This window comes from Pangasianodon hypophthalmus, chromosome 8 (genome assembly GCF_027358585.1).
Source record: "Pangasianodon hypophthalmus isolate fPanHyp1 chromosome 8, fPanHyp1.pri, whole genome shotgun sequence".
NCBI lineage: Eukaryota > Metazoa > Chordata > Actinopteri > Siluriformes > Pangasiidae > Pangasianodon > Pangasianodon hypophthalmus.
The window spans coordinates 6,188,102-6,332,280 of record NC_069717.1 but is presented as its reverse complement, the minus strand read 5'-3'; the positions used below and the strand labels follow the sequence as shown (position 1 = coordinate 6,332,280).

General features: G+C 37.7%; 1 protein-coding gene across 1 annotated transcript; it reads right to left on the bottom strand.

Annotated features, from left to right (window-relative positions):
- Positions 1-28,091: 28,091 nt before the first annotated feature.
- LOC113534918 (fibrinogen C domain-containing protein 1) lies at positions 28,092-111,838 on the bottom strand. The gene is made up of 7 exons (XM_053235831.1): positions 111,154-111,838; positions 90,166-90,645; positions 76,309-76,480; positions 75,947-76,083; positions 51,328-51,424; positions 38,046-38,225; positions 28,092-31,114 (listed from the first exon to the last, which is right to left on the bottom strand). Exons 1-7 carry the CDS (start codon positions 111,199-111,201, stop codon positions 30,855-30,857), a joined length of 1,374 nt encoding a protein of 457 aa, XP_053091806.1. The 5' UTR covers positions 111,202-111,838; the 3' UTR covers positions 28,092-30,854.
- Between the last annotated feature and the right edge of the window lie 32,341 nt (positions 111,839-144,179).

Below are 144,179 nucleotides of genomic sequence, written 5' to 3'. Positions count from 1 at the left end.
CACAAAATGGGTGTAACAGTGTTAGCCAATATACAATTATCTAAAATTTGCAAACATCATATTGTCTTAGATTTGTTAAGAGACATATGAACATCTCTGATCTATATGGATCCATTTTCAATAAACTTATGTGGCAGTTTGTTGACAGAAACCTTAGCTTGATGTCTCTAGTTTTGCAGAAAAAAAGTAAGCATACTTCTGTAAAAATATGCATTTGCACCTCCTAGCTAATCATGCCAACTACATTATGCTTGTTAACTAAATACTCACCTTTCTCTATTCCAATATTTTATAGATTATATGACTCAATTATTTAAATGGACTCAATTATTAGAAATAAGCAAATCAGAAAAAAGGCTTATTATTAAGTTTGTTATTCTGTGTTTTATTCTTGTACAGAATCGAATGCTAAAGAGAAACACATTTGTATAACAGTATTCCTATCCTAAAAGGGATTATATAAATTTGACTCAAACTGTAGAACAGTTGAGATTGTTAATGAAAAAGACATGCATGAAGCAGCAGGATTTGTCTTCAGTGAATGAGGTGTAATTTGGCTATAGCAGGGAAGAAAACAGTTCTGTCTTCTCTATATCTGTGTCACACCAGCAAGACTTATCTCTCATGTTTTACATATATCAGACATTTGTTATGATTATTACAACAGCCAGAACAGGAAAAACATCACTTTCCTAGAGAAATGTTGCCTAATGGATGAGAAAAAGCCTATAGATTTTCGTAAATCTCTCACCAGAGTGACAGATTGCCAATGGCTGCCTTGGCCTGTTACTCCATATGATGTTTATTGCCATAAAATAGCAAGCCATTGCTAAATGTAGCACATTTACATCTTCTTAATGTGCTTTATTTGCACATTTTTTGCTGAGTGCACTCTAAGTAGTCTAGATTTACTTTTCAGCACTTTAGGTAATCAGTTTTTTGGGTTTGAGGTAAATCTGTAGATAATATGTTTCAAATTTGGTTATATTGTGCCTAAATTTATTATTCCTTTTTCAGTCTATTATGCAAAATCCAAAGACTACAACAGATCCAGTCGTTTTATTTGCTTTGCATTGCCTAGGCATAGGAATAAATATAAAACCAGTGTGACTATGAGTATGAGAAGAATTATTAATCCATAACTCTAAGATTGGGATGCATTTATTATATTCCTGTAATTAGAAAACAGTGGTTTTTTTTTGCCTTTTCTGTATGCTATCATAAGCACATAATTAGGTTTTATAGGGCAATGCACTTACAGCAGATTATAGCAGACACACTACATTGTAAAAAATAGATTGTTTATTGGATCGTAAATTAATGAATTATAGATAATTTGAGGCTTTAGAACTGCTCATTATTGTATTTCTGGTTTATCATTATTGTGGATTCTTTTTAATGTATCTACAGGGTGTCCCGAAAGTCTCCATACATAGGGGAAATTAAAATTTTTTAGCAAAATGTCTTCCAAAATTTTTCATACTTAGTTTATATATAATTTTTTTTTTCAGATAGCCTTTAAGAACACCTTTGACAAAAGTAGAATGTAGTGAAATTATTCTCATGGCTGGATCAGGAAGCTGTCACAAGGTTTTGATGGACTTTAACATGAAACATAGGAAGCACATCAAACACTGCTGCCAAACTTAACAAATTCAAAAAGGCTGATTGTATAAATTGATAAATATTATTACCTCTGCAAGAATAATATTCACTACAGGATGTCCGAAAAGTCAGGAACCAATGGGAATATGTTGAGCAAATACGTCAATCTCAATATGTTGATCAAAATCCGCAAAAAAACATGATACACTGGCTGAGAAAATGCATAGAGCGTAAGAGTGAACATGTAGTGCATATGCTGCAAATAATAAATACAAAATTACATGTATGTAGTTTTACTCTCATTACTTCCTGATTTCTTGGTCACCCTGTAGAATCCTACATCTTTTTTCCTTTTCAACCAGGGAATGATTGAAATTGCATTACACAAATCAGGAGACCTTGAACCACTTCTCAACATGAGGAATGAAGCAGAAAAATGGTGAACATGGCTGCATGCATTGTGCTGCCTTTTACTCACATTTGAATCATCAGCAAGTCCAGGTGGCTATAGAAAACATCAGTCACTTCCTCACCATCTGTTCATACTCACTATAGTAAAATAGAGATGCAGATCAAAGGAAATTCACTGAGCCATCAGGGATCCAGAACTGATGTCTAATCAACTACATAAGCATTTGCTCACAAGTCTTAAGCACAGATCATAATTAATAGAAGGGATGTTTATTAACATTTATACTGAAGTTGAATTCTTAAATGTGACTGGTCAGAAGCTGGTCATGATTTTTTTTAGTTTTATTTTTTAATAAAAGAAAGCGATAACAGTAGCTCCAGTTGCAAGTAAATCTCAAGGCAATTGTATTGCAGATGCCACACAAAAATCTAAACCCAATTATAAATATATTTTTTTAAAATGCAATGTTTGCAATGTTATTTAACAAAGAAAAACTTCTAAAATGTTGATATGGTGAAGCCTTCTGTAAGAAGACATTTCTTTCACATTTATGGAAGGAGTCTCCAAACTTTAGCAAGTTTTCCACCACAGTAAAATTTTCAGGAAAGAGGACTTTGCACTTTCTGGTCTCTTGGTAACATGACAATCTTTTTTTTTTTTTTTTTTTTTTGCCTAACTAACCTTAAGAGACAGAAAAAAGAGAATGACTATTTATAGCTGCTATAATGCAAGAATAAATAACTTAAAGACATTCCAAAACATTAAATCTAATTATAAAAGAGACAAAATCACATTTATTAATAAATTAATAATTGTAATTGTTGGACAATGGCTGTGGTATAAGAGATAAGAATAAGAGAAAACCCTTTGGAATGTGCTAATATAGGAAAACTTACTAAGGGTAGTAATGTTAGGTGGAAGAGACAGAGACAGTTGCAGGTTCAGAGTTTTAGTAAAACAACAACCAAACAAATCCAAAATGTAAGGCAAGATCAAGGTCAGGACACAGGCAGCAGTCAGGCGATATACAATCAGAGTAACCAGGGAAAAAGACAACAACATCAACAAAATTACCAGAACAGGAATCAGAACCAGACACCACTATGACAAGAAAAAGGCTTGGTATCACCTGGTAAGAAACACTGTTTCTTACAAATGATTGTGTAAGTGAGACCAGGTGTATGTAATCAGTAGGATTGTGAACGTGAGCGTGAACATGACAGAATTTGTGATGGCTGTTGGGTGTTGTAGTCTTTGGCGGCCATGTTTTTAGGCTGCTTTCGCTTCTGGGAGTTGTAGTTCATGACCATGTTCTGTGTGAAGCAACGCCACTTCCGGCATTGACATGACAAGTAACAGTAACTCTGTTTCATCATCGTGCTACATCACACCATCCTGCCAGTGATTATTTTCCTATACCAGTACTTCCTCTTGTATTTTTTTCCTTACTTGCTGAAAAAGATGCATGAAGTGTTGATATAGGTAGAGACTTCCCTTATACACCATTCTGGGATTCTGCATTCTGGATTCTGTGGTTTCTGTTAGAGTGAATCAGATTGTGGCTTGGCTAAAGGAGTTTTTTTATTCAGGCTCAGCAAAGGAAATAGCTTTAAGTGTTTGGCAAAAGGAGACCACTGAGTGGACTAATGGCAACAGGAACTCATGGGGAGCGAGAGAGGGAAGAGCAGCTCCTTCATGTGGTGGATACGAGAGCGGTGAGAGAGCCATGATTCCCCCTAACAAAACTCGTTAATGAGCTCAAAATGCCAGTCAGGAATCTCTGCAACCAGCAGGGCAGCAGGCGAGGTCATTAAAACAGCCCACAAATTCTACCATATGTACATTTTTGCACATAATTCAAGTCTAGAGATATTTTGTGGAAGCTATACTGACTGGCTTTATTTAAATTCCTCTGTGGTTCATAGCAGAACACATGCATACTTATAGACTCTATTATCAACATGGGCCATGAATTTGAAACTGGCCTCTCTCCCCCTGTGTTTTCACAGGTCAGTGTGAGGTCACTTAGCAAGGAGGACAAAAGCAGCAGGATAAAACACTGCTTTCTTTTTGAATTTGGACTGAAGGATAAAAGGGCGACATATAAACAGTGTGAGGTGCTTTGTCAAAAAATGATGCAGAGGTGTGAAATAATGTGATCATTATTTCTGTGTGATTCATATACCTATAATTCTTACTGTGACTATAAACAGCTAAAAACATGTAAGGACACTTGTAAAATAGACAAGGCAACAAAAATCATCAAGGAAAAAAAATCAACAGCAGTGACAAGATCTAAGATTAACAGAATCAAGCTCTTATGAAAAAAAAAAAGCAAATGACATATTAAAAACTATAAATATAGTGAATATGTTATACTAGGCTATAAACTGCAATGAATATGTCATTTTAATTCTATAAATATACCTACATTATTTTCTTTATTTATACATTGAGGACAATTAACAAAGCCAGGGAAAATTAAAAACAAGTAAAAACTTAAGATTATATTTACATGGGATAGCATTTATTTATGTATACAATTCCTGGAACATCTGAAATTAACAGTAGCATCATTTTCACTCACACTTCAGAATACACAAATCATACTGTAGTTTTAACAGTCTGTAATATTTGCTAAGAGCTCAACCTTGCTTCACATACCAAGTATACAATATACTGAAAAAATAAAAATAAAGATGATGATTTAACCCATATATGTATATTATAACATATTAAAAAAACAAATGTTAACATATGAGTAAACATTTTGCTCAGCATTATTTCAATATACAGTATCACAATATAGTTCAGTTTCATAAGGGAGACAAGATAAGAAAGCTACAAAAAGTCACAAACACAAGTCACAGGAAATTGCCAGGTTTGAGTTAGACCAGTATGATAAGTATGAATTTTATAATTATTAATGAATTTAATGGAATTATCAATAGCTATAAAATGAGTTGACAAATGCTTATAGGTTTCATTGAGATTCAAGGGTAAATGTTTGAACTGAGTTAAAGTTTACATTCCCTTTTCCTGTAAATCTCAGGCTTGCCTCTTTTTCCTGTCCACAGTGTCACCTTGATGTGTTGTACCAGTAAATGTGTTTTTACACTTGCCATTTAATGTGAGTAAATAAAATATATTTTGCATCTTGGTGCAATTATTAAAAGATCTAGGAAGTGATGCTTTCTTTCTTTTATTATTTCACTAGTTTATAGCCTACTCATCAGCTGCAGTGATTAGTTTAAATAGAATGGTTTAAAACCACTGTCACTTCCACTGAGGTGACACATTGGAACCACATTAAAGGGATACAGCTGTGATTGCTGAAGTTGTACTCTTCATAAATAATACAATCAACTTAAAGAATCACTTTTTTTTAATATAAAAAGGATGAATATATGCACAAACCTTTTCAGAAAAAAGATGTCACATCATGTTCCACAGAAAATTTCCATTCTCTAGGTCAAAGGTCCATACCTGAGCGTCTCCTAGCTTTCCAACTAGATTTGTGTAATAAAACTAAAAAACTGCTGTAGCCTTGGCCACACAATGTACTCAGTTAATAAATCACACTTATAAATTAATAATTGGCTGCCAGGTCAGGAGGGCAAGGATGAGCTATGCTTGTTGAGAAAGTGCTTGTGGAATGTTTCTTTCTGTGGATTGAGACCTTGTCATGGTAGTCATGGCGAGGGGCTTGGTGAACCACAGGGCATGTCGCCAGGAGCTTAGTGCTCCTACTAGGGCCACCCTTGGTGAACAGATCTGAGGGCATTGGTCAGAAAAAGAGCAATCTTAAAGCTCCCCATGATAGGTACAAATAAGACTTAGTATACCCTGTCCGGACTGGGGATACCAGGACCCAGCCCTGGAGGCAGGCCTGGGGGTAGTGTCCACAGGTGACCGGGTCACCTACGTAACTTGGACAGACTCAGCCTAAAATAGGGGAATTGTGGGCTCATCACCTTCAAGATAAAGGGTGGGGGTCAGGTGCAATGCCAGTAATGCAACAGGCAAACACTAATCTTAAATGGTCTAGACCCTTGCAATGGAAACTGGCTTTGTAAATGTGGAATGTCACTTTTGCTGGTGGGGTAGAGTTAATGAGTGAGATAGAAAGATTTGGATTAGATATAGACCAAACTCCTCCCCATACCCAAGCTTTTGCTTCTGCAACCACTTTTGCTGGTGCTTCTGGCTCTTCTATACATATGATTATTTGAGCATTACTAGGAAGCCCTCCTTCTTCAGCTTGACAGCTTCATTCAGGTACCACCGCTCATATTGTGTGTGGCCATAAGGCCGACTATATCTAGTCCAAAATTTTCCATTTCACACTTTAACTCTATGTCCATACACAATATGGGCTGTGGTACCAGAATTCTCTGAGAGAAGCTATCAAGTTGAAGAAGGAGAGATTCCTAGTAAGGTTCAAGGTAGGGTCTTCTGATTCAGCTGAAATGTATAGAAGTGCCAGAAGCATCAGCAAAAGTGGTTGCAGAAGCAAAAGCTTGGTCATGGGGGAGTTTGGAGAGGCCATGGAAGAAGATACTGCTAAGATGGCTGGCATGTAAATCAGCACCTCCAGTCCAAGGCCATGGTTGTCTCCCAGAAAAGATTTGGATGCTCCCTTCAGGTGACAAGCAGCAGAAAAGAGGTTCCCTTGGAGTTAAGCCACTACTCCTTGATATCAAGATGAGCCAGTTGAGGTGGTTTTGGCACCTTACAAGGATGACCCCTGGTTGGCTCCCACTAGAGCTGTATCAGGCACATCCCACTGGACACTGGCTGCACATGCTTTATTTTTAATTTAATCTATACTTCTGTATATAACAATTTATTTATATTTTTATGTGTTAATTAAATATTTGTTCATTATGCTTTCTAGCAAGCATAAATTGCTCAAATCACTTACTCACGTTCAGTAACCTCCTTATCTGTGGTCAAGGTCACAGTGGATCTGGAGCCTATCCTGAGAACAGTGGGCATGGGGTAGGAATACAGCCTGAATGGGATGCTAGTCCATCGCATGGCACCATGCATTCACACACTCATTCACTCCTAGAAATTTATCTTATCCAATCCACCGACAATCCACCGACTTTCCCCCCACTCTACTCCTTACCACCACCCTCCAAAAATGTGGTAAAAAATTTAATCTATTAAATCTGATTGCGTGTGTCAGCACAGCAAAAGAAGGGGGGAAAACAGCAACTGAGGAAAAAAGGCCACTTCGTCTATCATCCAAAGAAAGCAGGCAAAATTGGGACAGTTTATCCCTAGAGGCAAAAACAGGGATGACATACACAAATTATACAGACTCACAGGAAATGAACTGGGCCTGCAATGAGCATTACAGGAGATCAAGGATAGCAGAGGACTATAATATAAGGCTTAGGAATGTATGGGATTCAGTGGCTTATTTAAATCAGCTTTTGTGTGTGACTGAAATCAAGAATATATTCAGACATGTAGCCTACAAATGCGTGATTGATCAGCTTGGTTAAGTATATTTTTCATTCAGGGTGTATGTTTGAATAAAGACTCATTTGTATGTGCTTGAATGCTCTGTATCCTCTGAGTGTGAATCGACTTGTCATGTGGTGCATATCTACAGAGATAAGGATTAAAGCTAGACTTTCTCTTGCTGTAACCAAACAGCCTGAAACAGTGAAACAGCAGTCACTTTGTTCAATTATACATAAAGACAGTAGAAAAGAGTTAATTTAACTGAATAAAAATATTAAAAATATAGTTATCTATTCAATTCTAAGGCTGTTGTTTCTGTTCAAAGCACAGAGCCTCATTTTCCTGAAATAGTTTGAATGCATGGCTGTAACCCAATCACATTTAGATTTACGCAGGCCTTATTCATTTAGCTGGAGTCAACTGGCACATGGTTTGTATCTCATTTCACTTCTGTTTTCCTGCTTCCTGTGGCGTGTGCATCCTCAGAGCCGGGTGCTGTAAACGGAGTCAGATAAGAAGCTGACAGATGAAATATGAAGAGGTTCACTACTGAGACCATCAGGAGAAGATGGGAGGATTGGGGACTGAGCTATAATGATAAATTACAGTCTGCAAAAGGATCTATAGTAATAAAGAATGCCCTTATCGGACAGACCGTTTGACTCGTTTAGAACCAGTATAAAATCTGTGCAATATGTTCTCACTTAGATACAGGTTTAGCCTGCTTTTGTAACTTAGACCTGCTGCCACATGTTGATTTTTTTAATACCTCCATTCATTATCAGGAACTGTTCTATCTTACTCAGATTTGCAGCGGATATGGAGCCTATCCTGGGAACCCTGGGTGTGAGGTGGTCCATTGCATGCACACACTGATTCACACCTATAGGCAATTTAGAGTAGCCGGTCTATACATACTAGCATGTTTTGGGAGATAGGAAGAAACTGGAGAACCTAGAGAAAACCCACAGGGACATAGGGAGAACATGAGGAACATGAGGAGCTCAGGATGGAACCGGAAATGATATAACATTGAAACATCACAAATAAATTATGTTTTTTCAAGAAAAAAAATGTGTACATATATATATATATATATATATATATATATATGTACACATTTTTTTTCTTGAGAAAACATAATTTATTTGTGATGTTTCAAATATATAACAAGCAGACATTCTGCAGAGTTCACAGTTTATAATGTATTAATGCCTTAAGCCTACTACATGCATGCATTACATGTTCAATGAACTATAACTGTAATAGCTGTGAGGCTGTGAAATGATTTAAAGTGGTATTAAAAGGAAAGTTCTGCTTTGGGTTGTAATGCCATTTGGGGTTTTAAACTCATTATGGATTCATCCTCATGCCTATCAGTGTCTGGAATAGCTGTTGAATATCTGATGAGTTTCATGAATAATTCTTCTTTATGAAACACCACTCAAAAATCAATCTATATAGACGAGAAGAAGATTTTGGGGGAAAAAGAGATATGTATTGCATATCATCAATCATCTATGACTTTCTGAGTTTCAGCCAGTGCAGGCCAAAGTTAATATTTGACAGAGTTGACATTATGCATTTATGTCTACTTGTACTTACCCTTTTAAGACTATATAGATTCCCTTGTGGGTGTTCCAGCCATGAAAAAAAAAAAAACATATTCCTTACTCGAGCAACTCATCTAAATAAATCTTCTGGTAAAAAGTTGAAATACTGCTTCAAATTATTCACTCAAGTTAAAGTAGGTAAAATTTATAAACTCTTACATTTACTTAAATTTAAGTATGAATATTAAAGTACAAGATTGAATCACAATAGACGTCTGCCTCAAATCAAAACTCTGGTTTTAGTTATTGATGGTAAATAAGTGCCTCTTTCACCAAGAAATGAGCTTACATGATAATAACTCAATACACAATACAATACAATACTAGCTGAATGCTAATAGCTGGCTGTCACAATACAAACTGTCTTGATAAATACAAAATATGTGAAGCAACAGGCCTCAGGCCAAAAAGTCATCTTATGACTTTACAAATGATAACATAAATGTGATGTAGTGTTAGAAAATGTAGTGAGTAGAAAGTAGAGAGAAATGTAGGAAGCAAAAATCAAAAACTGAAACCTAAAACCCTGGCCTAGATAATCTCCTGGAGAAGAATTCATTTCAGCTTTACACTTTGTTACATTATTTGGATGCATACATTATTTGTGTCACTTGCCTTATCCTGAGCTTAACTGCTTGCTCTTCAGTGTTATGCTGTATCTCTTCAGTTTTAATGAAAACCGATCAATCTCTCAAATCTGCTCACATTGCCTGAGCTCACAGTGTGTGAGAAGGCGCCCCAAGCTAACAACATGGCAAAGGGAAATCTATTCTCTGTTTAATTAATTAGCACATCATTAAAAGCATTAATTGAAATTCTGCTGAAGTTCATACTTAATGTTTTGCAATGCACAGGGTCAAACACAAGCCACACATCTGTGTGCTGCCAAAGCAAACGCCACATATGGTCAACACCACAAGCTACATGTACACTGGATATAGCTCTTTGAGTAGAATCATACACTCACAAGCCACTTTATTAGGAACACCTGTACACCTGCTAACCAATAAGCCAATCATGTGGCAGCAGAGCAATACATAAAATCATGCAGCTACAGCTCAAGAACTTCAGTTAATGTTCACATCAAACATCGGAATGGTGGCAGATGGGCTGGTTTGAATATTTCAGAAACTGCTTATCTCTTGGGATTTTCCACTCACATTTCACACACACTCTAGGTTTTATTCAAATTGGTATGAAAAACAAAAAACGTCTAGTGAGTGACAGTTCTGGTGGCATAAACTCTGTTGGCATAAAGACCTTGTTGATGAGAGAGGTCACAGGATAATGGCTATACTGTTTGCAAAAAAGTGTCTAAGAAAGCACAACACATCAAACCTTGGATGGGCTACAAGAGCAAAAAACCACATTGGGTTCCACTCCTGTCAGCCAAGAACAGGAATCAGAGGCCACAGTAGGCACAGGCTCACCTATACTGGATCTGGATTTCTGACATATGGATGGTGGGGTCAGAATTTGGCATCAACAACATGAATCCATGGACCCAATCTGCCTTCTGTCAACAGATCATGCTGGTGGTGGTGGTACAATGGTGTGGGAAATGTATTCTTGGCGCACATTACTCCTCTTAATAATCAAATATGCATTGATTGAATTTGAATATTGTTGCTGACCACACACATTGCTTTATGGCCACAATTTACCCATCCTATAATGCACTATGTCACAAAGCACAATTTGTCTCAAACTGGTTCCATGAACATGACAGTGAGTTCAGTGTACTTCAATGGCCTCCACAGTCACCAGATTAATTCTAATAGAGTACTTTTGGGATGTGGTAGAACGGGTGATTCAGTCCATGCCATGCAGAATTGAGGCTATTCTAAGAGCAAATCGTGGTCCTACCCAGCATTAGTATCGCATTCCTAATAAAGTGGCTGGTGAGTGTATAACAGTTATTCAACACAAGAGTACAGTCTTTGGAAAAACAAAGAATAAGGACAGGGAGAAATAATGGAGGCCAAGCAGCGCTTGCTAGGGGTAATCACAAGTCAAAAGCACTTGACTGGTGATCAAATGCATGCTGGAGAAATATACTCTGACTGCTAAAGGAGACATTGAACTCATGTATACTTAATACTAAAATATACAACTTTTAAGACAAATCTATCCAAATATATACAGTAATTGCCAAAAATGCATCTGTGTCGAATGCTGATGAACTTATGTTCCTCCATGCTTATATTTTTATCTCTCTCTCTACTTCACTTGTAAAAAAGCTACAGCAGAGCCCCTAACACTCTCTGTATAATTATTTTAGCCTTCAAGGGAACAGTTTGCATTGTGAAAGACACCAAAGACTATCGAAGAGTTGAAGGACAAACTGCCTTGGGTTTATATTGAAATATTTGTGATGTGTTTAGTGTTCCTGGTGCTCAAGGTTAGTGATTGTGTGATGTTACAGGGGGACACTGCTAATGCAATTACAATGGCATTTAACAGTCAGGTTTCACTCATAGCTCCTAAAAACAAAAGGGTTTCTTTTCTCACTCACCATTTTCCAGCGATGTTCAATGTCAAATTAAAGAGAAATCCAGTGTGGAAGTAGTGAAGGCGGCCAATATTGGACTCAAAGTTCCAGAATGCAATGCAGCTATGACTCAGTTACAGCAGAGACTCAGCTCAACTAGTTAGTGATATGTATGAGATGATGGTGGTATTGCCATGAAAGTTGAAGATTTAGAAGCTCATCTGCACAGAGTGTACAGAAGAGGAGGTGAGAGAGCTGAAAAATCTAAAGGAGTAAAGCACCACTATTTCAGGCTCTTTAGGTAGAGATGAAGCATGGGCTAAATCCCACTGGTGCCACTATCTGTGGGCAGTCGGACGGCATTGTGGGTAATGTAGAAAACCATGGAAATGGACCAATTTTTCAGTGAAAGAATTTTAAACCAAAAATGTCAACTCAGAATTTAATCATAAAATAAATCTCCATTGAAGGTTTCAGGCAATCAACAAATGGACCAAACTAATTTATTTTCCCATATTATTGATTATTTTCCTGTAACAGCACACTCCATTGTGTTTTAGTCATAACTCATTTGCCTTATCACTTGTTGTATTATCATAGCATGCCATATTTGACTTCCATTGTAAGAGAATTTAGTCAACACGTGCTTTGGTTTTTTCTCAGTACAGGACAATGTGTTGAAATTCTTGCCTGTAGTGATGACTATAAAATACAGATTGAGATTAGATTGAAAAACGCTGGAGTATGGAGTGCTCTATAGTATTCATTCAGTGAAGTCACCCTTTAACATATGATAATTCACATCATATGTTAAAGTTCCTTTATGCTTTCTTTGATTCCTTCCGTTCGCCCTCTTAAAGGACGCTCTGACTGACTGCATTTCAGCTCCAGCAAAACAACGAAAGCATGCCTTTTTAAATTTAATTTAATCTCATGCTGGGAAATTAAAAGTGCCACCGCTGATTAATGCTGGATCTTTTGAAATGGCTGCACTTATGACCCCGTTGTGTCACCTCCAAAGTAAATGGGGTTTCTGGAACAAACTCGATAGAGCAACAACAGTGAGAATGTGTAACTTCAGCTTGTGGATCGTGGAGGAAAAGGAAACAGCTTTATATACAATGCTTCCTTACTATTCCATATATAACATTTAATGTTGAGGCACATCCTTAAGTAAAGTTAGATCCTGTTATCACTTATAGCAGCCAAAAACCAGCCTTTTTCCTTCAAAAATAAAAATAAAAGGGAAGCTTGTCATGTTACTGAGAAACCAGAAACCAGATTGTCCTCTGTCCTGAAGACTCTCCTATGGTGGAAAACATACTGACTGCTACAATCTGCTGACAGTGGAGACTCCTTCCATAAATGTTAAATAAACATTTTCTCACACAAAACTTCACCATAACAACTATTATATGTTTTTCATTGTTAAATAACATGTTTTTAAAAAGTGATTTATTATTACTTTTAGATCATGTGGTGTGGCCATCCTACATGTCCCTCTGAACAAGTTAGAAATGACAACCTATCAGAATGAGCACATTAATATATGATTTGTAGATGCACTACAGTCAGAGCTGCAGTTACAGAACATTATTCAACACCTTCTAACCCATCAGATTTGAGAATTCCACAGCGCTGTGGTGTAAAACATATTAATAAATATACTGAATACTCCAGTTCACAATATGTTCTTGGATGGTGGAGACAATGCAGTGAAAGCATTTGGCACTTGGGGAACCTGCTCTTTGAGAGGAAATATGAACATTCAGTTTCATTAAGCTTCACTGAAGGGCTGAATTTTACATCACTCTTTTCATTAAAATGTGAAGTGCTGCTGGAGTGTTTTGCTATGCAGTCATCTAGCAGTCCTTTTTTCCCCCTTTGTCTCCAAAGAAGACTTCTACTGCTGCAATTAATGAATCATTTTAAACGAGCCCTTGTTTCTTGCCGTTAAGACCTCGATTCACCTTCCACAGAAAGTAAATATGAAATCATAGCTTGGGTTTTTCCAACATACACACCTTGAGGAATACTGATTAAAAAGCCAGAGTTTCTGAAAGAACTGATTGTCATTCTCAGCATGACACTGTGGGGTAGGCCTCTTTTCAACACCATATCTTAGCACTAAGATTTACACGCATTAGCTAATTGCTTGCTATTTTCCTAATATCAGTAACTTTTCAGTCAGTTACCAAGTGATTCGTGAAGGCTCATTATCATCCAAATGGTTTTGCTTTTTTATCACTGGTTCGCTTTAGATAAAGTAGCTCTTGACTTCGCAGTACTTGAAAAACTGAGTCCAAGTATCAATAGAAGCCTCATCACAGTCAAGTCAAGTCAAGTGGCTTTATTGTCATTTCAACCATATACAGCTAGTTAGTACACAGTGAAACGAAACAACATTCCTCCAGGACCAAGGTGCTACATAAAACAAAACACAGAACTACAGTAGACATTACATATATTTACATACAGTGCACAGTGCAAACGTGCAGAGACAGTGCACAAGACAGTACAAAAACTATCAAAACAAGACATCACAGTCACTCCAATAAAGAATTTTATTCATTGATAAACTACTAGCAGCCTGAGAAGATGGTCAAACACACACAGACACACAAACGGCTTTGTCTATGACTATGGCTAGCCTAAGCATCTGTTACAAAATGTATACTTTTGTTAAAAAGTCTCTTAATGGTGAAGATGCACATGCAACTATTCTTAGCACAGAACAAAAACATGAGTTAAACTATTTAAACATCCTATCATGTGCATGTTAAAGGCAAACACTAATATAAACACTAATATTAACTGATTTGATGAACATGACCATAATTTCAAGTTGAAATCTTTTGGAATCCAAACCAGCAACTAACACAGTGGATCAGAATTTTTCCCCCATATTTGAATGTAACAATTTATTTAAGGGCAGTGTTCATAAGACCATTCCATGGCTTGGTGTACTTCTGGTTTGTTAGGGTCACATAAAGATAATGATCAGTTTTTAATTGGTAAAACGTGGTACATAGACCTATGGTTAAGAGAGTAGGCATGATTACAATCATAACATTTCAGTGATGCCATGTGAGGACAGGATGAGGTCAAGTGCATATTTCCGATGTGTTAAGCTTCAAAATATGCACTCGACTGCACAGCAAACGTTTTGCTCAGAACACTGGGGCTTGCAAAACAACATAATGTGAATATAACAGCATGAAAACTGATATTAATGATAAAACACTTTCATAGCTTGGCTAGTTATCCAAATTACTATGTCTTATATTGCACAGCAGGTTTATATGTCCATGTCACCACCAAGTACTGGGTTCTGGACACACACAGTGCATCCTTTGGAAATCTTTGTTTTTCCACTTAACCCCTACATGACATTGTAACATATCACAACCAAACTCAGAGGTGTTATTTTCGACTTCACATCACCATCGAAAAAGGCAGTCTTTATGAAAGCGCACTTGTTGGAATAGGTCTTTATAGATGGTTATGTAAGTTGTAATAAGAAGCTTATGTAGGTGTAATGTAGACCTTAGGTTAACAGCCATTTACTCTTTTTTTTTTTTGTTGCTCTGCCTCTATCTTTATATGTTAAATTTAAAACTTAGTGTTGACATGCAGCAAAAAAAAATGGGCCTGAGCAGAGGAAATTAGCAACGATCTGAATGTACAAGAGGTCACTTAAAGCTACAGGAGTCAGAATCCCCCAACTCTAAAGAGTTTGGAGAATCAGCTCTGAAGTGGAAGCTCCAGCTCTCTGATGGGAGGATATTTGCCTGTGTTCAGACGCTGAACTATGCTCAGTTTTCGGCTTCTTGCTAAACATTCTAAGCCTGTCAGAAGAAATTTACATAATTAGCCTTTAGACTATAGGGGTAGTGTCCAAGCATAAATTATTTACAGGCCAGTGAATGTGCTTTATTTACTTCTTGCTCTTGGTGAACACTGACTCTTTGTCTACATCTGAACTGGTTAACACTGCCACGATACTGACTAGATTAATCCCTCTACTTGAAATTTTCATGGAAGGAGAGATAATACTGGAGAATATGTGTCTGAATGTCCATGCAAGTGTCCTGGAGAACTGGAGGACATTAATGGAGCTGTGACAAGTGCACAAGGGCCCCGAGGCAATCATGCGTCACATCACATCACGGAGGGTGACTGAAACATCACCCTCTGACAAAATCCAGACAGCACAGTGTCAGAGGACAAGTCTCTCAGACCTGACATGCCCCCTCTCCCTTTCTCTGTTTCTCAGGATACACACATTTCCTTTTGCTTTTTCTCAGGATACACACACACATGCATATCTCCTTCAGTAACTCCTTCTCATCCCTGACAGAAAAATAACTTGAACTTAACATGTGAATGCATTGCATGTGTATTTATTTTTGACATGATTTTTACACAATTAGTTTATTTTCACATCATTTTTACATGATTCATTTTTCACATGTGGTTTTGGCACATGATTTATTTTCATATGTAATTTCTACACAATTTATTCATTTTCCTAATCATTTTTGACACATGATTCATTGATTTTCAGCTGTTATTTTGGCAAATGATTCATTATTTTCTCATCTGATTTTGTTGTGTTATTTATTTTCTCATGTGATTTCGGCAAATGATTCGTTTATTTTCACATGTAATTTTGGCCTAATGCAATGGGCTAGTTCAGGATATAATACGCTGAAATGCATTTTCATATGTTTTTCACATGATCACATATTATTCTAATAATCACAAGTGAAAACTTATGATCACATGTGAAATATAGGTGATTCTTCTGATATGGATTCGCTGTATTTCTCCCCTGAATTTTATCTTTATCTCTGTTAGTTAAACCCCCCCAATTTAATTTGCCCTATAATTTTTCATCATGATATGGCCACTCTGAAGGAACAAACGTTGCCTAAAATGCATTATACCTGTCACATACAATAGCAGCCAAGAGCGTTGTAGATAAAGACAATGCTATTATGTTTTAGCACCCTTAGGCACACTCCAAAATGGAAAAGTTTCAACATTAACATTGCCTGTTTTTGTAATGCCATTTAGAGTGATGTGAGAAAATATGATGCCATCTTCATTAACACATCTGGCAATGCTGTGCTTCCAACAGTCTCAGTTTGATGAGTGTACCCTCCTTGGCTGTGGCTGTAGCAAAAACTTCATTTTCCATTTTTCCTCTAGTTATTAACAGTGCTCGGATGTCTCAGGATGACAGATGTCAGCTGTGCTGTCTAGGTGATACCTGCCAAGCGCTGTCACAAGCTCTTAAAGTTCAAACGCAAGTTTTAGAAGCTCTGTGAGTTGTAAACCACATAATGATCATCCAGGTGTACACTCTGATAGAGGAATTTCTGTATAGAATTCATAACAGATACGCATATTTCCTAAGATTTGTAACAGGAATTTCAACCATTAATACTCCATTGCCTAATACCAAGCTTCTGAGGATGACTATGTGTGGTTCATCCTATCAGACAGAAGGAGCTCTTATTTTATTGGAGCCTAAGGAACAGAGCGGGAATCCATGTGCAGGCCGAAGCTACAAATGAAATTGTAAAACAAAAAAATGCAATTGTAAAAAAAAGTCAAGGGGGGAAGTGGCAGGTGTCCCAATATCCTGGCAGAGACTAAAAACCTAGCTATGCAGTAAGTAAGTAAGTAAGTAAATAAATAAATAAATAAATAAAGCAGTTAGCTAACCAGACATCTTACTAACATAGCTCTTTGTACCAAGGCCAAAAAGTTTAATTTTGGTTTCATCAGAGCAGAGAATCTTTTTTCTACATGTTTGTGGAGTGTCCACCATAAATTTTGGTAAACTCCAAACAGGATTTCATACTTCTTTCTTCCATAAACCCAGCTTTGTGGAGTGTCCAGGCAATGGTTGGCCTGTGAACAACGTTTTCCATCTGAACTGTGGCTTTTTCAGGCTCCTTCTGAGTTACCCTTGCCTCTTGATTGCATCTTTGACTAATACTTTCCTTACCCAGTCACTCCTCTAGACGCAGTTGTACCATATTATTTCCAATTTTCATCAATGGATTTAATGGTGATTCACAGGATGTTCAAAGTTTGGGATATTTTTTTTTATAATCAAACCTTGATTAATAATTTTCCTGAACTTTGTCCTGAATTGTTTTGATAGCTCCTTGGTTTTCATGATGCTGTGTGTTTAGGTATGTTCCCTAACAAACTCTGGGGCCTTCCAGGAACATGTGTATTTATACTGAGATCATGTTACACTTTAATTGCAAATTATGTGACTCCAATGGGAAATGAGTGCACCAGAACTAATTTAAGAATTTAACTCCAACAGGGGTGAATACTTATGCATAAGTTTTACATTATTTATTTGTAAATATTTTTGCACACATTACTGAGTAAATTGAGTAGTATTGAGATTTTCTGTAGATTCATTACATATAATCCAACACGTGCCAACATGTGGAAAAGTTCAAAGGGAGGTGAATACTTATGCAAAGCTCTGTATTAAGACCACTGCGTAAGAGCTGACTTACAGATTAGGTCGAGAACTGTTGCAGGGGCCAGGAGAATCTCAGGAGAATACACTTTCTCTGAGACAGAAGTGGAGTTGATTGATATCCACTAAACCCGTGAAGAGCTGCTTTAAATCGTCCTAATCTGTGGGAATGAACTTGCTTTAAGCTAAAATATACACAATACCTGTTTTGCATTTTACCAGAAACTTAATACATTAATCTTTTGTAAGCAAAGTCTGAGAGAAGAACACCTTGCAATATTTTTTGTCAGCTATACAAAAGGAATGGCGGGAGACCTGACAGATACACACGTTAGCGTTTACCAGTGATTTATTCCCCGCCTTGCCTGATGACAGCAGCAGTCCTGTTTTTTCGCAGACTTTTCTAGATAAATGAGCTAAAAGACCAATCAGAAGTTTCTTGCTGCAGGCCTCTTAATACTGCCTGTCCCCAAGGATGACCCTCCTCTCAGATCTAAAGGGAAATGACAGCCACTCGTCTCCTGTCTCCATAAATACTCTCTCCATCACTCTTGACTCCCTTTCCTTCAGTCAGACTCAGCCATGGATTTTTTTTTTCATCTGTGCTCTTTGACTTAGAGGAAGGGAAATATCTCTGAAGAGTGTCTGACAGAAGATGAGCTCCTTGGTGAGAATGGCAAGTCAATAAAACCTCAAGAGCAGCCAATTAATGTTGCTGAGGTAAGTGAAAACCTGAGTTTCTGGCCATGATATACACACTGATTTAGTGCAGTCATATAAAACTCCAGTGAAGTTTTGTGCAGATTTTATTCAGCATACCTGCCAAGGGTAACGCTCAACGTGACGCTACCACCACCATGCTTCACCGTGGGGATGGTCTTCTCAGATGAGGAGCAGTGTTGGGGTTGTCTTGAATTATACACAGGCTGAAATTTCATATGTAAAAAATGTCTGCTTTAATCCCACATATGCCCTTCTACAGCAGATTTCCACTGCAAGTTGCAATAATATAATCAGCCTATAGGTAGAATAAAACAGCCTACAGCTTGAGTGACTCATCCAGCTGATGTGTCATACTGGCTATGTCCACTCACTCACAGGATGAGAAACTTTCACATTTAACACCCTTGTTTTACTCACCACAGCTGGATGTTACTGATGAAGTCCACATTAGTGACAACTGACCATTGATGGAAAAGTGACAGGAAGCATGGCACATGTGGTAGGAAGCACAATGTAATACAAAAAACGTCTGAAAAGCATCCCACACTTTGTGCAGTTGTGAAGATAAAGTGATTCACCTGCAGAGTGAGTGGGCATGAATAAATAGCAGAGTAGTGACAAAACAAATCACCAGAGATCAGTTAGAGACAGCTGCACTAAAACTTCATGACCTTGGTTGATGTGAGAGGAGGAGGTAATACTGAAGTTCTGTAAGTCATGGGCCAGTCAGGGTGATATTGTGGCACACCAAAGGTCCTACTGGAGTGAGACTGAGAAGGTGGAAGATTGGTTGTTCAAAGTGGCATAGAAGGGTAAGAAGTTGGAATTTGGTGAATTACTCCAATTACAGTTATAGGCTTTGAATGTGAGGACAATGTGATCAAGTCTGGCTTGAGGAAAGGAGTCTTGGAAGAAGGCAGTGACCAGATGGATACTGAGGAATTCTGGGGAATACAACAGGCATAGAAGCATGTTGTAGCTCTAGAGGATTTGGAACCATAGTTGCCCATCTGGGTTCTCCAAATTCACGGATGCAAAACTGGTGGAAAAATGAAGGAATGCAGAAAAGGCTTATGGGCACATGCTGTATGAGTATGAGGAGCCATACTGTCTAAAGTAGCTGAGAAAACACAACAGTGAGGAAAAAGTCCAGTGTTTTACTGTTTACCAAATAAGCACTGGGAATTATCTAGCAAAAAACAGGAAATCCCTATACATACTAACTCCACTTCTAACATATTAGAACAGACATGTTTGCCTGTATAAATGTTTTACCACTTTATCACTAGCTCAGAAAATCTCAGGATGTGTAATTGCTTTTTCATTTCCTTCTTTCCTTTCCTAAAGCCTAATCTTAACAACATCTAAAAGATCTGGTTTAACCCGCTACTAGCTGAAGATGAGTGAAGATCACCTCACACTCAAATTTTTATACTAAGGATAGAGCTTGAGATATACTGAAGGCTTTACAGTAAATCCTAATGCCATTCTCAGCGTACAGTTGTGTACATTGTGTACACTGTTAAATGAAAAGTAAATCACTTTAAAACTATCAAATTACTGTATTTATATAATTTATTTATTTCATATTGGCACCCAAAGCCTCCAGAGATGTGCAATATTAAATTAAAAACCTGAACGTGCGGGTTGACTAAATTTACCCACTAATAACACTGTGAATCATTACAATAACTGACTTGTTTACCTTTCCATGGCTCAGTTGCCTCCCTTGCTGAGAGCAAAGCAGCAGTTTAGGTCTGAGTCAGGCAGGTTGTAGTAGCTGATGACATGAGAGATATGAGACATGCTGATGAAATGTGTAAATCGACGGCATGGGCAAGCATACTACAGTAAGGGTCATCAAGCCCAGTGGTGATGTGGTTGATATCCTGCACATCTGCCTGCTCAAAGACACCTGAGTCTACTCAGCAGTCAATTATAAAACTTAGCAGGAATGTTATAGCAGGGAGGTTACCAAACTGTGCTGTTCTAGAAACATTTAGAAAGAAAGTGAAACATTTCAGGATGGAAATTTTTCAGGTTGGAAACTTTTATACTATATGGTCAAGAATTTGTGGACACCTGACCATCAAACTCCCCACTGCTCCGGGTGTGTGTTCACTACTGTGTGTGTGCACTTGGATGGGTTAAATGCAGAGCACAAATTCCGAGTGTGGGTCACCATACTTGGCCACAAGCCACAAGTCACTAAACCATATGTGGGCCTTCCCCAAACTAGTGCCACAAAGTCGGAAGCATACAATTGTATAGGATGTCCTTATATGCTGTAGCATAACAATTTCCTTCACTGGAACTAAGGGGCCCAAACATGTTCCAGCATGGCAATGCCCCTGTGCACAAAGCAAGCTCTATGAAGACATGGTTTGCCAAGGCTGGAGTGGAAAAACTCAAGTGTCCTGCACAGAGCCCTGACCTCTTGTTCCTGACAGACATCAGTGCCTGACCTCACCATTGCTCTTGAGGATAAATGAGCACAAATCCCCACAGACATGCTCTAAAATCTATTGGAAAGCCTTCCCAAAAGAATGGAGGTTATTATAACAGCAAAGGAGGACTAAAGCTGGAGTGGGATGTTCAAAAAGCACATATGAGTGTGATGGCCAGGTGTCCACAAAATTCGGCCATATAGTGTGCAACTGTATTAAACTGAATAGGGAACAAAAGCCAAAGTCCTTTTCTCTAAGCCAAAAGGCCAAAAAGCTAGAAAATGTGGGTGAAACTTTGCTTTGAAAGGTGCTGGGGACCAAAAGTAACAGTAAGGGAATGCAGCAGCTCAGAGAATGTAGTGGGTGGAAAATCAATTGCTTTTGTATCTATGACTTGGAATGACCTTGAAAACTTGCATGATCAGGGACAAACCAGGTCTAAAAGAACACTAAATTCTTTCTGAGGTGTAATTTCAACTCACTGAATCATGGATGCTTTGAAAGTCCTTTACATGTTATTTATGGAGACATGTTTAACATTACCTACAGTTTTCTCTTTGAGCTGTCTCTTTGAGTAGAGAAAAGGAAACTAGTGTGCAGTCATTCAGGCTGATTAATTTGGCGATTGTAATGGCAGCTACATCCAGTATAAAGCCACACTTTATATATTTACTACAATATACCATAATATATAGTACATACCACAATATCAAGAGTTTTTATAAATAAATTAATTATGTATATCATGGATTAAGTGATATTTTTACAAAGTATTTGGATTAATTTCTGCAGAAGTCCTAAACCGCACAATTTGTTTTTTTATTGCTATTTTGACTTAATAACTGATCATTTAAAGATACTGTCGTTATGTCTGATTTATTATGTCGTCATGTCTAGATATTATTTCATTGACTTGTTTTCTTATTGTAAAATATTGTCATTGTTTTGACTTATCCAAAAGTTGTTTTAACTTTTGACTTAATAACTCATTTGATTATTTCAATTTTATGTTGTTACTTCTTCATACTTCATCAAGATCTTGTTATTTTAAGATATTAAGTCAAAATAATGAAAAGTTAAGTGGAAATAATTGCATATCTTAAAGATATCTGGAAATACCTTTATAAAATATCTTGAAATATCTTCATAAAATCTTTATAATTTTTTTTATAAAATAAAATAATAAGTTATGAATTCAGAATAACAAGATATTAAGTCAAACTAATGCCAGCACTTCAGCTTTTGTGTGTGTGCGTCAGTGCATCAGTGCTGCTGTAAGTTTCTGTTGTAAGCTTGTATAAAAGATTTTTAACTGGCTATACTTTGAAAATTCACTAAATGTGCTGTTGATTTGTGAGTATTCTTTCCAATCTCAGATTCTTCAATTTCAGATGTGCGAGTTTATGGGGATTTAAAGCAATCATTGTATACACATGACTGAGCCAATAATACATAAATAATTGTATACATAAATAAATTTGGTTAAAATAAAGCCAATCTTTAACCATTTCACATACAAGGTTCAGGATGCATTAACATTTTGAAAAGCATATTGGCTTTGCAATATAGAACAACATAATTGGAATCAAAATTTAATAATTTTCAATAGTGCCCAGAGATCTCTGAGTCAGTGCTGTGGATCAGATGACTCATCTCTCATGGCTGAATTTTAATAAGAGCTGCTTATTTTCAGCAAAGAGGCCAAAGACCCTCTCAGATGCACTTCGCAATATCAAACCCGTTTACACTTCTTTAATGTGTACACTCCTGGGGAAAAAAATGGGCCAAGCCCAAAATGGCTAAAATATTAAGCGTTTAATGGTCTTAACAACAAATTATTGGTCAGAAAATTACCAGGACTTAAACAAATGCACTCCTAAGAGCTCTTGTGCCACAATTTGCTCATTTACTTTTGTTGCAGTGAACTGTTTGGGGAAAAGCTAGAAACAGGGAAATTCACTCATATAGTCTTCTTGTCCACAAAGGTAGAATCATGATAATGATAAAATTGTTTGATGTAAAATTCAAATAACACGTCTGGGTGTACAAAATTTTCCAAAAACATCTTCTGGGGTGTTTTTTTTTTTTCTTAAAAGATCATTCTTTTAAGAAAAATCATTATTTGGTTATTTGCCACACCTGATGCAGCCTATCAAGGGCCTGATAACAAGCTCATCAATTGAACCAAGATTGATAGACAATGGGACATACCTGATACCACCCCCCCACCAGTCATTGATCTGCATGACCTCCGACGCTACACCTGGATCACCCACACAGCCTCACACCTCAGTGTCGCCCTCTCCCTCACCACTCACACCTCTCTCCATCAAAGAGGGAGATGTGAATAGACTGTTTAAACGACTGAACCCCCGCAAAGCCGCGGGCCCATACTCTGTCTCCCCCTCCACCCTGAAGCACTGAACCAGCTGTCTCCGGTGTTCACTAACATTTTTAACACCTCACTGGAGACATGCCATGTGCCAGCCTGCTTTAAAACTTCACAGATTATTCCTGTCCCTAAAAAGGCGAGGATCACAGGACTTAATGATTACAGACCCGTTGCCCTGACTTCTGTGGTCATGAAGTCTTTTGAGCGCCTGGTCTTGTCCCACCTCAAGGACATTACAGACCCTCTTCTGGATCCCATGCAGTTTGCCTACAGAGCCCTCCACTTCATCCTCCAGCATCTGGACTCCCCAGGATCCTATGCCAGGTTACTGTTTGTGGACTTCAGCTCTGCCTTCAACACTATCGTCCCATCTCTGCTCCGAGACAAGCTCTCACAGCTGAACGTGCCGGACACAATGTGCAGGTGGATCACAGACTTTCTGACAGACAGACGGCAGTTTGTGAGGCTGGGGAAGTATGTCTCGGACTCCCGGATCATCAGCACTGGATCCCCCCAAGGCTGTGTCCTCTCTCCTCTGTTATTCTCCCTGTATACCAACAGCTGCACTTCTAGTCACCAGTCTGTCAAACTTCTGAAGTTCGCAGATGACACCACCCTCATCGGCCTCATCTCTGATGGAGATGAGTCGGCCTACAGAAGGTAGATGGACCGTCTGGTGTCATGGTGCAGCATGAATAACCTGGAGCTCAACGCTCTCAAGACAGCGGAGATGATAGTGGATTTCAGGAAGGATCCAAGCCCCCCACCCACCAGTCATCCTCCGTGACACTCCGGTGACCTCTGTTGAGTCCTTCCGCTTCCTGGGTGCCACCATCACCCAGGAGATTAAGTGGGAGCAGAACATCAGCTCCCTCACCAAGAAGGCTCAGCAGAGGCTGTACTTCTTGCGGCAGCTGAAGAAGTTCCACCTCCCCATGAAGATGATGGTCAACTTCTACACTGCCTTCATCGAATCTATTCTCACTTCCTCCATCACAGTCTGGTTTCCTGCTGCCACGGCCAGGGACAAGGCCAAGCTGCAGCGTGTCATTCACTCCGCTGAGAAGGTGATCGGCTGCAGCCTCCCATCACTCCAGGACTTGTACGTCTCCAGGACCCGGTGACGTGCAGCCAGGATTGCAGCCGACCCCTCTCACCCCGGACATGCACTCTTTCAGCCTCTCCCCTCTAGCAAGAGGCTCTGGTCCATCAGGACCAGGACCTCACGCCACAAGAATAGCTTCTTCCCCGCTGCAGTCAGCCTGCTGAACAGTGCCCCAATTCCCCTCAGTATTTGTTTAATTCTTGCTAAATTCCTATTCAAAGATTTGTTGTTAAGACCGTTAAAAGCTTAATATTTTGCCATTTTGGGCTTGGCCCATTTTTTTGCCCAGGAGTCTACACATTAAAGAAGAGTAAACGGGTTTGATATAGCGACGTGCATCTGAGAGGGTCTTTGGCCTCTTTGCTGAAAATAAGAACCTCTTATTAAAATTCAGCCATGAGAGATGAGTCAAGTGTAAAAACCAACAAGCTGAAAAAACAAGGAAGCAAATATTTACATGATGTGCAAAATGGCCATATTGTGAAACCTGTTAGAATAAGTCTTTTTGTGTCAGTTGTTATGAAGGTCCTATGTAGCTATCATGTAGCATTTAAAGGAAAAATCCACCCTGAACAACTTCAAGTTCGTCTTTATAATTAACAATATGATCTTCATTGGGATCCAGGATTTATTTTGTAATGCATTTCTGAGTCAAATTGTTTAGTTTAAACTTTTCACATGGTTATATATTTTCACTTTGTTTAACAGTTTCCTGCATGTCCTACAGTGCCATTTGTCTACCTGCTGATAGTGTAGTAAGGAGAATAAGACGTGCTGTTATAGGAAAATATGCCACTTTGCAGTGATAATGGCCTGATGTGAAACATCGCACCATCTAGATGTTGATTATTTTCAATGTTGATTATAGCACACCCATTGTGTTTTATTCCTTACTGGAACGATAATTAGCAGTATATCTCAATTAGCACTTGGCAAATGAGCTCCAAACAGTAATAGTGCTATCAGAGCTGCATTAACATCTGTGAAATATACTACTTCAGTTTCACAGTGAAATAAATGGTAAATCTTCTCATTCTTTTCACACCAGTGAAATGGTCCAGCTGACGGCTTTAGCTTTGTCATCACATGCCAAAATATGAGAACACTCATAGCACTCACAGACCTCCACCAGTGTCTGAGGGGAAAATGTAACTGTCAGACCATTCCATTAATGCACCATTATCATCTTTAATAAATGATTTCATCTCTCTGGCAGTGACTGCTAGCTAAAGCACTACACTCTACTTATTGAGAGTTAATCTGTCATAATCGTAATAAAAAAAATGTCAGCTTGTACTAAGTACATTGCCTTTGATAAGCAAATGACAATTAGTCACATTCATTTAGTTTTTTTATGTTAGTATAATAGAGAGTTAGCTTTTCATACATATAAATATCACCTTTTAAGTAAAATTTCTGCCATTTTTATATAATGGGACTAAAATTGTTGTTGTTCTCCATTCATTTTATTAGGATTTAATTTATTTTATATGCATTTTTTGGAACATTTTGACCTTTTAGCTATCTTTTCCAAAACAATTTAAAACAAAATGGTCTCACAATTTGTAGAGATTTGCACAGCTAAAACCATATGTATATATATATATATATATATATATATATATATATATATATATATATATATATATATATATACATATATACTTCAAACACATTACCCTTGTTTTTTAAATGTGTATGAATTTCTGACCAGTACCTCAGGTTGTACAGACATTTATGTATATGTACAATTAAATATTAAAATCAATATTTCTAAGACTGTAACACTATACCAAATATACAAGTTCATCCAGTACTAAATCAGTGACAAGTATATCAGCATGAGATTAGACATGAAAACAGAATTATATACTGTATGAACATAAATTATGAAATGGTTTAGAACATGAATAAATTATGTAACATTTACTGTATATAGCATGTATTGTAGGGTGATATCTTAAAAATGCCCAACCTGCTGAAGCATTAGCAAAATAATCTCTTAGGGGTTTAATCTATGTATAATTATGGGCCCCTTAATAAAGATGGGTTTTAAAAAAAGTTGGAGAACTCAGAGCAAGCAATCTGAGATGACTCCTCAATACAGAATCTCTCCAGATCCTCCAAGGCTTCTAGGTCCTCTCTTGTGGCCTCTTCTCTGCAGCTCACCCCTACAGATTTTTCAATGAGGTTTAGGTCCAGGGACTGGGGTGGCTTGATTCACAGCTTGATTCTGTCATCATTAGGCCAGTATTGTGTGGATTTTGAGGCTTGTCCTGCTGGAAGATTCAGCTATGCAAAAGATCCAGATACACCAAACTCACCTTGAATGAATTTTGCCACTATGCTACATTTTTATCTGACCATAGAACCAATCTCTAGTCAAAGTTCCAGCAGAATCTTCAATGGGATCAATATGATGACAATATCATCTTCAATGGCATCCAGGATTTATTTTGTAATGCATTTCTGAGTCGAATTGTACTTCATAATTTATACTTTTCATATGATTATATATTTTCACTTTGTTTAACAGTTTCCTGCATGCCCTACAGTGCCAGCAGGATCTTCAGTGGGATCAGCAGGATCTGGCAAACTCTAGGCTTTATATTTGTGGTTAGATAAAAAAAGGCTTATCAAACAGTTTGTTGGCAGGTGGTGTGTAATTGTGTGTAAATCTGGAGACTTGGTTACTCATAAATCCCATGTTATAATAAAGCAATAAGGCATGGGAAGGTATGTTTACAATGATTTTCTCAAGGATAAGGGTGTTTTTAGGCAAAACACGTTCAATCACATTCAATCAATAATTTAATGTCTTATCATTATTTGCAACAAACACAGTCTGTTAAGAGTAAGCTTTGGTTGCTAAGCAACAAAATGGGCAAAAATGAGGGTTTTCCACAGACAGAACAATGGCTAATGCACCAATATTTTCAAGCCTGTGTGATATTCTTTGTAGTGTTGGCCCCTCAGCGACAGGTAACAATTGCAGCGATGAAGAAATCAAATCTTCAGCAGATCCCTGAATCCAGTTCATCTATCAATCATCTTTTTGTGTGGAAGGGTGAGGGTGAAATGTTAAGCACATTAAAATAACTTCTATATTTGGCATGTCATACAAGAATGTTCATTACGAACAGCTAAATATAAAGACAAACAGTCTGGCTTACAGTATAAAAATAGCTACATTTCTATTCACTATACTGCTAGTTCTCTTTGCAGAACAGACAATTGTTGCTGCCCAGTTCTCCACAAACAATCTTTCCTTCACATTTTATCTTATTCTCTTTTTTTCGTTTTCCATAAAAAAATAGAGCAGATGGATATGATCAACAACTCTCATGTTTATTTTCCTGGGAAAGTGACATTTGGGGATTGAGGCTTTGTCAGGGACCACTCCAAGTGAACGATGTAGTGTATGTAATGCCTCTCTTGCAAGCACTGTGCTGTAGTCCCAGGTGTGCATATATCAAGGATTTTACAATGGCTTTGAACAATGTTCAGCCCATCAGATTCTGGAACCAAAACAATCCGTTTTATAATAAGGTGTTATAATAATTGTTATAAGGTGACGGTGCGGTGAGCTGTTGGTTCGACTACTGTATAGTGGAATAAGTGTTTTCATCACACAATTAGTATAAGTATTTTAAGTAAAAAAACAAAACAAAACAAACAACAACAACAGCAAAAAAAACAAAAAACACTAGAACTACATCAAAAAAGTGGCTGATCTTTAGTGAGGTCAAAGATCAACAAACTACACTTTTGCTCTCTGGCTAGAGGGAGTAACTTATAAAAACTTACATAACAAGCACTTTGTCAGAGATTTTAGTAGAGCATAGAATGTCACAATGCTTAAACAAAGTGGACAAAAAGTTCATAAAATCATTTTTATTTAACAATATTATTTATTATTCAAATGCCATGTTATGACCAACATAAATATGATTAAAATGCCCACAACACAGTGCCTTATTATTTTTTTCAGTGTCATTACAAAGCATGGAAAAAAAACAGCAGACCTCAGTTTTACTGGTATAACTGATATTTTCTTCGAAGTCATACTGATTTTCAAGCTCAGACCAATCCAAATGTATCAGTTAGCTTGAGATGTGTTTGTTCTTTGCATCTGATCTTACCAGGTGAGGAACAGAAGTACTGAAGCTATAGCAAATGTTATGAATGGGATGGTTCACCTTAACATTTACTAGATAGACAAAGAACAAAAATGTTAGCAAGTGATACTCCTTTTCCACCGACACACTGCTAGTGCTGGTGCTGAAGCGGGTGCTGTGTCAGGGATCTGGCTAACTTTCAGGAACAGGCCTATGTGCACATCGGTTTTATAGCAAATTAAATAATAAGTATACCCATTACAGAATCAGATTTTTGATAATAGTCTATGTAAAATAATGAGTACAGTACATATTTCAGGGACCACTTACTGATTTATCTGCTAGTGATCATTGTCAAAAGTATATTTTAAAAAATGATGTACCACTCTGTATGTTTTGTTAAGTTTACATGACATGTAGTGGACAGCACAGTGGTACAGCAGGTAGTATTCGCACCTCACAGCTCCAGGGTCCGTGACTTATTACCGACCCTGATACTGTCTGTGTGGCGTGTCCAATGTTCTAGCCACATGTTTTCTCTAGGCTCTCTGCTTTCCTTGCACCTGTAGGTGTCTGCAGGTCTGCTGGCTACTCTAAATAGCCCCTTGGTATGAACGAGTGTATGAATGTGTGTCCTGCAATGGACTGGATGACTCTTTGAGTGAATATATATGTTAAAAAAAATGTGCGCTCCTATTCATATCTCTCTTTGTATCTGTTTAGGAAACATTATCTGTTCAATCTAAATATCGTATTCATATTTGGTTATATCTTAGCGCACGCATGCACACACACACACACACACACAAAATTCCACTGTTGTTGGTGTGCTCATGGTCAAGTTCAGCTCAGCCTGCATGGACTCTCAGTCTTGGGGTCAACAGCCACTCATTGAAACACAGTCTATAAACACACTTCATTCTTAACCACATACAGCTGTAACCATTCACTCATTACCTGCTAGTTCTCTGCGACTCCTCCTCCCATTTACAGGCTGTGCGTGACCACGCCCCCGATACCACAATCATAACTAAAGCTTTGTGGCTAACTCTGTCCCAGATGGAAACTGTCCTATCCTGGGTACTGAATAGGAAAATACCTGTGGTTTTAAGTAATAAAAAATTATAGTTACTGGTACTTTATTCCTAATTTTTTTTAATTTTCAAAAATTAAAATTGCTTATTGTCCCAGCACAATGTATTCCCATCCATATCCATAGTCAAATCCATCCGCATCTATACGTAGTACAAAGATACTGTTAATTACAGCAGTTATGTTCAAGATGAGGTAGATGTGAATGTGTTACTGCTTTAGCTATTGATTCTGTAGGTGTGATTTAAAAAAAAAACAGCTCCTGAACCAGCACCAGCACACTGTTGGTGGAAAAAGGCTACCATTGCCCTGATGCATGGCAAAGTGAATGAGGAGATGTTCATTTACAAAGTGAACAAAGCCAAGCTCTGGGGATCACTAAACTATTTAGAGGCCAATTATTCTGCTAAAAGACTTTGCAGAATGCAAAGAGTCCACTGTGCTCTGTCAACCATTAATAAGGACATTCATAGTAATCCACTCGAGCATACCTCCAATCGAGCATACCTCCAATCAAAATGGACTTTGTTTTTTTCTGGACCATTTCCATAGATTCGATTATTCTTTCACCTTGTTGTTCTTGTTCTGGTTGAGTGTGAGTAATTCCTCTCGATGAACAAGGGCACAGTATCACCACTACACTGATAAAAGTCTCAGTAATTGTGCTCTTTCCTTTATAGTGCCATTGAGATGTCAGAGTGAGGAATAGTTCAGACTGGGCTAATCGCTCTGAGAATCATGGTCAAGACAGTTTTCAGAGAGATCACAACATCATTGTACACTTCTCTTCTGTAGTTAGTGGCTCTAACACCTAGAGCACACCTCTTTTTTTCCATTAGTAGCATTCTTTCTGTGTCCTGCTCACTAATTTTCCTCGCATATAGGCCTGATTTTCATCTCCGTGAATTTTAGGGAGTACTGCCAGCCCGTCCAGGAGGACCACTCGATGCCGTCGGCGTAGGACGAGTGCTGGCCACGCAGGTACTGTCCATTCAGGTTGGACATGTGGCAGTTCCGGTACCACCAGGCTCCGTGGTAGAAGGAGGCACAGTTGTTCTCCGAGTGATCGTTGTCCTTGTCCTTTGTGGTAAACTTCATGCCGTTGTGCTTGAGCAATGAGTCACCTGAAACAAAAGAGAAAACCAAAATAAAGGAAGCAAAGAGAAAAAAGGATTATTGTGTGAAACTCAATAAAAGGTAGAAGGACTTTTTGGAGACATATTTAAAAAACTGTCATTGACTGAGTTTTTTTTTTTTTTTTTTTTTGAGGGCAAATCTACCCTGGAGGCAGGAGGAAATCTACTGGAATTTCAAACAGCCAATGGGTGGAGCTTATTTTTCAAACACTGTTCTCCCACTAGCTAGTGACAATCCTTGGAGTGCTCTTTGCTGTCTTGGCTTGCTAGCTGATTTATAATTGCTGTAATAGGTTCTTATTTTTACGCTGTAAGCAAACACTTTCTTGATAACTAGCATGTTTATACTTTTCAGAAGTGGAGTTTTAACTGAAACATTGCCCAGGAAACTAGCTAGTACAATTTAATACTTTATTACCATTAGGATTTTAGTCTATTTGAACTAATATCTTTTTGGATACATAGCTTGCCAGTAGTTTAAATATTGTGTTGGAGTAATGTTAAGCATAACTGGGTCAACTATTATGCAGTTTTTGTCAGGTTCCACCCACTGGTTATTAACAGTGAATTATGTTCTGCCTCTGCCTTTAGAACTATATTGATTGGTAATTTTGTACATTAGCCTCTTTGGTTTCAGCGTAGATTAAATGACATAGCATTTAGCCACTGTAATTTACACTTTTAATATCCATTAATTAAGTGAGATTATCCCTGGTAATGGATTTGCATTTACATTTGATTCATTAAACCCTTTTCCTCCTATGTGAGACAGAATACAAACCAGGCTTATAGATGCTAAATAATCCAGTATGTGATTGGACCAGTATGCAATTTTTAATTATGCTATTTTCTAATGAGATCCATCTCTGTCTCTCTCTTTCTCCCTTCATGAGCTTGGCTATTTAGTACAATTTGAGTCCTGTTATTGTGAAGTGTTCCAGTCATAAGGTGGTTGGCCATTAAAAAAAATAAAATTATAGGGCATGCAGACTTAGACAGAGCTGAAGTTGATGAAGACATAGTCTCACAAGCCACGTGTCTAGCTTTAGGCAGAGAGTCTGGTAATCAATACCAACTGTCTGTAGAGAGTTTGTCACTAATCATGACCAACAACCACCTAATTTCAACAGGAAGTGGCTGTTTGATTGACATTGGAAACCATCATGAATGTTGTCCTTAAACTTTTGGCAAGAGAGAGGGAGCTATGGCTAGAAAAGCTAGAATATGGGATCTGGAATGGAGAGAATAAATATCACATTACTACGTCTCATTACATTCCATTATGAAATTTAATTACTCACAATAACTGAGACTGATTCAAAAGTACAGAATGTAATTCATCATGTCAAAGCTTATAATTTTAATAAGGGTTTTACCTTGTACTTAATCTGCTAAAATATTATTCATTAGCTTAGAAGTGTTTAAACAATGCAGATATAGAGAAGAGAAGAGAAGAGAAGAGAAATACAAAGGAGATGAAGAGAATAGAATTGAAGAAGAGAAGAGAACTGAAACAGAAGAGAACTGAAAAGGAAGAGAAGAGAAGAGAAGAGAAGAGAAGAGAAGAGAAGAGAAATTCAAAGGAGATGAAGAGAATAGAATTGAAGAAGAGAAGAGAACTGAAACAGAAGAGAACTGAAAAGGAAGAGAAGAAAAGAGAAGAGTAGAGAAGAGAAGAGAAGAGTTTAATTTGCCGTAACAGCTTAATTTGCCGTGTTGTAGCAGTGTGATGGACTGCATGTCTCATAAATGCAATGCTGCTGTGCTCAGTGTAATGGAATTTGATGGCAGTTGATGACATCAGCCTTTACTGCAGACATATGAATCACACCATACCTTTTACAGAAATAAAGGACATATCATATCATAAAGCAGAGATACTTTCATAAATCTCTGGTGTCTTGTGGAGACATCAGTTTCTTCTTTGATTTATTCAGTGTGGCTTGTTTAAATGTCTTAATATCTGTGATATGACCATTCCAATTGCCGTCTATAACATCTTGGTGTACTGAAACGAAATTGTGGGAAATTGAAATAACCCATACTCCAACCTTAGGGATGCTCACTTCCTGGTTATGACATCAAATTCACATCAAAACACCATGGAGCTATGAAATGAAAATTAAGTCTATTGATCATTCTGGTTTATGACCAGGCGTGACAGCATAGTACTGCTTTCCATCTTGGAAAGTGTAAAGTAGTTTGATTTCTTTCCATCTCATATTTTTGGAGTAATTTCAGCTACAGGACATTACAAAGCATAACTAATCACTGATCATGTACAAGCTAATGCTGGAATTTTCCTACTCATACATACAGAGTCAACTGTTTTTCCAAAACATTTCAGGCTTCAGAGCTGCAGCGCCTAAATGACAAAAACACGCAACTAGACCATGCATTTAAATCAAACGTCTTGGGACAGACCCACCTAGCCATGAAATCATTATGAGCTATTATGCACACAAATTTATAAATAGACCTGCACAGAATACATTAGAAGAAGTGTGCACTCATACGAACATTGTTATGTAAGGAATAAAACACTTGGGGGTGTGCTGTGACAGGAAAATAATCAGTGACAAGGTGGTGCGGTGCGGCCCAACGTGAAGCGTTACCACCCTGAAGTTGGTCATTTTCTTATAACAGCACAATTCAAAGTGTTTTATTCTTCTTACACCACAGTAATCTGCCAATGAAAATTCACATATAGTTTTTATCCATTTCAAAGTTGCATTTAATGCTGTGAAATGTCTGCGAAACAAGTTCATATTATCACTTACTATATAACAGCATATTATATAAGAGTTCCCTCACCACCCTCTTTTTTAGTTACAAAGACAAAAAAAAACAGTTTGTCATGTTACCAAGGAACTGAAAAGTGTTCTGTCCTGAAGACTTTCCTACGGTGGAAAACTTACTGACTGCATGTAAAGTGCTGAAACTGGAGACTCCTTCCACAAATGTTAAATAAATGTCTCTTTACAGAAAGCTTCAACATGAACAACTATATGTTTATCTTTGTTAAGTAACCTGTTTTTAAATTCGTACTACTGTGTTAGTTGTTATAGAAATGAAAACGTTTTAGAATGAATGAGATAATATGAACCTGTGATTTGCCTTGCAGCAAGAACTACTGTCAGAGCTGCTGTTATAGAAAATTAATCAATATCTTCTGACCAATCAGATTTGAAATTCTGCTCTTTCTTATTGACAAACATTGGTATGTGAAACAAAAGTGCCATAAAAATTTGTTTTAAGATGGTGGAAAGGGTTGTCAAAGCACTCAAAGATATTTGCTTTTAAAATGGCCGTTCTAAATGTTGTCCCATGAGTGTCTACACTGGAGCTTCGGTAAGTAAACTGTAAAATACTGACATGTCCTATTGCTTCTGGCAGCTGCAGAAACCTGATTGGCCACCCCAGAATTACTCCTGTTCAAGAAGCAATGCAAGGAGCCATGTGGTTCCTGAGGGAACGCCTAAGGGGATTATAGCAAAACAACTGCATTAAACTTCGGGTTGCCATCCACTGGCCTCATATTTTTTCATTTCTCATTTCAGTGGTAGCTGCAGACCACAGAATTACTTGACACAAACTGCTTTAAGAAAAGACCTGAATAATATGTGTAGTGGTCTGGGAAAACCCATTGGCTGTTGCTGTGGCTGAATTCTGTCAAATGGCCAATAATTACAACAAATCAAGTTTTGGATAGAATTGGCTTTTGGGGGTGAACAGAGTTTAAATGCTAGGATTTTAATTATGATTAAGATATAAACAGCGGGGGTCATAGCTTACTAGTTTACATACCCCTCGCAGAATCTCTAAAATGTTAATAATAATAAAAAAAGAGAGGAATAATAAAAACTGCATTTTGTTTTTCATTTAGTACCGCCGATTTACTTTTTCATTTAGTACGACTATTTTTATGTTTTGTGAAAGCTGTTCATGAGTCCCTTGTTTGTCCTGAGCAGTTAAACAGTTATTAAGCAGTTATTATTTATTGTTATTATTTTGTCTTCTGAGAAACATACAACTATCTTATGTAGCTTCTATATACAAACATACAAATATCTTATGGAGCAGTACTAAATGAAAAAAATGAGATCTTTAAACAAAATAATAACAATTTACACCAATCATGATGCTCAAAAGTTTACATCCCCCTGGCTTAATGTAGTTTCTTTTGAACCTTTTGAACTGGTTCATTTGTGTAAATTCAGTATTATTTTGTCTTGTACACTATACGTAAACATCTGTTATGTGAAATAGCTTATTCAGGGCAGTACTAAATAAAAAACAAAATGTAATTTTTATGATCCCTCTTATTTTTTTTTAAATTATTAACATTCTGCAAGGTGTATATAAACTTATGACCAGAACTTTGCAAAAGAGACACAGATTTCAGTGCAAGAAAGTCTGTAGTTTTTCAAAGTATATAGTAGAAAGTGTCTAAATTTTACTTTGTGAAGGGTTTTCTTAGGCTTTTACACTTTTAAATACAGATGCTGTGAAATTTTGTGAAACCCAGGGACTATATTTTTGCTTCCTGTCACATTGTTTAATAAATTTGTCCATGTCAGTGCATGGAAGTATGAGAGCCAATGAGATAGTAGCTGATAAGTTTCTGATTCAGGTGGCCATTAAGTGTGCAATCAGACAGTATCAGACGGCATCAGACAACATCTGAGTGGAGCATCTGTGGCTGAGACTAATTAAGATAACACAAAGCACATAAGGGTGATTTGTTTACAAAGAATATAAAATGTAACACAAACATGAAGATCATTAACTGCATGGCTTGTTGCAATTTCATCAATTTTTGAATTTTATCTCCGAAACTTGTCTGAGCTTTGGAGGTAAAAATGTGCGAGATCAGGAGTGCATGTGAAGCTAGACTGCATTTAGACCACAGTTTGCATCCAGAGTTACAGTTGAACCGGTTCATAACCATAGGGTACTTAGATCTTATATCTAGATACATTGCAATGTCTCTGAAAAAACATAGCACACATACTGTACACTGACTCACGAGCAAGACCGGCAGGTTTTCTACTGGCACTCTGTCTCTCATGTTGTTATTTTCTTGTGATCTGATAGATCTGGTGATGAAAATGTGCTTGACCGCTCTCTACACTTTTCTGAAATTTTTCAACTTTTCAACACTTCCCATAGGACTATATGTAAAACATATATTTGATATAAAAAACAAAACAGCAAGTGAGCACCCTAAAGCATTCACCCCAGCAGGAATCAGTATGTTGTGCTGCAGAAAGCTGAAGGTGTGCTGGTTAATTAGAGCAGAGCGGAAGCCACTTTTTTTCCCTCCCTGATTTATATTTATAAAGTGTTTGTTTGTCTCCCATAATTAGCTAACTGTCCACCTTTATGGCATGCCATAGACGTGCCACACTGCCTCATTATCGCTGCTCCTCCCGGTGAGTCCGACCCGGTGAGCAGGCCAGAGGCAGAGGACAGGAACCTGGGACAGATTGATTGCAGAAAACCAATTAACGCTTGAGAGAGGACCTGAGGGCAGTGAAGGTAAAGTTTCTCTGCCACACTGAGATAAGCAGCACATATACAGCACATATACTTCTTTTTTGTTCAGTATTTACAGGATGGAAAACTTTAAACATATGTGCTAATTTTCATGACGATTCCTATACCTAAGGTCTGATTTACGCCTGATCTCCTCAGACTTTGGACTTCTGTTCGCTCTGGAGTCCAGCAGCCAACTTTACTAAAACTATACATTGGGTCTTTTAAGGGCAACACAGAGGAGATACTGCATCAGTAAGTTGTGATGTTTCTGCACACGCTTCTCAACTTTTCCTGCAGTGAGAGAAATATGATTCCAAGAGGCCTCAGGCTAAAGTTGCGTCAAACGAAATAAGAAAGCGAGCAACAGAGAGTGAGCCGCTGTAACGCAAAACCACCTACTGTTAGAAATTCACTAAACAGATTTTGTTTGAATGGTAAATATTATATTATTCTGAATTCCATTTCAGCACTTTCTTTCCCTTATGAAAAGAACTTCATCCAAGTATACCACAGGTTTATTCACATTTTCTACTTGTAATGTATACATGGAGCGAGGTACATTAAGCATGTAGTAGAAGAAGTAGTCTTATTTGCTACTTCGTATTGGCTAGTAGACGTATTCATATGCTATCATGTTTACATGCAAGCATTTCTAAATATACTTAAAAAGGTACACAAGGTATGAAGTAAACTATTCGTTTACTTTTAGATATACTAGTAGTAATTAGGTTATGAAATGTATTTCTGAGTACTCGGAATACTCGTATCTATGCATATTGTTATAAGATAGTATACATTATACTCAAAATACAATGTTTTCTTTTTTTAAAATATTGAACACATCTCAAATCCTATTTGCAGCACACTAGATGTCTAAAAACGCCTGACTTGATTCATGACACTAAACAGTGCTCCAAAGACAAAACACAATATTGCACATGTCAGAATTCATTCAAACCTTTGGTTCTAAAACCAGCTAGAGGTTTCTCAAGTGGTGCAAGAGTTCAGCGTGTGGTTAGATGATCTCACAGGATGATGCCATAGTAAGGAATTATACTTTCTAATGGGTTGTCATCCAATACATACTGATGATCTAAAGATAAACCTTTTTTTTTTTTTTTTTTTTTTTTTTTTTACAATTAGGGCACAGCAAAGGATGGCCTAAAATTGAAGCCTTAGCTTCAGAGAGAAAAAAACTGGCTAGTATGTTCTGCATTTCTGTAGTGCAGCATGAGTCCTTACAATTTAACTCCATAAAGCATTGCTGCATAATACACCTCTGAAAGGTTCCTCCTTCCCCATAAATCTAAAGGATTCAGCATGAGATACAGCCATATCTGCCGAATACTAAAGCTCTCCGGACAAAGAAAGAACCTACCAGCGGTTCCTGAGTAGTCCGCTATGCTCAACGGGTAGCCGTCCTCATCTGGGTCAACGGAGAACAATCCCACGCCAAAGGATCCATACTGCGCGAAGGAAGTGCTGTTCTCAAAGTCCTCCAGGTCAATCCTCAACTCATAATTAGCCTGAATGGTCAGAGCATGAATCCGCTTCAGACCTGAAAAGCAAGAGTGAGATGGTGCTGAGTCAGATGACAGAACGTAAGTTTGCAAGTGATTGAATACAATTTCGACTGAGGTGCCTGGCAGCGAACATGAATTTCCATGAGAACCATCATAATATAGAATTCAGTTCCTATCCCTGTGAGTCCAATACCAAACTAATGGTAAGAAACATGGGGTGTGTTCAGTGTTAAGTGTGCACCGTAAGAATTTAATATTGAAATTGAGCACACCACTATTCATAACTCCAGAATTAAGCACAATTCAGAAATTGCATGAAAGTTACGCACACAGGTTGGAGTTTGAGTAAAACAGAGGCGTGTCTCAGTTGCATGAACTTAAGTGCATTTTTCTTGCGTGATAATGACTCAAGTTAGGAGCAGTATTAAGTCCAGCGACACTGTCTGACAGTTTGCTGTAAATGCAACACTGAAATTCACAAAAAAACAAAAAACAAAAAAAAAAACAAGAGAATGTTATTCTAGGCCAATATTAAACACACAAATATGATACCATTAATTAATAGTATTGTCCCTTTATAGTGCATGATTTTTTTTGGTTTTTTTTGCACAGAAGGAGGAGAGAGCATCTTCACTGACACATTGTTTATTTTGAGGGCTGAATTATTTATAGATAAAATTATGACGAACACTTAAAATGAGCTGTGAGCACAGCAGGGCAGCTTATTCTTCCAAATCCTCATACAACAGAGGAAAATGACATCTTATGCACACGTCACAATTTCATGACTTTAATTTGGTATTTTATAGCTTCATTAAGTTGTGTGCACAATTAAATGTTGGCACTATATATAAAAATGAAAATAATAGGATGTGCTGGATCAAGTGCTATTTGTTTTTTTAAGTTGTACCATAATGAGGATGGAAGCCATATTGTCAAATCAAACCAAATTTGCAGTGAAAAATGTGATAATCACAACTAGGACTATTCATGCAACTATTATACGTATTTCTATAACTATAACTATTATATACAATGCCTCAAATAAACCTGATCAACTCGAATAAGTGTGATTAGATATTATGTAATAATTGTGACAGGTCTAGTGATACCTAGTCTATAATACAGCTATATCTTCTATTTAACAAGCACATCGTTATTGTGTAGCTAATAACGTGAAATGATTCTTTACCATAGTAGACCAGTACTTTGTAATAATTGGATACTTTTAAATATGGACACTTTTTAACCTTCACTCGAGTGTAACTGCCTCAATACAGACTCTCACTTTCACTTTTAATTGGGTAACATTTTGACACAATAAGTATAAGTTTTTCTGTATTTTTTTTAACCCCTAGCTGAACTTAATGCTTCCTATAACAGCCTTGAAAGCTACATGTATTAAGCTGTTTGCACCCATTTTCAGGAGTAATTGCGTGTTATGTACAAAACTGGTGCAAACAGCTTAGTCTCAAGCCCTCACAGCTATGACAACCATTAAGGCAACCATTAAGTTCATCTAGGGGTTTAAAAAAAAGTCCAGAAAACTATACTTATTGAGTCAAAATCTTAACCAATTAAAAGTGATTGTTCAAGAAGCACTGAAGGGAAGCATTAAGCTAGACGAGGGCTAGATGTACAAAGCTGTTTGCACCCGTTTTGAGACATAATTAGGCAAATGTTTTATGTTTTGTAGGAAATTGGCAATTTAAAATGGGAAGTGAGACTGAATACATATTTCCACTCAATGAAAGAAGCTTTAAATTTTTAGGGAAATTATCCCCCAGCAGATATTGTGTGTGATTTTGTCTGCCCCCAAAAGCAGGTGCAAACCAGCGCCTTGCTCGGAGCTGTGTATGCAGTGCTGCCAGGTGCTTTTTTTTTTTTTTTTCCCAGGCTACTTTGGAACTGTCAATGCAGATATTCACTCATAGATACTTTTATTTATGACAAAAAAAGAGACCATTTTAGGACAGCTGTGAAATAACTATTTAGGGAAACTACGTCTTTTAATTCAATTCGATTACATTTTATTTGCATAGTGCTTTTAAAAATGAACATTACCACAAAGCAGCTTTACAGAAATCCGGATATAAAATTCTAATTTAAATTTATCCCAAATGAGCAAGCCAGAAGTGATGGTGGCAAGGAAAAACTCCTTGAGACGACAGGAGGAAGAAACCTTGAGAGAACCCAGAACCCATCCTCATCTGGGTGACACCGGATAGTGGGATTATAAATCGTTTCACTTCTATAAATGTATACTATAAAGACAAGCAGTGCTACTGGAAGTGTGTTAAAAGGAAGTTGATTATGAACATCATTAGAGTTTTAAGTTTCTTGTATCAAACTCAATTTATCAATGGTTCATTGATGAAGACTTGAGTGTAAACTGTTCTTAGCTATTGCTGTCTTAAGGCTATCCAAGAAAGAACATCCACAGCCATACTGATTGATCCATTAATAAAAACGTCATTGTCCATTGGCCTGCTTTTGATTTATGCAGATTTGGCAATGCTGGATATATGGCATGAACACATACATCAGTTTGCACACATCTACACTTTTTTGACACTGACAATTTGCTAAATGTTACAGATGCTGCTGTCAACCATAAGAAAAAGTACTATAGCTTAATTAACACTTTAAAAAGGACCTTATTCAACACAAATCTTTTCAGTAAAGCCAATCAGTAATTAAAAATGGAATGTCAGCTGCATTCTTGCCCTCTACACTGTTTACAAGCCTTTGTTTAATAAGAACTTCATTTACATGTCTTCATTACTCAACTTGCATTTAGTCCTGAGCTTTTTGACAGCTCTACTGCTAAACTTTTCCCAGCACTTCACAGTGGCTTTTAAACCGCAATCTGACCCTGAGTGTCTAAGTTAAGAGCATGCTCAGAGAAGCAACACTCCAAAGAACTCACGTCAGCTCTCTGACATCAAGGCTGCAACTGCAGTACGTTTTTTTTTTCCATTTAATATTCCCAACTCTGGCTTCCGAGAGCGTGCATGGAGCGTACACATGAATTCCCCAGGAAGACCAGGCACTTTGTGTGTGTGTGTGTGTGTGTGTGTGCGTGTGTGTGCGTGTCTGCTATAACATCAGGACACAAAATCAATAAGGCTAGGATTTTTAATTTGGGATTTTTGGGTCTCTTAAATGGTTGTTCACAGCAAAATAAACTGGAGGATTGACTAAGTAATATCCTGATAATGCATTATATCCAATTTATAATGAAACACACTTGAAAAACAAAGTCTTGAGACATTTACTGGTATATTAAGAGTGTTACAGTTTGAAATAGGTATTTCAGGTTACTTGCATTTGGAAGCCCATTGACATATTACTGCTGCTCCAAATGATTTACTACAGACCCAGTCATAGGTCTACAATTTTCTCATAAAGGCTCTCCTTTTTTTTCTTTGAATTCTACTGTTAAGCGACATTTTCCAATCTTGAGGCTGGTGATGTGATGACAGACTAAAAAGATGTTAATAATTATGAGGCTGTTTCGTTTACAACATGACACATAAAATGTGAGGCTCAGTACCTTGTGGCTTGTTGCTATTTCATGTAATTTAGTCATTTCATCTACAACACTTAGGAGGCATCAAAAAGTTTTCACTTGCAAACTGCTTGGGCTCTAAAATAAAAAACGGCACTTAGATATTACAGCATACCTTGAGTTTTTAAGAGTGATATTCAGTAGTTCTAAGATGAATATTTTAATGAAAAGTCACTGAAAAGTGCCATATTTTATGTGCTTTCTGTTTTCAAAGGGAGAAATTGAAGCTAAATAAGCCTCTATACATACGTCATGGTTTCCTCCTTCATGTCACGGTTCCCATGGTTGCAGACACCATGTACTCATGCTTGCCTTTTGTCCTAGTCCTGTCTCTGCCTCCATCCTTTCATTGGTTTGTTGGCTACTTGTGTTCACCTGTTCTGTGTTAGTCCCTGAGTTTGTCTATGAATGTCCTGCTGTTTGTTTGTAGTGTCGTGAAGTCTTATCACGCTTTTCGTATTGTTAGGTCTGAGTCTAGCTTTCTTGTTTTCTTTCGACTCTTGTCTGACTCTGCTAATCCATTTTGATTACAGCTTATCCTTGTTTGATATTAAACTGATACTATTTTAGAAAAGTATTACTACCGCAAGTTACAGGAAGTATACTTAAACCCAAACAGTGTATATATTCAATTTAGCTCATTGCAAAACCTGGAATTGACATCTCAGTTTTATTAGACCCTAACAAAGGGCCAGATTTCATCCAATACAGTCTCATGATTATAAATTCAAGGGTTTACAGACAAGCAGCTTGTAGCTTGTAGAAAAAGCTACAGGCTATGCTTTAGTCAGCTTTAGTGTTTGTAATTTAACTTGCAACTTTTGAATGGAGTTGAACGAAATCTCCCTTGTTCATTAGCGTGACGCTTGTTGTTTGGTCATGTCAGTTGACAACATTATAAAACCACATTTCTCAAGAATACCAACCTTGTATCAGCTTCGCTGTATGCTTTACAAGATACACATCAAAAATGTGATCCTAAATAAACATGTTACACTATAAATTACTTATAAAATGTAGACGTAATAACATACGGCCTAATTTCATTGTACTCATGTGTCTCTCTAACCATGTGCCAGGATGCCCTTTTATTCTACCTTCATAAAATAGATAAATAGAGGTATGTATTTGAAGATCATACAGATCTCTTTGCCGCAAGCTTAGCCAGACAGAGCACTCATAGCCGTGGGCTTGCCTGAATGAAAGAATGCACAGCTCTATTGATTTATTATCCAAATGTAGCAGATATTTGAACAGTAACCACACTGCTGATGTTTGTACAGTTCACTTGTTTGGAGGTCTGATTTATTCTCAGGAGAATCTCATACTCAAATCAGACTGTCAAATCTTCTGAATCAAAGCTTATAATGTTTGGGTCTAACTACAATAATTACAGTTAGAGTATTAGATTTTATCAGTTGTTTATACACATATTTTCTTAAATACATAGTTACATAGTTTGTGCGCAAAAAAAAATGTTTTAAAAGACTTTTATTTTAAAAAATAAAATATTCTATACCATGCTTTTCTTGTTATGCTGTGTATGCTGGCATCTTTGCTTTATACATCAACCAAAGTTTATTCAAATATTATATATGTTTTTAAAATTTTAAAAAGAAAAAAAAAACTCTTGCTATAAAGATTGCCAAAATATTATTGTAATAAATATACTTGTTTCTGTAAAACAAATCTGTACTGAAGTGATCCATTATCTTTTTTTAACAAAAAAAAAATTGGGTCTGTGACCATGAAAAGTTTGAGAACCCCTGGTTTACATTACGTAAGTGTTAATGAAAAAAAGCTGTTCTTTTTGAATAAGATGTGTGTACTTGTTTTGCAGTGGAGCAGCGCACCAGTCAGCTCTACTATCCTCTTCTCTCTACGCAACAAAACAGGGTCATTAATTTTTAATCACAGTCCTCCGTCTGTGTGGCTGCTCGTGGGAGAGCTTTTGGGAAAAGTGTCTCATATATGGAGGTGTTCCTCTCACTCTGTCACACAACGGCAGAGAGAGCAGAGATGAATAAAGAGAGAGGAGGAGAGAAAGGTGATAAAAGCTCAGCACACACACGCACACACACCTTCTCTCTCTTTCTCTCTAGAGGTGAGTGTGTTGTGCCTGTAAGCTGGGGTCTTTGAACACCTGGCATGTGACTGACATGTCACAGACACATTAGCTCTTTCACACACTCACTCACACACACACACATAATTCCTCCACTCAATTCACAAAGCCCCATCTGAATATAAATGATAAATATATAGTCATGATACCAGGTTAAATATGACCAAAACTTACAAAATATATATATATATATATATATATATATATATATATATATATATATATATATATATATATACAAAAAGCATTTAAAAAAATAATGCATTTGTAACAGTTCCTAAATGGAAACAATGATTTACAAGTATAATTATAAATATAATTTTCTACATATTGGTAATTTTCTACAATTCTGACAGCATCAGATGCTTCTATCAGCACAAATTGTATTAATCCATCAGCTTCTCTGTCAACTTCTTTTTTTTACTCGTTTTACTCTCTCCATCTGGTTTCCACTCTTTCCCTCTGAAAAGCGTCACACCAAACACATTACTGTTCATTACTGCTTTCACGTCCAGCTAACCAAATAGCCTCTCTGGGACCATGAGGCATGTGGTAAGTACTGTATGGTCTAGGCTTTCACTTAATTTACACATCACATTTCTCAGCACAAAGTACTGCTGCCGTTTGAGAGTAGCACCACAGAACATCTGGATAAAAAAAAAAGACTTCCACTGAAGCAGAAAAAAAGACGACTATGTTTTTCATTTCCATTCTCGGTATCTGCATAAAACTGGAGGACATTAATGCAAGTGGAGTGTCTCAGTATTATCCAGTGGAGAAAGATAAGTAGGCGGCTTTAAACAATAAGAGTGAGGATTAATGAAATGCTTTGTGGATGTTGAACGAGGTCATGGTTTATTCAGGAAGATCATGATTGCAGATAGATCACAGATAAAGACCGCATTATAACTACCAATATGTTCGTGGTGCATGACAACTCAGTGTGGATTGCAGTAGTGTCATGTTGATGGCTCTACCTATAGAAATGGATTTTCCCTCTCATCAAACTATACACACGTAATCCATAATACTGAGGAGAAAAAGGGTAGGATCAAAGATGTCTTTCAGGATTATTTATGTAATCCAGTGGAGTTCATGAAGAATAGCTAAAGGTTCATAAAGAATAGCTAATAGGTAAAAATCACAAGCAACCATGCCAGTACCTCCATACCTGAATGACTCAAAAACAAGAAGACTGATAAATAATGTCAGCTGAGACCTAATGTGTTCTGTCAGTGGAAAATTTATGAATAAAAAGCTCTATGGCTCCAATAAATAACCAAAATATTATTGTATACATTGAAGTCTGAGCACGAGTCTAGTATGACTCCATCTATCTATCCATCCATCCATTTAGTAATCCAAAAGTCCATCAATCTTTCACAATTTTGCACTTGTTGCTTTCTGGTCATTGCTTCCATCCCTGATTACATGCACCTATGCCTTGTTTCCGTCTCATTAGCTTGGGCAAATCCTCTGTGATTCTGTGTGTTTTTGTAAAATATTGCATTGAAAATATGCTTTATATCTTCAACGAGACCAGCCCATGGTTTTGTGTATCTCGTGTCTCCTGTTTCCTTGGTTTACGATTATAGATTTGTTCTACTACAGCTGGTCTGCTGTGATCTGACCCCTGCTTTGGACTTTTACACCTTTCTTGTTTTGCCTCAGTAAACTTCACACTGACATGTCACTGATAGTCACACTGTCCAAACAATAATTCAGACAGACAGGTTTCATTGGGCAGTTTAACCAAGGTGGCAATATGAAGGTGCAGATTTTATTGCACATTTTTAATAGCTGAACATTTGATAAAAATTGTATTACTACTGGACCAACAGGTTCCATAATTGTCAAATAAAATGTCCTTCAATCAACTTCTAAACACACTCAGGATAGGCAAAATTACACCCCATTCTCATTATACTTTTCTGTTAAATCAATAATCAACAACCAAGTATTCATTATTAAATTATTCGTTATTGCGTTGGGTGTAATCAGGGTGATTAGCAGGACAAAAGCTCATTTATCTTAAGCTATTACTAGTGATCTCTCTAATACCCCAACCCCACTCTGTACCCCCCTGCTGTCTGGCAAAAAATACCAGACTTTCTGGGCTGTTACTGCTAGATTCTGTACCAGCTTGTTTCCTTGGGTGGTCTGGTTCCTCAACACCTGCCACTCACCACAATTATTCACATCCCTTATTTGTATTGTACCCACTGACCACCCAGGACTGTCTTCTAAACATTATGTTTACTAAAAAACTATATACTTCACACTGTATACATGGATATGGTTGGGATGACAATAAATGGTCTGCAGTATTTTCAAAGGTTTGTAGTTGTGTTTTGTCTGGCATGTGCAGGTGTGTTTTGTTTGAGGTATGCATGTGTGTATATTACGAAGTTTGTAGGTGTGTTTTGTCTGAGGTGTACAGGTGCGTTTTGTTTGAGGTGTACAGGTGTGTTTTGTCTGAGGTGTACAGGTGCGTTTTGTTTGAGGTGTACAGGTGTGTTTTGTCTGAGGTGTGCAGGTGTGTTTTATTTGAAGTGTGCAGGTGGGTTTTTGTCTGTGGTGTGCAGGTATGTTTTGTCTGAGATGTGCAGGTATTTTTTGTCTGTGGTGTGCAGGTATGTTTTGTCTGAGATGTGCAGGTATTTTTTGTCTGTGGTGTGCAGGTATGTTTTGTCTGAGATGTGCAGGTATTTTTTGTCTGTGGTGTGCAGGTATGTTTTGTCTGGGGTGTACAGGTGTGTTTTGCCTGGGGTGTACAGGTGTGTTTTGCCTGGGGTGTACAGGTATGTTTTGTTTGAGGTGTGCAGGTGTGTTTTGTCTGAGGTGTGCAGGTGTGTTTTATTTGAAGTGTGCAGGTGGTTTTTTTTGTCTGCACTGTGCAGGTATGTTTTGTCTGAGATGTGCAGGTGTTTTTTTATCTGAAGTGTACAGATATGTTTTGAGGTGTGCAGGTGTATTTTGTTTGAGGTATGCAGATGTGTATTTTTTGAGATGTGCAGGTGTGTATTGTCTGAGGCAAGTATATGTCTTATTTGTATATGTCTTAAGTGTTCATTCATGCATTGTTAGAGTTATGAAAGTATGTTTGTTGTAAGATGTGGATTTTTCACTAGAATAATCTAATGAATTCTTCCTCCCTCATATGATTCAGACAACAATGCCAGGGGCTGTATATTGTGTGTCTAACATATTCAGGCTGTATTAACACGTTCTGCTTGTCACTTATATCTCCATGTAAGAGTGTCAAAAGATTCTAGCTGCTCTTTGAAAATCTGAGGCTGTGAAATATTAAGGAGGTCTTTCAATAGCAGCCAGCTGTTTGAAAGTAAGCAATTGTGAAATGTCATAACACAGAACTTCACAAACACTCACACGCACATAAAAGAAGTGACAGAATAAAGCAGGCAGCAGGAGATATGGAGATATGGGGAAGAATAGAACAGAGAGTAGAAGATGCATACAGTGAGTAGCCATGCTTGTCAGCAAAGTGTGTGTTGTACATCTCAGGAACTGGATTTCAGTAGACCAGACGGGAGAGGAGGTAGGGGAGGAGAAACATGATCACACCATGTGCTTCAACAGAACATAAAAAGGTGTAGGAGGAGAGAGAGAGCAAGCACAAGTTCTGGCATCAGAGATCGCTGACAGCTTTGCCAGAGAATGAAAAATTCTACTTCCTATTGAATTTTATGCTTGTTTAAATGCAATATGCTCCAACTGATGTTCACATATTTCTCTGTGGTGTAAAGCATTGGTACTCTTTTCCAAATCCCTCAAGAATACTCTGGACTGGCTCTGGTAGGAACTATTGTCTGAAGTATGCAGGTGTGTTTTGTCTGAAGTGTGCAGGTGAGTTTTTTCAGAAATGTGCAGGTGTGTTTTGTTTGCAATTTGCAGGTGTGTTTTGTCTGAAGTGTGCAGGTGTGTTTTTTCAGAAATGTGCAGGTGTGTTTTGTCTAAAGTGTGCAGGTATTTTTTTTATGAAGTGTGCAGGTGTGTTTTTTTTTTTTTTTTTTTTTTTTTTTTTGTTTTTTTTTAACTAAATATATTAATTAGCTTTAATGGAATTTCAAGACTAAAGAATACAAGAAAATGAGAAAACATTTCTGGAAGATGTGGTACACTGCAGCAAAAACATTATTACATACTGTGTCACTAATGCTATCACAACAGTCACTCACCACACATTTAAAACACTTCATCAAGCAAAAATGAAGATGCTAGCTCACATAACATCTGATAAGAGAACACTAAAACTCGCGGAAATATAAGCCAAAGTCTTTCTATCTTTTTGTTGAGATCGCAATTATTAATGTATTCATCAGGAGAGGATAAAGGCTAAAGCTACATAAAGTCGCCTTATTTTCCATAGTCTGTATTAATAGGCATAATTTGCTTGTCATACTTTTGAGTTAAATCATATTGGTTGTCACTTTCCAACCTAGTTAATTCTTCTATGCAAGCATAACATGGGCCTGGGCAGTACACTAGAGCTTTCACTTGGGCTAGCTATGGAAATTATGATTTCTCCACCCCTGCACTGAATGGCTCATTTCTTTTAGTCACATTCAACCCAGGTTATTTATTCACATCACTGTAATTGACTTCATCTAAGGCACCTTTATAATATAAAAGTTCACAAACCCATCTAACTGAGTATAAAGGCAATTTCAAAGACTCTGAGATGATATTGCACATTCACAGTGCATAATGAAATCACACTGCTGAATGTTGTTGTTTAATCTTACAAGGAGGGTGAGAGGACCACAGATGAGATGCTACTGGAGAGTCAGCATAGTCGCTAATAAGCAATGAGGTGTCACTTTCAGCTCAATATGCTGAGAAGTGTCATCAGCTTCATTAATGCATGAACACTCTGCTGTAGCAGCGCCGATACCGTCTCCTCTACAAGACATTTCTAGCCATAAAGATATAATCAGAAAGTGATAAGATAATCAAAGATCTCCTTTGATTGGGTTCAACTGGAAACAGAGGTGATGACTCAAAGACCTTTGACCTTGTCAAGGGGTTTGTCACAGGAGTGTGAGCTGGCCTGTTTTGGTGAATTCAAAGCCTTCTGATTTAGGACGGCCTTGGATTTCAGCATAATGGACCAGGTTTCAGATTAAGAGCATTAAGGAGTGTCTTTTCATATTTCCAGATAAGGAAAGATCAGGGAGATGCAACTAATCCCCTCCTCAAAATCATCAAAAGCTTTTAAACGAACATTGATCAAATCATTAAATAAGAAACCTAAACTAGTCCAATGAAAATTACTAAATTACAGAAAAATATCAAGCTTCGCCTTTATTGCCAAGATCCGTAAAAAGCTAACACTTTCGCAGCTATGTGTCTGAGAACTGTTTGTTTGAGGGCTCTGTGTGTGAGTTTTTACAACAACATCCAGTTAGTTCTGTCAAACCTATTGAGGATGTGTATGTGGCAGACGAGTGGTGTGTAAAAATAATTCCTAATTGTAAACTGATGTGTAAGCAGGCTAGCAAAGTGATTCACCTATAACTCTGATACTTAAAATAGTCATTCTCTACAACATTAGATGCTGATTAAAGACTACTGATATCATATTGTATTGTGTGGAAGCCTGAGGTTTACAACCCTAGTATTATTGTTATTTATTAGCATATCGACTACTATTTAAAGTCAATCTTTCAACTGTAAATGATATGCTACACATTATTATTATTATTATTATTATTATTATTATTATTATTATTATTAAAGATGCATCGATACCAATACTGGTATCAGGTACTGGTCTGATACTGTGCTAATTTACTTGTGCTTGCAAACAATGCTCCAAAACCATCTGATAAGTGTGGAGTAATGAAGTGTGCATGCAGAGAAAGTTCTGTAAGCACTGTTCTGTAAGCACTGTGAAACATGCATGTCCTTTCCCCTTCGCTCACCAAGGTCTGCCCATGAGCCATGGTGCAATGCACAGCACTTTGAACTCATAACATAAACAAAAAGAAAGTTAAAGAAAATGTTCCATGGCACCCTGATTGCTGAACACTAAGTGTTCAGCATAAGTATCAGTGCCAGTAATTATGAGTATCAAATATTGATGCATCCCTTATTATTATTATTATTATTATTATTTTAAGTCAATTGGCAATTCAAACCATCCTCTAACGTTCACATTTCACGATCTTAATTCCTGATGATAGCTAATGTACAACTTCAACTGTCAATCCCACTCAACCGTCCTACAGCTGAGCTGCATCTCTGCTGTGAGTTTGTCTTTGCTGAGGGCAGTGTGGCCTCTACACTCTCTCTTTCTCCATTCCCTTATCTTTATGCTTGTGTACTCTTTATTTTCTACCCTCCAGCTCATCTCTTTGAACTCATAGGTTAATTGTGCTCAGCTTCCTCATGTCTTATTGATCAGAGATCAGAGGAGCTTCAGACTCATCTTCATAAACAGCAGTGGCATCCTAGAGCTCCACCATCAGGCAGAACCATTGGATTATTTGGCTCATGGCTGGGAGCACATTATTGGGTATCCAAACAAATATCAGGCAGTTTCCCAGACTTGGGGTCAGTGTCACAAGCCAGGCTTCTTTATAACCTGCCGGGGGAAATATCATTCCTCTTCTTATAAACATCATCAACTGCAGGGAGATGACATTCCGTGACAGGCCTGTCATTCCACATTATTGGTGTCTTAGTCTCAAGAAAATGTTCACGTTTCCCTTGAACGATGCAGAATAAAAAAAAAATGGAGTCATCCCTAACATGGAACCATTTTGCATCAGAAACTGTCAATGTATGACTTTCTCCATATTGTGGTCCTGATAAAGTAGAGGCAGCCTTGCAGTAAATTAAAGAAAACACTCTTAATCTTGCATACGTTAGTTCTATCTGATAGTAACAGATAGTCAGAAACACTCACACACACACACACAGAATATATTTTCAGCGAAGACCTTAGAAGACTTGTTTTGTACCTCTCCCTTCTGGGGTATCTCATATCTGTCTTCATGGCTATCCCTGCACCCACCACTATGTGTTTCTGCCATGGTGCTACACCAAAGTATTCTAAACTATGTTACTCTTTTCTTAATTCATAATTTATTCTTAATTATTCTTAATTCTCTAATAAATCAGGGATGTTAATTACAGTCAGTCTGTCTTGGGTGTGTCATCAGTAGTCATTTATTCAGACTGTTGTTCTCTAACATCATTCTCCTAAAATAATTTTTAATTAATGGTAAAGGATGAGTAAAGTACCAGCCACGACATGACGGGAAATTAACAAGACCTGCGTCAGCCTTTAACTTTTAAGGCATAATTGCTGATAATGAACTCCAGCCGATAATTACATTTGGACTGAACCTAACTTGGTATTTATCTTTTGAAAATCACTCTGTAATATGTAAAATATAATAAAACAATGTCTTACCAAGCCAGTGTTCCCCTGTGATCTTCCCGAACCCCTCGCGATATGCGGCCCAGTCCCTGTAGAAGTTTACAGAACCGTCCTCTCTGCGCTGAAACACCTGGGGGACATAAATTACAAAAGTCAAACTTTAGAAATGAACATCTTTATTTAATGAGGGCAGCCCCACTGTGACACACAGCATTAATAAGTAAATAAATGTGATGTTTGACTACGTACAGCTGAAAGAAAAAAAATCTATTACAATGAAATGATTAACCAACAAGATATTTAATGTAGGTTTTTACTAGGGGTGCAAAAACATTTGACGATCTGCATTGTAGGAATGTGTGGGAATCAGCATTTTATTAATTATGCATCTAGTGCAACTGCACTGTTTGAACACCAGAGGTCCCAATCTGCACAACCCATAGAGTTCTAATATATAGACAGCACGCTGGGCCTGACTCCACTTGGTTGTAGAACTACGATTACATACATAATCTGCAGTTCTACTTCCATTCATTCCAGATCACCAGGGTAGTTTTCATCATAGCTAGTGGAGTCTGTATATCCAAAGTCAACATGAAGGTTTGTTACACCTCCTGATAGTGCACCTCACGAGAAAATAACTGCTAGAACTCATAAATAATGCTGTACTTTATTAAGAAAGAGAGTCGCTCAAAGTGAGTCAAGATGAGAGTTCATCGAGTTGCTGATAGTGTCTTTATTGAGGATAAAAATTGCTCAGAGTCAGGTATTGCTCAGAGCTCAGATACTGTAATCTATTGAGAATGAGAATCACTCAGAGCTTTAATACTCTTCATTATTGAGGATAAGAATTGCTCAAAGTCCTCATGATGTACTCTACTGAGGATGAGAATCAGATACTGTGTGTACCGATAATGTACACAACTCTCCAGCTCTCTTCGCAAACAGACAGATGACTCACTGTCCAGTGTGTTTGGTCAAATCTACAGCTGTACTTTCTTTTTTGCATCACTACCCATACAGCTTTTTCAACACAATAAACATGACTTCGACCTTGCCTATTGATGAAAAGTAATACTGTAATACTGGCTGCACCACAAGAAAAATAAAATACTGCTTACAGTATGATGAAAGTAATACAGAGCATTTAAAGGACCATCTATTCTCATGCTCCATCATGCTTTTCTCCTGTTCCTCCCATGAAAATCTGCTGAAAAGTAATCCAGCCTCATGCGAGCCAGCTCTGGGCCTCCCTCTCATTGAAATGTCATTTAGCCATATTATCACTACCCTTATAGCAGCTATAAACAGTTATTCATTCGCTTTCTATTGGCGTTAATAAGAGATAAAATGCAGCTTGTTACCGAGAAACTGCAAAACCCAACATCTTCTAAAAGGAATAGTTTCACCTCCTGTAACAAAGAGCTGACATTGGAGACTCCTTCCAAAAATGCTACATAAACATCTCCTCACAGAAAACTTCACCATATCGATGATTAAACATCATTTAATAATAATAACACATTTATTAATTGGTTTATCAATAGACTTAGATTATATGAAGCATCCTCCATACAGCTCCCTGTGAACTGGTGTTGCTATAGAAACGACAACACATCACAACAAGCCCATTAATATAAACCTGTGACTTGAATTAAAGCCAGCATTAATATCAGAGTTGCTGTTATAGAAAACTGACACTGTCTGATTAGTCAGATTCGAGAATTCAAAAACATTACGTAGAACTGAATTCTGAGAATGTTATAGAGCGCTTTTTAACAAGACATCACTGATCAATAAGAAACAATAACGCAAGAATACGTAATTTCAATCAGAAATATCTGCCCACTCAGCTGTAAATGATAAGCGTTAGTCTTTGTGAGTGTGTGAAGGTAAGACCTGGAGCGAATTCAAAGCATAATTCAGACAGTAATTGACTGCTGATGCCCTTGTAGAAGATTAATCAAGCAAGCAGTGGATCAATGAGTGCTGGAAATGCCAGGAAAGGAAAAAAAACTGGCTACCAATTTAAATGAGGAGAGGATAGTGTTCTCCTCATGTGCTTGGCAAGAACAAAATGTACATACATACCCACAAAAACTGCCTTGGGAGATGCTTCCACATGGCACTCATATTCCTTTCACGAAACTACAGAAAAATGAATGCACACCGATATAGACACATCCTCCAGTCTGAATTAGAAATAATAACATGTCACCTTGGGTATGTGTGTCAGAGATCAATAGCTTCCTTGTCACCTGGCATTCATTTCAAAGTAAAGCTTCACCATTAGTGTGGTTTTAGCTGTGGGTACCTGAAGGCATTTTTATCTGTGAAGATATGTAGCGTATAACCCAGATCCCACAATGAGGCCTGGGAGCTGCACCTTTCAGGCAAGAGATCTTGGAAAACACAGCGCAGCTCTCTTAATAAAACATGCGAGTGCTCTATGCTGGGGCTTGGGGCTGCATTTAAAATGAACGGCTGCATTTCGATTCTAAATAAATCCCCTCTTTCAATCCTTCTTCAATCCACAAAGCATCCGAAGAGCTTTAATTATTCACAATAATCCCTGTAACTACTTACTGAGTCACCTTTAAGTAGGAAGAGCTCTAAATCTCTACTGCACCTAGAGTATAAATTTAGGCAGTTAAAAACAAGGGATTTTTTGTGTTTCAATAAATATTTCACATGGACGGATACGAAAATTCTCAACAGGACCTTGTAGATTTGCTTCAATTTAAAAAGCATTTAGATGATATATGAAAAAAAAAAAGACACACTGACAAAGCTCTGGAAACTCCTGACTCCAAGAGTTAGAGAGATGAGAAATTGGCTGTGATTGAAGGGTGTAGCTTTGGGTATTATCTCCGCAGCAAACCTGCTGACTGTAACGTCTCATATGGTGGGTAAACAGAAAAAAACACACGTTATAATGGCATTAGATGGAGTAGGAGTGGGTGTGTGATGTTTCCCCCCTCAGTTTCTCTTCATATCCACCATGAACCTGCTTCAGCCTTCACACAGTGTGTACACAAAGCAATTTCTCTCCCTATAATGAATGTCCACTGGCAGCAGAGCACACAATAGCTGACACTAGTCCTTCAGCTCAGACGAGCTTCCGCAGCAGATTGCACTGCTTTGCCGTGTACGCCGGCCCACATTTGTCTACAGGCTTTAACACAGAGCGATGACCTTGTTCCAAATAATGAACTATTATACCACAGTGCTGCTGAATTCTCAAATGTGATTGGTCAGAAAGTTCATCATCAGCTCTGACACTAGTTCCATCTGCAAGGCAAATCGCAGGTTAATATTAATGCACTCATTTTTAATATGTTCTCATTTCTATAGTAACAACTAACACTGGGACTTGGATAGTAGACTTACAGGTCCACATAATCTAAAGCTCATCATTTTTTTTATTTAACAGATTTGGTTATTTAACAAAGAATAACTTAGAATCAGTTGATAGGGTGAGGTTTTCTGTAGGGAAACAGGTATTTTGCATTTATGGAAGGAGGCTCCTGTGTCAGCACTTTGTAACACTCAGTCAAGGGAGAGTCTTCAGGACTTTCTGGTTTCTTGGTACCATAACAAGCTGCATTTTCTGTATTATTAAATTTAAGGGGGCGGAAAAGAAAGGCTAGTGAGCGAACAACTGTTTATTGCTGCTATAATGTAAGGGATAACAGGAACCTACCTGTTTCACGGATGTTCCCCAACATTAAATGTTGCTATAAACAGATAAAAAAGTATGATATGTCGTTCAGTAATCCAATAAAGAGAGTAATCTTTGGAAATTTGCTGTGGTATAAGAGGAATAATACATTTTATTGTGCTGTTATTGTAAAACGAGCTAAAACTTCACTCCGCTTAACTCTGCTTCATGTAGGGCCGCAGCACACCACTGCATCACTGATTATTTTCATATAACAGCATGCACCATAGTGCTTCATTCCTTACTTATTAGAGACAACAGTGTTTATTCTAGATACAGGACAGTAAGAATGTGTACAAAGCTTAAAGACTTCACATCCGTCACTTGTCACACACGTGAAACCTGTTAATGTATCGCCTGAATTGTTGGACATATGATATTGCTGTGTGGTTCTGTTCTTCATGACTCACTGTGTGTGTGTGTGTGTGTGTGTGTGTGTATGTGTGTGTGTCATCAGGCAATAGTAGTCATGGTTTCATACTGATGTGTCAAAACAGGTCCTGTGCAAAATCTGACTGTTACACAGAAATGACACTGAAGACTCCTTCCAAAAATGCTAAATAAACATTTGAGTAAACTTCATATTATTACTAATAAGTTGTTCTTTGTTAAATAATGATGCTTTTAAAAATTCATTTATTATAAGGGTTAAATTATGTGGAATGTCTGCTAAGTCTCTGTGTATGACCAAGCAGAGTTGAGAATCCAACAGCACTGTGGTAAAAATAATATGCAATGCATAGTACGCCTTTTGAGACGCAGTTCATGAGCAGTGAAGGCAAGGCACACGTGCTGAGGACTGTCAATCATCTCAGCTCCGCCTCCTCTGCAGGGGTTCAGAAGCAGTTTGAGGACGGAGCAATGAGGAAGCCCCAAACGGCATCTTCACAACCTGAGTGCCTCAAAAGTGCACGACAAAGACACTCGTTCAGTGACTGCAGCGATCGATCTAGTCCATTAAGGGAGCAAAGATTTCATAGCCCTAAAATCTGTCGATTTTGTACAGATGTGATGAGAAAAGGACAGTTAGGTAGCAGACTGAAAGTATTGCTTTAAAGCCTGTGTTTGCTTTCCAATTTACAGCCTCTCCGTCGATCCTCGCACAGTCCAAATTACGCAGCTCCATCAATGACAGCGATCTGCCACGAAGACAGAGCTTTTCACCGATGGAATCCACAGCATCTCCTCTGCAGCGATCTAATCCACACACATCACAGCATCGAGACAAATAGAAACAAATAAACTGATGCACATTGCTACTGAGGCACTTTTTTTTCCCGTTCAATGTGCTAAATTGCAGAGGAGTCGATATCTGTAAGAATTCAGGGCTGTCTAATCTTTAGAAATCCTTTAAAGCTCTATAAGACATTGTATAGTTGGTATTCTTAATCCCAATTACTGTTCTCTCATTTATCAGACTACAACATGGATTGACGTAGTATTATGGAAGTGCTAAGCTAGTATAACAAGTCAAAATAATGACATGCCACTTAAAAAGAATATTTTCTTTATAGTTTGTGATTCAGTGCTTCTGAAAAATACACTTCCTCATTATATGCATTCAGAGAGAAAACACTTCACTTTATACTAATTGATAGTATGGCAGGATTGAACTGCAGTCTGTCCAGTAGGTTGTAAAGAGGCCTTTTGATTTTAAGCAACCTTGGGTTTGAGAAAGGCACTACATAAACAAGGAATAAAACGAGTCGTGCTGGTATAGAAAAATAATCAACGATTATAATGGTGGGGTGAAGCGAATTCGATTATTTTCCTACAACAACAGAAAGTGTTTTATTTTTCTTATACCACAGCAATTTGCTAATGCGGACAATTTTGTATTTATTACAGAACAGCACATCATACTTTTTATCCATGTATAGTTACATTTAATCTTGTGGAAACTCCATGAATCAAGTTCGTTCCCGTTATTAATTACTTAATTAATTATAATAAATAGCGGCTATAAACAATTGCTCCCTCACCCGCCTCTCTTTCTTTTGAAAACTGTTCTGCACCAGTGATTGCTCAGCGAGTGTATTTACAAAGTACAAAATAATCTGATTTGGAAAAAAATGGCAATAATTTGAACAATGAATGAATTTACATACACTTAAGTAATCAGATAATGGCCAAATCTGAGTCTGTCAATAATAATATTTCATTTGTCTACAAAGAGAGAAGATATTAATATAAACTACTTCATCAACCAATTAGAGTAGTAGCTCCAATAAGACATGTTTTACTTTTTTAACTTAAATAAAACATCCCAGAGTGTGCAGCTATCCATTCATCTATTCTATATCGTTTATCCTACACAGGGTCGCAGGGAGCCTGGAGCCTGGAGCCTATCCCAGGGAACTCAGGGCACGAGGCAGTGTACACCCTGGATAGGGGCCCAGCCCACCACAGGGCACAATCGCACACACACACACACTATGGACAATCTGGAAATGCCAATCAGCCTATAACATTTCTTTGGACTGGGGGAGGAAACCAGAGTACCCGGAGGAAACCCCCGAAGCACAGGGAGAACATGCAAACTCCGCACACACAGAGCAGAGGCGGAATTCAAACCCCCATCCCTGGAGGTGCCAGGCAACAGTGCTAACCACTGAGCCACCATCTTTCATCTCTATTTTGACTCAGAGATGAAGAGCGGTATTGTTAGTGCATATGCTCAGATTTTGTTCAGACAACAAAACAAAAGAGATTATAGGGATAAACAAAGTGAATTAACCAATTATTGGGCTAAAGATATCGTAGTATGCTGTTTACATGCACACTTGATAATGTGATAAGTGCCAAAAATCAGATAATTATCGGATTATTAGTGTGCATGGAAACACAATCACTATATCACAGAGATCCAACAGCACTGAATTAAAGCCAAAGACAACATGCCAGCATCCATCTGGACCAAAATGAGAGCGAGATACAGAAAAAAAGAGGGAGAGAGAGAGAGAGAGAGAGAGATGGCAACAAGAATTTAGTTCTTTTTGTCTGTGTTGGAACCTTGGGTTTGAGAGAAGTGCTACATAAATAAGGAGTAAAACAAGACAGGGCATCCTGCCATACGCTGCAGTTGATTATTTTCAAATAACAGCATGTCTTGAGGTGTTTTAATCCTCTTATACCACAACAATTTGCCAATAATCAGATATGAAATGAAACAAAATACGTCTCGCTTATCAATCACTTACACTCACCAAGCACTTTATTAGAACACCCGCACACCTACTACAATTACTACTACAATTATCTAATCAGCCAATCGTGTTGCAGGAGTGCAACGCATAAAATCATGCAGATACGGGCCAGCAGCTTTGGGTAGTGCTCACATCGGTCATCAGAATGGGGAAAAAAATGTGATCGCAGTGATTTTGACCATGGCATGATTGCTGGTGCCAGACAGGTTGGTTTGAGTATTTCTATAACTGCTGATCTCCTGGGATTTTCACACACAACAGTCTCTAAAGTTACTCAGAATGGTACAATAAAGAAAAAACATCCAGTGAGTGGCAGTTCTGCAGACAGAAACGCCTTGTTGATGAGAGAGGTCACGGTGAATGGCCAGACTGGTTCGAGCTGACAGAAAGGCTACAGAAAGCTGAGGCTGCAGTGGCACAGACTCACCAAAACTAGACAGCTGAAGATGTAGCCTAGTCTGATGAATCTCCATTTCTGCCGAGGCACACAGATGGTAGAGTCAAAATTTGCGACAACAGCATGAATCCATGGACCAAACCTGCCTTGTGTCAACAGTCCAGGCTGATGGAGGTGGTGTAATGGTGTGGTTTTCTTGGCACACTTTGGGCCTGTTTATATCAATCATCGCTTGAATGCCGCAGGCTATTTGAGTATTGCTGCTGACCATGTGCATCCCTTCATGGCCACAATTTAACCATCGTCTAACGGCTACTTCCAGCATGGTAATGCACCATGTCACAAAGCAAAGGTCATCTCAAACTAGTTTCATGAACATGACAATGAGTTCAAAGTTCTTTAATGGCCTTCCCAGTCACCGGATCTGAATCCAATAGAACCCCTTACTGGTAAAACGGGAGAATGAAAGTTCATCTGAAAAATCTGTAGGAATTGCGTGATGCAATCATGTCAACATGGACCAGAATCTCAAAGGAATGTTTTTATCTTGTAGAATCCATGCCACGAAGCACTGAAGCTGTTCTGAGAGCAAAGGGAGGCCCTACCCAGTATTAGTACAGTGTTCCTAATAAAGTATTCAGTGAGTTTATGTTTACTTTTAATATGATGGAACGGCTGCCAAACAAGTTAGGTCCTATTATCAGTTACGATATAGCAGATATAAACATTCATTCCCTCACCTGTCTCTCTTTTTTCTCTCTCTTGAATAAAACAAAAAAGCGCAGCTTGTCATGTTAAACCGCAAATTGCAAAGTCCTCTCTCAGGCACTTTCCCAATGCTGACAAGTTACTGTTACAAATCACTGACACTGGAGACTCCTTACATACATGTTAAATAAACATCTTACAGAAATATTCGCCATATCAGTGATTAGATACTGCCACGTGTTTTTATCAATGTATGTGGAGAATCAAGTCCCTGTGTTCGCTGTTACTATAGAAACAATAATGTATTAGAACAAGCACAATAATAATAATAATAATAATAATAATAATAATAATAATAATAATAATTCAATAAACTGAATAAAGTTTTTAGAGCTGCTTTAGAGCTGCTGTTACAGAAAATTAATCAACACTAGTCAACGCAGATTAGAGAATTAGAGAACAGCGCTGTTTCAAATTTAACTTATTATTTATCTTGTATATTGTTTGTTATTTGTGTAACTCCAAACCTTTCCTTTGATTTTATAGTCATTAAAAGCAGTAAGTTTAAGACTTTATTTTGGAGAATGTGCCAATTTTAGATACAAAATTATGCTTATGTTCTGGATTAAAATTTGGGGTCCCCAAGAGGAGCAGCACATAAGTGTATGTTCTTGTTTCTGGCCGTTTTCGTGGCAAGTCGTAGCATCTTCGTTCACTGTACAGATTTCTAGTTCTGTGTTTATTGTGCTTACCTTCATTAAATCCTTTGAGCACTTGTATGTTTCGAGTACTTCTGTGACAATCATATCAATACATGAAAACAGCTCTCAGAAGAGGAGGACATGTTTGTTCTTTGCGTGCAGTTATGTGCAATTCTGAGTGATATCTTCTCTGTTTGTGATATCCGGTTTGATTTTGGCTTCTACCCGATTTTAGCTTTGATCCTGATTCTCCTTTATTGCTTTATTTGCCTGATCAACTGACCTCTGCCTGTTTCTTTTGTCTTTTTTTTTTAAACTTTGACTCTCTTCTTGCTCTTTTTTGATGTCGAGATTATTCTGTAATTATGAAAACATATATCCCGTATTTGCCATTATGTATTCTTGGTACTACACTGATTGTGAGGAAAAATGGGATCAGATTTCCACAGACTGCCACCTGTTTCATTATTTATATGTCAAATGTGATATCTTTCTAGCTGGCGCTAATGACATTTCAAATGCTTCAGTAGAGAGTGCCAATGCAAATGCATATAAGCTAAATGTAATTTCATTTATCATTTTGAACACTGAAATGGCAGCAGGGAGTGTTGCTGCCTCACAGCTCCAGGGTTCTCCGGTGTGATTCTGAGCTCAGGTTACTGTCTGTTTGAAATATTTGCATGTTCTCTCCATATCTACATGGGTCTTCTAAGAGATCTCAGGTTTCCTACCACCTCCAAAAACATGCTGCAATATGGATTGGTTACCTTACATTGCTCTTTTGTGTGAATAAGTGTGTACGTGGTGTTTCTGATAGAGTACCACGCCGAGTGTTCCCTGGATCAGCTCTGGATCCTGTGCAAACCCAACCAGGATAAAGAGGTTATTAAAGATGAATGAATGAATGAATGTTTTTCCAAATTGCAATTTAATTACCAATTTAATTTAAATGAACCAACCACATCTTTGTGTAAATATCAATATCATATAAATGTCAATACTTACACCAAACAGCACATGAAAAACTTATGAATTTTTAATTTGAGCCAAAAACTGCACATATGGGGAGGAAATTTAAATTCATACACAGAAAGGCAAAGCCATTCCACATATTAGACTTCCATTTCACTCCTAATCAGATCAGGGCCTTAATCCAGAGCAGGAAATTAGCTCTTTTCTGAAGTAAAGCAGGACGCTGACATAAGGTGAGAATTTCAACTAGCTCATTTGCCTTCAGTTCTTGGAGAGTGTTTATCCAGCAATGTCTCCACATACATGCTCTTTAAAAAGAGCTCTCTCTACGGCTCTCTCTACTGATCAGAGCTACAAATCTCATAGCATTATTAATCAGATTACATTTGCTGTCCATTCCCATACAGGATTTCTAATTCTAAATGACATCCGAATCACTTACAAGCCACAAACCTCCAAAAAGGACTTGACATACACAGGACTCGTGTGTTAACTTATCCTCAGTATAATTTGTAAATACTGATTAATCATGTAATATGCAATCTGTCCAATTAAATGAAACTGGGAAACGTGGCAAGTGGAAATCACTGGGAGCATCTGCAGACCATCAGCAATTTAACACCCGCTAATATGCTGCACACTGAATTGTGGGATTGGACTTGTGCAACTCCTCCACCAGCTAATCAATAAAAGCCAGTTGGGCAATCAAGGATTATACAGATAGCATCTGGGGAAAACAACTTTGCAGCTACTCACTATGTCTCCTCACCACTTTTTCACAGGATGCTGAACTCTACATGTGGCACATAAATGGGTGCTGCAGATATTCTGAGATTGCACAGTATCTGAAGATTACTACATATTTTTCACATGTTTTATTTGTGTCCAAGCAATTTGGCAAAATGTAGCCTATAACTAAGTACACTTCTCTCAGGAGGATTATAGAGTTCCTTCAAATGCATTAAATGGTACTTTGGTTTGTCCCTTTGGGGTTTTCCTTACAGAAATAGTGCCTGTTTAAAAAGGTTTACCTTTTTAACCATCCAAAGAACCCCTTCCGTGAGTGTACTTTTGGTACCTATGTTAACAGTTTAGTGGAGTGACCAGTTGAAGGCAATATGATCTGAGAAAAAATGACCTCTCACTCTTACAATTCTTTTGAATGAGCTAGGCGGAAAACCAGCACTAAAAACTACAGTGAAAAACAGGATGGCGGTCATTATGAAGACAGGGAATCACCGTGAGGGTAGAGACACACAAAATGACATAACCCACTCCAGACAACAACAAGTACACCCCAGGAACAACAATAGCAAAAATAAACAACAGTAACAGCTATGAGACAATCAAAAACACACAGAAGAACATTTCATGAGCGGAACGATGCAAAATAAGCACGTAGCTCACACAAACAGCCCCTCTCCAACTGTAAGGCTCAGGCATGGAATGCCACACTATACTAAAGAACACTTAGCACAACTATTATACTGAGTGGTGGTCTGGGAAAACCCATCAGATGTTGCTGAACATGTATCTGGACAGGAAGCATTAATATATTTCACCAAAACCAATATGGAAATGTGTGACAAAGTGGAGGCATGTGGATGTAAGCGCAAGCTTAATTTTATTATTTTTTTAAACCTTAAACAAAAAGTCAAGTTTAAAAAAGTTCAATCAATCAAGCAAGTACAGCAATAAAGGGGAATCAGGATCAAAACTCAAGGGTAGAAGCCAAAATCAATCTGGATGTCACAACAGGGGGAAAAATAGTGCAGATGTGCACACAGGAACATTGGTAAAACCAGGTAAAGAAGGGAAGTGTCACGGATTCCCCCTCAGAGCACAGTGCGGTTCTGACAGCTGGTTTCATGTTTTGTTTTGAGTTTCTGTCACGGACTCAAAACACTGAAGTACTCAAAACACCGGCTACAAGTGCTCAAAAGATTTAACGAATGTAAGCACAGTAAGAACTAGACATATATCCAGACAGCGAAGATGCTACAACTTGACACGAGAAACGGGAACATGCAAAGAAGGAAAAAAAACCTTGAAATATATACATATTGAACTTGAGATGAACTCGCAACAAGACAGGTGGTGATGATAATACAGAAAAAACAATGATCACAAAATGGAGGGAAAAAAAATTAACCAAACAACAAAACCACACGTTTAAAACTTTAAGACATGAGTGAACTGGTATAAATACGGTGAATGACAGAGGGCATGGTGCAGTCAGGAATCAGATCGAAAGAATGCCTGGGATGGATTTGGGCATGGAGTTGTGGTGGCTCCTGGTAAATTGGTGGTGCATTTGGATGTGACAAAATATTTGTATTTACTTTGTAATCTTGCCAAGGCTATATTCCTGAAAAGACCTTGAAGGGTAAGGAGCCAGCTTAACGAACATTTTTTAATGTTTAATTTGTTTAACGTATTGTCTATTCTATAGTTAGAGTCTATTGTGTAGTCTATTGTCTGTATTTATTGTATATTTTGAGTTTTGTCACTCTTTGTCACTGTGTTAAGTATCCTCTTGTCTTGTATCATGTTGTCCCATGTTAATTGTACATGCGTAGTTCTGGGAACTATATTTCGTTCCTAGCTTTACATCTATACGTCATGAGAATGACAATAAAGTCTACTTGGCTTGACTTGACTTGACTTGAAAATGGACGTAAGCCTAATCAATTTGTAAAAACATATTCTAAATGCAATTTCACCACTTATCACTTTTGGGGAGTAACCACATTGTACATTTTTCACATTTTGTGATTGAGCTTAAAGCAAAAGAGAAACATATTTCAGTTCAGGAAAATCTGTAGTTTTCAGAACTATATATGGTAGAACTTTCCAGTCGATTCAGTTCAGTTTTATTTCTATAGCGATTTTAACAATAGACGTTGTCACAAAGCAGCTTTACAGAAGTCTGGATATAAACTTGAAACTGATAAATTTATCTCTAATGAGCAAGCCAGAGGTGATGGTGGCAAGGAAAAAAAAAACCCTGAGCCGACCTGAGGAAGAAACCTTGAGAGGAAACAGATTCAAAAGGGAACCCATATTCTTCGGAGTGACACCGTATACTGTGATTATACATCATTTCTCTTCTGTGACTGTATACTATATAGTCAAAAAGTGCTAACTGTTTTAACAGGAACCTGAGTATGAGCATTAGAGTCATTTCTGAATCGTTATTGTTTAACATGACACAAATTCTCAACGTGAAATTTACTAGAAGAGGTTCCTGAAGAGGAATGAATGAATGAATGAATGAATGAATGTGAAAATACTGACTCATTCTCAGAACAGCGTAAGGACAGCCAGAATTAGTGTCTCATACAAGACACACTCCTCCATGGCTTTCTCTGGCTTTTGAAAGAGCTTTCACTATGAACGCATATCTACAGGAGACGTTAGGTACTCAGACTACTTTATCTCCATGCTGGTGTGAATGGGTCTGGCTTACACTGCTTTACTCTCCAAGTCTCAAGCATAGCACAGACTTGTCACTGTTCTCTTAGCTGCATTAATCATTAGCGCTATATAAAGAAAGCTGCTTTCTGTGCCGTCACATTCAGGATGCTGAACCTTTAAAATTGATTCTGAATTCATTTCACAATGATAATAGAAAGAATAGATAATGACATCTATTCTAAACTAAAACATGTCTATGAATACATGTGGATTAAGAATACTATTACTATTTGACATAAGCTATAGAATTCTGAAACAAAGTGTTGATTCAAAAGGACTGGCCATCAGGGTTGCCAGATCTGTATAACAAAAACTTCCCATTAAAACCAGCCCAATGAACAAGCAGTATTACAACACAGACAATAGTATATAGATGAATTTATAAATAGAGAAAATCTATTAAAATATATATTAAATAAAGAATGAGCAATTTACTGATACAAATACAGTAACGTCCAAGTCTAATGTTGAGAGTGAGATCAAGAGGAACACATAAGACGATCACTATCATTACATATACAGATATATCACTCAATCAATCAAATTTATCAAGATCAAGATTTATCACTGATCAAGATTATTTTAGCTGTTCATGATCATATCTGTACAAATGATTGATAAACTTTGCAAATTATTTACATGAATACTTATGAATACCTAAGTCCAGTGTAGATATATGGTGTGTGTGTGTGTGTAGCATTATACTAGTACTGTGCTTACTTTAGAAAAGTAGCATAAGGTGAATGGAAAAGAAAATAAATACTCACAATTATATGACAATTAATCAGCAATGAAAGGACTAAGTTAATTTATGCAAAATCTCCAAACTACCATAGTAACTAACTAACTAACTAACTAACTAACTAACTAACGAATTAAATAAATAAATAAATAAATATCAGCCCATGCTGGAGGTCCAAAATGAAGGTAAATTTCTCATATGGGGAGTTGTACTGTGAGGGCTTGGCACTGTGATTGCTGTGGTGGCTTTGGGGCTGTGGTTGCCACGAGCAGCTTTGTACTCAGGACTCCATCAGTGGACAGTGGGTTGGTTTAACAAACCAGGCTTCCTGTGAAAACCCTGATGAATTTACTGGTTGCACAACCTTACTATCTGTCCATTTAGTACACAGTTATAGAAGGGATTTATTTATAATTGCACTATCCGTTATCACCCAGATGAGGATGGGTTCCCTTTTGAGTCTGGTTCCTCTCAAGGTTTCTTCCTCATATCGTCTCAGGGAGTTTTTCCTCACCACTGTCGCCTCTGGCTTGTTCATTAGGAATAAATTCACATATTTACAATTTATTTTGGTTTAATTTAATCTGAATGTATTTATTTCTGTAAAGCTGCTTTCTGACAATGTCTATTGTTAAAAGCACGATACAAATAAAATTGAATTGAATTGAAAATCTTCTTTGTAACAACTGCCAAAAAAAGGAAAAAAAACCCAAGTGTCTAATTTGGGCTTTATTAAACAAAGAACAAGACCTTAATTACCCCCCAATATGTGGCCCTTAACGGAAAATGGCAAAAAAAAAAAAAAAAGCCTGATGCTTTAAAGAGTAATTGCTGTTATTGCACTAATCACTCTGTCATACGCAGAGAATTACACGGATGATTCACATCAAATAATGATGATTTTTCTCTCATGGTAGGTATAAGCCACAAGCTTTGGTTTGAGATCAACTTTATATTTACTGTTCGTTTATTGATAGCTAGCTGCTAATAAATTCCCAGCAACTTGTGAAACATCTGCACATTACCATTATGAAGAAGGCTCAGTCAATCCCTCGAACAAGATTTCTCAGCAGGCTGCCTGTTTGCATTTATTCAAATGTCAGGGACATGAGTCGCTGCTCATCGCCATGCTGAATTCCCATGTGATCTTATGCTTGATGCAGCTGGCAACAAGTTAACTGGCTTCATTAAATCTGACTTTTTAATTTGCAACTAATTACCAAAAGAGTGAGAAGGAAGGGGGGGAGGGGGGGGGGAGGGCTCCTGAAAAATACAGTTGGAGAATATGAGCTTAATGGTTCAGAAAGAAAGAGCCAGGAGAGCACTACAGTTCTGTACATTGTTATTGCTCCCTCTCTCTCGGATTTATGCAAATAGCTCATTCCTTAATGTCTTCTGGGATTAATGGAGCTGTTAAAAGGTAACGGCAGGAAACCGGCACTGGTGATATATAATGAAGTTGGACAGCAGTAATGTCCTCAAGGCCTGCTGCTTTACCGAGTAGACGAAAGAACACAATATGTTCTTCATGGGAATCAAAATTCTTGTCTTTGTTCACAAAAATGAGAAATCAAAACCATCACCAAGAAATGTTCTTTTGAAGAAAACGGGGAAAAAAGAAACTTTAAAACTCAAAAGCACTTTGTGAGTGCACCCACGGTCATACTTGTGACCAAGCATTCGTAAAAATTCACTTTACAGACACGGTAAATATTTCATGAGAGGCACTTTATCTTCTGTCATACACTCGTTTTATATATACGTAAATGGAACATTCATTTTAATTCCTTTCGCCAAATAAAAATGATAATAAAACATTTATCTTCATGGGGAATGTGCTGAGGTCATGCATGATGTTGCCAAAGCAAATGTATAGTTTGGATTATATGGATAAATTGAAGTCAGCGTTCCAGGTGCTTCCTGTGTCTGACTGGAAAACATCATTATTTCCAGTTAGATGAATAACAAGGCTGCATAATTAATGCTGCACTCATCTAAAGCCTGTAACTTGGGACTAGGGGGAAAAAACAAAGAAAACGCCTCCTCAACTCGCAATGTCGGAAAGTTCTCAATCCCGAGCTCAGCACGTGACGTCCTATTAATATATAATTAACACAATAATACACAATAAAATACACACTACTTCCCATTAACTCATGCAAAAAAGTTTTCATTTGACATGTTTCTTTAAACTTAATGCACTTCATGGTAATGCTACGTGCTTCAAAGCTGTAACTTTATCTTCAAAGCTGTAACTACTAAATAACTACATTGGCTCAAGCATGTTGTGGTTGTAGTATGTTTTATTCTAGACGAGTTATTTAGCATAAACGGATGACAAACGATCTTTTCTGAAGCAGGAACACAGGAACGTAGGAAAATAAAATGCAATAAGATGCCACCATATAACTCTCCTGCTTACTACACACAGTCACCTCGCAGTTAAACATGATAAAGGAAATTACGAACCAGAGCCAAATAATTCACTTGAATAACTCTGGCCAGGCCAGAGCACTGCAGCTCACTGCCGAAATGTTCGCCAACGATTTGCTAATTGCAAAGACGATGTTATACTGTACATTAGAAACTTTATTTTAGTTTTCCAGGCAACCAAAACATGGGACTGTGCAGCACACTAGAGTGAGCTACCTAATAAATTTAAGATTTATTCACCTCTGAAAGTCATTTTGAAACCTTTACATACAGACTGTGCTCAATTGAAATACTGAGATGGAAAAATGTAAAAAAAAAAAAATGTATAGCAAGCCTTTTCCCCAATGCAGTATTAACATTTCTCTTTATCTCCCCGGATTTTTTAAAGTCATCGGAATGGAGCTGCGTCACATTGTAGTACAATACAGCGAGTACTAAGAGGACCAGGAATGACAGCAGAGCAGACGAGACCAACAGACAGCCTGTAATGGAAGCAGGAAGCGTATAAAGCTTTCCAGTTTCAGACTAGATTGAAATCAGATTGATATATTTCATTCCCCTACTACGTCCTTTCTCTTTTCCAAATAGGAAAGACACTCACTCTGCTGCAATTTCCTCTTGAATGCTTTGGTTGCAGGCCGTGTCAGGTTGTCTTTCAGAGTGACTGGAGATGGACCAGTTCAGCTGATGCCTGATAACTCTAAAACTCCATAATTCAGTCAAAGCTACACTTATAGAAACGCACGTCTGCTGGTGTAGTAATACTGCTGCTGCTACTGCAGCCCCTATTTTCTTACATTACATTCCTCGAGAGAAGATTTGTCTATGATGAAGATCTCATCTGTGCTCATCAGTGTGCACAAAATAAAAAAAACTACATTATTACATAATGTTTAATGTATTTAATATTATGCTTGATTGGCAACCAAAACATGAATTTCAGGGTTAAGTGTTGTGTCCACAACAAACATTCAGAGTGTTGCACTGGACTGAACACCACTCCTCGCTTGAGTTATCATCAACCAAGAAAAACAGGCTTGAATTCAAGAGCAAAATCATTCAAAACTGAGATGCTCCTCTGGCTGGAGCCTGCAAGGCAAATCTTTTTTTTTTTTTTAATCATCAATGCACTATTTCTAATATGTTATCATTTCTATAGTAACAACTGATTCACAGGAAGGAAGCAGCGGTAATGCAAGGGGCATTGTTCACACTTTCACTGCATACGTATCTTATGTTCATCCAGAAGACACTGATGAGCTTTCCGCTGTCGTCATGACTGCTGTAATGGGCTGAGGCGCAAATTGAAAACTAGGTTTGAAGGTGACGTGAGAGGTTTTACACTAACACTAAGTTCAAACACTAACACTAATAGGAAAACCAGTTACTGATAGTACTCAATAATGGTACAGAATAGTACATAAGTATGCAATTAGAGACACAAGTTTGTTTAGCGGAAGGCAGACAGACAGCAGATTTTTCCTTTTTTTTTCTGAACTATCCTACTGCAGCATGTCAGGATGTCAGTGAAAAAGAATAAAATAGCACATACTCATTTAAATGTGTCTTGTCTGAATGTGACTCCCAGTAACATTTCAAAATATTAGCATACAGAATCCATCTTGAATATTTCTGATATTATTTTGTAAATTGAGTGAAACAAAAAAGGAGATTGTGAGTTCCTCTTGCGAATCCATCTGCAAATCAAGCAGCTAAAAATTCTAGTCACTGGCAAATTACTGAGATATAAGAGCAATAAAACACTTCAGCACGTGCTGATATTATACAATGATCAAATTTGGTGGTAACGAGGTGGGCATCATATCACTGATTATTTTCCTCTAACAATATGTCCTGTCCTGTTTCACTCCTCACATGTCTGATACCTGAGCAGCACTCAGGTTTGTAGTTTTGTCTGAGGTTGGAATAATAATATGCACAATTTCTGCATTAACACCTTAATATGCACTTAGCTGTAAAAACGGCCCTAAGTGAATGTTCTTTGAAGACAAACTTTTTCCCCAAAATGCACTTTTCAAGAGAAATGTTTGCATTCTGTTAAGTAACATACCATGTTTCCAACACAAATACCTTCAAGGCTGTCTAGGATTTTACCTGCAGAGACAGAAGAACTGTAGCAAGTTCTGCAAGAAGCCTGAAACCTACCAGCTGATTTCCTTGAAAAACTGCAACACAGTGGACTTTAGATGCAAAGGCAAATTGTCTTTTTTATTCACTGCTTGCTTTACTGTTCAATATAGTAATTTTTTTGTTTGTTTTTTTTATTTTGTTATTATGATAGCTTTTCATTTCTTTGTTTTTGAATCTTCACACATCTTCAGACCAGTTGCTGTTGGCTGTTGCATGATCTCGGCTGAAAGCTACGGGTGACTGTGCCTTTGCAGTGGCCACACCGAGGTTGTGGAACAGCCTCTCACTGGACATCAGATATACTCCCTCTCTTACAGCTTTAAATCAAGAATAAATACTATCAAATATTAGCATTTTAATCTGGTTTGTTTGTGACAAGTTGTTCCTTTTTTCCTCTCTTTTATATTTCTTTCTTTTATTGTCGTCTATACCTATTTTTATGCTCTTTACTTGCTTCTATGTGATCTTGACTATGTACAGCACTTTGGTCAACTTTGGTAAAGGTGCATTAGATGCGATTCATTTTTTTTTTTCCAAGATGGTTAGGTGGGTTCAATATTTAAATGATTTTTTTTTTTCCTTGAGCAAACTCCCCCATTCCCGCCCATGTTCTCGTAGCTCCGCCCCTGGATCTTAAGTGATCTATAAAAATGATGACGCATCCAAACACAAACAAGCCTTTCGGACCAAACGGGTTTTCTCATAGACTTTATAAACTCTTGTTAAGGCCACGGCTTAATGCAATATTTTTTTTTAATCATGTTCTACATATCTTTCAGGTTATTTGCATAAGCAAGGAATAGAAAACGATCGACTACTGCACCTTTTAATGTGTTTTATAAATAAATTGCTTACTTCTTTACTTCTCTTTATGGAATTTCTTTACATATGGCCAAGACTATATAGCTGTATGTCAGCTTCCCTAATGCACAATGCCCAAGCAAAACAAGAAAAAACAAACCAATGCATCGAAGCACAAAGTAATCAGAAGTTGATAGAAACCACCAGAAGGCGACTGAGATGGAAACGCTGTGTGACCCTCATTGTTAAATGAGCTTTGAAGCTCCAAATGTCAGTGCTGCATCCCACAGTGCAGCAGGAGTCGGTCGTGCTATTAGCCCGGCTCAGCACAGGCGTCAACCCGATGGAAAAGCAGTGTGCCAGCGTGTGAAAAAAATCTCCTTGAGTCACTGAGCTCTCAATATGAAGTGCAAATACTTTCAAACACCCTGTCGCCCATCACAGACTATGCAGGATCTAAAAAAAAAGGTTTTTAAACTCGTGCTGTCAGTGAGCGCCTGCTTTCTGGATCTGTGTGGAGGAGCAAGAAGAACCTCTTTCACAGATGCAGTTGCACCCGTAAATGTGTGAACACTCGCCGGAGCTGTTCATCCGGCAATTTGCTGGGATGAGACCAAGTGAAATTCTAAGACAACAGACTGAAAACTTCACAAGCTGCATTTTTTTTTTTTTTTGGCCCTTCAGATGGTTTGTGATGCTGATCTGATTTACTAACTTTCAGAAATATTCTTGTCATGCATGAACATGGTGGACATGGAAATGTTACGGCAATTTTCTTCAAGTGTGAAAGAGTAAATAGTACAGTTCCTTAATTGTAAAGTTTTTAGGTCTGAAAAATGCCATTCATTAGTATTTGTGCTCATTTGAGAGGTTTAGTATCCAAGCCTGCAGATAGTCACAGTGGTCCACATTGAGGCACGACTGTGCCGTGCTCATTTGCATACTCACTGCAAGGCCCTGAAGATGAATTTACACTGAAAACCTTTTTTTAAAAAACATGCAACCACAAGGCAGCTTGTGATACTCATGATAGCAGACTAGAGTTACAGAAGATGTCCAGTCTGTAATTTTTAAGGGAAAAAAAATATGTGGACGCACTGAGGACGATTATTGCAGACAGTCACAGCTGTGCCACAGATGTTTATACATTTGATTATGGCACTGAAGCTATCTGCTCCAATTAAACACTGTTTGTTACAGAGATGTTCTGTTTCAGAGAATTCTGAGCTTTTTTCACATCCTCCATAAGCCCTTTTTCTTGTTTTTCTTGTTTTTCTCTTTCATTTGCGTGACATTTTGTATATGTATGATGTCTGCTGGTGTATCTCTGCCTCCCTCTGTGCTCCCTTCTCTATCGTTTTAATCTTTTTTTTTTCCTCGCTCCATGTAGCAGAAATGGAAATGGAGTGCAAAGAATTTTTTAATTAATAAAGTAACACATGAGAACATAAGCTAGGAACTGATGAAAAAGCAGTATGAAAGCAGTTTATTTGTATGCGTCTGATGAATGGGGCTGCAAGCTAAAGAGCGTGAATGATAGAGAATGAAAAATTTCCACTTCCTTCTTTCTCTCGCACCTCCAATCTTCACTGTGTCTCTCCTTCCTTCTCTCCTTTTTGCTATTCCTTCCACCACAGCCACCTACCTTCTGCTTCCCTTCCTCATTTTTTTTCCATCCTTTTCCTGTTGCTCTCTGAACTCAATCTGCTCCTGCAAGCCCCACATCCTCTTCAGAAAAAAAAAAAACAAAACGCTGGAGGCCAGCGATGATGAATAGCTTTCTTCCTTCTCTACAGTCTCCCACTGCTGACGATATGCTCAGGAGGGAACGAGTGGGGCAAATGCTCTCATGTTCAATATGTTCCCTTTTCAGATGTGATAGAGAGGGCAAATGTGTGTTTGTGTGTAGAAAATGTGTGTTTCTGTCGACTTAGAATCGCTTCCTGCTCACATCTGCACAGGTGTGTCTCATCTTTTTTTTTATCCAGTAGTGCTGTTGAATTGTTGATTCTGATTGGTCAGAAGGTGTTGATTAATTTTCTATAACAGAAGCTCTGACAGAAGTTCCAGCTGCAAGGTTTATATCAATGCACTTGTTCTAAGACTTTAGCGTTTCTGTAGTAATAACTTACACGGGGACGTTTATGACGGACTTTCAACATAAACAGATTTCAAAAACGTGCAATTGTTGATATGGTTGATCTTTTCTTTGAAGAGGCTTTTATTAATATTTTTGGAAGGAGTCTCCAGTCTCAGCACTTTGTAACACTAACTTTTACAACACGGGAAAGTGTTCAGGGCACAGGGGTTTATAGTTTCTCTGTAATGTGAGAAGTAGAATTTTTTTGCCTTATTAAGAGAGAGAGCGAGAGAGAGAGACAGAGAGACAGAGAGACTGAGAGAGCACAAAAGAGATGCTGCTGAGGGAATGACTCTTTATAGCTGCTTTAACATAAATTACAACAGGACCTAACTTGTTTCACAGATGTTTCACGACATTAAATGTAAGTATAAATGGATAAAAAAAACTATAATTAAAAATTGTAATCACTGGCAAACTGCTGTGTTATAAAGAGAATAAAAACACGTCTGGACACCCTGTTAGAGCAGAAATGATGAACTTTACACGCACACCTACGATTAGCTAGTGTCACTGTGATTGACAGGGGAAAGAAGGTATGCCATTCCCTCCCACCCAGACATCACAGCCAATTTTGCTTTCTAGACTCCCAGCCATGAATAGCTGCAGCATCATCAGGATTTGAACTTGCAATGTCTGGATGATAGATATTTTTTTTTCTCCACTCGGAAGCATAAGACATCCATTTTTGACCATAATAATAAAATTTATGAAGGGAAATGCTTGTGTATGAAATGCCTCTGTACAGTGCATCACCTTCTATAATAAGACAATATTTTGCTAATTACAGGGATTAATTAGCAAAAATAATTAATGGGATTAAAATGTTTGATGGGCCCAAATAGAAAGGTGTGAACACTGCGCTGTTCTCAAACATCAATAAAGAAGTGCACCGCTGCTCCTCACCTCCACTGGGAGCTGCCACATCGCTTCTCATTTGCATAAATTTGAACCCTCACTGAAACTGACACTGCAACTTCCAGCTGCTTTGTCACATCACGTCACTGCCGGTGGGAGTGCAAGGTTTCACATGAAATGAATCGTCACCTGTCGCTTTGTTACTTACTAGTGTGAACACCAGGCGAGGACAGTAATGTCACGATTTAATTACATCTGTGCCTGTTAAATGTTCTTGATCATTTTCTATTATTTATATTTACTAAATACTATTTACATTACTATTTACTAAATAGTATAATGTGGTATAGCCTTGTATATACAAACTAGTAAAACGTGTTACGCTGATATCATGGTCATTCCATAAGAATGTGTTTCCACTGTAACAACGTGTTTCCGAGTCATATTATAATTACCTCAACTCAGTCATCATGTGAACACACTGGAAGATCAGGGCAGAACCCTGGCCCATCACTCACTCCAAAATCAAGCTTGTTATCAGGATTTAGTAAAGGTCATCTTTGTTTAAAACAAAAATGTATTATGTATTTTTTTTTATTCTTGAAATGAAGTTGTAAGGTGCATATTTCTACCAAATGCAAATGTATCCTGCTCTGAAACAAAACAAGGATTCATTCTTCACAAGCGGCGCTATACGTATACCATGGCGTAAGTGGGTTTGAATTTCTTTCGTGGCTTTTATTTATTTAGTTATTTATTTTTACATTCACAGCTCATCCACAGTTTCTAGGATGCAACCTATCTGTTGAGTTCTCCTTCTCTTTGACTATGACTTGATGCTAACAGTTTCTGCTCAGCTCATCTGAGCTGGAGATTTCTCCAGCTCCTTCAGAGCTACCCTCTGGCTACTTCTGCAACTAAAACCCTCTTTAATCGCTCACTGACATTTGGTACACGGCCTCCTCTAGACATGGTTGTGCCATAGTCTTCCATATTCTTCCATTTTTAATAATTAGCGACAAACTCCAGGATTTCTAGAAACAAGTATGTTTATACACAGTACAGTGGGGCTCAAAAGTCTGAGTGAAAATACTTCTATTTTGCATTCTTTTCTAATTTAATACAACAATTTTCATTACAAATTACAATATATTATTGACAACAACAACTTGAGTGAAAAGTATCTGAAATATTTACATTAATTTCAGAGTTTCTTACAATTTGGTATGTCCCTCCCACTTTAATGACAGTGTGCACTCGAGCTGGCATGGACTCCACAAATTTCTTATCTTATCTTATTACAAATTTCTTATCTTATCTTATCTTATCTTAATTTGTGCAAAACCTTATGGTCCATTTTAGATCAAATCCATCAGAGTGTCATCTGAACACATGCTTCAAAAGAAGACATTAGGCATGACGAAAATCTGACCTTTTGCACAAAACAGTCAACATGGTCACTATCACAAATTTGCTTACATTTAAAATAGGACCTATTTAATGTATATGTATATGCAGAATCTTGAATATTAAATATTCAAGATATTGAACATTTACATTGTTTGTTTTATCAAAATTGTTTGTCAAAATTCTAAAACATTCTGTTTATTTCCAATATTAAATGAAAAAAGATTTTTAATGTGTTCTCAGACTGTTGGACCCCACTGTACCTCATATACACACTTCGGGTTCAAGACCGGACTCAAAACCCGAGTCAGACCCCCAGTCTGTTCCAGTCCTGCTCAGCATCCAAGTGAATCTGTTGCGTGTACTATGAATAAAGCAGTAAAAAAAAAAAAAGTAAAACAGGGATATAAATTGCCTCTTGGAAGCTTGGAAGCTTAAACACAAGCTGCTAAAGAGCAATCACTTGTGATTGTGTGTGACTGCACTTTCACAAAGGAACAAGTATAATTGTGTTAAAGATAGAAACGTAAATATCAGCGCAATAAACAGCGCCACTAGTACCACTGACGTAATCGTGCAAGGGGAATTTGCATGTGCTTACACAGGGCACGGTGACTAATCAAGTCTTATAGATTCCATGCTGATTTCTACATGCATCACTCAAATTCGAACATGGTACTGTGTAATTTACCATCATAGACACTGCTTTCACTTAAATCCAGTGTGCTGAGATATAAAAGCAAAATGATATTAGTTACAGACTGAGGATATATGAAACCAAGATATTCAGTTCCATAAGTCCCAGTCCTTCATTAAGCACTGTGTAATGTCTTCCCTGCAGCAAAAGCTTAAATTATCTAGCTAATTATCAAGACTAAATGTGTTGAATAAAAGATGTTTGACCAGGGGAAACTCTGGTCTTCAAGAGCAGGACTCACCGTCCAGCCACCTCCGTCAGTGCTCATGTCGCAGTAAACCTGGAAGCCTGATGGGAAGTGAATAGGAAACACAGAATAGATCCCGTCTTCCCGCTGTCCACTGGCGTAGATATCACTGCAGTCTCTCGGTTGGGAGCCTGCAAGGAAAGAAGAAAAAAAGCCTAACATTATCATTTATCATCTTAACACAGCAGAAACGACGTGTCATCTTTCTCACGGTGCTTCCGAATGGCATCAGTCACTCAGACAGCCTGCAGAGAGAAAGGACCAGCCTAAGGTAATTCTACAGGCTGTAGGGCGTTGAGGCTCATTATGGCCGACTGCCCACTTTAAGATAGCAAGGGAAAAAGGATTTTCATTACCGTCTCCTCTGGCGCAGCCTCGGGGCCGGACGCTGCTGCGCACCGGAGCCCTCTGAAGCAGATCTGCCTTCAGGAGCCCCCTCTCGCCACCAGCGTCCTTATGCACAGAGTCAAGCATGTCACGCAGAGAGTTCACAACCTTCATCATGTTGATCTGATTCTCTGACAACAGCTGGAGTGAGAAAACAACAGAGCAAAGGAGCGTTCGAAAGCTGCTGGTTTCATTCATGCACAATAAAAATTCTTATCCATTAAAAGTTTAGTATCCAATATTAAATCTTTAAATCCTGCAGCATGTTACAAGCAGAGAAATAAAAGGACTTAAAGGATGTGTAAGCAAAGAGTTAAAACAAACAAACAAACAAACACAAACTCCATTAATAAAAATAACTTTTTGGGTTTGCAGTAGACAAAAAGGCACAGCTCAAATCAAATATGAGGAAAGAATTTTTTTATTTATCTGAATGCATTTGTTTACTTTTTGTTTATGTGAACGTATTTATTTATTTGAATTTATTTACTTACTTACTTATGTACCTACCTATCTCCCGAATTTTTAGTCATACCCAGTTCCCACCCACTAGCGAGCTCTCCTCAGAAACATGACAGCTACCACCTGGCATGTGGTTCTTCAGAGACACGTGAAGCCTGCCACTACATCTTTTCGATCTGCTGCTCATGCTTCATCACAGAGCACACATACTTCCACATATGTGAGTTCGGAAATTGGTTCATGTCGCTCAGACTGACAAGGAAGAGAGTAATGTCATCCCTCTCAGAGAGCAGAGACAATTTTGCTCTCTTGGACTCCTGTAGTATTGGTGACATCGAAATTCGCAGCATCTCCCAACAACCGGGGGAATGCTTTTCTGTTTTATGACTCCGAAGCCACCCAGAAACATTTTTACTCCTTTATGCTGATCAGAAGAATGGAGAAAACCAATCACAGATGTTTCCTAAGGCAAGCATGGCAAATACCCCATTACTTCCAAAGTACCTTGTCTTTACTAATACCAGCCATTACTAGGCACTGTATTAATGGTCTAGCCAGTGGTCACATTGTAAAAAAATGGTAAGGGGGATAATGGGTTAGTAGCTGTCTGACTAATGTAATAGCCTATTAAATGGAATACTGCGTATTTAAATATCGACATTCACTCTGGGCATCTTTTTACTGGATAGCGCCAATTATCATACTTGATTGTTGATTTTTAAAGAAAGTTCACAATTCTTTTTCCTTGTCTTTTCTGAAAGTTGAAACTACACTGCACTGTTAAAAACCCAACTGAAAAACTCTACCTGGGGTCCCAGATGAAGTTGAGTTATTCTTAACCCCAATAATCTGGAAATATAACATAAAAACATAGATTTTAAAATTTTTCTCATACATATAATTTACTGTAGATGTAATTCTCTCAAAAACCTCTTATTGAGTCAGTGATTTTGGGGAAAAGTACCCGAAACTGTTCTCATGGCTGTTCTCATGAATTTATTCACCTTCAGTAATCTCTTTTTCCTGGGCAGAGTTGCAGTGAATCACTTGGTTGGAGTCGGGAATAACCAGCGATGGATTCCAACCAGTGCACATTCACACCAGGCAATTTAGGGTCGTCAATTTACCAACATGGGAGGTGGAAGAAAACAGGAGAGAACCCAGAGGAAACCAACACGGACACAGCGAGAAGAAGCAAAACTCATACAGACAGTAACTCGAGCTCAGGATCAAATGGGAAGCCTGGAGCTGTGAGGCAGCAATGCTACTCTCTGCATGACATTTTGAATTTCATCTTAAAGTCAAACACTGTCATGCCCTTCAGTGTTCGCTCCAAAGCCAAACCATCCAAACACATTTACTGACAAGCTGGTAGACACGCCTCCTCGCTCTGACTAGTTCAGTGTGGTGGCCCACATCTTTTTTTTTTTTCCCCATCGCTTTTTAGAGAGCCTGAGGCAGCACAGGCATCAGAGTTTTTCCACAGAGCAAATCTAAGTATAACCTAGTGGAAAATAGAAAACGTTTCTGATTTACATGATAATTTCTGACCCATACATGATCATATTGGTATTATATAATAATAAATATAAGCCACTGGGGAATTGGGCCCCATTTTAACAGGCCACTGCTGCTTTTTTGCCATTTCACACAGTTCTGAATTTATTTCTGCACAGCGTTAGATGACGGCAGTGTTGAAGACGTTTACTTTCACAGCAAGTAAAAGTAAACTTAAAAAAAAGTTTAAAAGTGCTCCTGAACACTACTGCTGCAGTAAATTCTGACTCTAAATGATGTGGACTAAACCTCAGGAGCATTTTACTGTCTGGTTCTCATGCGTTAAACATCAGGCTCTGTGATTCAGATTTGCCACAACGCCTGTGTAAATCCCAGCCTCCAATTAGCAACCTTTGCATCTGAAAGATCATCTCTGCTGCTTCCCCTTGACATAAATAAACGTTCAAACTACAAATGTGCAGTTCTGTGTGTGTGTGTGTGTGTGTCTTGCAGTCCCACTGGTGAAGTGAGCATACTGTGGGATCACCAGCACTCAAGGTTCCTCACGTACATATATCACACGCTATCGTCTTGCCGGTTACCACAGCAACCGTGCTTACCTGTCATACATAAAGAAGAAGACAATGATAAAAAATACATGACAACCACATGCAGAGATGGTGTGTTTTCACCTTTTGATGCCTTTGTCTCCACAGCCTGAGTATATCACCCAACACACACAACCATACAGTACAGTTACCTTTCATGCAAGCTCGGTGGCTCCCAAGTGATGCAAGAGAAAAACATTCGCCCTAACATTGAGCGATCACGTGTTCGAATCCTCATGATGCCATGGGCAACCAACTGGCTGTGCCCTCTGTGTGGAAGGAATGGCATTACTCTCTCTCCCTTGAAACTAGTCTATGGTGGGCATCTGTGTGGAAGAGGGCAGATAGCTCTTTCCTCTGAGTGTGTTATGGTTTGAACAGATTCTCCTCTGATCTCTCTCAACAACAAGGTGCTTTTTTTTTTACATCATTCTACATAAACTCTAGAGACTGTTGTGTGTGAAAATCCCAGCCCTTCTGCTACCAGTATCCATGCCATATGCCATGGTCAAAGTCACAGAGATCACATTTTTTTCCCATTCTGATGTTTGATGTGAACATTAACTGAAGCTCTTGACCTGTATTTGCATGTTTTTTTTTTTTTGCATTGTGCTACTGCAACACGATTGGCTGATTAGATTAACTGCACAAATGTATTCCTAATAAAGGTATTCCTAATAAAGTGGACGGTGAGTGTACATACAAGTTTTTGTCAGCTGTCAAAGCTCAGACTATGGTGTTTCAATAGTATCAAATTGGCCGACCAAAGTGCGCAGAGCAGGGTCAGCAACTGTGTTCATTAAAAATGATTGCGAGGTGCTGTGAAGTGCACGGCCATTAAAATATTCACGAGAGAATAATTACAGAAGTATGAACCAGTGAAGTGAGTATGCAAAGAAACATGTGAGAGCACTTCAGTTCTGTGAGCACTGAGCTCACAGAGAGACGTGTGCTTTCTTTCCCTTCACTCGCAAGCCACTTAAAAAAAAAAAAAAAAAGATAAAAGATCCTTCCATTATGTGCACACACCTATTTGTTAACATCCTAAACAATCAGAATGTCAACGATATTAACTAAGCGAGAAGTTTACCACATAATAAGTAAAGAAGTTTAGATCATTTTAGATTTGGGTTTTAATTTAGTGTGTTCGAAATTGTTCTAAATTATTGCTTATTGCAGTACCGACTCACCCAGTTCTTTGCACGCGAGTACACTGTTAGGAGATTCAGAGCTCAACCTGAGGCACACGTCATCCTTATACTGTGATCTGGGTCTCCAAGTGGTGCACGAAAAACTGGAGCAGGATTCAGACATTTCACTTATAATTCAGGTCTCAGCTCTCAGCTGGCGCTCTGCTGGTAGATAAAGCCTGCTTTGATTTCTGCTGCCCAGTCTGCTCTGTAAATGGACTATCAGCTGCACAGAGCAGGACGCTGATGCCTGCTGCGTGAACATTATTTAAAATACGTTGGCTTGCTGACCGAGTTCGCTCCATTAATCATCGACAAATTCAGTGCTATTTTCCTGCAGACTTCCGTATCATCAATAATCATCCTAACATAGCAGGCATCTGAGTGTGGAACATGGCAACCACTTACACACAAAAAAAAGGCTGATGCTTGCTGGAGAAGGAAAGATTAATGAATACAACACAACTGAAGCAAATGGAATAAATCAATCAAAACTTTCAAACTTTCAGCATGAGTGATAGTAAGCCTCTGATGTGAACTCTACAGTCTATTAGGGCTTACTCTTATTACCGAATGTCATTTTAAACAGGAAAATTTCAGGATTAATAGATGACATTTAAAGCCATTACTAACATAAAGAAGCATAAGTGGACCTGTTAGGTGTTTTTATTTCAACAAGGCATGACCATCACACACATTAGTCCTTGAATATTAAAGCACTTCCTCTAAATCCATGCTAATATCATGACCTTATCATGCTCCTGTGCAAGTGGTGTTATCAAATATGAATAAATTATTTGGATTGAACAGATAATGTGTTCTTGTCAGATAGAAATACAGATTAAAAAAAGAAAGAAAAAGCCAAAGGGAAAAAAATACATGAAAATCCTTAAAAATTTTGCCAATGTCCAAAAATACAGAGCATTTACATAAACAATGCCGAGGATCCTGAAAATAGTAATGTTAGATTAATGATGTGTGTGGGTTTGCACTAGTCTTTAAAGTTAAAAAAAAGTCTCAGAGTTTTTGCTCAAACGTTCCTCGAGTTGATCAGCGAGGCAGTCTTAGGCCAGTGTAGGCTGCACTGTTATTTTCAGAAAGCAAATTCATATAGCAAATTAACATTCCAGTTTAATTGTGTTAGCTGGCAGAGCAACAAGAAAAAACAATGAAAAGTGAGGACAAACTTTCTTTTTTTTTTTCAATTTATCAACTATGTGTCTGTAATTCATATCAGCTAAAAGATGCAGCTTTGCAAGGAGATCAGACAAAGTGACAGCATGGATAAATTTCAGCATGCGACTGATCGATGAATCAGCCATCTAATTTCTTTCCGGTTCTCCAGCTAAAGGGCAAAAGGGTGGTGTCTTAGAGATAAAGGTTTCTCACCAGGTGACAGAGGGATGCACTGTGTCAGACTCGGCAGGGGAAACCAGTGGTGCTCGTTCTAATGAGCCTGCTCTCGTAATTAACTAACATTAAGCAGTCTTACAGGACAGATCTCAAATTAAAACTGTGCTTTGTTGAAGCTGAGCTTTCCAAATGTTGAGCTTCATTTATCTGTTATCTTTTAAACTGAATATTCACGCCATTTCAAAAGTTTCATTAATGCTTATAAGTGCAATGCCAATCACTTGTAAATGATGCTCCACTCCTGCCAGCCAAGAGGAATCTGAGGCTACAGTGGGCTTAGACTCACCAAAACCTGAAACCTGGATAGTCAAAGATTGGAAAAACATTGCCTGGCTTTTTTCCTTCATCTTCACCAACAAAATCTCAGATTCCTCTGCTTGGCTGACAGGAGTGGAAACCGATGAGGTCTACTGCTGCTGTAACCCATCTGCCTCGAGGTTTGACGTATTGAGCATTCTGAGATGCTTTTCTGCTCACCATGGTTGTAAAGAGTGGTTATTTGAGTTATCATAGCCTCTCTGTCTGCTCAAACAAGTCTCATGATTCTCCTCTCACCTTCCTCATCAAGCAGGCATTTTGTTTTCCTTTTTTTTCCCCTGCCATCCCTCCCCACTTTGGGTGACCATTGAGACTTTATTTATTTTACTTCCTTCATATTTGTAGATGTGCTGTACTTTGTATTTAAGGGTTAGTATGCGTGAGTGTTGGGTGTAGGACGTAATAGACAGGACAGTAGATGAGACAAAACAATAGACAAGACAGCAGACACACATGAACATGGTACTTATCAGGACAGTGGGTGGAGGGGGGGTATGGAGATTTGTCTGTAAGATTTATGGCCAAAAATCTTCTCTGGGTGTGACTGCTAGGTCATCTTCCCATTTTTAACATGGTATAGTAATTGTAGAGTTGTATATGGATATTATTTTATATATTTTTGATAGGACTTTAGTTGGTGGTGAGATATTCAGAAGTTCCGATACTAATGGGCAGAGGTCTAATGTGTTGTCTTTTAGGTTGATTTTAGAGCATATAGTGGATCTGAGTTTTAGAAATGTTTATTTTCTGGTGCATGCATCTTGGCTATATATGGAAATGATGTGTCATGCCTTTTTCTACCCATATGGAGATGTTTGTTATCTTCACAGTGTTTAAGAAGTCAGGGTTGTTCCATATGGGAGTGTGTTCGGTTAGCTGGAGTGGTGAATTTATAATTTTATAAAATTTCCACCAAGCTGTTAAAGTCGCTGCAATCGTTGGGCTTTTGAAACAGGGGTGGCATTTGATTGTCGTTCTGATAAATGGTAGATCCAAGATTCTGATTTCTTTGCATAGTGCTTGTTCGGTATCTAGCCATATTTGTCCAACTGGGTTTTATCCATTTGATTATATACTGGAGTTGGTTAGTGAGGAATTATTGTTGAAAGTTTGGGGCATCAAGTCCTCCATGATATTTGGGTCTTTGCAGGGTGGTTAATTTGATTCTGGGAGGCTTGTTTTTCCAATAAAATTTATTGATACTGGAATCGAGTGATTTGAACCAGGGGGTCGAGCTGGGACCATTGAAAATAAGTAATTTATTTTGGGTAGTATTGTCATTGTTATGGATGTTATTCTGTCAATGAGAGAGGGGGGAAGGTTTATCCAGTGTTGGAGATTTTGGAGATACCATTATTTATGGTATTCAGTAACTGGATAAAATTGAGTTTATGCAGGTCTGACAGCTTGGTGGAGATTCTGACACCAATATAAGTGACACAGTCGGAGCTTATGGGGATGGATAGAGATTGTAATGTAGTTTTCGGGAGTTTCATGTTGAGAGAGAGCATAATGGATTTGGTCCAGTTAAATTGATTAATTGGAAAGTTTGGAATATTGTTCGATTGCGTGGACAGTTTCTTGTATTGAATCTGTAGGTTTGTGCGAGAAGAGTAAAATGTCGTCAGCATGTAAACTGATTTTGTGTTCCATGTTTGCTGTCTGGATTCCATTAATGTTTACATTTTGTCTTATTGCTGCTGCTAATAGTTCTATAAAAATGATAAATAGGGATGGAGAGAGTCAGCATCCTTGTCTATTACCTCTGTGCAGTGTGAAACTTTGTGATATTAGTCCAATAGTGGCCTTTGGTGATGTGTAGAGAATTTTTAACCACTGAATAAATGATTCACCAAAACGTAATTTATAAAGTGTGATAAGTCTACGCATGTTTTGCGTAACATTCATTGTAAACTCTGTTTCTGAAATACTCAAATCAGCCAGTCTGGCATCAACAAGCCACTGAAATCATATTTTTCCCATTCTGATGTTTGATGTGACCATTAACCGATGCTCTTGACCTGTATCTGCATGATTTTATGAATTAATCTACTGCCACATGATTGGCTGACTGTATAATTGCATCGCTTGTGTATATATGTGCTTATGAGAGAGCAGTGGGTAGAAAAAAATAGTAAGCTCTGTGATATCTAGCCATTTAATCTGACCACAGCATTTCAAAACACTTATTAGACTAAATGAGCATGTTTTTACTCCAGCATTTTCTGCCATTTTGACAGCAGCTTTCTCTAAGTATGAACATAGTTATTTTCAAGGAAAACACTTTAACTTTTTTTTTTTCCATACAGAAATCAAGATCATTACTGTAAGTTGATTTCATGTCTCTAATTGAATACTTTCAATCATCTTACTGCTGGTTTAATTATGTGTACACCAGAATACAAACTCAGTTTCTTAGAAATGTTCTCACTCTGCATAATAAGAACCATTAGAGTAGGGGAATGATCACTGAATTCTTTATATCAGTCTTTACAGTAAGCTACTACTCAGGAATTCATATTTATGCAACCCTATGTTCACACTAGCAGGAGACAAGTCACTTGTAGATTCTCTCTTGTGGGCGCATAGAGAGCACTACTGTTGTCACTTGAGGCCGTGTAGCAAGCACTACTGTTGTCGCTCGTGGGAGTGCACTGTCCAGCACTTTTAAAGCGAACTAGTTAAACGCAAATTAAATAAGGCACTAATCACTGTGAATATTGGTTGTTTGATTTGCATATTACATGCTGGACTTTGTACTTGCTTCATTGGCAGACTGGCAAAGCAAGCTAATTATACTAGCTAAGTATACACACCAGAGGCACCAACAATCTCTGCTAGTTCCTTCCTTATATTTCTTTGTAATACCTCTATACACATTTAATAATAAGACGAAACTTTTATTTTTGCATGTAGTACAAGTTGAAATAAAGTTGGAAGTGGGGGATTGAATGAACGTCGGCTAATATGTGCCATAGGATTGTTTTGAGGAATCATTAGAGCTCATTGTTTGGATTTGTCGCAATATAGAATTGAAAAAATCTCAACTCACGTTGTGCTTATTGTGCTATCGGTTTATTGTTTGCTGGTATAAATGTAGAGTTTGAAAAATAGCACAAAAAATCTTTTTCTGTAAGGATTAGTATACATCCCTAAGAATTTTATTTCATCATATAGTAGTTACTCTTGGTCCTTTTTTTTTTTCAGTCTGTTCATACCCTTGTGTTTTGTTATGAGGTTACTACCCTCACCCAGTGTATCACAGGTTGTCCACTGGTGAACTGCAGAACCCAGCAAATTATTGCAGAGGATTGAACAGAACACTCAAAAATGACTGTAGCAGAGCCAATAAACTTATGAAACCGTAGATGAGTTTTCTAAACATGAATCAGAGCAACGTCTGTATAGAACATCCTCTGTTGCAGCTTATCCAGTCGCATGAATTTATGCAAATTTATTTAGCCAAAGAAACTAGCTACAGGACTACATACAGGAAAGGAAAGTTATTACAGAGGGCATTCACAGAGTTCTCATCTTATTTACCCTCTCTGGTCTGATCAGAAAACTGAAAGTGTCTTGTTTCAAAAAAAAAAAAAAAAAAAAAAAGGTTGACAATGAAAACAAAATGTTTAATGAAGAATGGACAAAATAGTATGTGTCTCACTGCATCAACATTCAATGCAGATGTGTCTCACACACGATGGCAGGAGTCGAAAGTGGTAACGTGAAGCGCCACTACACACAACTAGTTAAGCACAACTTAAACAAATTTAAATGTTAAATGAGTTAAACGAGAGAAATATGGAACACTATGTGATTAAGTGGAGAAGCAGAATTCTTAATGTTCCACAGAAGAGATCTATTATAGCAAAATGACCAGCAAATAGAGAGTAAAGTGAGGAAATAGCCAGAGCTTGTAGGAGCATTTGAGCAAACTCAGCAGTCTGCTGTGAAGAGGAATCTGCAGGACCCGGTGGTTGATGTGCTTTCTAAAATCAGGTCAGGATTCTAAGCTTTGTGTGCTGGATGGACTGCTGGTGGTGACTGAGAGGTTTGAGAGGGGGTTCTTAGCTGGTAGGTGGATCAGATCAGTTTGTCAAGGTTTAGATTTTAGTGATGGGTTTTCATCCATGAAGAGACGTCAGAAAGAAAGTCCTATCTGACAGTGCTTTCACATACACAGCGTTTAGTCTGTTTGAATCGACCCCTGATACATTCTCTACTTCGGCTCAGTTCATTTAGGCAAGTGAGAGCACTGCACTCACACTCGGATGCGGGCCAAAAAAAAAAAACTATCTGAGAGTGTCTGAGCAAGGTGGTCTCTATAGTAGCTATAGCGTGGTTCGATTCTAGTGAGAACGTGATTTGACACTGAATTAGTCCATCTGCTTCAAGTAAACACATCAGGCTGTGCAATTTCGGGTGCAAGCATTTTATTTTAGATGCAAGGTGCTAAACTGAGCCCAAACAAGAATATTTTGGTTTGTTTAATAATATGCTGTGAGAAATCAACCAAACCAATTAGCAGCTGAACCAAAAGTAGGGACTTTACTCTGATTTGGACTCTGCAAACTAAGTAATAGTTCTGAAAGTGTTCTGGAAGACACACCAGTGGTAGGAGAAGACAAGAAGTCTTTTTACTCTGCTCAGTGATTTAGTATGTATGAACAACAAGAGTAGACCAAGAACTGAACCCTGAGGAATTCCTGAAGTAAGGCTGTGACGTGATGAAACCTCTACTTGCTATGGGGAAGGATTGATCTTATAGATCTGATGAAAAACCAGGTCAGAGTGTAGCTTCTGAAGCCCACGCTAGCAACAGTGGATTTCAAAGGCTGAATCTCCAGATCCTCACATCCACTCTTGGTAGATGAGGAGAGAGAAGGTTGAGGATGAGTTCTCTCTCTTTTAGTCTTCTTGGAGGTTGAAGATCATGGAATATTCTGTTATTTCTAATGCTCACTAGGGGTGTTATGGTTTAAAATGTTCACAGTATGATAACCTAGTCAAAAAAATTAGCATTTCATGGCATCATGGTATTAACTGACCATTAAAAATGGTGGTAAAAATGAAAGGAAATGAATCAGATTTTTTTTTCGAAAATCAGATTTTTTTCAGAAAATCTTTGTTAATCCTGTGCACATGACAAAATCCAAAATGAAAGAAAAATACTGAATTGCCTGAACTTAATTTTGAAAATGACTTTTCCATAAAATCTCTTATATTGTCAGTAGTTATCACGTTGTTGTTATATGCTGAAAGAAGAGTGTGGCTGTAAGAAAACGTGTGCGCTGAACCAGAAAAAAAAATCTAATTAGCATGGCAGTGTGCAGCTCTACTTATCCAAAAACAGACTATTGTTTTTTTAGTTCTTCTGCGAGTTTGATAGCTCTCACGTATGATAAAGTTGCAAACATGCTAGGAGTGGCAGCAGAGAGAGATGTAACATGTTTACAACAGTAGTGGGTTATACAGGACTCGGTGCAGTTGGCAGGTGCTTGGTGGTTACTGTAATACCCTGTATATGTGCAAACTCCAGAAATGGAAGTTTGATTTAGGGGGAGATAAGAGGGAAGGGGGACAGCCAAAAACAAAAGTGACAGAATCACTGGATTAAGGAACTTGACTGGGTAAATTAAAATAAAATTGAATTAAATTAACAAATAGATGGTAGTAGATGGAAATGCATTTTTCCTGATATTTTGAAAAAAATCTATGTATTTGTTTTAGTGCTTTGTGAAGAGGATTGTCTTAAATCTTTATTTGAAGATATAAAGTGACTCAGTGTGCCAGTGACTCAGCTGTTTGGACATCCAGGGGAAGGCCATTCCACCACTGGGGTGCCATTAAAGAGAAGGGCCTTGATGCATGTCTTCCTTGTATCTTGACGGATGGTGGGTCAAGTTGAGCCATGCTAGAGGCTCCAACGAAGTGTGGTGCAGAGCATGGTATTACGACTCCCAGCTTTAGAGCTGTAAATATTACACCATCTGAATTTTTCTCATGTGCTGCATCCTGACGTTGCTTCATATCTGCTACAACCTGTGACAGTTTTTTTTCTCAAGGTGAAAAAGCATCTTATATAAACAGTATAGCTCAGCTGTCCTTCAAACTAGGATCTACAGCTTATTATAAAATTAACCTAAGAGAACATGACAAACAATAACCAGGAACACCACAAGGGTTTAAGGGAGACAGCTCATCCAGGCCGATAGCTGATAGAGCCTGGTGTTTAATTGCCTGTCTGAGGAAATCTAATGAAGGCATGCTCCTAGTTCACTGGCCGAATTCATAAAATGCTGATCTAAATGGTTGGGCAGCTGGTCCCATCTGTCTCTCAGGCTGCCAGCAGTGTCTAGTGCCAACCCTGAAATAACGCTATTACAAGTTATATCTGTGCTCTTCAAATCATCACCTTGCCCAGTAGAACCACCAAAATAACTCCTAGAGGTAGAAGTTTCTGAAGATCGAAGTACTTGTTTAGCTGAAGAGTCAATCAGATGTGTTGGGAAAAACACTAAACTCTACAACACTTGGGTTCAGCAAGCGTTTAACAAAAGCTGTACCAGAGGACACATTAATGTATGATGTTTATATACCCAAGAGAAATAAATAATTTTTTAAACAAATGCTCCTTTTAATTGTTTGCCAGACTCATTCCCAAAATGCTGTTCAGCGACTGGCTGGCTGGCTTTTTCTCATGGGTGAAGACATGATATGCTACATCAGAAACTTCTGTACGGACTATGGATTCATTACTCATTCATTTCCATGATTCTGTATTAATGCACTTAACTAGCTAACTAGCTCACCATACATTATTATATTACAATAATTACCATTTTACCATAATTAGGTTTCTAGGCATCCAAAACATGGCATTTGAGCTTTCAATTGCTTGGAAATGAATAAATGTTCTGTTAATACTGACAACAAAATAAACAGCACCATGTGCTTATGGAAGAACAGACATGAGGCCTGATGTCATTATGGGGACATCAGTAGTGTGTTTAATGCTCTTGTGATCATATCTTAAAACTTTAGAACACATACATTTCAATGATGCTTATTCAATCTATTCCTAGTAACCTGTGTTATGAAGCAAGTGGTAGAAAGTGCATGCAAATTTCATCTAGACAAAATGGGGAAAAAGTCATAGAAGCTTGTCGTGAATAATATGAGCTGAGAACTGTATGGTGTATTTTTATTTTTAGGCCTTTGCTCAAGGGCCCACTATGGCTGTTTGGGATATGAACTCCTTCTGAGCTATCACTTCCCTTTAAATAGAATAATATAAAAAGCAAAAACCGAAACCTCTCAGGAAGCATCTGCCGGTTAACGCTTGCATTCCACAGTCTCATAACTTTATATCTTTCGTATTTTTTTCCTCATGGCTACTAAATAATATAACTTAAAATTAGGGATGCATTGATAGCATTGTTTTCATGATACCAAAATGAGAAACCTATTTATTATGACTCAATCAGGGACATTTATTTAGTTTCCCAGGTTTACATAGAGGCCAGCAAGAGCACATGGCTAGCTCATTTGGTAGAGCATGGGACTCCTGATCTCAGGATCGTGGGTTTGAGCCCTACACTAAGTGCCAACCCCAGCCACTAGGGGTGCACAGGCTAATGCATGCTCAGTGCCAGTCCCAAGCCTGGATAAATGGGGAGGTTTGTGTCAAGAAGGGCATCTGGCATAAAACCTTTGCCAAACCAATATGCTTCCAATGGAAGGTTATCTGCTGTGGTGACCCCTAATGAGAGTAGCTGAAAGAATAACAACAGAGTGGCCAGGAAAAGTGCATGTGTGCATTCATGCACGTTACTCTACTAGATTTGCTCTTTATAATGTATACGAAAGGAAGAACTACATACTAAGTAAGAGCTGTTATTTTCATTAGCATTGTCTGTAGACATTTTTTTTCCAAGCCTAGCAGCTTTTGCTGCTTGTTTAAGATGTTTTATTAGGTATTGTAGGAAGATGCTGTATTACCCCCCTTGATATTTTCACAGGGCACAATTTGCAGCCTGCTTTCAGTGGTACATTTAATTGTGAAATACATCCAGATTTGCATTGTCTGCTCATTAGTGCAACAACGACTTTCGTCATCGTATGACATGGTATTGGATGTTGGTCTCTGAGCATTTTTTTTTTATTTTCAAGTATGAGTGTGAGTAAATGAGCACAGCTGGACAGACACCCAAACCCAGTAACCACTTAAGGTGATTAACTTAATAATAAGCTGGAACAGCTGAATGTCTGAAGACACACTTTCTGTCTTTGATCCATTTCCCCCATTATATCAACTCTTAGTCTACGAGAGTCTCACCTGGACGAGCCTGGCCTGCTCAGTTTGCAGCATGCTGATCTCCTGGCTGATGCTGCTCTGGCCCTGCCTCAGCGCACTGTACTCCACCTTCAGCTGGTTAATGTGGGCAGACAGCTTAGAGATCTCCTCAGCCAGTTGGACGAGAAGACCTCGCTCCTGTCCCTTCACTGACTTCAGGTCTGTGTCATGGTGGCTGAGCGAATGCAGCAGTGACGTCTGGACCCCCTCCAGTCGCAGGAAGTTGCTGTTGTAGTCGGGGCAGTTGGGCTCAATGAAGATGTTAATGCGGGAGCCATCACCTCTCTCCACCGTCACCAGGGCGTTGCCTTCGTCTTGATTGGTAGTGATGAGAGGTGGAGCATCGGGGGCTGGGGGTGCCTGGGAGTGGTTCATCAAGAGGATGGTGCCTGTTACCGTGAGAGCCAGTAGCACGGCAATGAAGAGCAGGATGGTGCACAGCAGGTAACTACAACTCCTCCTCTGTGAGAGAAAGATAAAGCCAATTTTATTGCCTGAGATCCAATTACTGCACAAAGATGCACTGTATTTCATTGTATAACAAAAACATAATCTGCGAAGATGATTATCACACATTCTGATATTATTCTGAAAACACTAAGTATACAGAATTTAAATGCTATATAAGTAAATGCTATGAGACTAAACAGATTATCGAGATGCCTCTACATATGTACATAGTGTATAGTACGCTGTATAAAATGTGCTGCAGGTGCACACTCGTAGACGAGCTCGGGCGGGTTTACGAGTGACTTCAGGGAAGGCTTTAAGCTGATTTCTGTGATTGCTCTGGGCCTGTGAGAGCTTGGCTCCAATAATAAACTACACAAGATGCTTTGTCTGTGCAGCTTCTCCAGCAAGGGAAAATCCCCCCCGGGGCGAAAGTGTGTGAGAGAACTAGGGAAGATACTAATATAAGTCCTGAGGCTCAATCCATTCCGGTTCAGTTAAGTGTCTGGAGTTGACAATTCTTTTCTCAGTGTGTACATACACAAACAATGGAGCTTGTCACAAATGAAGAAAAAAAGATTTGATGACAAACTCTGAGGCTCAGGGAAAACGAAACGGCCATATCTGTTTATTTATTTATTTATTAAAGATCTGCAGAACTCATCTCATAACGCCCTGCAGCATGCAGAGCAGCTTCTGTTTCTGTATTCTGTACAGATTCACAGCAGCGTTGCTTACAGCAAGGGTTCTCAAACTTTAACTGTAAAATAAATTCCAAGGAACCTCTTTAACTGTAAAATAAATAGAAAAAATGAAATAACTTTGACTCAGACACAAGTTTGAAAACCAGGATCCTAATGTGCAGTAATATCAGTTTTTGTGATCCTACACTGGATTCTGAAATCTCTTGACACTGAGAAAGAATGCTGTGTCTATGTTACAGTACCCTGTGAAGTCTTGTCTTTATGTCACTGATCTTCAGACAGAGTGCAAAGAATCAACAGAGTGTAGACAATCTATCTATTTTCATCAGAAGACTCAAAATGGGCCAATGGGGGGGAAAAAAAGATTTTTTCATGACACAAAATATATGCCCTGAATTTACTATATGTCATTACCAGAATACAGCAACATGTCTTTTTCTGTACAGCAAGTCTTCCAGATGTCTTCTAAGATAAAGGTCAAGTCTTCAATACTATAAACCTTATTAGACATTTGAGAACTCATTTACATTTGTAAAGGCTATGTGGCAATTCAGTGTGCTTTAGATGCACTGTCTTGGTACACAGCATATTTTATCAAGTAATTAACAGTACACACTAACCCAGGTTAATTCCTAATTAAACTAAACTGCAGTCAACAACACTAGCAGCACATATCCACAGACCCACAGATTGCAGGTAAAGGACTGAGAACTAAGTGCATACTGAGCAACAGAACAGTTCATAGCTAACTTCGAGACAGAGCATGAAGTACTGAATGGCTCTGTTAAAACATACACCCACCGCAACCAAGAGGTGAAAGGAGACTTGCAGGACAGGTTACCTGTAGCTCTGAATGTAGTCACAATCTGGAGCTTACACAGCAAGCTACAATGTGCATTGACATGGTTGAGGCAAGAAGAAAAGAGGTCTCCAAAGTGCAGCAACAGGAAAGGATTTCCCTATCGCAGAAAGATCATTAGTTCCATTACTGACACTGCCACAGCCATGGCCGGAAGCAAGAGAGCAAAGTTGGCCACGATCTCAGAGTAGGAGGGATTGTATACTTTCTCTCTGTCAACCAGTGACACTAGCCAATCATAGGCACCTCTGAGCTCATGTATGCAGAACAGGGCAGACAGGGATTTCCTCTGAGTGTGCAACACTGCCCTGTGACGCAGTATGAACAGCAGTTCAAAAACTTGCGAAGGTCTTTGAGGAAGTATGTGTTTGACCCACCCTCTCCAGTTGGTAGTTGTGTGATGGGGAGAGTGGGTGGGAATTGGCAAGCCCAAATTGGGAAGAAAATGAGGAAAAAAATCAAAAAAAAAAAAAAGAAAGAAAGAAAAGGAATCGATGGCCACATGTATATGCCATTTATATGAAATACTACATCATATGGCCACTTTGTGACTTTGTTGATGGTTGCTAGAACTGTAAAATCTGGTGATTGAGAAGGCCATGGAAGGGACTACTGAACACAATCATCCTGGGGAGGCCATGGAAGATACTGTTGAAAACCATCATCCTGGTGTACAACAAGCCACTCAAATAATTTTATCAGTATGTATAGTGGTAATTTTTCCAGAATATGGAAACATCATTAGAAAAGAGTGTTTGCATAATGTGCACCTAGTTATGTAAAATTGCCTCATATTTGCTCCCTGTTATATGATCATGCAAAGCAATCATTGGACCATGAGATGGCTGCGCAAATCATTATGGACCCCAGCAGACAGTGTGGGTTGAAGGCCTCATTTGGCTTCCTCCAAAAACAAATCTCTCCAGAATAGGAACTATAGTTAAATTGACTCATCATACCACATTCCTTTTTTTCCCATATTGAGGTCGTCAAGTTATGCATCACTATGCATTAGTCTATGAGGCAAAAGCTTTCTGAAATTGCACCCATCCCATAAATTCCAGTTTTGTGAACTGCAAGAATTTCGACTGCAGCAATTATTACGAGCAGAAACTCAGACTGCAAGAATTGCATGAGGAAATTCTCAATGCAGATAAAAGCAATGATTAGAACAGGAAGGAGCCAACAGCAGCTGAGCTGAACGTCTACCTTCATGATCAACTCAAAAGAAGCACAGTCCCACTGGGTCTCTGGAAGAGGAATAAAAGCAGTTTCTGTCAGAAATAGCTTGTCTTCCTTTGTGCTTCTTGAATGAGTGTTGACAGGCAGTGCACATATTAGATGAAAAGAGGAACAGACTGTATTCCAGAAATGCAGAGATGCTTATATTCATTAAGAAACATATGCCATTGCTGCTTAGAAAACCAAAGACTTAAAAACAGCCTTGCTGCTTCTATTTTGTTTGGTATAAGCCTTTTAAAGCTTACTGAAGATTGTATTAATTAGAATGATATGTACTTGTTTCCTTGCTTCCTTTTATATCTTCTTGTCAAACGTCTTAAAAAGAATTGCATGAATTAGTAAAGACTTCAATCTTTTATTTGGCATACCTTTTTTTGCCATGACAGTGTCTTCCAGAAATGCAGAAATTCACATGTTCTTACAAAAAGCTTAGTGAACAAAACTGTCTTGAAAAAAAAATGTCTTGAAAAAAGTAAAAAAAGTGAAAAAGTAAAGAATCTTCTTTATCTATTTAAGAAAGACTTCTTAAATACAGTGCCTTGATAAGTATTCAACACCCTTGATTTTTTTCTATAAGCTGGAACTGAAATAGACTTCATTACTGTTTCTTACCATTTGATATACATAATACGTCTACCATTTGAAAATGCAAAATATTTTCAATTGTAACAATTCGCCCCTGGGTTGGAATAACTGCTGCAAGTCCTTTGGGATATGTTTCTATCAACTTTGAACATCTGGATCCTGATATTCTTGCCCATTTTTCTTGGCACAATTGCTCAAGCTCTGTCAGACTGAATGGAGAGTGCTGGTATAAAGGAATTACTGAGTCTTACCACATATTTTCAATCAGATTGAGGTTTGGGCTTTGACTGGGACATTCTAACACACTCAGATTGTTTGTTTTGAACCATTCGGGTGTAACTTTGCCAGTATGCTTACGGTTGTCCTTTCGAAAGGTGAACCTCTGCCCTCTTGTAACTGGAACAGGTTTTCTTCTAGGATTGTTCTGTATTTAGCTCCATCCATCTTGCATTCAATCATGACCAAGTTCCTGGTCTCAGGATCCCCACAACATGATGCTACCTCCAGCATGCTTCACTGTGATGAGCAGCATGAGGTTTTGCCAAATTTAATGCTTTGCGCCAAGGCTAAAAAAGTAAATGTTGATCTCATCAGACCAGAGAACCTTTTTCCATGTGTCTGCTGAGTCTTTAGTGTCTGGGCTATGGTTATCCTTCTGTAGTGTCTGGGCTATGGTTATCCTTATGTATAGTTTCTCTCATCTGAGCTTTAGATCTCTCCAGCTCCTTTCGAGATACCCTTGGCCTCTTGGTTGGTTCTCTGTGTAATTCGATCCATACCCGGGCACTCCACTTTTGGTGGACGGCCTCCTCTAGTCAGAGTCATGTATTCTTTGTTTTTTTTAAATAATGAATTTAACATCCAAAGTTTTGGATGTTTTTTATAACCAAACTCTGATTAATACTATTCAAAAACTTTGTCCTGGACTTCTCTGATAGCTCTTCGTGATTTCGTTTTTAGGTATGTTCTCTAACAAACTCTGAGGCCTTCCAGGAAGAGCTGTATTTATATTGAGATCACATGACACTTTAATTGCACATAGGTTGACTCAATTCAACTAATTATATGACTTCTGATGGATCTCATACCTCACATGGTGTTATCATTCTAAAGATTTTTTATAAACAGTATTGATATCCTTGCAAATTTGTTTGTCGTGGAATCAGTGGTGTCAGAGACAAAGTGCCTCATTAGGGCAACTCCACTATCCGTGAAAGTGAAGATAATCCAAAATAGTGTTCTATGGGACAGATGAAGCATCTTATGCAGTTTACTAACAAACCCCAAATTGCACCCAAAAGAAATACAGTGATGACAAATGACCTATTTTCTTCCTGTTAAGATGGTTCCTGTGGCCCTGACAATGGTGACTTGCTGATGCTCAACCATGTATGGTCAGTATTTTATTTTATGTGAACTTCTAAAGATAAGAACCTTTACGTGTCAGCAGGAAAGTTAAAAAATATGAACTGACACAGAATGCAAGGAGAGCAGAAGCAGAGTGAAGGTCAACTGCACTGACACATGAGTGAAGACTACGCTACGGTGGCCATGATTACTTATTCAGGGAGGTGAAGATAAGGTGTCAGGTTCACCTTAGAGTCAGAGGAGAATCGCAGAGAGAAGCCTTGAGTCACAGATTCACCTCACCTTGGCTTTTGATGTAAAGTTAAATAAAGTGTGGTGCACTTTGAAGAAAAAAGGTTCATTGAGGAGATGGAAAGCTGTTGTAAAGAGCCTTAGCTTCCTTTGTTCCTCCCATACTGATTCGTATCCTCAATTACTTTCCCATCTGAAAGTGGCGATTCATTGTGTGAGCTTGAATTATGGGTCAGTGATTGATAAGCTTCCCATTAAACTTCATCCTCTGTCCATCATGTGCTACTGTTCTCTTCAAACTGTAATATACTGATCCAAATGCAGCAGTATAGTAAAACAAAGCTCCCATACGTCAGGGTTACACTCTTAAAAAGAAAAAAATAGTCAAATTATTAACCATTATTAACCGCTTAGTGGTGTGAGTTTTCTTGGTGATGCTCAGCAAGATCAGATTAACTTCAACACACAATTCTTTCCAGAGGTGGGGAAAATAATCTTCTGCCCAAGTAAGTGGCAAAGCTTCCACATAATTCAGTGAAAACGGTAAAGTGAATTACTTGCACTTGCAAAAGATTTGAGGCCCTACGACATTGTTGAAACTGCAGAACGTACAGTATTATACTTTATGGTTTCAAATAAAAAGTAGTCCCCCAGTAAAAAAAAAAAAAAAAAAAAAAAAAAAAAAAAAAAAAAGCTACCATGTATAGGCTTGATATGTGTCAAGACGTATTGAGTATCATTTGATAATTACATTGTGGCACTCTGAATCAAAATCGCATTGAATCACAGGGGGTATAAAGATTCCCACTCCTATGTATTACATCTCACACACACTGCAATATCTTTGTTATAAGCACTACACTGTCAGTTTATTTGCTCAATTTGTAGATTGTAGCCCATCTGCTGCTACACACAATTTGTCAGACACCCTCTACTCCATCCATCAGTGGAAAGAGACCACCATAGGACCATCACTGACAGATATAATTTGGGTGGTGGATCATTCTCATCACAGCAGTGGCACTAAAATTTTGATGGCCTGGTAATAGGTGTTGCCCAGGTAGGATTGCACAAAGTGTATGCGTGTTGTTGGGGTTTTCAAACACTGTGTGCAAAGCATTAAACGAGGATAATCGAATGTCATAAATAGCAAGAGAGAGCCAATACCAGAAAACACTGAACTGAAAAACAAGGCACTAGAGAAACAAGGCTTGAGCTTAATGCCTTGAATGCGCAATAGGACCCTGCAAAGGTACTACAGCACAGAAGGGTATAAATAGACAACCTACTCAAGAATAGGTGAACACAATTGGGTAAAACATTGACAGAACAGGGCAAGGTAGGAATAACAAACAGAAACAAAAGGAGATGGCAATGTAAACAAAATATATGATGTGAAAACAGAGATCATCACGTTAAGAACCACAATACAGACTACACTGATTCATCTAGCCATCACAATTTGGCCCTTGTCAAAGTCGCTCAGATCCTTATGCTTGCCCATTTTTCCTGCTTCCAACACATCAACTTCGAGAACTGACTGTTGACTTGCTGCCTAAAATATCCCACTCCTTGACAGGTAACAAGCCATTGTAATAAAATAATCAGTGTTTTTCACTTCACCTGTCAGTGGTTTTAATGTTATGGCTGATCGGTGTATAACATCTTTTTCCATGGCAGGATCATTATCGAGCCCTTTATCTTTGTCATTTCCAGCCACAGGACAGCTGATAATTGAATATTTTGGGGTTGGTATACTGTTTCTCAATCCAGTTTTGTCCTTGTCATTATCAGGAATTGCCAAAGAGGTTATTTTCCTCTATCTGATAAATGCTTTGATGTCTCCACTATCAGCATCATCAAGGATTCATTGCCCTTAAAGAAGATATAGGTGGATATAGGTGGAAAGAAAATGAATGAATGAATTAACATGTTAAAACACAGAAATACAGAGACTGAGCTATGGATGAATTCATAAACAAGAATTAGATATGATATAAATTATATGTCTGCTAAGAAACTAAAATGCTGCTGGATTTGTTTTTCCAAACTAGCACTCACATGTTCCTAAATCTGGATAATGGATTGTTTCACTCATTAGATGGATATGTGGCTGGATGAGTCATGGAAGAAACAGCCAACGTTGTATATGTGAGCATGGACAAAACAGATGTATGAATAGTAGGCTGATGAAATATCATTTTTCAAAGAGCACAGTGATATAATGGAATCCATTTATTTTAATGCATCAATGACACAAAGTACTTTAGAATAGTGTGCCTCATCATCAGATAAAATCGTAGAGCTTCTGGAGAGATGCTAATCTTAAAATGATCTTGTCTTAATATGTTGAGTATATTTTTCTTATCAGGCCTTAACACACACAGCTGCTTTCCCAGACTTACACAGGCTGATGGGAGAGGTAACATATGCAGCAGGTGTTTTCTTCTCCCTGGTGTTCAGATTTACATGACACAGAGTTTACAAGAGCAGGTCAGAAAGTGTTGCAAAAAGTGCTGTAATTATAGCTGCAGTACAATTCCAAGCTTGAGGAGTGACCTCTCGCGTTCTTGAAAACCAAGCTCTACTGCACACAGATATGATAACAGCATCTGGCAGGTAGCATGGCACTGCACTGATAAAAGCTGAAATCTTAAGCTATCTGTGAAATGCATCGGATGTGCTATAAATACCGAACAAGCTCTGAAACTCTGACAGAAAGCAAAGCGTCATCCATACATACCAATAGTGCTCAAAAACTACAGCAAAGTGCAAATTAAAAAAAAAATGGTCAGGCTCCAGCTGCTCCGTAAATTAGACCTGGACAGGGAACAAATCCCTGAAAGCAACATCAGTCGCCCTGGATTATGGCAGCTCCAACGTAAGACCACTCATCCCTGCATTACCCACTGGTGTACTCTAAAAAAAACCAAAAAAAAACACATAAACCCTACCTTGTAATATGGATTATATAATATGTAATATGGACAGTTGCAATGGATTAGCTGTGGTGTGGAAAATAGCTTTACAAATGCACAGCTTCCTTACAGTTTGCAGTTGATAGTAATAAGCAGCAAAGGGGGATCACACTGACATAACTGTAGCTCATCCAATGCTTAACAGAGCAAATGCTTGGTGGGCTGGGAAAACCCATCATATGTCGCTGCAGTTAGACGATAGAAAAGAGCAAAAATGCTGAAAAATGTCTGGAGTTTTTCTGCCAACAATACTGTTTGATATCTATTTCTAGAAGGCATAAATATATATCACCAAAACGTGTGTAAATGATTTTTTTTGTTTTATTTTGTTTTTAAATTTAGGTTTAGATAATGATTTCTTCATGCAGTGAATGTTACACTTTGATCAATTTATTGAACAGTTAGGTGAAGTAACAAAATGTATTTCAGGAAAATCCTGTAGTTTTCAGAATCTTATATGCACATACAGGATCACCAGTACACCTGTACTTTCATGCAATTATCCAATCAGCCAATCATGTGACAGCAGTGCAATGCATAAAATCATGCAGATGTAGGTCAAGAGCTTCAAGTAATGTTTACGTCAAACATCAGAATGTGGAAAAAAATGTGATCTCGGTGTCTTTGACCATGGCATGGTAGTTGGTGCCAGATGGGCTGGTTTGAGTATTTCAGAAACTGCTGATCTCCTGAGATTTTCACACATAACAGTCCCTAGAGTGTAAACTGTACGGTGAAAAAAAAAAAAATAAAATATCCAGTGAGTGTCAGTTCTGCAGGCAGAAACACCACACCACACACACACATATAATGAATATCAGGACAGTGAGGGCCAGCTTGGAGAGTACAACTTCATTAGCAGGTTTGAGATGATAAATGCTTACTAAAGTGAGCACAGGGAGATCTTTCTCATGCTTCAGGCTGTCAAACTGCTCCACTTCTACTCTTTCTGTCACAATCTTCTCATTCAAACAAACAGAGATAAACACATATCCTCTTATGATCAATATGTACTAAAGAGGAACCGAGATATACAGCTGAGTGCAAATGTTTGCACCCCCTTTGGTTTCTGGTCAGCCATCAGGAAGATCCATAATCACACAAGAGAAACAGCAAAACAGGTACCACGAACTCAAGTTTGATTGCAGTCTTTCAGTGTAAATCAGGTTAAAAGAAACAAAAAGTTATAAAGTTATAAAAAAAACTTTCTGCCTGGACACTATGCTACTTCTCATAGTCTACTGAATTGTCCACCAACACACTGTTGTTTAAAATAAAATGTCCTTTAAATTACTTAAGGGAATGCAAACTTTTGCACTTGTATATACACCGGTCAGTCATAACAGTAATAACATACATCAATAATATTAATACCACTGACAGGTGAAGTGAATAACATTGATTATCTCGTCACAATGGCACCTGTCAGGGGGTGGGATCTATTAGGCAGCAAAGGAATGGTCAGTTCTCAAAGTTGATGTGTTGGAAGCAGGAAAAATGGGCAAGCGTAAGGATCTGAGCGACTTTGACAAGGGCCAAATTGTGATGGCTATAGCACTGGGTCAGAGCACCTCCAAAATGTCAGGTCTTGTGGGGTTTTCCCAATATGCTGTGGTTAGTACCTAACCCAAGTGGCCCAAGGTAGGACAACCAGTGAACCAGCGACAGGGTTATGGGTGCCCAGTGCTGCACGTGGGGTGTGAAGGCTAGCCCGTCTGGTCCAATCCCACAGAAGAAGTACTGTAGCACAAATTGCTGAAAAAATTAATGCTGGCTATGATAGAAAGGTGTCATATATTCAACCCCTTAACAGCCATTGTAACGAGATAATCAATGTTATTCGCGTCACCTATCAGTGGTTTTAATGTTATATTATATGTTTAATGTATATATGTACATGTATGTGTCTGTGTGTGTATGTATGTATATATATAGACATATATACATACAGACATATATACATACACACACACAGACACACACAGAGAACGAGAGAGAGAACTTTAAAGGCATTGATTACTGGCATGTCTTACACACATGAATCAGGCTCAGGAAGAATTCTCAAGACCAATAACAACTCATTATATATATATATATATATATATATATATATATATATATATATATATATATATATATATATATATATATATATATATATATATATATACAACTCACACCAGAAAAGTGTGTACCAAGAACATGATTTTTTGTTTGAGAATTGACAATTAGATTCACACAAACCAGCAAGGATGAAAAGTTTCTAATGAAGGGCACAGAGAGTGGCGGATGTAAAGGTTCCAGTAACTTCATATAAATGGAAAAATGCATCAGACAAATTCAAAGTGAGCTTTGTTGGTTTAGCAAGGCACATATGCGCACACACACACACATTCATATTTCTCAATGATAAGTGTGTTGGCTCCACTGAGAACCAAGACCCCAAAACATCATCTTGTGCCTTGTGCATTTGTGTATATTCTTGTGTAATTGTCTTTGTACATGACTAGAATGCAAGTTGTCTTGCCTTTGGACCCTGGTTTTAAGAAAACAACCACTTGAAAATCCATTTGGGACTTTTTTTTTCCTGATTGCATTTCTCAAATAAAGTGGGTGCCTCGGGAGATTTACCTCATTTTCCAAGAAAATTGTGATGAGCTTTTAACATTTGATGGAGGCAAAATGGAGTGAGTGGTATAGAGGCAGCTCTCTCTGTGTCCTTGATTAGGATGCTGGTTTTGGACTATTATGTCCCAGGCTGATGAAACGACAACTCGTTATGACTGTAGAATGCTGGCACTAATTGGTTTGTCCACACCTGATTTCTATCCTGGTGTCCACAGTCCCAGAAGACAGCTGTCAAAGTCACTCAGAGGTATAAAAACAGGCAGCTTTCCTTCCCTTACCTTCTCCTAATAGCATCTAAATTTGAGCTCCACCCTTTACCTGCTGTGTATTTGGTGTACAAATCATTGGACGTCAATGATCAGAGGTCACTGCCATTTTGTAGCTCCTTTAGGTGAAGGCCAATGCCACCTGCTTTGAAAAGAATCAAAAATTCCTAAAGCCTTTGTGGAGGGCATCAAGACGTCACACTGAATATATGACATACTAAGTGTAAAGAACACACCATTACTGATGAAATTCAGCTCTAGATTCAGCTCTAGAGTTTAGTGGGAGGCAAAGACAAAGACTCGTGCTTTTTAAATGTTGTGATTTTCTCCCACACTTGTTTACAATTGTGCCTCAGAGACTTATATGGATGAGTTCAATAATGGATTCCATTAAGCCACTGGCCCTGGTTTAATGACTACAGGAACAATGTCTGGATATTATTACCCTTTAACTTTTCACTGCTTTTTGCCTCCTGGGCCTGACAGTTGGATGAAACAGTAATTGTGCAAATGGGCCATTCATTGTAAAAGTCATGCTTCATCAAATAGCACAATAAGTACCCAGTAAATGGCTATAAACTTACCAACTTCTGTCCTGTTTATTGATATGTTCACTTTCACTGCAGAAATTATGTTAGTGATCAACATTAAATGTACCTAATTTCTTATTATGATCTATATTCTTATTATCAGTATGAAGCAGATATAAAATTAATAAGTCTATTTCTAGCAGTGTTACCAACTTACTCACTTCATACTGGCCAATTAAAACCCTTAAAAGAGCCTAGCAAAACAAGATCTAGAAACTTTTCAAGCAGACAATGGTGACTGTCCTGTATTGGTAGCGCTCTCCTGCTCACACCACAGCTGCTGGAATTGAAACAGTAGCATCATCCATGATGGCTAAAGATAATTAGTCAATTTTTACGGGCATTATACAGTATATTATCATATGTGCCAGGATTATTTCAATGTTTTTTGGGGTTTTTTTTTAAAGTTCATCTACTAGTTACCTTACCAAGCAGAATTTTTGCAACATACTATATTTGTAAGACATAGTCTTCATAATCTTCACTCCAAAAGATAGACAGCTAGCTAACAAGTATGAATTAAGGTTAACTCCTCTCATACTGGCACAAGATCTGGTGCAGGAAATCTGTGCAGTCTATAAGGGAATGATCGTGCGATGCAGTATATAACTGCCCTAATGAGCAAATCCTTCAGAGCCAACAGACTGAGCCACATTATAGAGGGTGAACTGCTGTACAGCAGGTTCCAGCTGTGTTTATGCTCCCCTGTGGTGTACTGCACACACACACGTGTGGCACTCTGTAATGAAGACGCTGGTTTAGACATGCCTGCTCTCCACTACTGCATTCGCTCTTGAAGGAACCACATGCTGTTCTCCATCACTGCTTGAGAGATAAAGTGGTGCTTACAGATGGAAATCAGATCCAACACCCTCTCAAGCTCCTGCTCACATTGATTGGTCCTGAAAGACAGATACTTTCACTGAGTGTCCTTCGGGAAAGGTTCTGGGTCTGGATAAATAAAGCAGCTTAAAACTGGAACTCTAATTCAGGATCAGGTTTCTGGTTTTCAGGAACAGCACTTCTACCAGTTTTGGGGTCAACTCAATTTATTCAGTCTAAAAATGTTGTCAATGGAGTATATTTACTTTCTTCAAATCTGAAGCAAAACAAATTGACTCCATCGCTGACACCTATAACACTTCTAACATATATTTTAACATATATTTCAATATAACATATATATATGTGTGTGTGTGTATATATATATATATATATATATATATATATATATATAAAGGAAAAATACATATTAAGGAAAAGAATATGCCACATAAGGAATAAGACAATAAGACATTTGTGGCATGCTGTTACAGGAGCATCATCAACAATGGGGCAGAGTGATTTTTGTCCAGGCATGAAGAGGAGTCACCGTAACTACCCAAAAGTTGATTATTTTCCTATAAAAGCACACTGCAAGTGTTTTATTCCTCTTATACCACAACAATTCGACAAATTTTATCCATTATAGTTATGTTTAATGTCGTGGAATGTGCACGAAACAAGTTTGTTCCTGTTATCATTTACGTCACAGCAGCTATATATATAGTCGTTCCTTCACCAGCCTCTCTTTCTTTAAGATAAAAAAAATGTAGCTTGTCATGTTACAGAGAAACTGCAAATTCTAATATCCTCCATCCAGACAACTCTACTGTGTCTGAAAAATTAAAGCAACAGCTTTAGCTCTGACTGTTACATATTGCTAACTTTGAAGACTCCTTCTAAAAATGTTAAATGAATGTCTCCTCACAGAAAATATTACCATATCAAAAAAGTGCACACATTCTTTAATCCATTTGTGTGGATACATGTTCCAGTGTAAGTTGTTACTATAGAAACAATAAAGTTTTAGAACAAGCCCGTTAATATAAACCTGTTATTTGCCTTATTTGTTGTCAGCCTCAGCTGACACTGAGTCACAGTTGTGCTGTTATTAAAACTTAATTAGCATAAATATGCATCTTATAACCAGTGTTAATATGATTACTAATGTGATACCTGTTGGAAAATGAAACACACCAATAAACACATCAAAAAGTGCATCACATATTAATGAACCAAATGACATTCCCACCAAGAAGAGCTTATCACTCACACGCAACATCAGACACTTGGAGAAATAGATTGATACCATTCTGATAAACAATCAATTCTGAGAGTTTTTTGTGCCCTGCAATCATTCTCCTGTTCTGCTCCTGAGTTGTGCTGTGTGTGTTCAGTCAGATTTTCTCTGCCCTCTCTTTCGTCACACTCCTATGATGGATATTTAATACACAGCAAGAGAGGAGCAAAAGCCGTCCATCAGCTGGAGACTCAGCCATATTTCACACTCATCCACAATCAGTCAGCTGAAACCAAGACCGTGAGACTTAATTATACACGCAGTCCTTGTTTAAGAGCCATCACTCTGAGCCACAATGAGGCCTGAGATTCATGCTACAGGGACGGATGAGGATCAGGAATTGACACATGCAAAATAAAACACACGTTACTGCACTTCACATCCGTTCTGAGAATTTGAGTAGTTTTGACAATACTCAGATGGCAGTCTTACCATAGGGAAGTGGCTTCTTTCTTGTTTTTCACCTCACAAGCTGATCCAAAAAAATCATGAAAGTTTAGCTCTTTAACAAGCTCTGAATCAATGGCCAGCAGTCACAGCATGTTGAGTCTTAGTTCAGTTCAGTTTATTTTTAATCGGACCCATAAGGGAACATGAAGCACACTTCACACTTTTCATCAGCACACTTAGTGTGGGTTTACGGTGATCCATGTTAATCCAGTTAAAAACAGTTGGGACCCAAATGACCACTCATTGATTAGACATTCAGACCGACACACCAATACCTACAGACCTAGACACCAATTCTGCGACACATGACACAACTGCCTAGAATGCATGCTGTAGCATTAGGATTTTCCTTCACTGGAACAATGGGGCCTAGTCCAACCTTGTCCCAGTATGACAATGCCACTGTGCACAAAGCAAGCTGCATGTAGACATGGTTTGCCAAGGTTGGGTTGGAAGAACTAGAGTGGCCTGCACAGAGCCCTGATCTCAACCCCACTGATCACTTTTGGGATGAACTGGAACACTGACTACACACCAGGCTTCCTCGCTCAACATCAGGGCCTGACCTCACTAATGCTCTTGTGACTGAATGCACAAATCCCCAGAGCCACGCTCCAAAATCTAGTGGAAAGCCTTCTTAGAAGAGTGGAGGTTATAATAATAGCAAAGAGAGACTAAATCTGGAATGGCATGTTCAAAAAGCACATATGGTCAGGTGATGGTCAGGTGTCCACAAACCTCTGGCCATATAGTGTATCTCCACTCAAAGATATACTTCTATGCTTCAGTTCAATTGATATTCCTAGTGAATGTTAGAAAACAAAAAGATCACCATATTAGCTGCATACGAAAGTGATGCTGCAACTTCTTATAGTCTACATAAACAGCAAAAACTGAAAAAATTGTGGCAAACACTATTTTCTTGCTTTTCACCACATAAACTCATCCAACTAATTGACAAAGTCCAGCTCTTTAACAATCTTCAATTCCATGGCCAGCAGTGACAGTATGTTGAGTCTTCTTTTGCCCATTTTAGTTTACAATCCGTTTTTAACTTGATCAGTTAGGGAAAATGAATGTTTTCTGGGTTTTCTTTTCATCAACAGACTTAGTGTGGGTTTACGATTATCTGTCTTTTTTCATTTGCTTATCTAGCTACATTTAAAAACAGTTAGGATCTTAGGAATTGTGAAGTGAAGACTGTCTCAATGTATGAGCTACATAGGAAACTGATAGTGTTGCTGCTGGTCTAAAAAACACAAAACTGAAAAAAAAAATCTGTGCAGGCAAAAAAAAAAATTGATTTTCACAATATAACACATTTGAACACGCCAGGAAACAGAGCCCATGCCTCAGCCATGCAATCAAGCTTACTAATACTGCACAGTGGGATTTTTAATTGGCATTCTGTTTGGTGTTCTTGGAAACCACTCCCTAGAAATTTTCACACAAATGTATGAAACCTATAAGATCAAGATAAGTCAAAAAAAGTCAAAAAAAATAATTTCTTTTGTCTGCAAAGCTAGAGATTGAGTTAACCTCAAAGCATTATTTGTAGTTGGTAGTAGGGGGCTGATGAATAGAAAGCACAGTGAATGTCTTCAGCCAGAGCTTTAAAAGCCACTTCATTACAACAAAAGCTATTTCGCCTCAGAAGCCATTCACACTGCTGGTTCAATTTCTAAACTCTAATAGCCGCCACAATTTAAGCTGACGTAAGTGATATTAGCAGTTCCTGGCAACTTCTACCAACTTAACCAACAAAAGAGGCTGTTTTCTTTAATCAACCACTTTTCAGCTGAACAAAATACACTTCCTAATGAGAACTGGTTGAATAGTTTCCATTAACCATTTTCCCATCAGTATCTAATGATTTCATTGTTTAATGGAAACCAATACGTTAATTCTCAGAGCAAAATTCTCCGAAAAGGCCTTGCTTCCAAATATATGCACAAGCACAGGGCATTGGTAAGAAAAGATAGCGGAGTACAGCTGCAGTGCTTTTGTTCCATGCTAGCTGGTACATGCTTGAATCCAAACCAAGAAATATAGCAATACCTACACTCGCTGAATCCATTAAATGAAGTGCTTGACTTAATCAAATATCTGTTCATATAACAGCCATGTAGTCTACATTCAAGCATGACACATTGCACATTTTAACCATTTATAGTTACATTTAATGTTATGGAATATCCATGAAAGAAGCTAGTTCCTGTTATCACTTATGTTATAGTGGATATAAACAGTCGTTCCCTTATCGGCCTCTCTTTTCTCTCTCTTTAAGTGAATAAGACAAAACACAGATTGTCATATTACAGAGAAACTAGAAAGCACAAAATCATCTGTCCTAAAGAAAACATACTGACTATTACAAAGCACTAACACTGGAGACTCCTTCCACAAATGTTAAATAAACTTGTCCTAACTCACGCTTTATGCTTTTCAATGTTAAATAACAGCATGTTTTTGTCCATTTTTTCTTAGCAACTTGTGGCACATTTGCCATACAAGTCCCTGTGACTTAGGAGCGATAACATATTAGAATGAGCGTAATTATATAAACCTGTTATTTATGTTAAAGCTATAACTATGCACTTTGTATTTCTACTATTTTGTTGGGCAATGTGTCATGTGCAACACTTGAACTGAACCTTTGGTCTGAAATTTTTGTCCTACTACTGGATGCTTAACATGCATAAACTACCTCCACCACACTCCAAGGCTTATTTGATATGCTATCAAGCTACTGCTTTGCTTCTCATTCATTTATAGGGTACTCTTGTATAGACATGCAAGAAAAGATAGACAGGAAGGTCAGTCTCCTTGCATTTTTAGCTGCTGGCTAGAGTCAAGGACAGTCCAAGAGACATTTTTCTTGTGAGCATCTTTTTATTGATGGCTATCAGGATGTAAATAAAGCATAGTCAAGCTGTTTTTAAAATCATCTACAGTAGCTGTAAGCACAATGGCTTCAAGATAAGAATGAAATGAATCAAAATCCTCTTTAGTTCTCAGATTCCAGGTGGAATGTTTTCTCATCCATAAATCAAAATTGTGATTGCAGAGATGGACAAATTACACATTTATTAGCTAGCCCACTGGCAAGTAAAAGCCTCAGTGTGCTGCCCAGTTCCATGTTTTGGTTACCCAGAAAACTACTTGTGGTAGCTAAGTATTGCTAATACATAAACTTAATGCAAAAGTGCTAGCAGCATGTTATGTTTGCACCCTTGACAAAATGTCAGCCAGTTATACCCAAAGTTTCAGCATCAAGTCTGGCTAACATATTTATTTTCTCAAAAGGTTTAACCACTAGGTGACTACATGTAGTAAGAATTATATGCTGGTTTTGTACCTGACTTTATTTTGCTCAGTTTCATCAGTGTTTCCATCTACCTCAGTGCTCCTGATTCTGGAAAAATTGTCTGTCATCCATTTATGCTAATTAATCTGCCTAGTAAAAACTGTTCTACCATTAGCCAGATCATCTACCCTGAACTGTTTTGGTTCATGTCCTTCTCACTACGGCAAATGCTTCTTCTTCTCAGAAATCACAGTTTTTCAGTTAACACGTCTCCAGTTGAACAACGGATAATTAAACAAATCACTTCTTTATAAACATCTGTTTATAAAGGAAAGCATATTAGCATATAAATCAAAATGATTGTGTGCCTCTACTGAAACCCTGTAACATACCTTGCTGAAGTACCACAGCAGGCCATATATTTCTTGTAAAATGCCGTCAGAGCAGTGTTTGTCCCTTCACACTTAACTGGAAAATCCTAACAGACGGAAGTAAAGGACGCATTCATCAAACACTAAGCCATTCTGTTCTACTTCTCCACTGCAGGTAAGTGTTATTGATCCCATGAGAGTCCCTTTGTCTCCTGTGGGAGAGGAGTTTATTAATAAACACCAGGCAGCCAGATGAATTCACGCTGATTAATTAGCAAGCCCTGAAATAACTTATGGTGCGTACAACAGGAGCAGGATGTGGGATGAGCCAGCACAAAGCTGTGTGTGTATGGCATGGCATTAGCGTTCAGAACACAGGTGAGTAAATGGTAGTAATTTATTTTTTTAAAAAATGCCCTAACATCAATACAGACATGAATCACAGTATTGAAATGTCACTTAAAATGACATCTTACTGTCTGAAATATTCTCATCTGAATAAGATGAGAGTTTATGCCTAGATGGACTTATATAATACACGGCTGCAAGCATACTAATTCAACTTTACATGCCATCACTTTACACTGAGTGAAAAAAATGGACATTCCCGCACTTCAATCACGCACTTAGCAACGAAACATCATCCCTCACTTCCTCCTCAGCGTGAAGGCGTCATGAAACAGAGGAGAGTGAATTTCCTGATGGACAGTAAGTGCATCATATACTCATAAATTTTATATCTCCTGTGTAAAGCCTTCATTGCTATAAGTTTTTTCTGTATTTCACCACCAGAAGTAAGAAATAAAACATTTCGGGGTGGGCTGTTGACCCAATCAATGACATAATGATGTGACCCTGGGTGATATATCACCCCAAAGTTACAGGGTGGGATAGTCAAAACAGGGTAGGGTTACACAGTAGGATAGTCAAAACAGAGTAGGGTTACAGGATAGGATAGACAAAACAGAGTAGGGTTACAGGGTGGGATAGTCAAAACAGAGTAGGGTTACAGGGTGGGATAGACAAAACAGAGTAGGGTTACAGGGTGGGATAGTCAAAACAGGGTAGAGTTACAGGGTGGGATAGTCAAAACAGAGTAGGGTTACAGGGTGGGATAGTCAAAACAGGGTAGGGTTACAGGATAGGATAGACAAAACAGAGTAGGGTTACAGGGTGGGATAGACAAAACAGAGTAGGGTTACAGGGTAGGATAGTCAAAACGGGGTAGGTTACACGGTAGGATAGTCATTCAGGGTAGGGTTACAGGTAAGGATAGTCAAAACAAGGTAGGTTACATTTTAAAGAACAAACATACAATCACAGAATAATAGATTGAATCTAACACACTAACAGGGTCTTCAATTTATCCACCTGTGGGATAAGAGACTGCTCTAAGTGGAACCCCTCTAGAAATTCTTGAAATACCTTTTCAGAGTCTATCAGGCAAAAATGGCCAATAGTGATTCTCTTAACAAGACCAAAAAATATCATTCTAAATAGTGCAGTTTATACAATCATTTTTAGAGAAACACAGGGGTGTAACGATTCATTCATCTTCTTGATGCATCAAGCACGGCCCTCTTTATTCTGTAAAAAGCAAAGCAAAGACACTATTCCTAGTCGTCAATATGCAGAGAAAATGCATCCTCAGCTCTAACACTCTGTCAAAGAGAAGGCTGCAATAAACACTGACAAGAGCTCTCGCAAATGCAAAATGTTATTCTCAACAAGGGTTATCAATAAAGAGGACACAGAGAAACAATACTGAAGCTACTGTAAGAGGCTTGTACAGAATGGGATATTTCAGACACAATACAGCCCTTACAGCAGACATGTCCTAGAAACATGATTGTCTGGTCTAACTGCTGATTCTACTTCCCACATCCCTCGTCTTGTGTATACAATAGATCTGATGTTTGGCACTTATTGAGGAGTGAGACATTGTGTTATTTTTCCACTCTGTCAGAGAAAGAGTAGCTAACCAGCTTTCCTGGATATAATCTGAAACACGGCAAAATCTGAAATATTCATTCATTCATCTTCAGTAATCTCTTTATCCAGGACAGGGGCGCTACTGCTCCGAAGCCTATCCCGGGAATACTGGGAATACACCTGGATCGGATGCCAGTCTTTGACAGGGCACCATGCACTGTTCACACCGGGAGAAATTTAGAGTCGTCAATCCACCTAACTGGCATGGGAGGAAACTGGAGAACCCAGAGGAAACATACAGAAACACGGGGTGAACATGCAGCCAGAAATAAGTTCTGAAGTATTATTTTCTGTTCTCATAACATTCTGAGGTATTCTATCATCCTTGTTCATGTAACAAGTTTGGAGATTCAAACGATTAGGACGATTGACTTATATGCAAATGAGTCTGTGACGTCATCCAGGGACTTATAAATACTTTTTGAGCTTGCAGTAGCTACTTTCCCCTGAAAGGAAAGAGAAAATGTACACTACTTTTGCCAAAATTTAGACATGATACAAATACAAAACAGTATTGATTTTTTTTTTCAATAATTTGAAATAATTTTAATTTAATAGCATATAACCCGAAAACCGTGTTATGAAGTCATGGTAGGCTATATAGCCTAATTTTTTATTTTATTTTATTTTTTTTTGCTAATGAGGCTAAACAAGATGGAAAGGAGAAGTGACACAAGCAAGCATGCTTAGTCATCAACCTCACAGTCTGGACTCCTAAACCAAGCGGTTAAGTCTGACCCTCAGGTGTTACAGGGATATGGAGGGATATGATGCTGTTTAAATGAGAGAGTGTGTAAAATGGCTGTGTCTCATTTCGCGCTGTCTACCTGAGCCTTGTGCTGAGGTCCGTCTTCAAGCTCCGTCACGCTGTTCATGATTTTCGCAGAGCTCCTTCACCAATATTCTCCGGGGGAAAACAAACAAACAAACAAACAAACAAACAAACTTCAAAAATCCGAGATTTGTCCTCACGGACTGTAAAGATATCCGGCTTTCTTTGATCCCAACATTAATTTTAATTTCTCTCCAGGAGATGTGAACTACTTCAGCAGCGCGCGCGCGCACACACACACACACCACAGAGCTACTGAACCTGCTGCAGATCTGACACACTCATTTGAAAAAGAAAAATACACTAACTAAGATTCCTTACTCTCAGAAAAAAAGAAGAAAAATGTCCGAAATGTGCTTGGAATTTGCTTGAAAATGTCGGAGAGATTCAAACGCTCGAGTGATGCGCGAGCCGCTTCTCCTCACGCCAATCTTCCTGTGAGGAAACTTCCTCTGTCCGTTAACGTGATGAGAAAAACAAATAGGTTAAAAAAGAGAGAGAAATGTCGGTATTCTGGGATAAATGTGTATCCACAGCAGTGTTGGAGTTCGTATTAATCCTGCAGCGTCCATGAGAGAGTATGTGTAGTCATTAAAAATGTGTGTGTCTCACATCTCACTCAGCGTCTCTGTAGTGTGTCTCTGCTAAGCTAAAGCGCCGCTTTAGAGCCGACACACAGCAGCAGCCCGGCTCCTGAACAGGGTTGCCAGATTGTACTGACTCTTTTCTGGCTCAGTCGGGGTTTGTCGCTGGAATGGTACCCTTCAGAGTACACCTTTTCTACCTTTAAAAATAATATAAGAAGCATAATTCACAAAAAATTAGCTGAATGTTTACCACAGAAACACTGGCATTATTATCACACACACACAAAGTTCACCTCATCTTTTTGTCAGTGTTGCCAGGATTGAGTTACAAACATGTGTCCAGAATTGTTGGACAACAGCAACAAAAGTTTCCAAGGCGAAAAAAGTTGTGGAAGAATTCATTCACTGCTATCCAGATACCATTAACATTAACAGACATTAGCACTGAGAATGAATAGCTAGATATGTAGTTGGTATTGTGTATGTATTTTTTCATATTTACCACATTTCCCTTCATTTCCATGAATCACTTTCACATGCTACATACAAAATGCTAAAATTGTTGATAGGTGAAAAGGCCAGTAAAACTTTTTATCACTGATAGAATCCTTTTGCTAATGTTCGCTACTGTATTTGTGGTTCATTGGGAGCTAACACTTCAATTTTCAAGTGAAAATGATGAGCTTTTATTTATTTTTACTCAGAACTAGCTAGCTAGTTCTTTAAATCCACTGCATTTCAACGTTTTTCTGTTTCACTTCTAATAAACTGTTCCATTCTGTTGTTGTTGTTGTTGTTGTTGTTGTAGCAGTAACTTTATCCTGCAGGCGTCATCCAGCAGCAAAAACTCCGAAGTGTACAAAGGGCCTTAAAGGCCACTATTGTACCTTAACATGCTTTCAGAGTAATACTTTAAAGTAAATGATACCCACTAAAGGTAGAAAAGATGTCCCCTGTTTTTACTGAGAGTGTACATTGAGCTATTAAACAGGATTTTGAATGTAAATGTGACCTCATACAAATGATCCATATAATCAATTGAACAAGCAATCAATAGACCAGTTACTCGGTCAATAAGCTATTTGTCTCTCCATTTGCTTACTAGTGTTCATTCTGCTACTGCATAGAAGAGTAATGGTGCAGTAAATATTTTTTGGAAATATGTGTTAGAATTGATTTCTGTTCCACAGAACAGCAGATAGAGTATGATGTATTGCGATAGGTTACAGGAAGTCAAATATCTCCTGTGGTTTGATATTTACTTGTGATTATGCATTGTACTGAAATATCCAGGGAGAAATATTTCATACTATTAGACAGGAGTAAGCAGTGTGGCGGCAAATTTATGGCCTCTTGACTCGACTATCACCCTGCAGAGCTCTGCTTCCTTATTTCCTTATGGAAAAATCATACATTATTATGTGAATAATACGTGATCATGTAGAAGAACACATGAAAGTGCAATTCAACATGTTATGCCCTGAAATTGCACAATGAACTCAACTGACATTATGTGAACAATATGTAATAAATAAAACTATATGTCCAGCATGTAAAAATGTAACGTGAAAATAAATGAATCATGAGGGAAAAACCATAACGTGAAAATAAATTAATCATCTAAAAACCATGTAAGTATAAATGAATCAGGTAAAAATCACATGTGAAAATTAAAGAACCATGTGTAAAAATAATATGTGAAAAAACGTGGAAAAATATGAAAGGTCTAAAAAAAATCACTTGTAAATTTCATTTGATTATTCACATGTAAAGTTCGTTTGACTTTTCTGTAAGGGGTAGAAGCCTCAGAAAACCTGCAAACCTGTGGGAAAAAAATAGATTCAGTTTATAACAGAGGTGTAGATAGTACTGAAACAGTAAATATACTTAAGCTCCCACACACTGTAGAAGTATATACATATATATATATGTATATATATATATATATATATATATATATATATATATATATATATATATATACACACATACACACACACACGCACACATATATATATATATATATATTTTTTTTTTTTCATTGCACTGAGATTGAGGCAAGCAATCTGAGTTAGCAAAGTAATTATGTGTAAATCCCACTCTGACTTAATAAATTGCGCAAATAATAGATCAACAGAGGAATCAATCAACAAATAAGTTCATCGGTAAGCTGTTGGGCTGTCAGTCCATTTACTTTCTTACACATAAATTAAAGTTCAAGTAGTTCTTGATAAATATAGACAAATAAACAATCCAGTAAAGTAGAAGTAATTAACGACACAGTAGGGTTTAATAGATGTACTGCTGCAGGCTGTGTGTGTCATTTAGAGCTAATTTAGAGACAGAATGGGACATTTTTTTCACATGTATATGTGTGTGGGTGTATAAGAGAAATCTTCAGCTACTGAGAAAAGTGATCTTAGAGTTGAAAAGAAGACAGTGCTATGATGATCTAGATTTTATCACTACAGTTTACACTAGTCCTTCATCCTAATCTGAACCTAACCCACTGATTCACTAGCATCACGTTTGATTCATTTCAATTCAGTTTATACAGCATTTTAGACATATACTGAATATATTGTCACAAAGCAGCCTTACAGGAATCCAGATCTAGACTTAGATCCTTAAGATACAAGCAAAAGATTACATAAGGAAGAAATCTTTCATGGAACTCATCCTCTTTGGGAGAGGCATTGACAGATATTAGTGTCAGATATTACACATTGACACTGACAGATATTAGTGAAAAGAACATAGTAGCATAGTAGCATAATAGCAAAAGTAGCATAATAGCAAAAGAAAAGGTAAAATTATATGAGCATAAGTACAGCATGAATATGGGTCTTGAGATAAGCTTATGACAGGTTATAAAGGTGAAAGGAGTGTTCGCATCACATGAGATGTATATCGAGACAGGGATTCCGAGAGACACAACAATATTTTTTACTCTTATGCAGCGGGAGCATGCAGTTAGAAACGAAGCTCTCAAGACAAAGAAAGCCATGTTCATTAACATGAAAGTGTATCAGGTGCTTGCAAGGAGCAGTTCAACACATTTACCGCTTCATTCATTCATTCACCTTCACTAAATGCTTTATTATGGTCGGTGTCACGTTGGTTCACATGTGACTTCTCATATGTAGTACATGTGTTTTTATGTTCACATGTGAATTCTACACGATTCTTTTATTTTCATGTAACTTTTTAAACATAATTTGTTTACTTTCACATGTTAACATATAGTCCATACATGTAGTCTTGTGTGTTTTAATTTCTTTATATTTTTAACCTCTTTTAATTTTTCATATTTTTCATTTTTCCCATGATCACTTATTGATCACATTTTGTGTTTACTTGAGTTCACGTGCAATTTCATGGCACAAAATGGTGAAATACACATTTATATGTGATCATACTGTATATTATTCACATAATCACATACGAAAAACTTGGATTGGTCAGAATTCCTTTGGGATTAAAAAATCCACCTCTAAGAGCAGTCTTTCTAGTAAAACAAACAGCTTTTTCAGCGGATATATTGATAAAACTGCAAAAAAAAAACATCCATCAATCAGCAATGTAAACTTTCTTCACATACATGTATATTCCTAGATCTAAACCAATTAATCAAAGAATGTAAGACTTTTACAAAGCTAATATTTGTTAAAAAATGAAACTGTGATCAGTTGAAATTTGTCTGTGCTGGTTAAAGTTGTAACACAGTGACACAAATAACTCCCCATGTTGTAATATTGCCAGAGGACCGACAGGAAAAACAGAGCTCAAGTGTGGTGTGTGGCAGCATTCTGACAAGGTAATGGAAATCTCATATAAGATGAAGGTGTGGAGGGGTCAGAAGGTGAATGATGGGTTTTAGAGGTAGAACAGTTCTGTGCCGCATTGATAGGGCTGCTGCGGGCCGATCACGCTCACATTTCATTCTCTATTTGTGCTGAAACACTTCAGTGGTTTTGTAAATAGGCAATTATTTCTGCCAGGAATTTCTACACCAACAGCTGCATTGAATTTTTGGCTGCTTTAATATCTGCACACATCAAGTTTGCATTTTCATACATGGTAATGACCACTTGCTAAAGAGCTTCACATGTAGGAGACATTTAGAAGAATAATAGCAGTATGAGGAGATGCACTTCATCCTGATTCATCTAATTAAGGTAAAACCATGTATGCAGGTTAAATGGTGCATGTTCCAAGTACATGTGCTTGTACCTTTTGTCTCAGGCATTGGGATGTTTTAAATGGGAGGATTTAAGTCCAGCGTGAAATCGTGACTTCATTATCAGCGGGACAATTTCAGGGAATTAACACCCCCCAGAAGATGCTGAATTCAAAAACAGTACTTGGGTATTTTGGTGTGGTGTGTTAACGCATTATGCTGTTCATGCTTGCTCCCTTTTTCATACTGTTTTGTTGACAGGGTTTAGCTTCATCATTTTAGCAGCAGTGAATTTTATCATGCAACTCCATAACCTGAATATGTTCACGTAGAGCATATCAAATCCCCACAGCACACCTGTTCAGCAGCAGCGACTTCACACTGTGTTCAGACACACTGCAAAAGAGATTAGGCAATGGATTTTGCCACTGGGTGTCCTGGCTGAACTAGTGTTCAGCTTCTAAACTAAACAAAATTTCTCTTTGTAGCAACAAGTTAGTGATATACATGCAGGTTGAGGAGACTTGGAACTTTGAGGAAGCATATGTATTCACAGCATTAAAATTTGTGAAACCCCAACAGATATACACTATATATACACTATATGGCCAAAAGTTTGTGGACGCCTGACCATGACCCTCATATGTGTACCTTCCCCAAACCTTTGCCACAAAGTTTGCAGCACTCAAATGTCTAGAATTTCTTTGTATGCTGTAGCATTAAAAATTCTCCTTAACTGGGACTAAGATGCCCAAACCTGTACACAAAACGAGATCCAAAAAGACATGGTTTGCCAAAGTTAGTGTGGAAGAACTCAAGTGGGCTGCACAGAGCTCTGATCTCAACCCCAATGAACGCTGACTGCACACCAGGACTCACTAATGCTCTGGTGCCTGAATGAGCACAAATCCCCACAGCCACACTCCAATTTCCAGTAGAAATTCTTTCCAGAAATGTGTAGGTTTTTATAACTGCAAAAGGGGACAAAATCTGGAATGGAATGTTCAAAAAGCACATATGGGTGTGATGGTCAGGTGCACTAACTTTTGGTCATATAGTGGTCAGGTGCACTAACTTTTGGTCATATAGTGTATATTTATACAACAGTTAGTTCCGATCCACTAATTTGATTGGACGAGCAGCGTTTCCAGAGTGCTTAGGCAAGGCAAGACATGTTATGTAGGAAAATAATCAACAACAGAGTGGTGTGATGCAGAAGTTGCAGAAATCCCAAAGTGTTTCCTCTCATACCACAGCAATTTGCCAACGCTAGCAATTGTTTATTTATTGACGAACAATGCACCATACAGCTTATCCATTTATACAATAGTTACATTTAATGTTATGGAATGCCTATGAAACAATTAGTTCCTGTTATTACTTCAAGTTATAGCATATGTAACCAATTGTTCTCTCTTTTTTACTGCCTTGAATTTAATCAAGCAATAAAATGCAGCTTGTCACATAAACCTGTGATTTTTATTACAGGTGGAACTACTGTCAGAGCTGCTGCCATAGAAAATTAATCAACAACTTCTAACCAATCAGATTTGAGAATGCAGTAGCACTGTGATATAATTTGTTCTTATAAGAAATGCCACTTTTTTAAATTTATGGTGGCACTTAAAGGATAAATAAAGGTCAAAACTAGAACAAATGGGCAACTGTTAAAGGTTTATGCTTTTTAAATGCCTAGTATAAAATGTATTCAAGTGGAAGCTTAAAAAATAAGAGCGTTGTTTGTATTTCCCCCAGGCGCTATAATTGTCAGTATCTTCGCATTGTACTGTCAGTCTGTTACCACTTGAAAATGCAGAGAGGCCCTGGATAGTGAATGCTCACTCAAGTATGTTTTCATTGGTACTAATTTACTCGTGTGCATACAAATGAACAGAATTCATGCACAGAAAAATGTTCCCATACAAATTTACTGCCGTGCAAATGTTGACAAATCCGGCACGTGTCTATTGCCAATTATATAAAGCCGCTTAAAAGGATCAGACATGGCCAAGCGAGCGAGCCAAATGCCCCCCAATAGAGATGTAGCCCTAAAGTGGAAGCTGGAAAAGATTTGTTGGTCTCATCTGCAGAAAGAGACACAGGAAGCATTTGTCTTGTGGGCAGATATAGCTGTTTTTGTTTAGATCTTCAAATCACACCATTTTTAAAAGTCATTTTGAGTGCAAATGTGGCTGGCTGCTCTATTCGCCTGCGATATTTCTGCCTACTGTCTTGGATTCCTGCTTTGATAATGTTTGCTTAGACTGTTATTAAAAAGGATCATTTATGAATGCTTCCTCACAATCATGTTATAATGTTTGGCTGAGGATGTGCTGTTCTTTGCAATTTATACAACCATGAGAAGGAATATTCATGATAGGCACATGGGAGCACGTCATAAAAAGACTGCAAGTGTGTGTGTGTTACCTGACACCTGTGAGCACTTGGGATTGGAAGACCACACAGCTAGTGAAGCACATGTGCAGATGGCCTTCCCAATGGCGGTTCTCTCATATCTAGTGGAACTACAGCGGGGGTGAAGGCCATTTATGTCACCTGATATTCCGGGAAAGAAATAGAAACAGACGGCGAGAGGGGTGAAGTTTGGACAGAATTGTGAAAGCAAATTCATGGTGATAATGCCACAGTGTTGTTCTGTAAATAACGTCCCAGAAAAATATTCTTTGTTCAAAGGAACTAAATATTCTACTTAATGTACAATGGTTGCGGTATGACTACTGATTGTAAAAACATATATATATATTTTTCACTTTAGCTTTGATAACTAGTTTTGATTTTTTCCCCCTAACTTTTACTGGCACATTATATTTATTGTATATTTATTTTATTTTTATACACTTCTTTTTCCTAATCTATTTTTTACTATTATTATTATTATTATTATTATTATAGAAACATTGTATAATGTGGCTAAAACACACATGCAAACTTTCAAACAGACGGTTAGAAGTGAGTACTTATGAATAGTTATGTGTTTGGTGTTATGTAACCGCGTTTAATGTTGCTTTGAGAATCCTGTTTTCTCTTTTTTGGTCAACATCAACCTGATGTAGGTAGGTAGCAAGGAAGGAAGGAAAGAAGGAAGGAAGGATGGATGGATGTACTCAATACCAGAACCTTTAGTACCAGAAAAACACAACTGTGGTTTGCCCATTAGTCATAAATCCAGTACTAAAGGTTCCAAACTTTTTTTGATACCTGCTCAATATCAGTGACTGTTGGATGCTGCTCTGGCTGAATTCTGGCACATAACCAAAAATGATGAATTTTTTTTTTTTTTTTTGACCAAAATTAGGTTTTTCTGCTTATAACATACTTTGACACTTCAAAATTTAGAAATGATACATATATTTCACCAAACAGATGTAAGTATGTTTTTTTTATTTACTTCCTGCAAATATAATGTTGAATAAAGAGCCAGTTAAACAAGCACAATGGTAACAATCAGTCTAAACTCCCAACCGAAAGTTATGATAGAAGAGTGTTCACCTTACTGTCGGTAGATTGTGGGTTTGAATCCCAAATTATGCCACAGCCATCTGTGGCCAGGAACCAAGAGAGCAAAATTTGTTGGGAGGGATGCATACGCTTTCTCCCCTGTCAATCACAGCAATGTGGGTATGCAGAAGAGGGTAGATAGTGCTTTCATCCGTCTGTGTTATACTGTTCTGTCACTCAGCATGAGCAGATTTTCAAAAAGATGTGGTTGGCAGGTTTCATGTGCCTCAGAGGAAGCATGTGTTTGCCTTCACCCTCCCTGGTTGGTAGCTGTCATGTGATAGGTGGAGAGTTAGTTAGTGGGAGGGAATTGGCTAGCATAGCACACCTGAGTCTTGTTGTCCCACATATTGTATATTTACGTGATTTCTCTTTCCATTTCTCTCTGTCCCTGAGCAGTGAGCTGAGCATTTTGTATGTGTTGCAGCAAGCAGAGCAAATCCAAAGTCGAGCAGAAAGCGGCAAGAGAGCTGGAAAGCTGCACTGTTATTTATTTTGAAAAATTTTTATGTTACCAACTTATTCCCATGCCAAATAAAAAACTCATGTATGCCCTTACTCTGGGTCTGTCGTGTATCTCTTGTCTAATACTGCCAACATGTTGTAATGGTGAGGAAGATCAGAACAAGATCACACCCTCAGGCTTTCACATCCTATCACTGTTCAGTTAAATATAGTTAATACATGTAGTCTATCTTTAACTGTGGTTTGATTTCTCTTTGAGCTTAAACATAAAAACAAGTTTGAATCTCTACTTCTGAATTTTTTGGCAGAATGCTTTCAGAAGTGTCATTTTCAGCCACAAAATCTTGGGGTGAGCAGCAAACACTCAAACTACGCTTGGGATTTGTTTACTTCTTTGGTGGTTCGCTTTTGAATGATTCATGCTCATGCTTGTCCAGATAATTTAACTCATCATTCTTACCCACACATAATTATTTACTACAGACCCATATTAAAAACACTCAAGCACCTCACTTAATATTCAGAGTGCACGCCATGAAAATCTATCTGCAGAGTCTCTTAAGGTGATATGATACTATTTTGAAACGTGAAAGATTTTCCACAGAGCTTGACTTTGCTGGCAAGGGAACATGTACCTTAGGCCACAATCATGCACAATTCTCACATCATGCCAGAGAAGTGTTCAAAAGAAGCATTCGAAAAGGACAGCAGCAGCAGAGGAGCAGAAGTGTGTGTGATCACAGGCGTTTGGATTGAGGACCCTGTTGTAATTAGCGATGCAGGCGGAAAGACGGACACCTGCTGTTTCTTCAGCCCCGAGGGCAGCTGTGTACCTTCTCTGATCCCCACACAACCCTTTCAAACTCAAAAAACAAACCACATACATGTATCAGAGGAGAGCAGCTTTCACACAACTCCAAAACTATTGAAAAATACATCAACATGTGTTAAAACACAGTCTCTCCTACTGCCTGAATTTGTTGTTATATAATGCTTTTCAGAATTCTCAAGCACGTATTTAAGAAATGAATTAAGTGGCATATTGAGGTGCTCTGATGTCACACGTATCTAAATAGAGCTGCTAAGTATTTTTTCAAATTCACTTCCAGATCATCTTCCAGATACTTCATGTAATAATATCATGTAGGCTGAGTAAAGAGTTCAGTCTGTGCTGAACTGTATGTCTCAGAGATTAAAACCAACTCTATATAATGAAGGTAACATGAGGGAGTGAGCGGTAACAAATGAAGATATTCCATACTCGAAGTTCAAACAGGCAATGGTCAACACCAGGAAGTACAAAGAAAACAGGACTTGGACGATGCTGAATGCATGATAAGGTATATATAGACAAACTAATTAAGGGCTAAACACAGAACAGGTACACACATTAGGAAAACAAACCAATGACAGGACGGGGGCAGAGACAGGACTAGAACCAAAACAAAGGCACTTGGCATAAACGAATTACGCTAGAAATCTGATCTATTTAATCAGCTCTAGCACTGACACTTAATTCTTGCTTATCACTTATACTTTGGTTTGTATCGTTTGTCTGCAGCATCAGATGCAACCAGTGCAATGATAACAAAATGTACTTTTTCACCTGGTGTAGCCAGTGGGTTAATTTTCACATGGAACTCCTGCGTAACTCCCTAGACAGGCTGTTTACTGTTATCATTATACTACAGCACTGTTGAATTCTTGATTTGGAATCTGTCAGAAGGTGTTGATTAATTTTCAATAGCAGCAACTCTTACAGTTGTCTTACAGGTTTATGGAAATGTGCTTGCTCTGATACTTTATAATTTCTATAGTAACCGCTAATTCATAGAGACATGTATGGCAGAAACTCCACATAATCTAATAATAAACATATAAAAACTGTTGTTATTTAACAAAGAAAAATGTCTAATTGTTGATATGTTCTGCAACATTAAATGTAATTATAAGCTGTCAAATAGTATGATGTGTTATCTGGTGTGCAGTCGGCATTCCAGTTCATCCCAAAGGTGTTCAGTGGGGTTGAGTTCAGGGCTCTGTGCAGGACACTCGAGTTCTTCCACTCCAACCTTGATAAACCATGTCTTCATGGAGCTCGCTTTGTGCACAGGGCATTGTCATGAATTTGGGCCTCTTAGTTCCAGTGAAGGGAAACTGTAATTCTACAGCATTCAAAAACATTCTATACAACTGTACAATTTATGTTCCCATAAATGGTGAAGGCACACATACGGGTGTGATTGTCAAGTGTCCACAAACTTCTGGCCATATACTGTATGTTGGAAAATTCTTAATGGTTTACAAATCCAATCTACTGTATATTATTGGCATAAACACCTGCAATGCTGCACATTTTAAAATGTTCACTCATTTTCGATTCATATTAGAGATTTATGGTCAAGAACCAAATCAAGGTCATGACAAAATGGGTTCAAGATCAAGAGCTCAAGATCAGGCTACAGTGGTCTCAAGACCGGACCTCAAGAACTACAACCATGACACTGGCCATGTAAATGTAGACACTTGCCTAATTTTAATAGATTAGATCTCACTTTCACAGCAAATTGTAATTCTCCATCAAAGGGATCAGGACCACATCACCTCAAAGCAATGGAACAGAAAACCTTGTTAATTTATTACTCAAGAAATATGTCTACTGTTATAAAATGGTTTGAGATTTACTCAGAGGAATCTGTCTCAGAAATGATTAAAAATTTTTTGAAAACATTCCCTCTGAAGGATCAGCCTCTGCTGGCCATGATTGTTGCGGTCAGGGTATGAGCTTCAATGAGCCTGCTAGCCCCCCATGCTGATCAGCTTAGCTATTAAGTTAGCAATTACATATTTGCCCAGCAGTCTGCAGTGCCTTACACTAACTCTCCATTTGGTATCACTTGTATGAGATCAGAAATAACAAAGCCATCGAAAGATGTTAAATGACCAGGTATAAATACACAGGTATAAATACAATGAAGTAAACAGGAAACATGTGAGTTCAATACGCAGGTGAGTGAATGTGAGCTAATGTCTGGACAGGATTGGACTGTGGATTCACGGTGGTTGTTTTGTTAGCATTGGATTTGTAGATGTGGGCCTAGTTAGAGGATAAGAAACTGCTCAAATCAAACTCTACAAGGGCAAATTAATAGAAGAAATAAACATAGACAAATTAGGTAGGTTCCATTGCTATTTCAGGTGAATGCTTTTGGTGCCTGATCTTACAGAATAGTTAATGATAATGTAGTTTTTACTGAATCTTTATTTCCCAGAACACCACACAGGCTAGTGTATCAAACTTTAAAACACATTTAAAATGTCACACTAGTTTGAGTGCAGTATTTTATCATAGAAATTACAGAAATTCTTTACAGGGTTAGGGTTTGGACAAGACCCAAACTATACTCACTACTTGTGGTATACCTGAACTGGCACAAAGGCTAAATAGAGGAGTTTGAAAATCACACAAAATGTTACAAAATCTGTGATGTGACAATGAATTCTTGAAAGGAGTGAAAACCTTCTGAAGCTGTAGACGAATGAAGGCAATGCAAGACCAATTTTCCTTTACAGAAGATGTGTAATTTTTCACACATTTTGCAAATATTTAAACGTGAAAAAAATAACATGAAATATTGTTTTTACATGAAAATACATGAGAAACACATTTTTCTCTGAAACGATCAACAGGATATTGCTGCAAATGATTCTCAAGGAATAGAAAGCTCTATGGGAAATACAGTACATCTGTACTGAAGGAGTCAATTTATTGTGTAATTTATTCTCCAATTTAAAGGGGGCTACAAAAAGTTTGAGAGCCACTGATCCAGACAGGTTATAGTAACTTAGGAGCTCTCGTTGGTATTGGAAGCTCTGGTACTTTTTGTTGGTACTTTGGTACTTTTTAAGCTCATATAGCCATCCCTGCTCCTGGCATTGGTTTCAGTTGATCTACACAGTCTCAGTTCATCCCTTCTTCACTGCACTCTAAAATGAAGAGAGTTTGTCTAAAGCCTAATCCAGCCTTTATGCCTGAGTGCTCCCCTGCATTCACCCACCTCCTACACCTCCATGGATATTTGAGCAGCATTTATCACACTGACTGGTGGAAACCGTAGCGTTGGCATATCCTATTACAGTCGCTCTTCAGCATTGAATTTACACTTCTCCCTTAAAAGCTAGATTTCGGATCTTCTACAGAGTTCACGCATGGATATTGTGACACTTCCCCTGGGTTGGGTCAGGAATTTGTGTGATCCTTACCACTCATTTTCTCTGGCTCCGCCCTCCATTCACAAACCGGTGCTCAACCATGGTCTTAATAGTGACCGTTTCCACTTGATGTTTCAGGGCAATGACAAACATATCATTTTTCTCTCTAAAATGTCATATGATACATCCTATCAGAGACTGATTGTAGAATTTGTGCTGATTATGTTGCCCAAATGCATTTAATTTTCATGACTTGAGCTCTAGCAGCTTATGAGTCATCCAATCTGTACACCAATCAGCGATAACAATAAAACGACTGACAGGTAAAGTGAATAAAATTGATGATCTCATTACCATGGTACCTGTCAAGGGGTGGGATCTAGGTCTTGTGGGGTGTTCCCGATATTCAGTGTTTATTACCTACCAAAAGTGGTCCAAGGAAGGGCAACTGGGGATCCGGATACAGGGTCATGGGCGCCCAAGGCTCATAGATGTGCATGGGGAGCAAAGGCTAGCCCGTCTGGTCTGAAGTCACAGAAGAGATACTGTAGATGTCAATCCGAGTGAGCATCTGTGGGGTACGCTGGACAAGAACAACATGCCACACTGAAAAGCAAGACCTTCATTACATTGATCTTTCGTCATTACATTGTTCTTTCGTCACTTGATCTCTTTAGTGATAATCAGCTTTTTAAAAATTTAACACTGTCTTCACATCAGAAGGGAACACAATTCCCCAATGCATTGCGTTTCATTTACATTTTTGCAGTCGTGCTACACTAAAATGCAAAATATTTATTATATTGCTGCTACATCACTTGATATTTTCAGTGAATCACAAACAAGAATTCTTTTTTTAAGAGTTAAACACAGACTTCACAACAGAAGGGAACACAATTCCCCAATGCATTGCGTATCCTTTCATCAGTGGTTGTAGTCATGCCACAGTGAAATGCAATCACTGTTCAGTCACAGCCCTAAGCCAATCTCGAGTTGTTGCTGTCCATATAAAGGAACGTGCTTTACTGTTTCCTATTGGTTTCTGCATTCCCGCTGCATTGAGCGTTGAACAATTAATCAAGTTTTTTTCAGAATTGCTACTAAAAGTGTTAATATGACTTGCTCACAGCAGATCTTAGGAGTTATGTTATTAAATTTCACCATAAAGAGATCAGTTTTTTTTTTTTTTGAAGCTTTGGGGTTCATTTATCATTTAGCTCATTTAGCTGTGTACTTAAATAGACTAATGTACTGAAGGAAAAGTTGATGCTCTAAATAATGATACCATCACTAGAATACTTGGATTTGGTCATATTGGGTAGATCAAGTGCTTCATTTCCTGTGAAATGGTTTATTCCTGTGCAAGCTTTTGCTGTTTCCTGTTTAGACTAATAATGAGCAATCTGTCTGTCTGTGAGCTCAAATCCCCAAGGTTTATGTAACTCTGAGTGGCATGACTGGGCAGAAATGGAGGGGAGAAATAAATATGCTGCTGAGTGTGATAAAGAAAATTGGACACATCAGAAAGAAGCAGAGGCTTTAAAGCTTGGATCACTGGCCTTTTTTTATGCTGCATAAACATAATCTTGCATTTGGAGTTTAATCAAGTCAGAATTTCATTTCTGTTCTGAAGAAAATGCTGGCCTTTGAATGGTACTGTGGGTGTCAAAGATGCATTTGCTGAGTAAATCTATATTTTGTTATGCATTGTGCATGACATTACTAGTGTATATTTTTTTCCCAATATAAGTGTCTTTCCCAAAAAAGGTCAATTGACAACGAAAAGAAAGAATGCAAAAAAAAATAAAAAATCATCATTGATCATCATCCAAAGGGTCCTCAGAACTGTCTTCACTAAAAGTAATCAATGCATGTTTGAAGATGTTCTTAAAGAAACATTGTCAATGCTTTCTGTCTATCACCACCTGCCTTTTTTAGGCTTGAGTGAGTTTCAAACTTTTGCACTTGCTAAAAGCTCCAGTAAGTGAAGGCTGTGATTCACTTAGAAGCTGCCAGTCTGATCGTTACTGGATCATTATCCACCCTGTGTGCTCCAGACACGTTGTTTCTCTCTCTCTCTGTCTCTCTCTCTCTCTCTCTGCCTCTCCTTCTCCCACAGTCATATACGCTTTCAATTTTCCTGTCATCCTTTTTTATTCACACTCCATCTCTTTCCTTCTCTCCTGTAACATGTTTCAATAGTTTGTTAACACCACCTCTTTAGAAGAAAAGACACATGAATAATCACGCTTGATGTGAAATTTACACGTGGTTTTTATAACGTCATTTTATGTTTCACACATTTTTTTACATGTAGGGCATGCTTCAGATGTGATTTCCTCACATGAAGAATTCTGTGATTCTGTGAAGAATTCTACAATCACATATTCTCATAATCACAAATGAAATATATGTGATTTTAACATAAGGCATACTACTACTACTACTACTACTACTAATAATAATAATAATAACAACAACAACAATAATAATAATCTCACTTCCAGATACCACGTTATCTTGGTCAAGGTTGCAGTAGATCTGAAGTCTATTCTGGGAACACTGGACAGGAGGTGGGAATACACTCCTAATGGGATGCCAGTCCATCACAGGACACCATGCACACACACACACATTCACATGTGGGGCAATTTGCTGTATCTTAAACAATCCAATAATATATCCAATCCAAAACATACATCCTGAATGGAAGATCAAGGCCTGAGAAAGTCAACCATTTTAACTCAGGCGCAGTGGAGTGGATAAACCCTGAGCAAAGCCTGAAGGACAATAAAACACAACAAAAGGCAGACGTTAAAAAAAAAAAAAAACAAACAAAAATACAAAACAAAACAAACAAAAAAACCCACAAAATGTATTAATAAAAGTATCTAAGCTTAGTTTTATTCTAGAAATGATCAAATTATTATATTAAAACCCTCTTCAGGCAATCAACATAAATATTTTTATTTCTTAATCCTAAATTTAATTTAATCACACAAAATTATACCAAATGGACCAAGATCCTCATTTCATTCTCTTTCCTCAGAAAGGTACGGAGGTGTTTAATGCTTTTTAGAGGAAATGTTGGTTAAATTATCACATTTAATAAGCCAGATTGTGTGAAAATCCTTTTCCATAAGCCATTCGCTGGCCTAAACGCCACCATCATTACTGAGAACCCAGAGCAAAGCAGTGGCCGACTTTATATATATATATATATATATATATATATAAATTTGTGTTGTTCATTTCTTAAGGTGGTGTCTGAAACAAAATGTCTATCATTTTATCTGGGTGACTATAAATGACCACAGCACAGTTTCACGCAAGTTTCTTTTCCTGGAAATATGGATGTTTGCGTCACACACGGCAAAATAGCTATTGTATCCTTATTTATAGAAAAGTGCAATTATGATGTGGCTTGTGTGAATATAAAGTTTCAAACCCTAGTAAGAAAGGAAGCACATTACTTTGTTATGAAAAAAAGAGCAGGAAAAAGAAAAAGAGCAGGAATTGTCCTGGATTTTTGTTTGTCTTGTCCCCAGCACTTTTCAACCCAGATTTAGACCCACGTCTAAAAAGAAAAACACTTTGCTGTACCACATTGTCTGTGCACTGTTCCAGACATTATCTCAGTAAGCTGGTCCTCCATTAAATCTAAGCACATTTTTCATAGTTAAAAAATGAAAGAATATTCTCCTCCTGTTAAATGAGAAATCATAATAAATTGTGCTGATAAAATGTTCTCAAAATGTACAGTATGCACAAATTTTTTTTGGATTTTTGTCTGTCAAATCATGTTTATCACCAACACAGGGAAAACACAACAAAGAACATTTTAATGTATTACATACCCCAAAATCAATCACTTGCTCAACATATCTAACTAATTCTAATTTGGCACAGCAGAAGAAACATGGTAGCCTTTTGCCTTTGAATCTGAGGAACTGTGCTCACTACAAATTAAAAGCTGTGTGCTGCATTAAGATTGTTATGCCAAAGAGACAGGACTCTGTGTTGACGTCATAATATGAAAAGTGTCATTTGATAAGTAAGGAATAAAACACTTTGGCGTATGCTGTTACAGGAAAATAATGAATGACAGGGTGGTGTGATGTGGCCAGACATTAAGTAGAATTAAAGTTACCACATTAATGGAATTGAAGTTGATTATTTTGCAATAATAGCACATCCTAAAGTGTTTTATTCCACTTATACCACAGCAATTCGCGACTGCTAACAACCTTTTGATTTATTAACGAATGATATGTTGTACATTTATCCATTTAGAGTTACATTTAATGTTGTGGAATGCCTGCAAGGCAGGTTAGTTCAGCAACACTTTCTATGAAGGTCATATCTATAAGAAACTGTCAACACATTCATATCGTGCATTCATAAGCCATTATATACATAATTATAATTAGTTATGAAAATGCATTACGCTTTATAGCAAGCTTTATTATGCATAATAAATCATTACCATGATGGATTATACAGTACATAGTTTATCATAACATGTTATATCACCAAGCTCCACTTTGCATAGTGCATTTTGAGAAGATTTAACAGTGATATAATGCATTACAAGCACTACTTATAATGCATTATTTTAACAATTTATAAATACATCATAAACAATGCTACAAACTGTAATACACTTTCATAAGTAATTATAATGTTGTATTTAACACATTATAACATATTATAAATGTATTCATAAGTCATACATATGGCCTTCATAGAAAGTATTAACGTTAGTTCCTGTTATCACTTATAACAGCTATAAATAGTCATTCCCTCACCGTCTTTTTGAATTCCTCTTAAACAGGAAAATAGTTAAATAAAAGTTAAATAAACGTCTCCTCACAGAAAACTTCTGCCTCACATCTGCCTTACAAATTCCTATGTAAATACAGAAACACTAAAGAAACAATAATGCATTAAAATGAGTGCATTAATATAAACCTTTCACTTGGCTTGCAGCTGGAACTTCTGTCAAAGCTGCTGTTAAAGAACTAATCAACACCATATGCACCATATGCAAAAGAGCAGTGTTCTACAGCTTGCGTCTGACATATAACTGGAATTGGCACCTGTCTTCTGTGTAATAATGTTTGCATTGCTATGAAGAATCCATTACAGCTTTACAGCACTGTACATAAATAGCATACATTAATAATTTAACTAAAGTATGCATGACTAATATTAAGAACATGAGGAAATAATAATAAGTGTGCACTGTAACAATCAATGGAGTCATATATAAATATAATTTAATAATGGCAATTCAGTATTCACGTCTTGTTAAATCATTCTGTTAATTATTACTGTGACTAGCAGTCTTAATTAAGATTATTTGCATTATGAAGGGTATAATTTGGAGGCAATTTGGGTTCATTTGGATGTAGTCTTACTATTAGACTTCTGATGAAAATACATAATAGCTTTAGTCATATTTTAATTCTTTTTGTTACTGTTAGAGTTAGTGTAGTGTAGTTTCTGAAACATGACATTCATTTCAGTCAACTAAAAACAGTTTTTTTCCTTAAATTTTCCCTATATGTCTTTTTAATGTAATAATTTTACAAGCTTTAAGTCCTCTTTAAATGGCTTATCATTTTAGAAGTACACAGTGCCATTACTAAAGCTTTTGTCCTTCTTTAATTTAGTATATTAGCTAAATGGAAATTCTGCAGTAGCTAGAAAGGAGGAGAATATAATAACTTGCTGATTTAATACTCTAGTAATCACAGTCATAATGTTTCATAACCCTTTATTAAAGCAAATTTATTTTTAGTGACTTTAATGAGGTGTCATCAGGTATACTAGTTCTTGCTAGTATTATACTGTATCGACACGACAGTCAATAAGATTGCTAATGTTACCAAATGAGTATGTTTTTCCAAACACAGTGCTTTAATGTTAGCATATTTATGCAGATCTGTGCATGCAACCACATCTCTTTCCTTGCCATGCCTGCTGCTGCATGCACCACCATATAGCATGCAGCGCATCTAATTTAATTCTCTTGTAGACACCTGAACATCACACTCACATGTGCTTTTTGAACAGATTTAGTCCCCCTTTTACTGTTATGATAAATTCCACTCTTCTGGGGAGGCTTTCCACTAGATTTTGAAGCATGGCTGTGGGGATTTGTGCTCATTCAGCCATTAGAGCATTAGTGAGGACAGGCACTGATGTTGGGTGAGGAGTTCTGGGGTGCAGTCGGCGTTCCGGTTCATCCCAAAGGTGTTCAGTGGTGTTGAGGTCAGGGATCTGTGCAGGACACTCGAGTTCTTCCACTCCAACCTTGACAAACCATGTCTTCATGGAGCTCGCTTTGCACACAGGGGCACTGTCATGCCCCTTAGGTTTGGGCCCCTTAGTTCCAGTGAAGGGAAACTGTAATACTACAGCATACATCCTATAAAATGATGTGCTTTGTGCAACTTTGTAGCAACAGTTTTTGGGAAGAACCACGTATGGGCGTGAACGACAGAACGACAAGTTTTTGGCCATATAGCGTATAATCACCATTGCAGTGTGCAGAGAGGAGTGGAAAAAGTTTCACTTTTGCCCAATCTACCAGTTCTGAAATATTCATCTCTATTTTATTCATTCTGTAAAACATCATATTTCATCATATATATTTTGAGTAGAAGGGTGTTACCACAATACCACAATGCTGTTGTTCTAATATGGTATCTTTCTGTATGAACAACTTACACAGGGACTCTCCACATAAACAGATTAGAAAGAAAAGCAGAAAACGTGTGTAAGTGTTGATATGTTTTTTTTTTTGTGTGAGGGGATGTTTAATCAGCATTTAGGGAAAGAATCTCTAGTGCCAATGCTTTGTAAAATTCAAAGGTAAAGCTGTAATGTTACGTTTTCTGACAGAGAAAAGTCTTCAGAATGCAAGTATTTCTGGTTTCTCTGTAACATGACAAGCTGCATTTTTTTAACTTCAAGAGAGAAAAAGAGAGGCGGGTGAGGAAACAACTGTTTATCGCTGCTATAACCATATAATAGGGATAACATTAACGAACTTGTTCTTAGGATGTTCCACAACATTAAATGCAAACATAAACAGTAAAAAAGTATGATATGTTAATCTTTAATTAATAAAACATTGTAATCATTGGCAAATTGCTGTGGTATAAGAGGAATAAAAGCTATTGTGCTGCTATAGGAACACTGTCAGCATCAGGGTGGTAACAGTAACCCACTGATTATTTTCATTACATATTGTATAGTTTTTGCCAGGACAAAAATGTCACTAAGTAACATTTTTCATCTTAGTTTTGGTCACAAAATGAACATTGAAAATGAACAACAACTTCATATATCCTAAAATAAACCCTAACAGGCCATGTACTAATACGACATAAAAAAAGTCGTATGAAATACTGGTTTATATACAGTATAAAACACAGAATTCAACAAGTTAAGTCTTAAAAATTACTCGTGTTATCATTGTAAAAGGTTAGGCCATTGCCACAAACACACTTTCATAACCTCAAAGCAAATATAAAGAAATAAACCCTACCCTACAGTAGCAAAGTTGTATGTATTTGAGAGCACAGTTCCTTTTTGTCTCATCCAGATACTGTCTCTCATTACCAAACATAAAAAGGGTGATTTTAGAACATAATGTTCAACAGTTCTCCCAACCTAGAATATCATGATATGATTCTGATATAACTATAAAACAGTATGACTAAAGGGAATGAGGGAAATGGTGGGATTTGCTTCCTAACAATGTGCTTATTACGATTTCTACTACTAGCTGACCAGAAACATCAATCTCCCGGAACACTAATCGATGAACCTAATGGATTAGAAAAAAAGACATTTTTCTTAATCAGTGCCCAATCTTATCTACAAAACACCTGTGAGTCTGCAGGGTTTTTTAACTGAGGGAGACGATCAGGAATTTGAAGGCAAGTATTTATTATTATTATTATTATTATTATTATTATTATTATTATTATTATTCACAGCACACAGGGAGGAACAACTTCTAGAGGGAGAGTAATCACATAATGCAGGATAAGCTGTGAAACTTCATGATTTGTTGACTACTTCAATTCGACAAGGATTATGAATTATGCAGGATTATGAATGTAGTGATGCAATAATGGTGGATAAAATTCAGAACAAAATTTCACAAATATTAGTTTTAAAAAATAAGAGCCATCCCTAATATGACTTGGTAGCAGACTCAAAGAGAAATACTACATCAAAACAAAAACAGTACACACAGGCTGGTCCAGATTTATTGTAATGCGTGGTAATGTGTAAACCAGCATGCACACAAATATCCATAGCCAAAAATAATGAAGCTCGGATTTAAAGATTGATAAGACTACTCAATGAACGAAGAAACACACAGGATTGCTAAGCACAAACTAGTGAAGAACTAAACATAAAGCAGGTGAACACAACTGGGCAACAAATCAATGACAGGAGGAGGCAGAGACAGAACTAGAACAGAAACCAAAACAAACATGGTGTTTGTTGCCATGGGAACAGCTTCATGAATGGGGAAAAGGTGACTCTTCCATTCCTCACTCTTGCAACTACGAACCTATTAGTTTCACCCTATTTATTAAATCGCAGCATTGTATTTACCAAATAATATTCCTCAAGATGAATAACTGAGTAATAAGCTGAGTTTTAAGTTTTGAGATATTAAGACAAACATGCCACCAACATTAGTGCTTTTCAAGCTAAAATAATAAAACAGAAGTTGATTTTGTTTTCTAACTTAAACCGAACAAGAAATTTAACAACATCAGCAAGTTCTATATTTGTACTATACTACACAGAGTGCTTAAAAATACCTGTTAAAGATCTCTGAGCTCCAGTGATTCTCAGAGTGGTGGCCTGACCAGCAGCACTACCCCAAACCCCACGAGAGAAATGATATATCACCAAGTAGGCTAATTAAGGAAGGGTCACTTTTATTTTTTTGGATGTCATCTGATAAGTTATCATCAGTCTGGGATGTAGAATCAGGGTCGAGGCAGGTTTCTAGGTTATGGTAGCAAACTGCGAAATGAAAAGCAGTTAATTAGGTTTTTGGAAGCAGATATTTCTCCACTGAGACTACTGAGAAAATATGATAACTCCACTAAGTTTGTTGATTGAGGTTTTTAAATACACCTCAGATCCGAGATCCAACATTAGCGAATGGCAAGATCTGTGAGGGTCATCCAGTTGACACCTAGGGAGATGGGGAGCATCTGTAACTCTGTACATTATCAAAAGACAGGAAAATAGGCAATTTTCCTCCATAGACCAGAAAGCAGCAATTGCAACTGAAGGCTGTAGTCAGTTCTGAATTGAATGCAAACAAATGCAAATATACCAACCATATGTTACCTATGGTAGCAACAAATACCAATTGACAATTTATGGAATAAAAAGAGGCGGGGCATGCTGTTATAGGAAAATAATCAATGATGGGGTGGTATGATGAGGCTCAACATGAAACAGAGTTACTATTATCACCCTGAAATTGGTTTTTGATTATGTGAATTGTGTTTTGTCACTATTACACCACAGCAATATACCAACAAGTATTTATTAAAGAATGACACACCATACATTTTATCCATTTATAGTTACATCTAGTGTTGTGGTATGTCCAAAGTTATACTTCACGTACATAATAACAATTATAAACAGTCATTCCCTCACCAGCCTCTCTTCATACTCTCTTTGGTAAGTTAATAAGAAAAAAAAAAAAAAAAAAAGCTTGTCATGTTAATGAGAAACAGGAAAGAGCCTCTGTTCTGAAGCCTGTGATGGGAAACTTACTGGCTGTTACTGGAGACTCCTTCCATAAATGCCAAATAAGCATCTCCTTACAGAAAGCTTCAACATATCAATGACTACATGTTTTTCTTCGTTAAATAGCGTCATGTTTATTTTAAAAATCTGTTTAGTTTATGTTGTGCGTCTGCTGTACAGGTCTCTCTGAATGAGCTGTTACTATAGAAACGATAACATATTAAAACAAATGCAATAATATAAAATAAATTAATATAAAAAATTAATCAACAACACCTTCTGACCAATCAGTTTTGAGAATTCAGCAGTGCTGTGCTATAATATGAAACATAATGTACATATATATGTATATATATATATATATATATATATATATATATATATATATATATATATATATATATATATATGTACATTATGACATTTATTACACAAAAAAAAAAAAAAAACATTTAGAAGAAGAAAGAGAATGCTTTCCATTACTTCAGTTTTGAATTACACTAGAAATGGCTGCCATGGACAGACCTCTTAGAAGTTCCTTGTGTGAAAAGTCATAAATATTCTATTCGGCTTCCAAAGAACGGAGCAAGCGCTTCACCTGATACAATTCATCAGTCGTTTGAAGCCCGAGACTTATTAAAGACTTCGGATCATGTGTAACGCCTTCCTGGACTGAATGAAACCTTGTAGCCACACCGGAGCTTTGCAGATAAGATTGGACACACCGTTCTAAATCGTTCACTTGAGTGACTGACCACTAATGGCTCCTTTTACTTATTAATCACTGTGGGCCATTTTCCATATGTGGGCCACACAGTGTGTGAGCCAGATTAGGATCAATGCATCAATTTAAAAGGCAATGATTGAAATGAATTGAAGCAAGAAGAATAATTAAATTATTATTGATTATAATAGATTATAAATAGGTTACTAAGGACAGACAAACAGTGTGTAAAAATAATTCATATTTTTAAACTGAGGTGTACAGAGGCTAGCAAGATGATTCGCCAATAACTTTGGTATTAAAAATATTCCTTGTTTATGTCATCATCAAATATCGAATCTTTGCCTTAAGAATCAAAGTTGTCTGGTATCATGTGGAAGCCTGAGGTTTATACCCCTGAAAATGACCTGCGTGAAGTTCTGAGGTTGCCAGATTTTTCTTGAGAGGTGTCTGAGAGATTTTTACTATAGTGTCCTGACCGCTGTCTTTACAATGCAAAAAAAAAAATATCTGAGCAAGTAAAAATATCTTGAATATATTCAAATTCAACTACACTGCAAAAAGTTATATCTCAGCAAATGGAAATATATCGAATACAGTCAAATTGATCTAGTATTTCCTATAAGAAGATTACAGTAAACCAAATATAAGATTATTAAACCTATTTCTAGACATTTATATTAATTTCAACCTTGAAAGAGTCTTGTTCTACTGGCAGACAGTATTGCTAATTTTAAGCATTTATTTTTATTTCTCTTAATTAGATTGTTTCTAAACAAATCTAAGATTATTAAGGCTGTTTCTAGATATTTGTACTCATTTCAAGCTTGAAATGAGTACAAATACTTTTACTTGTTCATTCTGTTGGAGATAATTTTGCTTATTACAAGCGAAATTATCTGTCAATAGAATAAGCTCATTTTAAGCTTGATATGAGTAAATATGTCTAGGAATGGCCTTTATGGTCTCTAAATTAGAAGTATTAGATAACCTTTCCTTTATTTTCGATATCTTCACTTGTTAAGATATGATTTTACTGCAGTGTAAACGCAATGGTGCTGGACTTAATACTGCTCATCGCTCTCTGAATACATCCCTATGACATTTATTGCCTCAAAAAAGCCAGTCAGCACTAAATGTATCACCTTTCCTCCTTATGAATGCACCATATTTACACCCGTGTTGACTGTAACTAGTCTAAATTCATTTCTCACCACAGTGTTTTGTGTGAGAAGAGTTTGTAGAGAACGCTTCAAATGTTTTTGATTCCCACCAGAATATTCTACCTCTAGACCTCTAGTCAGTCAGTCAAAATCCACACAGATCAGATTTAATATTTGTTTTGTTCAGCCTATGGAGGAGCAATGTGGTTTATTGCTGTGATGTTGAGAAGAAAATTACTGAAAAGCTTTTATGAGATGAGGACACATTCATTATACTCCTTTAATTGGGCTGCAATAAGAATTGTGTTGTTTTGTCTTTTCTGTATACAATCATACACGCATAATAAGTGGCCCAGAGCTTTTATAAAGCAATGCACTTTCACTTCAATAAAAAGCTTATTTGAATGCATTTTAGGCTGGAAAAATAGATCACTTTATGTGTTTATGTGATAATAGGAAGACTTGGAATATCACATTATTGTATTTCTGGGTTATTAGATATCTAGAGGTATTTTGTTTAAATGTTACAACAAAGAAAGCAAAATAATGTGTGTAACGTGATCAAGTGGTGAATAGATAAGGTATATGAATGAATGAATGAATGAATGAACGAGCATTTTAAGCAAAGCATAATGACCTATGCTGTACTTTTTTTGTCATTGATCTATCCAAAAATGTCAGAGAGGTGTCATTACACAAACGAATAGAGCAACAGAGAGTACCTTCAGCAAGAGGTAAAGGAAGAAATATAAACATATTAAGGCATTTGAAAGCACAGACACTCTCTCCCAATATGTGTGTAAGAGATTTAAATAGTTTTCTGTTTTTTTCCTCTTTTATAGATAGCATGTTGGGTGTTTGCACATACATTTTTGAGGAAAACTAAATAATGAATAAAAGATGATGGGGCATGCAGGTATTTAAAAATAATCAGTGACAAGATGATGTGATGTGGCCCGATGCGACGCAAAGTCACAAACACCAACCCAAAGTTGATTGTTTCCCACTAGCAGCATGTCCTGAAATGTTTTATTCCTCTCATATCGACAATTTACCTACAATTACAATTTATAATTATTACTGAACAACAAATCATACTATTGTATACCTTGTATACTTTTACTACATTTAATGTTTAAGAAATTTACTTATGTTATAGCAGCTATAAACAGCTTTTCCTAGCTGTTTATTATTAGTTCTTATTAAGGTCTTATTTCCAAAGCCCTTTTGTGAATATATTGCTATGAGACCCTTATTTTGTTCCTGCTTTGTGACAGTTAGGTATCTGAGATTCTGACATGAGAGCTTGTTTTTTAAAGGCTGCATCTGTACTTTTTCAGTGATTGTGTCATTCTTTACATACTGCATATCAAGGACCCTTGATCCATCACTCAATGTCTGACAAAGCTGTCAGAGTGAAGCAGAAGAACAGGGAAGATCAGTACATTGAGTTGTCTTCGATTCACCTCTGAATCATCAGTACAGCAAGTTCAGCTCAGTAGAAAACAAGCACTTTCCTAGTATCTATTCATTCTCAGTACAGTATAGAGTAACAGAGTATGCTACGTTATTCAGAATGAACAGATAATGCATTGCAAATGAATACAAATATATACAAATATTTTTTGCCAGAAAAAGTTTACAGGAAATTTCATTGAGTCTAGAGGTATGCATCACGATTGGGATTTACAGGAGAAGGAGGTTTTTTATTTTCATGCTAGGGTGAGCAAGCAGACAGATATGAAGCTTGTGGAACAAAGAAAGACCACATTCATTACCACTGAGGTGTGACATTGCACTGCGTACTTATATTTAGATTTTGGGAAGTAAAATGAGCTAAATTTATTAGAAAATATTATGGTCCAGGTACAAACAAATATAATAAATGCGCAAGTGAGATTTAAAAAAAGCAGTCTCGTACAAATCCCTAATTGAGACGAATTATGAAATGGGGTTCTGGGGTTTTCCTAGTGTTTCTAAGGGCATAGTTGAAAAAGTTCATATTTAACTAAAAAACAAACTAACAAACAAACAAACAAAATATCTTCCAATTTAGGCCACACCCACTTCGGCTACAGATACAAATACAGATAGTGTCATTGCATTACACCCAGTAGAGTAGAATATAAATGCAGATGTTTCGATACAGAGCGATCCAGAAATGATGACAGATATCCACCATGATCCCACACATCTACTGTATGAGACTGTATGTTTAGTAAAGAATCAGCAGAAGGTCTTAGCAATAGTAATTAAATGGGAGGAATGTGGATGTAAATGTCTAGCTACAGATGTGGGAAGAGCCAGCGTGGGTTGGGATAAATAATGTGGTTTGTATTTGCGTGAATCAGATTACAGGCTGACTGAGTGAGGATGTGCCTGGATCAGCGCAGGGGGGAGTGTTAATTATTTGGCGAGGGAAAGATGCCATCTGGCAAATGGCAACAGGAATTCATGGGGAGCGAGAGAGAGAGGAGCGGCTTCTTCATCCCCGCTAACAGGAAACATTATTCAAACGTTCAGTAAGTGTTCCCTTACAGAAAAGTCACATGTGAATAATCACTCGCCATTTTTCAGCCACGGTCAATCACGTCTTATTAATGAGAAATCCAGCGTAGAAGAAGTGGAGACAGCAAACGTTGGACTCAAAGTTATAGCAGAAACTCGACTTGGCTATTTAGCAATCTATGAGATGATGAGCGAGATGGAGTTGATGGAGGAATTAGCATGAAAGTCGATGCTTTAAACGCTGATCTGGGGTGGGTTTCCTGTTCCCCGTACTTTGTTATCTCATTCATAAGAACCTTCTTTAATTAACGAGTGTTTCCCGAAAGCCTACGTAACAAATGTACTACATTAACTCATTTGTAAATTAATGAGTAACCTGACCCATTTGTTACTCACTAAGTATGTTATTTGGAGCTTGCGTGCATTTCTACCTCAAAAAGACAGAGGCTACTAATTTCTATACAAAAATCCTTACAGTTATAGAGTGAGTGTGAGCCATTGCCTTAGTGTTGACTTTATTAGTAGGATTGTCTGCAACATGGTGGTGTAGTGGGTCGCTTGGCTGCTTCGCAGTGCTTGTGTATTCTGTGCGAACCTCAGCTCGTGTGACTGTCTGTGTGGGATTACACATCATTTTTTAAAAATTATATTAGCTTTACAAAAACAAATGAAGCAAACAGCATTTAAAACTGTGTTCCTTTAAATCAATTCACATGGAACCAACAAGTGTAAGAGATGAATTTATGGTGAATTTCATTCGTGTGGAACCAATACACACAAATGAAATACATTTGAATCAAGTAAATTCAATGAACTTTTTGGTGTAGCTTTTGTAATCTCTTTGGTCGTTGTTCTGTACACTGAAAAAAAGTTTATTTGATTCAAATGTATATCGGCCCCACGTGAATGAATTGATTTGCATTAACCTGGTTTGTTTTTATACAGCCAACATGATTTGAATATGTATATTCAAAGCCCTGGAATAAAATTCAACTTGGGGTCAGTGGATATGCAAAGCAGCAATGCTAACCAATGCACTATGGGTACTATGGATTACTGTCACTCTACATCATTCAAAGTAGATTAGACTATTGTTTAGATTAACTTTAGTGTAAGCACTTAGTGTACTCTCCAAACAAATGTTTGCTACAAACTGTTGATGACAGTTGCGTCTATATTCCACTATTTATTAAGTCACTGATTCATTTATTAAATTCGCCTCTGGATTGTGAATTGAATGTTTGACTATTGACTCGTGTGGCTTTTCTCCAGGCTCATATGTAATGCACGGTCTTCTTTAAGTTGTGAATTATTTACTAAGATTCATGGTTATCAGGAAGTCTAGCTCTGTTTGAGCAGAGTGGAGTAGATGAGTAGGTCAGAGAGCTAGACAGACTAAAGCTCTAAAGCTGTGCCGCATCACTCTCATTAGGCAGAGTTGATGCAAGAGCTAAATTCTACTGGCACCATTATCAGCAAAGTAACAGAACTTATTAATGAGCTCCAAAGCCCAGTGACGAGGCATTCAAACCATCTCTAGATCCCAGAAACTGCCAAATGTACAATAATTATGTTTGCATGTACATAATGTGTTCTCTTGTGGATCTGAACCCCAGATACTTCATTGTAATTGGATTGCATGGTTTTTTTTTTCTTTCTGGAGTGTGCAGTGTGAGGAACCACATGAGTACACACTCCCTGTGTTTACAGCTCAAGTCGAGGTCATACTGCAATGAAAACAAGGTGGGCACAGATGAACAGTTCGTTCCTGCTTCCAGACTGGAGTTGGATTGAAGGATAAAAAATTTGAAGTAGAAAATGTGTAAAGGGACTTTGAAAAAAAAATATTTATTAGAAGTAAAGACTGTGTGTGGAGAACATTCCAAGGTCTGATAGCCGCAAAGAATTGATGCGGAAATTTCAAGAAAGAAATTTCAGTGGCTTTAAAGACCTTCACAATACAATTTCACAAAATAGATTTTAATATAATTACATAACCCTTTAGGTCTAAATCTTTTCAAATATTAAACTTCACAGAAATCGACAAATAATAGACAAAACTGCTTACAAGTTCTGTGAAAGTATCGAAAGGTTTTTCACTTTCACTTTTTTCAGATCAGGTTTTTTTTTAATCAGGATTTTTCAGGAAATCAGGACTTTCTCAGGAAATTTTGCAAGACAGATCCAAGAGAATCATTCAGAAAGACCATTTAAATGCAATTTCTGCAATGGCTTTGCTCTTGAACTTTAAATTTCTCTCTTAATTATATTCAGGAATTCATTTAGACAGAACGGTTTATAAATCTATCAATTCCACCGAGGTGACACATTTCTATCATCTTCTTGGCAGCATACTGTCTCTGTGATTGATGAAATGTAATCTACAAGGAGGGAATCTATGCACTATTTGTTCCCAAACTAAAAAAAAAACAAAAAAGAATTACCATTTTCCACAGTTCTCTACCGCTGCAAGTGTTTCCAGCTTCCAGAAATGTGCTTTGTGTGTTGAAACTGCAGCCTTGTCCTGATGCTGTCCCCTTGTATAAATTTACACTAATTAATTTGCAGGTCAGGATGGCAAGGATGAGCCACGAAGACATCAAACATCAGTATGGTGCTCCTGCATTTATGAAGTAGTCACAGGTGCACACAACACTTAGCTGATTGAGAAGAGGAATGATGAGAGTTGATTAACGCCTCTCAGTTATTGTACCAGTCTGAAAATTGTTTTAACACTTTACTTGAAGCCTGCTTCTTAAGACTGACATTTAATCACGGTTCTAAATCAGCACCTCTCATACTATGTAACCATGTTCAAATGTAACCATGATAGATAGGTGCAACGACCAGAGAAAGAAAAAAACCCTACTCCTTATTCACTTTTGCAACTATACTGTAACTTAATGTAAGTATAGCACACGCTACTGAATCCCATAGACAATACTTGAGTGGATAATACTTGAGCTATTGCACTTTGTTACTATATTTAAGTGTTATTTTGCCATATTTATACTCAGTCTCTAAGGTCTTTCCTTCTCTCCTCCAGCCAATGACTGTACACCATACATCAATAGAAAGGGCTCAGTTTAGCAACCACTCATTTCAGTTTAACATCCAACATCAGGTTTATCTATATAGAAACCACTATAGTTTTCTATGTAGTTAACACTATAGCTATCCATGTGTGAAGCTGGATAAGACACCAGTGTTGAACTTGAAGCATGTTGAAGTATTGTTACATTTTGAAGTGTTGTTATGTTTTGCTAATTTGCAAACAGTAACTGGCTATATTTAACCAAGTTAGTATGTTTTCTTTGCTAAGGTTTCTTTGTAAGGTGCCAGGTTAGACTAGCATCGATTCTAGTAGCTAACATAATTAGCTAGGCAGCAAGTCAATCGTAAATTGCAAACTTACCGAGATTGAATGATGTTTTCAGGCAAAATGGTGTAGTTGCTTTAAAGCAACAATCATCTTCTAAGAGTGGTTGATAAATAATAGTTACTTTTCACATGGAAACATGACATTTTCCATTTTCCCTGTTTTTAATACTTGAGTACATTTAAAAGTAGCCATTTTTTGCCTTTCACTTGAATAAATTTTTCCACTTTTAATTGAGAAAGACTTTATCTTTTTTGGGACATCATCTATCTTTTGACTTAAGTAAAAGTCTTTGTCCATCCCAGCTTGCTGTGCTAAGCACATCAGCCAAGGCATGATTAATTAGCAGGCATGGATGGCAGATGATCTTTTTGGAATTAGAAACATGCAGGTATGTGGAAATAAAGTCCAAAATGAAGTCCACTATTAAATAAAGCCGTTGTTCAACTCTCATGCTAGCACAGTACGTCACCTCACAGTTAAACGCTGTGAGAAAATAAAGATAATAGCAAGAGTCAAATAAAGTTTTTTGGTGCAGTGTGAGGACAGAACACCACAGCTCATAACTGAAACTTTGCAGTTGTACAACTTGTTGAACTATTTATCGGGGTCGCTAACATCATGTGCTAAATTAGAAACTCTGTCAGGAATTTATATACTCATTTGTTTCTCTTAGTCTGCAATAAGCCACTTAGCTGTCGAGCTTGCCATTGTAATTACATGTAATTACATTGTGTTATCTACCACTTTTCAGCATAGTCAATTGAGTTTCCAGGCAACCAAAACGTGGGACTGAGCAGCACACTGGAGCATCCACTTGCCTGCTGGCCTAGCTAATAAATTTATAATTAGTGTAGATTTTTCTCCAACCTTCTCACACTAATCAACAACAACACAGATAAAACAGACTAACCTAAATTGCAGATATGGCAAAAATCTCTAAAATGTTGATCCACTTCATCAGGAGATAGTAGCAACACTGGGGGTACAGTTTATCCCCAGAGGCGAAGGTGGACAAAATGCAAAAACAGCAACATAATACACAACTCATGCAGGCTCTATAGAGATAAACTGGGACAAAGACTCTGTTAAGGTCAAGGAGTGCTGAGAACTTTAATAGTACACTCAAATCATTATCTCGAGTATGTATGGGATTTATTTAAATTGGAGCTGAATGCGTGCTGACTGAAAAGCGTGAGGGAGCATATGTATGATTAGGGGTGTGTGTTTGAATCAGGGCTCATTTCTATGTGCCTGAATGCTGTGAATCCTCTGCGTGTGAGTCAGCTTGTGACATGGTGCATTTCTAAAGAGATATGGGTTAAAGCTATGTTTTCTCATACTGTTTTACACAATTACTTGTGGGGAAAAAAAGAAAAAATGATTATTTTACCTTACAAGATTAGCACAAATTTGAGTTCCAAATCTGTAACTGCTAATTACAGTACAGGACCTTATTTTCTAGAAGTAATAGCTTGAATGCATTGCTATGTATGACCCAATGACACATCGATTAATGTAGGCCATATTCATTTAGCTGGAGTATACTGGAAGACAGTTTGTATCTTGTTTCACTTCTGTCTGTGTTCCTACTTCCTGTGGCATATGCATCCTCAGAGCCAGGCACTGTAAACAGAGACAGCTAAAAGAAGAAGCTGATGGATGAAATATGAATATCCTGAGACGATCAGGGGAAAATGGGAGGAAGAAAGAATGTGCTGAAGTGACAAGTTACAGTCTGTAAATCCAGACAAGGATCTGTGGAAATAAAAAATGCCCTTGTCACAGACAGCTTCTGACTGGTTTATAACCAGCATATAATATGAGCAATGTGGGTGAGTTAGGTGGCGCCTGACAGATGTGGGGCAGGGCACGACTTGTAATGCATTGTAGACTATTTTGTAATGTACATTATTGTGCTAGATTATACCACAGTGCTGATCAATTCTCGATTCTGATCAGACAGAAGGTGTTGATTCATTTTCTAGAACAGTAGCTTTGACAATAACCCCTTCTGCAAAGTTTGTATTAATGTGCTTGTTCTAATATGTTATTGTTTCTATAGTAACAGTGTACACATGGACTTGTATTGAGGACCCATGAGATAAACAGCTTTTAAAAATACGTGTAACTGTTAATTTTGTGAAGTCCTCCTTTGGAAGGAGTCTCCAGTGTCAGCGCTGTAAAGCTGTAACTTTTCTGACACAAGGAACATGACAAGTTGCATTATTTTGTCTTATTAAGTTCGAGAGAGAGAGAGAGAGAGAGAGAGAGAGAAGGCTAGTGAGGGAATGACTGTTTATAGCTGCTATAAGTGATAACAGGAACTAGCTTTCATAGAGATTCCATTAAATGTATGGCATTTTTTTGTTGTGGTTTGAGAGGAATAAAAATCTTCAAAATAATAATTTAATAATCACACCACCCATTATTTTCCTATGACAGCACATCCCATCATTTGTTATTTCCTACCTATT

Coding starts and splice junctions, on each gene's coding strand:
- LOC113534918 (XM_053235831.1), bottom strand. CDS start 111,201: ATGAACAGCGTGACGGAGCTTGAAGACGGACCTCAGCACAAGGCTCAG. Junction 38,226..51,327: donor CACAGGGGAACACTGGCTTG/GTAAGACATTGT, acceptor CTTGCTTTTCAG/GTCTGAAGCGGATTCATGCT. Junction 31,115..38,045: donor GGACTACTCAGGAACCGCTG/GTAGGTTCTTTC, acceptor CTTTTGTTTCAG/GTGACTCATTGCTCAAGCAC.